The sequence below is a fragment of the Phaenicophaeus curvirostris genome, chromosome 23 (genome assembly GCF_032191515.1).
Source record: "Phaenicophaeus curvirostris isolate KB17595 chromosome 23, BPBGC_Pcur_1.0, whole genome shotgun sequence".
In the NCBI taxonomy this organism is placed as follows: domain Eukaryota; kingdom Metazoa; phylum Chordata; class Aves; order Cuculiformes; family Cuculidae; genus Phaenicophaeus; species Phaenicophaeus curvirostris.
In genome coordinates, this window is record NC_091414.1 from 7,323,454 (window position 1) to 7,465,858 (window position 142,405).

Here is a 142,405-nt window from a genome sequence, read left to right on the forward strand (position 1 = left end):
GGTTTTCATGCTCTGCTGGAGCCCTGCCCTCTTCCAACAGGGCACCCTGCAGCACAGTGGCACAGCGTGAGCACGGGCTGTCATCACCTCAGTGCCCGGCACGAGCAGGCAGGCAGGCACTGGCCAGCACCTTATCCATGGCACATGCAGGGGCTGCTGTCACCTCAGTGTGCAGAATGAGCAAGCAGGTAGGTGCTAGCCATCACCTCCTTTCAGCAGAGCACTTTGCCTGACATGTGCCGGCAAGCCTCACATCTCCAGAGCCACGCTGGAGAGATGTATCTCCCCCTACCCACTGTGGCCTTCAGGATCTGAGCTCACTTCTCTTTCTCCACACGCTCCCAGCACCAGTGTGATCCCTCAGAACCAGGCTGGGCCAAATCCCCAGTGACACCACAGAATTACCAGCCATGGACAATTTCCTCCATCACTCACCTGCCTCTGAGTAGCATCCAGCCTTCTCTCCCTCCAAACACCCATGTGTACACAAGATGTCCATCATAGCAGTCTTTTCCCCATGTGCTCCAGTGATGCCCTCCTGCATGCCCTGGGAGTGAGGTACCAGGGAGATGCAGGATCAACCCCCCAGCCCAGTCCCAGCACTTCCGTCACACACTGGGCTGGGTTTCCCGGCCCTGGGTTTCCCCCCTTGGTGCTGCAGAGTTGGGTGGGTTGAAGAGGGGCACAGATGGGGCTTTGTGGTCCCAGTACATCAAGGTCGTGACTGGCAGGTGCTGGGAGCTGTTTCCTGGCTGGACCCATGGTGTCACAAGGAGGGAGGGCTCAGCGCCCTGGATCCAGCCCTGCCAGCGTCAGCATGCAGCCCCAGGACCAGTCTCCTTGTTTGGGCTCTAGTTTTCTTTCCCATTTATGGGCTCGTGTTGCCGTTCACAGCTCATTGTGCAGCATAAATCTCAGCGATGCTGGGTGACATTTAAGTGCAGGCGGGTGGGGATTGGGGGGACAGCGGTGTGGTGGGAGGTGGAATACAAACCCATCTAGTGATGCTAAACCTCAGATGAACCTGGAGCAACATGCCAAACCCAGGAGCTGGAAGTGACCCTCCACTTGCCAATCCAGAGAGCTGGTGCCAATGCCCAGGGGCAAGCGGGAGGTGCCAGCTGGGCATCCCAGTGCAGAGCTGTGTGCATGGGAGGGGGTTGCACTGCCTGTTCCCCACCACCCCCTCCTCCGCTTCTCCTTGCTCACACCCCCGCTCTCTCTCCTAATCCCCACAAATGCTAAGATATTTAAATGTGGTATTTTCAAATCTAATCAGCGTTCCAAAGCTGTGCTGCCGCCACTCAAATTTAATTTGATCCATTTACCAGCTTTGTGGTGCATCTAATCAAAGAGAGGGAACAATTAGGTTAATGTCAGGGGTCACCTCGCAGGCTCCTCCACCACTCAGCAACAGGAGGCATCCGTGGTGAGGCCGGACCTGAGGAACAAAAGCAGGAGTCAGGGGTCTCTGGGGCCTGGGCTGGAGATGCCCACAGAGATGGAGGGCATCTGGGTCGTGCACATCACAGGGACGGCTCAGAGGCAGGCAGCCTGGCCAGGAGGCTGGGGTGCATCACCCCTCTTAGCTTCAGAATAAGTAAAGGTCTAGGTTGTGCAGGCCAGTTTTGAGTGAGGGTGTGCATCCTGCTCCAGCCATCTCCTGACCCATCCATTCCTAGAAGAGGCTGTCTTGGGATGTGCTTCACCTTGGCCAACTGCTGCTACTATTACAACTCCTGACACAATAATCTGGATAAGACAAGCTTTGTGTCTCCACCAGTATCCACATCTGGGTCCTGGTCAGGGCTGGGAGAGCTTCAGGTGGGGAAACTTCAGCCAAACTCTCTCCTACCTTAACCAAAGTCGGAGTACCACATCATACATGGGTGAGACCACTCCAGGTCAGACTGACCATCGTGTTTCCCAGCCAGTGATGGGCAAACCAGATTTAATGAGAAGGACCAACCAGGTTCTCAATGCCAGCAAACCAGACCGACCAAACCAAGCAGTGTCATGAAGCCAGGGCAGAGCACAGAGACCCTGGGTGATGGGTACCTTTCCTCTGCCTTATTTGGGGTCGTAACTCTAAGATGGAACATCCCCACCATGGCAGGATTCAGCTTGCAGGCTCTCTGTGCTCTTCACTCATCCTAGGACAGGACTGAGCCCCTTTGGGAAAGGTCACTGGAAAGACAGAGGGATTTGCCCTCCTCAGGTGTAGTCTCCAGTTTGGTGCTGGGCCGCTCCAAAGTGCTGCACATTCCTAAGCCCAGACACAGCTAGGAGGTGATGAAGATGAAAGATAAATGTCTCTGGTGTTGCATTTTATAGCCCAAATTATGGCAGAGCAAGGAATGTCTGTCTCCTCCTCCCCTCCTCCCTGATGCTGAGCAGCACGCTTTGCCTCGCTCCTGAAGCTTCAGCCCATCCCTCACCCGGGGAGACATCCCACTGTGTGTGCTTGTTGGGCTTGGCTTCAGCCCCTGCTCCATTCCTGAACCCTGATCTTCCTGCAGGTTCTCTGTGGGGTGGAGGTGAAGGGCTGGTGTGGGGAGCAGGGCTATGGGGATGGTGGGGGCAATAGGGTCGGGGCAGCAGGAGCACCAGCTGCAGGACTTGGGGGGGGAAGGAAAGAAAAAGGAGGGGGGAAGAATAAACAAACTTTGGGTAGATTTATTGTTTCTTTTTTTTTTTTAATACATTCTTTAAAGGCTGGATGAAGAAATGAATGGGAGGCAGGCGTGGGGAAAGGTAACACGTGTGATGCCTGCTCTACCCTCCTCCTGCTACAGACCTGAGCCCAGAGGGACCCACACTGGGGGTGCAGCAGCTCAAGAGATTTCAGGGGGGCTCAGGGCACTCTTGGGGTGCAGGGCTGCCCTCCCAATAAGTTTCTGCACCCACAGTCCTCATCACCACCAGAACCTCTCAGAAGCCAAATGTGAATCACCCTCCTGCTGCAGTGTTGGCAAAGTCTCTGGGCTGAGCTGGGTTAGAGGTTTGGGAGCATCAGGTCTTGAAATGGACTTAACAGAAAAAGAAGCTTTTTTTCCCACTACCCATGGAATTCCTAACCCATACTTGAACTGCTGTTGTAGAAAAGCCTCGATCCCTCAAAACCACAGGAAGGAGGAAAAAAAAGAGCAAATACAGGAATTGTGAAAAGCTGGGTCAGAAAACAAAACAAACCAACAGAAAATGGAAATAAAACTGACCCAGCTTTGCTTGCTACAAAATCCATTATTATTATTTTTATTTCAGGATTTTCTTTTTCACCACAAGAAATCCTCTGTCACTCCATAAGCAGCCCCAGCACCCTGACGCGTTTCCCATGCCTGGGCTTCCATCATCCCCTTCCCCAAGCCAAAGCCACGGAGTTGCCATTCTTTGCCCAGGGAGCTGTAACGCTGGAGATGGGCTCAGACCAGCTGATTGAGCATCGCTCGTCCGCCCTGGTGCTGGAAGAGGGACAGTAGAACTCAGAGCTGGGACTGAAGAGAGGGTCAGCCCAGTGATGCTGATCCCAAGCAGAAGTGATATCCCTGAGGAGGAAAGGCAGCTCAATGTACTCCCATGGAGCTCCAGGATGTAAAGAACATATCAAACACATCCAGACCTGTGCTGGATGGGTGTTGGAGTAGGAGCTTGTGAGTATGTCCATACACATCTGAATGCACCTTTGTGTATTCTGTGTTTCCTCTGCCTGTTGTGGGTGTCACATTCCCATATCAGTACCTGTTGCTCCCATAGGACCAAGCCCACTGTGAAGAAGAGGAGGAGTCAGAGTGGAAGATTAGGGCTTTAGCACTGTACCTTGTGACTTTTCAGTCCCCTCATGTCCCAGGGATGGATACCTGGAGATCTGAAACATGGTTTGGATCAGAAGGGACCTCAAAACCATCCAGTTCCACCCCTTGCCATGGACAGGGACACCTCCCACTGGATCAGGTTGCTCAAAGCCTCATCCAACCTGGCCTTGAACACCTCCAGGTTGGGAGCATCCACATTCCCTAGGCAACCTGTTCTCATGTCACACCACCCTCATATGCCCTCCTTCCCTGGTGTCCTAAAATCACTTTTCTCTAGGGTTTTTACAGCCTTTCCTACTGATTCCCTGCTTCCCAACAGCAGCAGGATCTCGGGGACCGGGGCACACGTGCCACCACCCATGGCCTAGGTCCCACATCACCGCTGACCGCTCTGTGCCCATGCTCCCCAGGGCAGAAGTGTAGCACCTCTCAAAGCCATGTCCCAGCCTGTGGTGGCTTTTCGCTCCAGAAACGGGTTGTAAGGATGTTTCTACACTGTGTGATTTAAATACACATGCTTTGCAATCTGTTGCAGAGTAGGGTTACTTGGCAAGGCTCCCCTGCCCAGGCTGTTCAGGGACTCTTGGGCTCAGACACAGCTGGGGTTTTCCAGCACAGACCAAGCGAGTAAGTGGAGGCAGAGATGTGTGTCTCACGTCCTCAGCGTGCTCAGCTGGATGAGTTCCTGCCCAGCATCCCTTCCAGAAACCTGCCACTGCTCCCCAGTTTGTGGACACCCAGCAGGGTTCAGTGCCTCACCCCACACCCAGAGCACTGGGGGGAGAGGGGGGTGAAGGACTGATGACCTGGGAAAAGGGGGATTACAGACAGAACTTTCACATGTATTCCTCCTTCCCTGAACAGAGCTGCCTCTCTGAGGCCCATACAGCACAGTGGACCCAGGTTGATAACAAGAGCTGGATCTTCAGCCCATTTGCCAGCACTTCAGCATGTGCAGGGCACGGGAGCACCAAGCTGCCTGTTTCCTTATGGGGTAAAACGGAGCTGGAGCCTCTTCATCCCAGGGAAAGGGGAAACATGGAGCTTAAATGCCTGCTAGGGCCTCTTGTTATTTGGGGCAGACATTTTCTCCTTGCTTGTAGCCTCCTTCCACTGTCTCTGCTACCCAGCATCTCCCTCCACTTCCCCTTCAACCATGGTCTGTGAGTCCAAGCACAGACTGGAGCCTCCTTCCTCTTCCCCACCATGAGGATGCCTCTCCCTCTGCACCTCTCAGCCACCTCTGAAGCCAGTGGGTGCATCCAGGGAGCAGTTTCTTACAGGAGGATGGGGAGTAGAAGAGTCAAGGGATTGGAGAGACCAAACTACCAGGCTGTTGGAGAGACCTTCGCAGGTAGGAAGCCACTAGGGTGGCTTCCCTGGTAGGAAATCTCATAGATCTGAGGACCTGGAAGAAGGCAGCACACACCGGTGGCACAGAGGACCCCCTTCTCTTGTGCCTCAATCCTCTTCTCATCTCCTACACCCTCTCCCTGTTGTTTCTCCTGCATGCATCCCTCTCAGACATCCCTTTCCCTCTTCCATCTCCCCAGCTGGTCCCTGCCAGGGTGTGCAGCCCTCTCCCACACTGTGCTGCCCTCCAGCAGGAAGGAAGACAGTGCGGGGCCAGGCTGGACCACAGCACCAAGGAGCACACATAGAATTACAGAATCGTTTGCTTGGAAAAGACCTTTGAGGTCACTGACTCCAACCATACCTGTCCACTACTAAAGCAGAACACTGAGCACCTCATCTGCTCATCTATTAAACACCTCCAGGGATGGAGAGTCCACTACAGCCCTGGGCACCCTCTGCCAGGGCATCATCACTCTGTCAGTAAAGAAATCTTTCCTAATATCCATCTGAACCTCCCCTGGTGCAACCTGAAGCCATCCTCTCTTGTCCCATCACCTGTTACTGGGGAGAAGAGACCAACACTCTTCTCTCCACAACCTCCTTCACAAGTTGTAGACAGTAATGAGGTCTCTCCTCAGCCTCCTTTTCTCCAGGCTAAACAACCCCAGGTCCCTCAGCCACTCCTCATAAACCTTGTTCTCCAGCCCCTTCCCCAGCTTCATTGTCCTCCTCTGGATGTGCTCCAGCCCCTCATCCAGTGACAAGGTCTCCCCTCAGCCTCCTCCTCTCCAGGCACTGGAGGGTGCGTCTGTGCACTGTGAGGACATGGGAACGGCATCAGAGAGATGACACCGAGGAAGCGAGGAACACAGAAGGAGTTTAAAAAGCCTGCCCCCCTGTTTGGTTGCAAGGAGTTAATACTGTGATCTGTTGCGTGAGTTCTGATGAGAAGCTGGTTGACATGCAGTGCCGGAATAATGAAACGTAATACACATTAATAGGACCTCCCTCTGTGTGATTGCTTCTGCTCCACTAGCCCCATTGAAGATTTCACTTTTCTTTTAACAGTCAGAATAACAGAATGTGACATTAAGTCTTTTACATGCAGCAATTTATTTTAAAATATTGGGGCACTCAAAACAGTATCCAGAATGTTAAATAAGATATGCATGAGATGGAAATCAGAGCAGCACTGCAGCAAGGAGACAGGAGTCAGACAGAGCCTTGCGCAGGCAGAGGCAGCTCCACTTTTATTCTTAATTGCTCTTTAAGGCACAAAGATATAGCCAAGTTGCGGAGAGCTCTGAGGTACTGAGTATCTGAGCCTCTTAGCTTGCAGGTCCAGATGGGAAATGAATGTCCAGCATGGATCCCACCTACCGAGCCATCCCTGAAGTCACTTATGTCACCTGCCTGACCTTGGGGGTGGCTGGGAAGGCTACAGGTTCTGCAGGCACACAGCCTGGTCCACTGATCTGAGTCCATGGAGGGTCTGCTGCTGCTGGGAGCCTGCATTTCAGTTGTGCTTGCAATGAGAGGATCCCTCCAGCTTTGCAAAAGCATGCCTTTTCATAGAATCATAATGATTCTTTGATTGGAAAAGACCTTTGAGATCATTGAGTCCAACCATACCTGTCCACTACTAAACCACCCCTGAGTACCTCTTCTGCCCATCTTCTAAACCCTTCCAGGGACGGGGACTCAACCACCTCCCTGGGCAGCCTCTGCCAGTGCCTGAGAACCCTTCCAGTGAAGAAAGTTTTCCTAAGACTCAATCTAAATCTCCCCTGGTGCAGCTTGAGCCATTGCTTGTTACTTGATAGAAGAGACCAGCACCCACCTCTCTACAACCTCCTTTCAGGGAGTTGTAGGCAGTGATGAGGTCAGCCTCCTCTTCTCCAGGCTAAACAACCCCAGGTCCTTCAGCTGCTCCTCATAGGATGAGCTTCATCATTTGCTTCATCTGGGAAATGCGGTCTCTTCTGTCATGGAACACATCAAAGCTAACAGCACCAGGGAGTGTTGTGAGGCTCCTCAGGTGGGGGTCAGCTGGGAGTGATGTGCCCTGGCTTTGCTGGTGTTCTGGCCTCACTGAGCCCACCCTCCAAGGACAAAGCTGGCTTAACAATGGCACTGAAGCACCGTGAAATGCCAAAGATGCTCGTGCCTAAAGAAGGAACCTTTGGGATCTGCGGGGTTTGGGCAGCACCTCTTCACATGCCCAGTCACATCTTGGAGACTCTCTGCCCCATACAACACAGTCCCACCCTGTGAGCACTCAGCAGGGTTGTCTCACACCACTGCATTTACCCTCTCCACTCAGTCTCCCTTTGCTTCCCAATGCAAGCAGCTCTGCCCTGTGGAGCCTTCATCCATCCATCCTCTCGCAGGCACCAAGCTGGGCTAAGCCAGCTGCTGATTCACCACCAAAGTCTAACATCAACCTGACAAGCAGCAGCTATTCAAGGGGACCATGATTCCTGTCAGCAGCGGCCTGTCCCTTGTTCCTCATCTCAGGAGGTGTTCAAAAGACACATAGATGAGGTGCTCAGGGATCTGGTTTAGTAGTGGACAGGTACAGTTGGACACTATGAGCTCAAAAGTCTTTCCCAGCCAAACAATTGTATGATTCTAAGCAGGCAGAGGGAGTGCAGGACCCAGGAGCTGTCAACCCTTCGAAGAGGAGCTGGAATGTGAGGATGTTCATCAGAGCTTCCAAGAGCAGGATTCTGTGTTCCCAGTGAGCTTCCCAGAGACCACAGCACTGGCCAGATCCTGCTCCTCATCCTTCCCTGATACACCAGTTCATGTTCGCACCACGCTGCCAGGACGGGTGGGCTGCACTGAGCATTGCCAATGTGGCACAGCTGGATGCATGGGGAGCTGGGGGCCTCATTCCCAGTTTTGGGACCCCTGAGGCTAAGGGCATCTTCTCCCAGTGGGGTAATGGGTGACAGATGAGCCCAAGGAGGAAGGGTTGGGTTTCTGCAGGTCCCCGTGCTGCAGGAAAGGCAGCTTCACAGGTTGTGTGTGGTGGCATCACCAGCATGATGCTCTTCAGGGCAATTAGGGGGCTCCTGGGGGAAATCAAAGGCACCCACAACCCTGTGCTAGGGCTTGGATCTGATCTGCTCCCACCCCAGTGCATGACTGCAGCAGGTATTGAACCTTACATGTCTCTGCCTGCTCCTATTTCCGTCCTCAGATGCTCCCGTAGACCATTTATTTGCCCCACAGCAGCTGCTGGAGCACCTGCAGCTCACAGAAGGAGGAGACTGGGGACGGCAGCTACCAGCATCTCTCCCAGCATCACTGGTTCCCAGCTCACACAGCTTGGTGCATCCTTTAAAGGACAAGATCTTCAAAAGCCTCATTGGCTTCTGAGCTTTCTGCCACATCTTCAGGCTTATCTCTGGAAGTTTGAACATCACAAAAAATATTCACCCACACCCTGCCTCCCCTCCCTGCCAGACTGAGCCGCAGACACATGCAAAGCTGGGTGTGATCCCTTGTGGAGGAAGGGCAGAATCAGGAGTTTCAGGGTTTCACTGTGTCTTTCAAGCAGCACACACAGTAAAATCATCTTAAATACCAGGCTTGAAGGACCCATGAGCTGGACTTCAGCATCCTCTGAACTCCCCCATGGGATGCCCATTGATTTCTGCAAGGATCAATGGGGAAATCTCATGTCCTGTTATGCCAGGCAGCAAATTTCCCTAATACGACTCCAGAAAAATGACGACGACGTTCCTAAAGCAGCCAGCAATTTGCATGTCATCAGCTGGCACTGCCCTGCTGAGAGGGGCTGGTGCCACTGGGGGCTGAGTGGCAGGTGCCCCCCCGCGCTGCTCCATCTGCCCCGCACACAGCATCGGGAATGGCAGCACCTGCTGCCGCGGGTGACGATGGCTTCTTGGCTCCTTTTCCAACACTGAAACATTTCTGCAGGGAGAACTGCCTGCTGATGTCGTTTTTTCTCCAGAGGCAGAATGATGCTGTGAGGACAGGCTTGGAGATCTGGGGTTGTTCAGCTTGGAGAAGAGAAGGCTCAGGGGAGACCTTAGAGCAGCTCCCAGTGCTGAAAGGGGCTCCAGGTAAACTGGGGAGGGATTTTTTTACAAGGGCCTGGAGAGACAGGACAAGGGGGAATGGCTTTAAATTGGAAAGGGGAAGATTTAGATTAGATCTTGTGAAGAAATCCTTCATGATGAGGGTGGGGAGGCCCTGGCCCAGGTTGCCCAGAGCAGTTGTGGCTGCCCCATCCCTGGAGGGGTTCAAGGCCAGGTTGGATGGGGCTTGGAGCCCCTGATCCAGTGGGAGGTGTCCCTGCCCATGGCAGGGGGGTTGAAATGGGTGGGCTTTGAGGTCCTTTCTAACCCAAACCATTCTATGATCCTGTGCTGCCCAGTCCCTGTCTCCATGGACCCAGCGCCTACCCGTGCGTGCCGAGGTCTCCATTCAGCCAGGCTAGAATTTCCCTGGAAATCTTTCCTGCCAAAACCTTCACATTTTGCATTTGTCCTTACTTGGCCTGAACCCGTGCTTCAAAGCTAGGGCATTTTTCCAGGGAGGGGACTGGCATTCCGTGGCTGGCTCTAATCACTGTGAGTGCTGGGGTGTCCCTGTGGTGGGGTGCCTATGTGGTGCCACCAACAGGTAGCAGGACCCCATATTGAACTGGCTGAGAACCCTCTGCTGCTCCTGGAGCCCAAACGCAGCTCTCACTTGCTCCTGGCTTTTGCCATCCCTCGCCCACTGCCCAGATGGAAAATTTCAAGATATCTTACGTGACTGTGCTTGGTGGCATCACCAGCGTGACGCTCTCAAGGGCAATTAGAGTGATCTTGAGGAAACCAAGGGCACCCACAACCCTGTGTTAGGGCATGGCTCCGCTCCCACCCCAGTGCATTGCATCAGCACGACTGCAGCAGGGACTGAACCTCACACATCTCTGCCTGCTCCTGCCTCCATCCATCTCCTGCTTCCTCCATGCCTCAATGAACATCCAAGCAGCCTGCATGGCTCTAGCCATGGTACAGCCCTTCCAAGGATGTTTGGTTTGTGCTAACAAGCACCCTCGCTAAGCTATGCCCATGGCCTTGCTCTGACAGACACTGCTCATCCTGCTGGGGTGTGTGCAAGGGGTCCAGCACCATCCTAATTGCCCCGTGCAATCGCAAAGAGGCGATGACAGTGTGACATCCACCATCCAGCCTCTATTGGGGCCACAGTGGGGCTCCAAGCAGACCCGTCATGTGGGAGGGAAAGGAGGAAACCAAGACATCTTCCACCTAGAAGATGGAAATATCCTGATATACCCACCTCTCTCTTCCTTGCTGTGGGAGATGATGCAGGGACTCTTAGGTCTCCTCGAACCTCAGACCAAACTGCATTTCTCCCCAGACTCCTCTGTGAAGCCCTGGGACTGTGGGTCAGACACCTGAAGAAAAGCTGAGTTGCTGAGAATGGAGAGGGTGCTCTCTGCCTGAAGCATCCCCTTCATAGGATGGTGGTGAGTTTGCCCCCCTGATCTGGGGGACATCTCTGCTTGGCTTTAAATCCTGCAGATTCCAGAGCCAGGCAGCACCTCCCCACTCGTGCAGATGATGTGAAGAGCTGTCCCCATGTGCCCTTTCCTGGGTTGAAGCATCGCTGGCAACATAGATAGGACATGGATTTGTTGGAACGGTTCCAGAGGAGGCCACAGAGACCATCAGGAGGCTGGAGCACCTCCCAGATGAGCATAGGCTGACAGAGTTGGGATTGTTCAGCCTGGAGAAGAGAAGGCTCCGGGGAGGTCTTAGAGCAGCTTCCAGTACAGAAAGGGGCTCCAGGAAAGCTGAGGAGGGACTCTTGATCAGGGAGTGCAGGGAGAGGATGAGGGGGAATGGTTTTCAGCTGCAAGAGGGGAGATTGAGATGAGATCTTAGGAGGAAATGTTTTGCTGTGAGAGTGGGGAGGCCCTGGCCCAGATTGCCCACAGCAGTGGTGTCTGCCCCATCCCTGGAGTTGTCCAAGGCCAGGCTGGATGGGGCTTTGATCACCTTGATCCAGTGGGAGGTGTCCCTGCACATGGCAGGGAGTGGAACTGGATGGGATTTAGGTCCCTTCCAACCCCAACTATTCCATGGTTCTATGATCTCCTCCCAGTGACACCCACAGCAGTGGAGCACTCGGTGCAGCCCCATGATGTGCGTACCAGTCTCCAGCACTCCATTCCCTACTCAAAGTGGGAATAAAAGAGCCAGCACCCAGCAGAACTGCTCCTGAGTAACAGCCACCTCTGCTGATACTAGTGTCCTCTCTGCCTGCAAGGTGGCAGATCCAGAGCAGACAGCTGCCACCTCTGGGAGAGGGGCTGGTGGATGCCGAGAAGTGGGCTCGTCAGCCGTGCCACAGCACTGACTCTGTCCCCTGGCTCCAGGGCTCTGGAGATTCTTCATCTCAGAGGAAAGCCAACCCACCACTGCTAAAGGGGCCTGGGAATTTGTTGGTGTCCTTCCTGCCTCCCCCGGCAGGCTTGTCCCTGTGCCAGCTTCACTTCAGTATTATTCTAATTTAGGGAACTGATGCAAAAGGCTGTCCTGGCAGTTCGACTTGGCTGGGACTGGGGTTATTTTGGTTTAGCTTCAGTCGTCTGAGGACAGGTCACTCTTTATCCAAGTCTACCTCCACACAGCGAGAGATTGCAGAGGGTCACAGACATCCACGGAGTGCATGAAAGTGAGTTCCTTGCCTGAGCCCTGCATTGAGGCTGCACAAAGCCCCTGAGATGCAGCACAGGAAAACTCCACAGCTGTGATTTTGGAATATTCTCCGTTGTGCATGGGCACCCGCACTTCCTGAGGATGGTCTAGAGCACGTTCCTGAGCTGGGAACTGGCTGACTAGAGCCCATCTGGTGACAGTCCGTCCTAGGCTGTGCTGAATGGGAGAGAGGCCATAGGCTGAAGCTGCTCAGGGGATCAGAAATGTCCCTGTGTAATCCTCCAGGGTTCCAGCAGTAGCAAAAGAAGATCATGAACAACTGGCTGAAGATGGATCTGTTTTAGCGAGGTGATTCCCATGATGATGGTATTTAACAACACCACATTCATCACAACTTAAAGACAACAGAGCCCAGGATGGCTCCCAGGGTTAACACTGCCTGCGTGCACCCAGTGTGTTCTGCAAAGCTCTTCTCTAAAACACCAGGGAACCTGGGACCAAAGATGAGCAAGTCCCTTAGCTCCCACCCTGGGAAACAGGGAGTCTGGGGGCAATTGGGAGCCTGAAGAGCACAACATCCTATAGAGACATCCTGGAGATTGAGGGCAACTGGAACCAGGAGGGCACAGCATCCTACAGAGAACTCCTGCAGGTGGTGAACCTGGGGCTCATGCTGGTGTCAAGCACATGGAATCCCCAACTGCAGGCTGGGCATGCAACCCAGAAAATGGAGCTAATTGGTGCGGGTCCCATGGCTACACTCCCCATCCACTGCAGCTGAGCAGAGCCAAGGTCCAGCCTGGCGTCCCAGTAGATGTTGATGGTGCACAGGCAGCAGCCTGAAAAGGAGCCTCAGCCCAGTGCATCTTGTTTCATTGGAGCTGGGTGACAGCAGGGCTCATTCGCCTCATGCTTGGCCAGGGCCACTTGACCATGTCCCACAAAAGCAGCTTTTACCCTGAGCAAGCACTGCAGCCATCATAGCTCTGCAGGGGTAGCTGACACCAACCAGCAAGGCCAAAGAGGTGTAGTGCCCTTTCCACCTGCCCTCCCTGGCATGGGGAGCTGCTAGCCTGGTTATGACCATTAGCCTGGGCTGGAGATCCTTTCTCCTGCTCTTTGTGCAGGAAAATGTTGCCCTCAGACTCAGGTGGCTGGTGGGGGCATCGCTCTGTGTGTATGTGCCCTGACTGCTTTAAATGCCTGCTCCATGCAGTCATTATTTATATTTATGGTCCTTGTTAAGCAGCAAGAAAAATAATATCAGATACGTGCAGTGAGAACTTGAACTCACTTGGCAATGAAGGCAGCATGCGCCATCTGAACACGGATCCTTGAACCCGCAGCAGCCCTGCAAGGAGCTCTGTGTCTTTAACGGCTGCGCAGGACAGCAGCGGGAGCAAGCTGGGAATGTTCCTGGCAGGGCTGCACAGCCCAGGAGCAGAGCAGCAGCGGGGATAAAGCACAGTCTTGTTCAGCTGACGGAGAAAATGCCTCCCTCTGTGCCCATTCACCGTGTCCAGTGTCAGGGTCCACAGCAGGGGCAGAGCACGTGTTCCTATCTCAAATGACTCTCCTTGATTTGGTGCCACACAGCCCCTGAGCTGCTGGAGGGGTTGCTGCGCACGAGCCCTGCGTGCAACACTTCTCATGTCCTGGCATCGCCTCCTCTAGACCAGGCGAGGTCCAGGACACCCGCGTCCCAGAGGTGCTGTGACTCCCCGAGGTCACAGGGAAGACCAGGGAAGAGCAGAGAACAATGCTTAGTCCCACGGCTCATAGAAAAATCCCTCTCTTGTCTCTACACCCACGTGCAATCCAGCAACACGATCTGCTGGCTGCAGCACAAGCACTGAGGTGGCACTGCCCACCTCCCTCCAGGAGCCCTTGCAGCAGGAACAGATGTAGCCTCCCCTGGGTCCTGAGCTCCTCAGTGCTGGCTGCAGACTCCTTGGCTTTCGGTCCCACTCTCCCTCGAGTCGTGATGGTACCAAGGAGCAGCGATGCCAGCGTGTGCGAGCGACCTCCCTGTGCGGCTGGGACTTTGTAGCTGTGGATTTGTAGCCTGGCTGCTTCCTAGCTCAGCATGGAAGATGCTCTACAATTTTTAATTTGAAAAAAAAAGCCCTCTTTTTAGTTTACAGGGACAGAAGGGGCACTTTTATGTGCAATCTGCACAGCTCTCCAGAAAGCACTTACATTTATGATGTTCATGAAATTTATAGCCAGTTGGCAGTGCTGCTCTCTCCTCTCCTCTCCACCAGCCACCCTGGCAGGATGGCAGACTATAATAAGCAAGCCACACATTCAAGTGGCATAAAAGGCATTTCTACAAGTTAGCCTCCTGCCCAGTCTTATAAACTCTAACAAGTCTCTAACAAGTAGGCAGGATCTCTTTATACCCAGGGAGAAAAACCCCTTTCAGAAATGGCCTTTTCACAAAGCCCACACCTTTCTTCTAATTAAGGTTAAATAGCTCCATGTTTTCTGGCCAATTTCATTCTTTCCCCTTATTCCCCTCTTAACAAGGCAGCCTTTAAAAAGACATCACTAATTGGTGTCTGCTTCTCACATACCATGCGTGCTTTGATAGTCAGTTAGAAAGCCTTCCTCATCGATCAAACTTCCACTGAAAGGCTGCTAATGTGCTCCATGTGTCTGACACAGGACAAAGCCAAGTGGCGGGTCCCCAGTTCCCTTCTCCTCCCGTTCCCAGACTCCCTCCTGGGAGCAGGGGGTCCCCAGCCAGGTCTGCCCCCAGCACCCCCAGCCTCCCTGGGAAGAGCCTGGCCCCAAGAGCGATGCGGGGAAGAAATGACTCGGCGATGTGTGTGGCAATTCGGAAATTAATGGGGAGTGGTTAAATGTTAAGGGTAGGATGGAAACCAGAGCGGGTGAGAGAGCAATTGTCATGCTGATGAGCCTGGAGGGAGGCCAGGGAGCAGTTCTGGGAATCCCAGTCTCCCCAGTGCTTTCTGGGCTATTAATTGAAATGTTCCTGGAGAGAGAGACGGAGATGGCAAGGGGCATTGATCCCCTTCCCTGCCGAGGATTCGTTCGGGAAGGAGGCAACAGGCTTCCTGGGTGAGATGTTCCCCATTCCCTGGTCACCAAAGGACACAAGCTGCATCTGCAACTGGAATCATAGAATCATTAAATCGTTAATGTTGGAAAAGACATCAAGGCTCATCCAGTTCAACCATCAACACAATACCAATATGTCTACTAAACCATGTCCCCAAGTGCCACGACTACATGTTTTTTAAACCCCTCCAGGGATGGAGACTCCACCAATGCCCTAGGCAGCCTCTTCCACAGCTTGAACACTCTGTCACTAAAAACAATTCTTCTAATATCTGATCTAAACCTCCCCTGGTGCAATGTGAGGCCATTTCCTCCTATGACTTTTTACTTGGGAGAAGAGCCCAGCACCCACCTCACCACCATCTCCTTTATGGGAGCTGCAGAGAGCGATGAGGTCTCCCCTCAGCCTCCTCTTCTCCAGACTAAACAGCCCCAGGTCCCTCAGCCGCTGCCACAACCCCTGGGCTCCAGAACCTTCCCCAACTCCATTCCCTTCTCCGGACATGCTCCAGCCCCACAATGTCTTTCTTGGAGTGAAGGCCCCAAACTGGACACAGGATTCGAGGTGTGACCTTACTGGTGCCAAGTCCAGAGGATGATCCCTTCCCTGCTCCTGCTGGCCACACCATGGCTGATCCAAGCCAGGATGCTCTTGCTCTTGTTGGCCACCTGGGCCACTGCTGGCTCATGTTTGGATGCTGTTGACCAGAATCCCCGGTCCTTTTCCACCAGGCAGCTTTCCAGCTGCTCTTACCCAGGCCTGCAGTGCTGCACGGAATTGTTGTGACCCAAGTGGAAAACCCGGCACTTGGCCTCGTTGAACCTCATACAACTGGCCTTGGTCCATCAACCCATCCTGTCCAGGCCCCTCTGCAGCTGATCAGCCCTGCTCCAGCCAGCAGGTCAAAGCCACCACAGGCCCCTGGGAAAAGCCAGAAGAGATGGTTGTCACTGCAAGCCAGATCCTCCCCTGTGCCTGCTCCTTTGCACCCACACTCATTTGCCTTGGCCCTGCTCCTGCAGTCCCTCTCCTCACTTCCAAGGAAGATGCTCTCCCCTGTCCCAGCTCCACTGTGGCTGTCACCATGCCAGCTGCATGCTGTATTCCCAGCTTTGGGCCGAGCAAATCTCCCATCCCATGTTGCTCCATGGGGTCTAAAGGGGGTTTAGCTTTGGGTGGCTGCAGGAGATGCCACCCAGCTGGGCTCCTGAGCGAGGGGCCACGTCCAGAGGATGTGCAGGATCACATCAGGACTTTGCTGCAATGCTGTTCTGACAGCAAACATCTCGTCCCTTTCCCAGCTGGCTGCCATACCTCCTCTTAGGTGTAGGTTGAGAGGTCTCTGGTGGGGCTGTTCAGTTATGCCTGGAAGTGTTGTCTTCCAGCCTGGTCACAGGGGCATTTTCCTGGGGCAGGAGCCAAGGATTCCCAGAGGAAGCTCAGGAGGGTGGCAGCCAAAACCAGGCATCTCCTTGGCATTGCTACGTGATGGGCACATGCTTGGCACGAGATGCAGCACCCCTCTGACCACACTGCAGTGATGAGGTGATGGGGTGTCCCTGGAGGACACACACGTGCAGCAAGTGGTTTTTAGCGCTGCAATTTGCAACCCATTTCGCTGCTGGAGCCAAGGAGGAGAGAGATGGTTGGTGGCCAGACACTGGCTTCCCTCCCAATGCTCAGTGGGGCTTGTCAACACCATAGGTTGTGCAGATGGAGACCTGCCAGGAAACGGCGTCCCCAAGCCTCCCAGGCGGGCTGACAGGTGGCTTCCCAGCTCTACAGCCAGAGATGAGGTTAGTGAGATGTGCAGAGCCCTGACACAGTTTTAGAAAGCCTCCTGCATGCTTGCGGCCTCCCCAGGCCCCTGAAAGGGAATACCTGGATTTTTACAGCTTCATCCCCATTTTTCTGCTCCCCGACAGCACAGGAGCAGGACCTGCTCTCTCCCCTGGCTATGCCATGGAGCTCGCTCCTCTGGCAGGCACGGCCACCCCAGCAGATCCCATTCCTGGGCACAACAACCGTTGCCCAGGCTGGTGTCTCTGCACCGAGGGCATCTCCCAGCTCCCCTCTGCAGCCAGATGAGGTGCAGCCGGTTCCATGGGAAGGCTGCCAGGCAGAGATGCTGTGCGTGCATTTTGGTGGCTCCAGACAACGGATAAATGGCACACCTGCTTGGGCAAAGTTCATTGAAATGGCACCGCTGGTGCCGCCGGCGGCCTCTCGCAGCGGTTAGCAGGTGTGACTTGGTAGCTGTGAGCACACATTTTCCACTGCACAGCCCTTTGTTCAGCTCCTGCTGCTACCCTGGCTCCATTCCGGCTGCTAAGCTCACAAATCTCCCCTTAATAGAGAAAGTTAAAGTCTTTCCAGCGTTCAGCTTCCTCAAACAGATCTCACAGCCCCATGGCTCGTGTGAGCCCTTCCATATTATCTGGGATCTCCAGTGGCATGAACTGGGACTGGCACGTTGCTCTGTCCCCTAAAGTGAACAGAGCCCTGAAGCACAGCCAGCCTGGCTGACCTCCCTCGTGCCCTCCGCAGAGTCCAGTACTTTGTTTGAAACATGTTTCCTACGGAGGAGGTAGACCCGTGGCTGAACTGAAGTTCTAACAAGGGCAAGCAGTGGCTTCTGCCTTCCCCTCCCTGCACAGGAGAGGACAAGAGCAGCCAGGTTGCATAGTCCTTGGGGACACGGCGCTTGGCTGAGCAGCACAAGCAGCTGTTTTGGGGTGCCTGGCTGCCCTCACACAGACCGACAGCTCTTTGAGACCTTCTCAAGCTTGGTCAAGCTGATCAGGAAAAACAGGTTCCCACTCAGCTGCCCAGGATTCTGGCAGGACATCTGATATCAGGGCTGGGGAAGCCCTTCCCCTCTAACAGAAGGATGCTTCAGGCACCCTCTACTCTGCTCTTCACAGAATCACAGAATCACAGAATAACCAGAATAACCAGGTTGGAAGAGACCCACCGGATCATTGAGTCCAACCGTTCCCATCAAACACTAAACCATATCCCTCAGCACCTCATCCACCCGTGCCTTAAACACCTCCAGGGAAGGTGACTCAACCCCCTCCCTGGGCAGCCTGTTCCAGTGCCCAATGACCCTTTCTGTAAAGAATTTTTTCCTAACGTCTAGCCTAAACCTCCCCTGGCGGAGCTTGAGGCCATTCCCTCTCGTCCTGTCCCCTGTCACTTGGAAGAAGAGGCCAGCACCCTCCTCTCTACAACCTCCTTTCAGGTAGCTGTAGAGAGCAATGAGGTCTCCCCTCAGCCTCCTCTTCTCCAGGCTAAACACCCCCAGCTCTCTCAGCCGTTCCTCATAAGGCCTGTTCTCCAGCCCCCTCACCAGCTTTGTTGCTCTTCTCTGGACTCGTTCCAGAGCCTCAACATCCTTCTTATGGTGAGGGGCCCAGAAATGAACACAGTATTCAAGGAGCGGTCTCACCAGTGCCGAGTACAGAGGGAGAACTCACTCTTGTGATTCCTCATCCGTCTTGTGTCCAGTTCTGGAGTCCTGAGCACAGCAAGGGCATGGAGCTGTTGGAGTGAGTCCAGAGGAGGACAGGGCTGGAGCATCTCCCATATCAGGACAGGCTGGGAGAGTTGGGATTGTTCAGTCTGGAGACGAGAAGACTCCGGGGAGACCTTAGAGCAGCTGCCAGTACTGATAAGGACTCCAGGAGAGCTAGGCAGGGGCTCCTGATCAGGGAGTGCAGGGATAGGATGAGGAGAGTGGTTTTCACCTGAAAGATGGGCGATTGAGGTGGGATCTTAGGAAGAAATATTTTTCTTTGATGTCAAGAGGGCCTGGCCCACGTTGCCCAGAGCAGTGGTGGCTGCCCCATCCCTGGAGGTGTTCAGGCCAGGCTGGATGGGGCTTGGAGCCCCTGATCCAGTGGGAGGTGTCCCTGGCCATGGCAAGGGTGGAACTGGATGGGCTTTGAGATCCCTTCCAACCCAAACCATTCCATGATTCTACAACTAATGGATCTGGACCTTCTGCCTACCAGCCCCGTTTTCACAGCAGTACCTGACCCAGGGGCACCCTATAGGGCTCAGACCCCTGAGTAACTCAGGGTCCAAGGCTACCTGTGTACTTAAGCACCTCATTACATGGCTGAACTAATCTTCAGTATCAGATGTCCCCCCCCTAAAGATCTGTGCTTGAACAGAGTGGCCACTCTTGTAACACATGCACCACGTCGCACCAGTTTTGCGGAGACACTAGGGAGGCTGTCAGGGGGGCTTTTGGATCAGAGGGGGCTAGTGTTGGGCTTTTATTAATGAAGTGCCTGGGGAGAGAGAGATGAACGTGGTGTAACCCTCCTGTGCCGTGCTGGGAGTTTCCATGCAGAGTAATTAAGCTGCCAATAGTGTGGTTTTTGAACAAGGGGTGCAACTCAGCCCCTCGGCAGAGGTGCCTGGTGCAATCCAAGAAGCTCTGGGGGCCCTAAGACACCTCCACAGGGCTGGAAGATGTGACACAGGATCTATGGGAAACCTGTGCCCTTCTGGCATGACAGATGGTGGCCAGGTGGGCTACCCCAGGGTGTCTCAGATGGCACTGGGTGATAGCAGCATGATGCTGCTAAGGGACACACCTGAATGCAGAGATACCTGATATGTATGAGTGTACACCCAGACCTCTCAAACCCACATGCATTGCAGACATCTGTCCCTCCGTGCCTCAGTTTCCCCAGCTGTGTTACGTGGCTACACTGCCTTGTAGTGATCAGATTGCACATGGAGACCCAGCCTTCACCCTCCAGCCCCTCTGCACTCTCTGTCCCACACTCCACTAAGCTTCTCTGCCAGGGGTGCCCAGCCGAACTCCAAGTAGCCCTTAGGCACTCAATCCCCTCTCTGCCTCCATTAACAGCAAGCCTTCTTTCTAAACAGAGGAGCTCCTGCCTCCAGCTGCTGGTACATGGTCTGTCTTTCACAGGTAGATTAAAGAGCCCTTTAGCTCCTGGAATTTCATCCCCGTGAAGGCACTTAGATACTGCAATCAAAACACTTCTCAGCCTGGCCACTGATAAGCCGAGTGGACAGGGCACCGCGTGCCTCACTCCAAAGCTTTCTCCTGCCCTCCAGCTGCACGTGGGGCTCATCTCAGTTCTTCTTTCAGTCCCAGCAATGGGCTTGCCTATGCTCTGTGGTGATGACTCCTCCACCATGCGCATTCTGTGCAGCTCATGGACCTCCCTGTCTCACCCATGCTTTACCAGTATTCACTTCTTTGGTCACATAAACGTGCTTCTTGCAGTTCTGTGTGGGACAAGGACTTCACAGCTAAAGGTACCACCACTCTCATTCCCCTTTACCTCAGGACAGTTCATGGCCTGCCTCATGCAGATGGGGAAACTGAGGCACAGGGAGACCAAAGCATACCCAGTAAGTTTATTGCAAAGCAGGGAAGAGCCTCTAGTTCCCCAGCTCCTTTGTGGAGTCAGGGCAAGCTGCTATCATCATGCTGATCTGGAAGGAGGTGGCCAGCCCACTCGAATCCTGCACCAAAGCCCTCAGGGCATCCCAGCAGGGGCATCTCCCCAGCTCTGAGCACAGAGGGACAGCAGCGAGGTCCCACTGACAGAGCAGAGGTGACTGAAGCAGGGTGAAGCTGTTTCTGGTGTCTCCATCCTTCACGGTCCAGACAGGATGGGTGGCAATGGGGAAAGCTGTCGTGCTCACACAGGGGCAGAAGCCAACTTGGGGGTCAGGAAGGGGAGCAGAACCAGGGCAAGGTCATCCTGGGGCTGCAACCAGCCGTGATGAGGAGTTCCTGGGGTCAGGAAAGGGCAAACTCAGCACAAACAAGGAGAGCTGGGACTTCCCTACCAGTCAGCTTAACTCCAATTCCCTGCAAAGCACTGGAACAATTAATCACACGAGCTGTTGCAAGACTGTGATAGATAACGAGGAAATGAGTAACAACCAGCCTGAGTTTGTCAGGAGCAGAGAGTGTCACACAATCTCATTTCCTCATACAGCGGAGCAGCAGGCCCAGCAGCGGGGGAAGCAGGAGGTGTCACTTATCCAGAGATACACAAGGATTTTGACAAGGTTTCTCAAGATGTTCTCCCAAGCAAGTTCTGTAAACGTAGATGGGAGAGAAATCAGACTTCAGGCAGCATGATGTGTTCGAGAAGCTCTGCATGAGATGCACAAGCTCTTCACCTGAGTTGTCTGGGGGATGGAAGGGTCCTCCTGGCTCTGGTATGATTTTCTCTTCATTAGCAGCCTGGGAATGAGACAGGGAAGGGGCCACATCAAAGCAAACCCAGAAGTGAGCTGAAACAGGACAGCATGGCCAAGCATTTCTTGGGGTTTGCATGCAGGATCACAGCCAGTGAGGGGCACCAGCTCAGCCCCAGGCTCTGCTGGGGAAGTCATCGGCTTTGGGAGCCACGTGTCAGGCAAACATTGACCTAAATGGACACAGCCCAAAGAAGGATGAAGGGATGACGATGCCGTGGGAAGCTGATGGACCAGGGGGTCTTGATCCAGCCTTGAATACCATGTTCAGTTTTAGGGCCCTCAGTACAAGAAGGACAATGAGCTGCTGGAGCACATCTGGAGAAGGGGAACGGAGCTGGGGAACCCAGGGGTTCTGCGTGAGGCTGAAGGAACTGGGATTGTTTAACCTGGAGAAGAGGAGGCTGAGGGAAGACCTCATCACTGTCTACAACTCTCTGAAGGGAGGTTGTAACAAGGTGGGTACTGGTGTCTTGTTCCAAGTAACAAGCCCAAGAACAAGAGGAAAAGGTCTCAAGTTGCACCAGGGGAGGTTTAGGTTGGACATTAGGAAAGATTTCGTTACTGACAGAGTGGTAAAGCACTGGCAGACACTCCCCAGGGCAGTGGTGGAGTCAAAAATCACGTAGACGTGGAACTCTGGGACATAGAATCATAGAATAACCAGGTTGGAAGAGACCCACCGGATCATCGAGTCCAACCATTCCTATCAAACACTAAACCATGCCCCTTAGCACCTCGTCCACCCGTGCCTTAAACACCTCCAGGGAAGGTGAATCAACCACCTCCCTGGGCAGCCTGTTCCAGTGCCCAATGACCCTTTCTGTGAAAATTTTTTTCCTAATGTGCATGGTTCAGCAGGCACAGGGGTGTTGGGCTGATGGTTGGATTGGATGAGCTTAGAGGTCTTTTGCAACCTTAATGAATCTGTGATTCTATTGTTCCTATTGAGAGAGGCTACTTAAGCAGCTACTCTAGGGACTACCTCTGATCTCTCTGCACTCAGAAGCACCCGCCAGCCCTGCCACTGGCACTCCTGGGTACCTCAGCCTGGACACTGGTGGCTTTGTCTTTTCCTGACATGGAGAGGCCAGATCCACCCCTGCATAACAGCCGGAGAGCAAACACTTAGGCAGCAACTGCTGCTTAAAGCAGGGCTGCCATGCAGACCTCCAGCCACTCCTAAACAGCATCTTTCTCCGCCTGAACACCTTCATTTGTAAGCTGTGGGTGCATGAGGCAGAAACGAGTGCACCCGTATGCCACTGTAGTGTTACAAGTGCTGGGCTTTCAGCTCTTCTGCAGAGAAAACAAGACAGTTTAGAAACTTAAATGTGTGTTTGCTCATTGCACCAATGAGCAAAACGTTTGAACATGGATTTCATGGAGGAGGTAGAGACTCAGAGGCTGGGGAGCATCCATCCCTGCCAGCTGCAAACCCAGCAGAGGCACAGGCGCTGATGGAGGTTGTCTCAGGCTGAATGAGGGGATGCTGGCCAGTCCTGGGAGGAGAGCAGCGGCTGCTGCACAGGGCTGGGAGGAGGCAGCTGCCCCACAGCCCTTCCATCCCAACAGGGCTAAGGAAGCAGAGCTCCTCCACAGCTCCTCATTCCCTCCCCTGTCTGCTCCGAGGCCATTAGGGCTCTGCGGGAGGGCAGCCATCACCCACCTTGTCAGATACATTTCAGTGCCTCTCTTCCTCCTCGTTCCGGTGAAGGGTGCCTGGCACGCAGCCGCATGATTGACTCTAAATATAAGAAGGCAAAACAACCGAAGGCCACCCATGGAAAGCCGTGTGCCAGCTCCTGACAGCACGCACGTCCTCCTCCCGGCTCATCAGCCCGGCTGACATGACACTTCTCTTTCTCTGTCAGCTGGAGGAAGTCAGCTCACTGAGGTCCCCGACTGGGATGCAAACGAGTTTGTGCCACCCCAGGCTGCTGCTTCGCAGATGAGCATCTTGCTTCCAAGGTGCGGTGAAGGGGAGCATGGCCCCCCGAGGAGAGTGTGCACCAGCACCTCGGCATTTGATGAGTGGTTGGGTATGTTTCACCTTGGATGGAGACATGAAAATGTGTGCTGCTGTCACACAAGAGGGAGAAGGAATGATGTGAGATGAGGGAATGTGGGTATCTATCTCCTATATGAGCACCCCAGGAGCTGCAGCCTGACAGGAAGAAACACGCTCAGGGAAGTGGTGAAGTCCCCATCCCTGGAGGTGTTTAAAAGATGGGCAGATGAGGTGCTCAGGATTGGTTTGGTAGTGGACAGGTACGGTTGGACTTGATGAGCTCAAAGTTCTTTTCCAACCAAATGTTTCTACGATGGGAGGGAAGCTTGTAGGGATCCTCAGCTTTGGTGATGCTGGAGCCTGAAGCATGGGGACAGGGAATCAGTGGGAATTCAGGAGATATTGACAGATGGAAACCCACCTGCTGCTGGAAAGGAAGATCATCCAAAGCCATGGGGTGACCTTAACTCTGCCCTGGGCCATTGTGGCACAGCCGTGGTTACGTGGCTGGTTGCCTGTAGACTAGGATGATGCTCACAGTGGCAGAGGCCACAGGGGAGCCGCAGGGGCCAGGTAGTCGTAACGATAGCATGTCTGTGCCCTGTCATTGCCTGCACGTAAGTGTCCCCACTGGGCCCAGACATGGTGGGTTTCACAGAGAAGAGAGAAACAGAAGCTGATGAGCATCTCTGATCTCACATCTGCTGATACCAACAACCCTCGGACAGCAAAGTGCTGCTGCCTGGTCACCTCACTCAGCAGACACAGAGGACTCAAACGTACATGCTGGACACAGCAGCAGGGTTTTGGCCCTGGGGACATCCCTGACCTCCCCAATAAGCCCCTCTTCTTGCAGAATGCTGGAGCAACTGAGGTTTGTGGGGTGGCTTTGGAGAAGCTGAGTTCCTGTTATCTCACTCAGGCAAGGATGAGTATAGAGGATCCAACTAGAGCAGGACACGGGCAATATTACTAAGTGAGGAAGAGCTTCTTCAGGAACAAGGAGGACCCATACCTGCTGTCTGCAGAGAGAAGTTCTTACTTTGGCTGCAGGTTCTTCTGGACGGTTGTCCCTGGCCACCCCATGGATCTGGCCAGCGCAGGACTCAATGGGACTTTATGTGCCATGGGCAGATTCTTATCCTTATCCCAAGCACTTGGAGATTAGAGTGTAGAAATAATGGTAGAGCAGTTACTGTGAGGAGATACTTAACAGATCCCACCAGGCAGAGACCTGTGTGTCCTGTTTGTACCCTCAGCCTGGTGCAAATGAGAGAGCAATTATTTAGATTTGAAGGAAGGTTGGATGTGCTGGAGCAGGGTCAGCAGCTTCTCCATTCTTTATTCTGCTCCTATATCAGCCATGCCATGGGGTTATCAAGCAGGGGGTGACTATCTTGAAGGGTCCCTGAGGTGCAGTAATGACCCTCTGAAGACACAGAGAAAACAACCAGCATCTTCAATGCTGTCAGAGCAAGGAGCACTCCCCTCAGATAACATTACCTGAGGCCAAGAGCTTGCACAGGCTTCTCTGCACAGTCAAAGAGTGAGAAGCATTTTGGACCCACCATCCTCACATCACTTGAGCAAATAAGAGGAGTGTGTCCATGGGGAACCAGAACTTGACCAACAAGAGAGGTCCTTGCTGAGGAAGGTGTTCAGTGATCTCCTGAGTTAGAGTTTTATCTGGAAAACTCTTGGCAGATCAGCTGGAGTTTCCAGCAGGTTGGAGTTGGATTGGGAACTACAGGAGCACAACCCAGCACCAGGCACCACTGGACTGCTCTGCTTGCTGCTCTGCACACCCATGTCCAGCTTGTCCTCTTCCTGCTAACACCTGAGACTCAGATGGCACTTGATGGAGAGGAGAATGACCAGTTCTACAGAAAAAGTCATTTCTGAGCTGCTGAAATATGGGAGATTGAGTGAACTCTCTGAGAAGTCTCATTGGCTTTGGCTTGTAGGGGTTTATTTCCTCACTTGTGTGTGTTTATGCAGCAAATGTGAATGCAAGCAGGCATTTAGAGATAAAACTGGTGTTACTAATAATGATTATGATAATGCTGCCACCAAGAATAACTGTGCAAACACTGACACAGGGAGGTCAGGAGATGCTGGGTTCTAACAAACACGTGTGCTTGGAGAGCTGCAGCCGACCAATGGGTTCAGGCTGGGGCTGGCTGTGGTCCTGGGGATCCACGCACACCTAGCACAGCCATCCAATAATCCCAGCACTGATGCAAGGCTGGGAACTGGCAGAAATTGTGTCAGCATCCCTGGAAGTCTCTGGGATGGATTAGGGCCATGAAGTTTATCCAAGAGCTGGAGCACCTCCCGTACAAGGACGGGCTGAGTTGAGATTGTTTGGCCTGGAGAAGAGAAGGCTGTAGGGAGACCTTAAAGCAGCTTCCAGTACTGAAAGGGGCTCCAGGAAAGCTGGGGAGGGGCTCTTGATCAGGGAGGGCAGGGATAGGATGAGGCAGAACAGTTTTCAGCTGCAAAAGGGGAGATTGAGATGAGATCTTAGGAGGAAATATTTTGCTGTGAGGGTGGAGAGGCCCTGTCCCAGGTTGCCCAGAGCAGGGGTGGCTGCCCCATCCCTGGAGGTGTTCCAGGCCAGGTGGGATGGGGCTTGGAGCCCCTGATCCAGTGGGAGGTGTCCCTGCCCATGGAAGAGGTTGGAACTGGATGGGCTTTGAGGTCCTTTTCAACCCAAACCTTTCCATGATTCCAGGATTTCAGGTTCTTGGCACATGTTCTGAAGTGGAGATCACCATGAAGGCAGGAGTTGTGCTTGGTCAGTCCTGGCTGCAAGGGGCTTTGTTGCAGGGATGGGTGAGTGTGTGTGTGTGTGTGTGCACCGATAGGGGCAAAGTGGGGTATCAGGCCATTTCTCTTCCTGGAAATAAACCTGCCCTGTCACTCCCCATGTCGGGTGACTGCCTGACCGATCTGCAGTTGTTTCCCTTCTATTTCTGTCTTATCTTTGTCAGCAAGCTCTGTCCTCTCCTGTTGAATTCTGGTTCTCCATGGACACACTATTCTTGTTTACTGGGATGGCATGAGGGTGGTGGGTCTATAGCACTTTGCAGTCCTTGACTCTTCACAGAAAGGGTTCTCAAACTGTAGCAGAGGCTGCCCAGGGAGGTGACTGAGTCCCCATCCCCAGAGGGATTTAAAAGATGGGCAGATGAGGTGCTCAAGGATCTGGTTTAGTAGTAGACAGGTCCAGTTGAACTCAATGATCTCAAAGGTCTTTTCCAGCCTAGGGACTCTGTATGATTCTATATATGAAAACTCAGTGCAGGAGATGGAGTTTTACCATCTCCTCGGAGCAACTGCGCTTTTCGGTTTCTTCCAAGACTCACACCAGGGCCTCCTCTCTGCATGTGTGGTCCCTTGGACTGCGGAGCGCTCATAAATAAATAAGGGGAAAAGTTCTTAATCTTCATTCGAAAGCTCCTGGTATCACAATGCTGCGGCACAAAAGCCATCTTATTAGCCCCAAGTGCAAAATGCTGCCTTTTCTTGCAGAAGCTCATTAATTGCAGGTCACCATTCAACAAGAAAGATGAGGCACTTGAGTTCTTCAGGCTCTCATTAGCCACAGAGCTGAACAGTATGTGTGAAATTAACAGTCACCTGAGTACCTCTATAATTTCATAATTATTAGGCCTAATGGGTTAGTCTCTGCCAAATGGATTTAACTCCTTCTTCCCCAAAGCGGGGAACCGCACGAGATGCCAAGGTTGGCGTCTTTCATCGGTTTGAGAACCATTTCACAGCTTTCTTGGGGAAATAATAATAAGAAGGGGAACTTTCCAGGATCATGTACTGTTTGCATTTTTTAACATATGTTTAGCTTTTAATTATTCATATCCAGTGCGCCAAGGAAGCCGATAGCCTGCATCCCGGCGAGTGGGTGAAAGAGCTTTCTCTGCAAAGGGATTTTAATTGGTTTTAAAATGTGTTCCACGTGTGTGTTTATATTTGCCTCTGCGTGTGAGAGTTGAGCCTTTGGTTTTTCTTCTCCTTGATGATTACATTACATTATTTCCCGTCTCTTACATTTTTATTTATCTTAGGCTTAAAAAGCAAAATCAGAGCTGAGATTTCTGTCTCTGCTTTTGAACTCAAGGATCTTGGAAATGGCACTGCCTTTTAATGGGGATTTTCTCCTACTTGAAACCAGCTCAGACAAGAAGCTGGAGGGGAAAGCTGCCTCTCACCTCCAAGTAGCTAATTGTTTTCCTTGCCTTTTGTCTCGTATTCAGAGTGTGGGTGCCTCGTGCCAGGTGGAATATGCACAGCACAACCACCCCCAGTTTGGAGCTCTCTAATCTGGGGAGTTCCATCCCCTCGGTCACCACACTGTACCCTGCGAGGGATGCACCAGGCAGCCCTCTCTACCCCCACAACGTGGAGAAACAGCCCCTTCCCTCACTGGCACTGCCCACACTGCTGAGCATGTCCCTCTCCCGTGCTATCATCCTTGCAAAGACTGGATCCAGGCAGAAGGTCGCTACTCAGACCAGCCCCAAGCACGCAGCACGTTTGGGACCTGTGAATTAAAGCTGCTTCTTTAAGACATCTCTACACTCACTCCAGCATGGGTCATGCTGGGAATCAACGAATCAGAGAATGGGTTTGGCTTGAAGGGACCTCAAAGCCCATCCAGTTTCAATCCCTGCCATGAGCACGGACACCTCCCACTGGATCAGGGGCTCCAAGCCACATCCAAACTGGCCTTGAACACCTCCAGGGATGGGGCAGCCACTCCTGCTGTGGGCAATCTGGGCCAGGGCCTCCCAAACCTCACAGCAAAGCATTTCTTCCTAAGATCTCATCTCAATCTCTCCTCTCAGCGATCAAAACCTTTCCCCCTCATCCCATCCCTGCACTCCCTGATCAAGAGGCCCTCTCCAGCTTTCCTGGAGCCCCTTTCAGCACTGGATGCTGCTCTAAGGTCTCCCCAGAGCCTTCTCTTCTCCGGCCTGAACAACCCCAACTCTCTCAGTCTGTCATTGCACGGGATGCACTCCATCCCTTGGATCATCTCTGTGGCCTCCTCTGGACCCGCTCCAACAGATTCATGTCCTGAGGACTCTAGAACTGACGTAAGGCTTCAGGTGAGGTCTCATTGGAGCAGAGTAAGGAGGCATAGAGAATGCTGTGGTCTTCTCCAAGACCCAGGTTATAATCCACTTTTCCACTGCTTTCAGCCTCGATGGGACCCTTGGCAGTGATGTGAGAACACAACTACGTGAGACAAGGAGACAAGGTTGAGCTGGTCCTGCCATTTCTCACTGTGTGGCTGAAGATGATGGTAGAAATAGTGAAGAACTCTGGCTTGAAGGGACCCATCCAACAGGGTCCAGCATGCTGCAGGATTAAACCCTGAGAGCTCTTGTTCATGAGTCTTTGTGGCCCAAATGTTTGGACTCGATGATCCAATGGGTCTTTTCCAACCTGGTAATTCTATGATTCTATGAAATGACTGCAAATGTGTTAACAGAAGAGAGCCGAGACCCATGAGGAGTGACTGTCCATGGGCCAGCTCTGTGTGCATATCTCCCCTTCTCTAAAGGTTTTTCCAGTGTCACCCCAAAGCAATGCGAGATGTCATAGCATCCACCCCCTGCCTGGAGAAGGGCTGCACCAGCTCCAAGCTCTGCCCAACCCCAGCCCACAGCCCCCTGGCTCTTTTATTCTGTCACATTTTAGAAGTCATGAGGGTTTTTTGACTGACACTGCCCTGCTACGTGTTTCATTGTGAAAAGGCTAAGGAAAAGGGGCTTGGGGTTTGAATTCCAGGACTGCACTGAGGGTGAGCAGTTGGTAGGACCACACAATATCTGGGACACAGCAAGTTCATGGGGTGCCTCAGGGCTGGGAACCCCGTTGCTGGGTTGCTCACAGCAGCAGCAGGGGAGAACCCAAGGATGCTGATCTCCAGTGGGTTTCACAGGACGCTTTTTGAGAAGGGAACCAGCTGGGATACCTGCAGGCCATTGGAAAAGAGACTCTGGGAGCCAGAGGCTTGGATGGACACCAGCATCAGAGCCTGTGAGCTAATACCTTCCTGGCGGCATTCAATTCCCTGTGCTGCCTGTGCTGGGAGATCAAGGCTGGGAGGAGGGAGGGTCTTGCTTTACTTAGGTGCTGGAGAAATGTCTTCTTCGATGATATTTCACCTTACCTCTCCTTGCCACATCTGTCAACTTCTGCTAATTACTGAGTTTGCTATCACCCTCCGCACTGATGTGAAGGGTAGGAAAAAGAGAAAAAGGAGGTTAAGGGATTCTACAATTATAAATGATGTCTGGCAGGCTAAGGTACCATATAATGCATTATAAGCACTTAAAAAGCTAACCCATTCTGTCTTCTTTCTTTGGCATAAATAATGGCTTTTTTATGAATAAATCATGCAGCCAAGGTCTCTGAAAATAGCAGGAACCTGGAGCAGAATGTCTCCATCCTCATTTTTGCTAGGACAGCAGAGAAGTCAGCAATCCACTCCATCACCGTTGATAAACCAGGGCGAGCGCAACTCCCAGTAATGAAATAGGGAGATAAAGTTTCGGGAGGGCGAGCAGGGCAGGGGGATATTTCTGCCAAAGCACCAATTGCACCCAGGCTCCAAATGAAACATAATGGACTCGGAGGAGATAAGCATTTTTTTCTGCCCCATGAATAAAGCAAGACCTCATAACTCATAGACAGGCAAAGCTGCCAGCAACTTAAAAGTGCTTCCTTCTGCTTCTGGTTTGTGTTTCCTTTTAATGAAGCTCCTCCAAAGCCGAGGGGGGGCTTAGAAGTGGGGCTGGAAGAATGCCCTGCTTTTGCGTGTGTGGAGCCGGACTCGCCGCGGGCGGTGGGGAGGGCTGGGGGGTGGTGGGAGCCACCCACACCTCGGCACAAAGGGCTCGCAGCTGCGCTACGTGCGGGAGAGGCTGCCTGGCAGAGAGGGAGGTCTGCCTGCCCCTGCCTGCGCTCCGAGGTGAGGGTTCGAGGGGGGCACAGGGCCTCTGCTCAGCCCTCACACCTCCTGCACCCTGCTTTGCACCCTCCTGCTTAGTCTCTCCTCTCTGGGGAAGGAGACACCCAACTGGCCCACTTGCAAAGGCTCCATCCTGGCTCCCTGGTCTGGCAGGAGATGTCTCGCTCCAGCCACCCAAAGGGTGGAGATTTGGAGGATGCCTTGGAGTGCACACATGGTCTAAGCATCACAGGTCAGACTCCACATCCCAGCCCTCGGTGCTGGGCTCTGCTGGATGCCGGTTTTCCCCTCCAAGTACTCTGGCTTGTGAGAATCCTGTGAGGAAAATCTCATCCTGTAAAAGTACTTCTCCAGAGGTTGCAGGGGTAGGAGCCCCTGTGCGTACTTATCATAGAATTCTCAATATAAGAAGGATATGGAGCTGTAGGAACAGGTCCAGAGGAAGCTACAAAGATGATCAGAGGGCTGGAGCACCTCCTGTATGAGGACAGGCTGAGAGAGTCGGAGTTGTTCAGCCTGGAGAAGAGAAAGCTCCAAGGGAACCTTATAGCAACTTTACAGGACTAGGGGCAATGGGTATAAACTGGAGAGGGGCAGATTTAGACTAGACGCAAGGAGGAATTTCTTCACTATGAGAGTGATGAGGCACTGGAAAAGGTTGCCCAGTGAGGTTGTGGCTGCCCCATCCCTGGAGGTGTTCAAGGCCAGGTTGGATGGGCCTTGGGCAGCCTGATCCAGTGGGAGGTGTTCTTGCCCACGGCAGGGAGGTTGAAACTGCATGATCTTTAAGGTTCTTATCAACAGAAACTATTCTATGATTCTATGCATCATTGAGGTTGGAATTCACATCCACCCTAGACACTCCATGGATCTCCTGCAGGATGGAGGTTGCAGACCAGATCCAGACACTCAGCCCACAATCACCTGCTCACCAACAAGTCATACCTGTCAAGATTTGTGAAGCACTTTTCAGCCTCCGGGCCTTCCACGTCTATACTACATGTATACTACAGGCTACTCAATAAAGGAGAGCCAACTGATGAAGTTTTCTTCATCCAGCTACAGGAGGCTTCACGCTCACGAGATCTCATCCTACTCAGGGACTTCAACCACCCTGACATATGCTGAAAAAATAGCACGGCAAGCTGTAGGAAATCCAGGAGACTCCCGGAGTGCGTTGAAGTCACTTCTTTGATCCAGTGAGAGGTGTCCCTGCCCATGGCAGGGGGGTTGGAACTGGATGATCTTTAAGGTTCTTTCCAACCCAAACCATTCTATGATTCTATGATGTCTTCATCATCTTCTGACCTGCAGCACCAGATGCCAGAGACCAAATAGTTCATGATGTGTTCCTGTACAGAGGGACTCTCCATCACTGCTCATGCCCCATGCCCAAAGGAAAGCCGCACTGGGCTGAGGGCACCACCCCCAGAATGCTGGATGGAATCATGACACTGAGTGTCACCCCTCAGGTCACACTCAGATGGGAGCAGTCCTTTTTCCTCAGTGGGCCAGATTCACTGCAGCCTTACTTTTCTGGGGCCAAGGGACAGACTTACAGTTGAGTTCTTTCCATACACAAGCAGACCCGATCCACCTCCATCAAGATGGGCTGGAGCTCAAGGTGGAGATGAGATTTGCATTTACAGCAAGTTTAGCATCTGCCAGGTGTAGCACAGTGGCATGGGCTGTGCTCCAGAGCAGCAAATTGGAAACAAATATCCAGCGGTGACAGGAGCAAGGGTGTCTGCTACCAGAGAGCTCTGCCTTGACAAGCTGGTTGTGGCCCCAGAGTTTCAGAGAACCACGGAATCATGGAATTGTTTGGATTGGAAGGGACCCCAAAGCCCATCCAGTTCCACTCCCTGCCATGGACACAACTCCCACTGGATCAGGGGCTCCAAGCCCCATCCAACCTGGCCTTGAACCCCTCCAGGGATGGGGCAGCCACCCCTGCTCTGGGCAACCTGCACCAGGGCCTCCCCACCCTCACAGGAAAATATTTTTTCCTGAGACCTCATCTCAATCTCCCCTCTTTCAGATGAAAACCATTCTCCCTCATCCTGTCCCTGCCCTCCCTGGTCAAGAGCCCCTCCACAGCTTTCCTGGAGCCCCTTTCAGTACTGGAAGCTGCTCTAAGGTCTCCCCAGTGCCTTCTCTTCTCCAGGCTGAACAACCCCAACTCTCTCAGCCTGTCCTTGTACGGGAGGTGCTCCAGCTCTTGGATAAACTTCATAGCCCTAATCCATCCCAGAGACTTCCAGGGATGCTGACACAATTTCAGATCATCTCCATGGCCTCCTCTGGACTCACTCCAACAGCTCCATGTCCTTCCTGTGCTGATGACCCCAGGTACGATTTTTTGGGTCCCATCCCAGGGTGCTGGGAGGGTTGGAATGAGGATGCAGTGAGCATCGCCCATGCTGGGCTCAGCAGTCCTGCCCAGGCAGGGCTCTTTGCAGCTCTGCACCAAACCCCCCACAGCGGCGGCAGCACAGGGCAGGCAGGAAGGCCAGGAGCCCGCAGACTCACTGGCTGTTAATCAGCTCACCGCAAGCCCTGAAACCCTGCTCCTGGGGCCGGGGGTTGAATTATGGTTCAAGAGGAGCTGCAGGGCGCGGGATCTCCAGAGCTGGCCGGGAGCTGCGGGGACCAGGGTTGTGCTTGGGTGCAGAGGTCACATCTGTGCAGCTCCCAGCAGCCTGGAAAGGCAGAAATCCAGCCTGTCCTTCGATGAGGATTAAGTGTAGATGGTGGGGAAAACAGAGCAGGAAAAAGCTGGGGGGAGAGGGAAGGGAGGTGACCAAGGGGAATGGCTGTAAGTCTAGGGGAAACGGCTATTGGAGAGGGGAAGATTTAGACTGGAGGAGGAATGGGGAGACACTTGAACAGGTTGCCCAGAGCAGTGGTGGCTTCCCCATCCCTGGAGGCGTTCAAGGCCAGGTTGGATGGGGCTTGGAGCCCCTGATCCAGTGGGAGGTGTCCCTGCTCATGGCAGGGGTGGAACTGGATGGGCTTTGAGGTCCCTTCCAACTCAAATAATTCCATGACCCTATGATTCTATGAAAAAAACCAGTTAGTGAAGTGGTCAGGGCTGTATTGGGCAGGGCGAAATGCTGGGGCCCTGCTGCAGAGCAAACCCCTGTGCCAGCACTCTGCTGCACCGCCCCTTGGAAGGAGCTTTGGAAGGCAGCACTACACCTTTGCATACCCAGGGACACATGTGGGTCCCTCTGTGGTCTCTGAAGACCTGGCCTCTAGGGACATTTTGGGCTTTGATCCACTGTGACAGCCTCCCCAAGGGTGATCATAGAATCACTTGTTGGGAAAAGATCTTTGAGAACATCAAGCCCAACCATAACCATCCACTACAAAGAGGGTAAACAGCAGCTCCCCGTGCATTCACTTACCTGTGCATGCATACCCTGCTCAAAAGACCTCTGTCCAGTTATTCTGGGGGCCAAGGTCAGTGAGATGTTGTCACAGCCCCAAAGCCACCTCTGTGTCTATCACACACGCAGTCACCAGCACCTCAGTGCCAGTGGGCTCCAGTGGGAGTTTGATTCATTTTGAGCTGTGTCCTACTGTGGCTGCTCAGCAAAACCCCCTCAGGGGGCTGTGAGGTGCAACACAGCTGATGTGAAAGAGTCTGGGCTGCATACGTGTGAGTGCAGGTTCACCCACACCCTGTGAGAAGCGTGAACCCCTCCTCCTGCAGCCTCCCCAGGGCAAAAGCCTTTGCACAACCTGTGCTCCCACAATGTGCCTTGCACGTCCCACCAAACCTTCATGCACACCCCCACACACGCACCTGTCCTGCACTCGCAGGCTATGGACAGAAGCTCTTCTATTTTTCCTGAGTTCCCTGGTGCGTTCCCAGAAGATCCTTCCCCCTCTCCCCATGCTTTTGCTGCAGAGAAGTTAAGGTTTCCTGGGGTCATCACAAACAGGATCATAGAATCATGGAATGGTTTGCGTTGGAAGGGACCTCAAAGCCCACCCAGTTCCACACCCTGCCATGGGCAGGGACACCTCCCACTGGATCAGGGGCTCCAAGCCCCATCCAACCTGGCCTTGAACCCCTCCAGGGATGGGGCAGCCACCACTGCTCTGGGCAACCTGGGCCAGGGCCTCCCCACCCTCATCATGAAGAATTTCTTCCTAATGTCTAATCTAAATCTTCTCCCTTCCAATTTAAAGCCACTCCCCCTCATCCTATCACTCCAGACCCCTGTAAAAAGTCCCTCCCTAGCTTTCTTGGAGTCCCTTTCAGTATTGGAAGCTGCTCTAAGGTCTTCCTAGATCCTTCTCTTCTCAAGGCTGGACAGCCTCAACTCTCTCAGCCTGGCCTCATAAAAGAGGTGTTCTAGTCCTCAGATCATCTTCATGTCCTCCTCTGGACCTGTTCCAAAAGTTCCATCTCCTTCTTATGTTGGGGATTCTGGAGCTGGACACAGGACTCCATGCGGGTGGGGTGGCTATTCCCTCCTTCTCCTCCAGGTCTCCCAGCCTGCACACGCAGGTTACAGGCACCACATCCCATCTGAGAAGGCTCAGCAGAGGATGCCGAGCAGGAAGAACGTCCCATTGCCCTCGTGCTGTCTCATCCATCCTGCCTGTGCCTGCAGCCCCCAGGCCAGGTGGTTGCTTTGATTCCTTGGGCTTAATTCAGCAAAAGCAGCTTGTGATGTTCCTCCTCCTCCCTGGGGTGGGCTGCTCATTTTTGCCCCACAAGACAATGCCCTCTTTCAAAAACAAAGAAATTATAAAGTACATATGAACATATGGTAACATATATTCTAGGCTGCCTATGTGGCCAATTTTCTGTATGTTACCATATGGTGCTGCGTATTTAGCAAAAATATAACTTGACTGTTTCTCTTTCCATATGGGGATTCTTTTGCCTTAATTAATAACATTGAGCAAAAACTCTTTCTAAGGTTTCCAAGATTTCTGCAAGGGAATATCTTATGACAGACACATGCTCCTCAAGGCTTTCCTCCTTATTTGTCTCTAGCCTTCTGTCCTCATCCTCTTCCGCGTGCTCCAACGGTGTCTGGGGATGCATCTGGCATGGCGGGGAGGGGGATGCTGCACCCCAGCTTGGCTCTCATCCTCCCAGCACTCATGGAACCTCCGTCCCTTTTCCAGAACCTGACCTTCAGCTCCAGGGATGAAGTAGCGATGCACCTGCAGGCTGGATCCCTCCAGCTCATCCAGGAGCTTTCAGGAGCTGAGTTAATGAAATACAGGGGCAGGGGGGAAGCTGCTGGTGCAACAGAGAGAGCATTCGTGGCCACTGCGGTCTTCAAAGTAGTGGAAAGCAGCACACATGCAGCTCTCCAATTAACCTTCTCAGGTGCCAGCTATCTCATCGAATAGTAAAATATGTCAAAGTATCATCCCAGGACAAGCCTGCAGCCTATGGCAGTGAGGTGAAACCAGCCCTGGCTCTGTCGAGGTGGGATGGGGTGGGAAGGGTCAGAGGTGCAGCCTCAGCTGCTGGATACCCTCCTGCTTTACCTGTCAGAGCCTGTAAAAGAATACAAATCCCTGTGAAGCTCCAGATGTGCACCTATGCCCCACAGGGACACCCCTGACTCACAGGCAGCAGGCAGAGCAGATCTGGTGTGGGAGAGCAAGGGCAGCAGGAGAGATGCTGGATTTCCACCTCTCCCCATTCCCTGGGTCTTTGGGGGGTGGGGGGTAGGGAGATGCTGCTCTCTCTTTCCTCCCCCTGCACACTCTGAGGTGTGGGAAGGGACACAGGCAGCGCATGGGATGGCTCAGCTTTGCTGTAGGGCTGGCAGGATGAGCCCGTGCCTTCTGCTCAGCAGCAGCATGTTCCAGCCTGGCTCCCCATGGGGCTGCCCTTGTTCCACGTCCCACCAGCATGGAGATACCTGGTGATGCTTTGCTAGTCTCAGCCCTCCTTGGCTCCCAAGCTCTCTTTCCTCCTCTGTGCATCTGGGATGGGTCAGGGCAGCGGTGCCTTGCAGCTGGGTGTGAAGGTGCTGAGTGCTTGGCTTCCCCTGCCCTTCACTGAGTGCAACCAGGGCAGCCTCGGTGAAAACCTTTTTGGGTGCAGAATCAAGACATCGGGATTAATTTAACCAGGACCTCCTCGCTGGGCTGCCTTGGTCCCTCTGGATCCCCACATCCCAGAGCTCCCCATGTCAGAACGTTTCTCTCCTGAGGAGAGCAACAGGGAATCTACTAAACCCCCTCTGCCCCTATCCAGCTTAATTCCCTATCCTGCTCCTCCCCATCACCACTTGCCTTCCTGCATCCCTCCTCGCAGCTCTGCATGAATGCTCAAGGGTCCAAACATCTCCTGCTCCTTCAGAAGATGCCCTCTCTGGGATGTTCTGGGCATCCTTTGGAGGACAGGGCTTGGGCAGCACTCCGTGGTGGAGTCTCCATCCCTGGAGGGGTTCAAAAACCATGTAGAAGTAGCACTTTGGGACATGGTTTAGCAGACACGGTGGCATTGAGCTGATGGTTGGGATTAGCTTAGAGGTCTTTTTCAACCTTAATGATTCTGTGGTGCAAAGCACGTGGGAATCGCCAGGGCCTTGGGAGAAAAGTGAAGGTTGGCCTCGTATTTCAAAAGTGGAAGCAGGACGACGTGGGTAATTACAAGTCTGTCAGCCTGACATTGATCCCAAGCAAAATAATGCAATGGCTGATATGGAATGAAATGAATAAAGAATCAGAAAGGGTGATATAATTAATGCCAATCAACAGGGATTTATGGAAAATAGATCCTGTCAAACTGCCTTGACGTCTTTCTTGCTGTTGTTTTGGGTTTCTTTTTTTCTCTTTAAATCCAGGATTACCCAGCGAGAGAGAGGGGTTTGCTGAGGACACGTAGAACAGCAACCGGTCACCTGGTGCCATGTGATGTTTTCTTACAAAACTAGGAAAATTCAACCCCCTCTGTGGGGCGGTTTGGGGCTGGAGATGTCATGGGCTTGGCTGCACAGCAGCAGCCACAAAGTGCTGTGGCAGGGCTCTGCAGGGGAGTCTTCTCCTGGCAGATGCCACCAGCGATGGGGAGGATCTGCTGGGATGCTCAAGGTCAGGTTGGATGTGGCTCAGAGCAACCTGATCGAGTTGAAGATGTCTCTGCTCAGTGCAAGAGGGTTGGACTGAATGTTCTGTAGAGATCCCTTCTGACCCAAATCATTCGAGGATTCTACGGTATCTGTGTCCCAGCAGTGTCCACTATGAGGAGGGAGGTCCTGCTAGGAAGACACCTGTGGGTCTGGGGGTGACACTGGGGAAGAGATTTGTAGAGCACTTTGCACCCAGCTGCTGCGGAAAGGACAAGGAACACCAGTGGAAACGGGCAATGAGAATAAAAGCTACGTTTTCTCTGTGTTATGCTCCAGAGTTGTTCCACCATGTCTTGTGCTGGATGGTGTAAAATCTGGGGAGGGATCCTGGAGGAAACAGCTGGAGCATGAAGAGCCTTCTTTTGGTAAAAGTCCTTCCTGGCTTCACTCCAATGAGGCAGAAGCCTGAATGGTACAGACAACACAGAGGAGTGAGACGCTCTGTGGCCCCCTTTGCCTCCTGGCTCCACAATCTAGGAAACCTGTATGATCCACCCACCTCTGTGCTGTGTGCTAAGGTGGTCCCTGCTCCTCCAGACCCCATTGCAGCCGCTGTATCCTCCTCTGCCTTGCAGTGGTAGCTCATGCAATGGTATTCAAGTCCAAAACCCCTCCCTGGTATCTTCTACTCCGGCCCTGATTGCACCAGCCTCGGTTCTGCCTCATGCTGGTTGGACTTGATGATCCAATGGGTCTCTTCCAACCTGATGATTCTATGATTATATGCTCCTACAAAATGCTGAGCTAATCCTAGTGTGGAGCCGACCCCTCATCTGCTGGCTCGCTGTGACCTCTAAGGCTTTGCCAGCCCATTAACCTCTGACATTGCTGCCAGCAGAGATTCTGTGTTGCGTTGCAAGTTTCCTTGCAGCAAGGTGTGTATGGCTTCATGTCAAGTACAAATCCTCATGGAAACTCACAAGAAGAACCAGGATCCTGGTGTCCTCCTCCAGATAACATCTTGGTTGTGCTCCTCTGCCCCTTTGAGCCCCATGGGATGGCTGAGGTGACTTCCTGGTGGGCTTTGGAGCTTGCCATGGCATGTTGAGGCTGTTCCCACCTCTTTCCTGGCTAGAACTCAACTGGCACATCCCATCCCAGCCACCCTCCTGCTCCCCAGGAGCTCAGCCACCAAAGAGGGACCTCTCTGCTCCCTCCAGCCTGAAAGCATCCCTTCTTCAGCCCCAAAATGTGAACTTGTTGGCCCTGTGGCAGCTCCCAGCACAGGGCGCACAGCACCATGCCAGGTTCCCCTGTGCCCCTTGACAGGATGGTGCCCTCCTGCACCCAGTCAGGTTCACTGCTGGGTCAGGTGCTGAAACCCATCTTCCGCTGAGCCACAGCAATTAGATTCTGCACTAATTGAGTTTTCTGATAGGGAAATCTTTAGCAGTTGAACTCTTCCTTCTCCTTTCATCATTTTGTTGAGGTCTGACTGTAGGGACCACCTTACAGGGATGTGCCAGGCCTTTGCGAGCCCCTCCAAGACATGATCACCCTGCTTCACTAACAACTTCTCCAAGTTATCAAAAGGGGATGGTCCTGCTCTGCTTTCCACTGGTACAACCTCACCTTGAGCACTGGGTGCAGTTCTACGTGCCGCAGGGTAAGAGAGGAAGCCAAAAGTGGAGCAGCTGAAGTCCCCGGGTCTGTTAATCCCAGAAAAGAGGAGACTGAGGGGAGACCTCATTGTGCTCTGTGGCTTCCTCACAAGGGGAAGAGGAGCAGGCACTGAGCTCTTCTCTCTGGAATGGAGGGCATGGCAGGAACCTGTGCCAGGGGAGGGTTAGGTTGGACATTAGGAGAAGGTTCTTCCCCCAAGGGTGGTGGAGCCCTGGAACAGCTCCCAGGGAAGCAGTCACAGCCTGACAATATTCCAGCAGCATTTGGCCAACGCCCTCAGCCCCACAGTGAGAATGTTGGGGTGTCCTGGGCAGGGACAGGAGTTGGACTCAATGGTCCTTGTGGGTCTCTTCCAGCTCAGGACATTCTATGATTCTCTGAAAAGACCACCAGTGATCAAGAACTGGGTACCTCGAGCCTCCTTGCCAGGGCTCCCTATGCCTGCATTTCACTACATGGCAGTGACATGGAGACAACGCCAGACTCAGAAGAGCAGAAAGATACTTCACCTGCAACACCAGCGAGTGAAGGTGGCTGAACTGGTCCCAGTTCAGGAGGTGTCCCAGTTCAGGAGGTTTCTCTGCTCATGGCAAGGAGTTGGAACTGGATGAGCTTTGAGGTCCCTTCCAACGCAAACCATTCCATGATTCTATGAACTCAGGCTCACACAAGCATTGAAAGGCAGCAGCCCCGCCTTGTAATATTTAAAACGATTTTATTCATGAAAATATGCTGTACAATGCACTATACACAGTTCTTTACATTGCCACATACACAAACTCTAATAGCACGATCAAGAAAGTTACCATTGCCTACGATAGATGCGTGGTGAGAGATGACGCCTGTCAGAGACCCTCCCCCCCAGTCTGTACAGTTATAAATACGAGGGAAAGGATGGACCGCAAACCGCCCGACAAAGGAAACCGGTGGGGCCCCCTCAACGCCGTCTCCTCGCTCCGGGCAGGGCTGGGTGGGAGCAGGGCTGGGAGCAGAGGACAATCCTTCTCCCCAAGGGCTGTCCCTGTAGGGTTGAGGGGAGCAGGAGGGAGTGGGGGGGGATGGAGTGGGGAGGCTGAAGCCGAGCAAGGTGGGTCTGAGGTGAGCTGGGGTGTCTGTTTCCCAAAAGAGAACCCAGAACCTTGAACACAAACACAGGTGAAGAAAGCCCTGGTTTCCCCTTCTCTGTGCTCACAGTGGTGGGAGCTTTGGGAGGAGATCAGCCCTGACACCCCCGTGTCACCACCACTGCCCCACCCAGCACCCCCCGATCCCTCATCTCCCCTCCGTCACGGCGGGGCCAGCCCGTCTCGCCTCCCCCTCCAGCCACCCCCCGTTTTCCCGGGGTCCCAGCCACTTTGGGGCGTCTCGGTGCCCGCCTGCCGCTGCCTGCCGTCCCTCGCACCGCACGACGACTGTACACATGACGCTTACCAACACGACTCCACCGCACACACGACAACCCCACGGTCACGAACCACAAAGACAGCTTCGCAATGGGACGTGATGCCCGGGGTGGAGGGGGATGCCCGGGGGCACCACGCAGCGGGGCAGGGGACGCGAGCAGGGCGGGGAGGGGGACAAGGAGGAGGCTTTGCCCTTAGTGCTGGTGCGGCTTCCCCTCCGTGACAATGGTCTGCCCAGATCTGCGACACCAAAGAGGGTTTTTGAGGGGTTCCCTGTGCCTGAGCACCCCATCTGCAGATATCCCTGCCTGGCGTGCTGCTGGATGCGTGTCTGGATGCCTGGAAGAGCCACCGTCCCTTCCCTTTCTCCGTGCTTGGGGCGTTGAGCTCCCCTTTCTCCCGTGGCTGCTCTCCCTGTCTCTCCTCGCTCGCAGCCCCTGTGCAGAGCTGGGGTGCTGGGTATTAAATAAAATAACCATTTGCAATCAGTTTCCAATGATTTAAATACACCCGTAAGGAGAGGTGGGGTATAAAATGAATGCAGTAATGATCCTGACCAAAGAATAATCTTTTTTTTTAAAAAAAAAAAGCATTCAAGAAAGATTATATATAATAGAATATATTAAATTCTGTACATGATCAAATAATGTAAACATAATTAATTAACCTGTGAGAATGTCTTGTAGAGACTCTAGCCAGGGCAAAGGTGAAAGGTAGCATAAGGGGCTCCTCTGTCACGCTTCACCGCGGACACACGGGTCAGGAGAGGAGCAGGAGGTGCCCACCCTGGGGCCCCATCCTGCCCTGGCTCCAAGCACCACGCGTCCCCTGTGGCTCCACGGGACCCAGTGCCTGTACGGTGCTGGAGGAGGTGGTGCTGAAGCAAGAAGGGAAGATCTGGGCTGGGAAAAGGGGCTGCTTGAGTGGACTGACCCTTGCTGCAACCCAGGGGTAGGGGACTTAGAGATAGTCAGTGGTGCGCAGAAGGAAGATGTGCTGTGCAGAGCAGCACAGAGCAGCAGCTCCCACAGTCTCCTCCCAGCCCTGCGATCTCCTCTGGACCAGCTGCCCATCAGTCCGCCTGGCTGCCCCACTCCAAAATCCCGCAGCAGGGAGCTGTGCAGGGTGGCAGAGGGTCCCTGGCTTACCCCTGCCCTTGTCCGAGCTGTGCAGGACGGCAGAGGGTCCAGGGCAGCTGTAGCTCCCAACACATGCTGGGACCACACGTGAATCGTGATCCCCATCCCCACAGAACTCAAGCCCGTGGCAGGTGAGTGCACCAGGCTGAGTCCTCTTACTGCCACCCCTCCAGACCAGCTGTCCTGTCATCTTGGGGACAGGCAGCGATCCTCTAGGTCATGCATGCTGGCTGCTCCTGAAGTCACTCCTGAAACCACTTGCAGCCCCCCAGGAGCTCCACGGCCCCAGCTGTGAACAGGGCAGCACCTCCCTGAGCTCTGCACGCCGGGGAAGCAGCGTGTGTCATCCCTGACCACCGCATCCCTCCCCTCTTCACACGCACATCCCCTGCTTGAGGACACCCCCCATTATCCAACACCCAACACTGTGGACAGGCCAAGATGAGATGTGCGATGGGCACAGTCCTCAGCATCGCCCACAGCCTCTCTCCTCCTCTCCCTAAGCTCGACTTAAACTTCCTTCTGATGCAAAACCTTAATGGCAAAAGAGTGCATGAAATCAAATAAATACAGCTCCCTCCCCAACCCTGTGAGGTCCCCAGGAGCCTCCAGCACGGGGGACCCAGGCAGCAGGACTTCTCATGCAGATGCATGTGCACACCCGCTCCAGGTAGAGTGACTGTGGCACTCCCAGGCACCTGTGGGCACGTGGGCTGCTGAGATGCTGTCCCCAGGGCTGCACGTTGCATCTCTCCATCACCAACCCCACTTGGTAAGAAAACCCACCTGGACTCACGCAAAGAGACCTGCAATGGAGATGGCTTGGGCATGTGGGATTGGCAGAGCTCCAACCTCCACCAGGATTTAGGGGGACCAAGTCTGCCCTTGCCCTGGGCACGGTCTCCATTCCTGATACTTCTACTCAGAGGACTCATTTCCTGAGGTGTCTCAGAGCAAAGGGTCCCTTTCCAGTAAGGGATGCCCAGCAGGGGATTCCCACACCACCAGCCGTCACCACTCTGTCACCCAGCCCAAGGACAAATCAAACCAGCACCGTCACAGCAGGGCACTGGGACTGTCTGGAAAGGCTTTCCCTTCCCACTATCCCCCGAACCCGCCTGGCTCCGGCTCCCTCTCCCACCAGAGGATGCTGCTGGGAGGACCCAGCAGATCGGGCACACCTGGGGGCTGAGGGCCCTACCCCGTCACAGTAGTTGACCCTACGGTTTGTGTTTCATGTTTGACCTCAAGCTCAGACCGATGGCTCTGGCCCATCTTAACAAACAAAGGCAGAAGAGAAAGGAAAAAAAAAAAAAGTTAGTCTCAATGTTCCCCTCGTGGCTTCAATGTTCCCCTGGGGTGGGCGTCACCCGGGCACCCAGCTCTGGTTCGTGGGCTGCGGACCCCCGGGCAGCGCGGGCATGTTGAGCCCGTTCTGCGGTGGGAGAGCAGAGTCGAAGTTGAAGTCCATCTCGTCACTGTCCATAAAGTCATTCAGGATGATGGACTCCACGTCGCACTCCAAGCTCCCGTTGAACATGTCCAGGTCCAGGTCTGCTGGGAACCTGTCTTGGCCCAACACGGGGGGGTGGACGGCCCCCGGGTAGGGGCCCTGCAGCGAATCCAGCAAGCTCATGTGTGCCCCTTGGTTATTAGCGTAGGAATGCAGGTGCCCGTGGTGCGGCATGGCTGTCATGCTGCACGTGTCACTGGGCAAGCTCATAAGGCTGACAGGATTAGCTAAGGCACTGGTGTTGACCGCAGGGTGGTGACCGGCTGGTGACGGGTGGTACAAAGCGTTGCTCTTCATGAGAGAGCCTGAGTGGGACGCGTAGGAGGATAAACCCTGCTCCCCGTTCCCGCAGAGCAGCGGGTTGTGTCTGTGGCCACGGGCCGGCACCATGGGGCTGGCCTGGGGCAGGGGCAGGTCCCCGGGGACCATGCTCTCCTTGTGCGCGTAGGAGATGGAGGAGAGCAGGTCCTGCAGCGAGGCGTTCCTGTAGGAGCTGACGGGTGAGAAGGTGGCTTGCTTGTTCTCCTGGATGGTCTGCATGGGCAGGCGACGCATGAGGCTCATGGCCGGCTGGCTGTAGATAGTCCCGCAGTAGGTGTTGGTGGAAGCCCCCATGCTGGAGCACTTGGAGTTGAACGTGAAACTGGAGCTCCGCTGCCGCAGGGCGGCCGGGGGGAGCTGCTGCGAAGGGCTCATGGTGTAGCTGTCCTGCAGGTCCTCCAGCATGCTCTCCCCGAGGCTCTCGTTCAGGCTGATGGTGCCCGTCAGGTCGGTCAGCCGGGGCAGCTCCACGGAGCAGCGAGCGTTGAGGGAAGGAGACATGGTGCTGGAGGGGCTGGGGTACATCAGCGGAGAGGAGGGGGTTCCGTCATCCTCCTCTAGCTCGTCCGGCTCATGGTTGGACATGATGGGAGACAGGCGTCCGCTCAGCGTGCTGGTCGTGGAGTTGGCCCGTGTCCTGAAGTCCGCCCAGGCGTCGTATTCGTCGCTGGTGTGGGATGCGGGGCTCTCTGACCACTTGGCTTGCTGGGAGGAAGGGCTGTCCTCCCCACGCTCCTGCGTCACCTGCAGCTGCTTCTTCTTGCTGGCCTTGCCCTTGATCCGCAGGAATTTGCTGTTGTTGTCCATCGAGACTGCTCGCCGGCGGGGCGTCTTCCCCGTCTTGCCCCCCTCGGGGTTCAGCATCCACCAGGAGCTCTTGCCGGTGCCCTCGTTCTGCACGCGGATGAAGCGGGTGTGCAGCGAGAGGTTGTGCCGGATGGAGTTCTGAGGAGACAGCAAAGACAGAAGGGATGGTCAGCAGCCACCACAGGCAGGAGAAGGATGACAGCGCGACTGGGTGGGTACAGGGCATCACAGGGGACCTGGACTCCATCACCTGGGGCACAGCTAGAGGGGTTGGGGCTCAGAAGGCTCAGCTGGTGGGTCTCTCCCACAGCACTGCAGGGCATTTTGGCTCCAGGAGCCCAAGGGTCATGGCCTTCTGCTGCATCTATCAGCTACCTGTCGTTAGCGCAATTACTGTCACAGCAGGGACTCATTAGCCTGTGCCCCAGGGACCCACATCAGCCCTGCACCACGCAGGGCTTAGTTTCAGGGGACACTTCTTCCCTGGCAGAAGCTGATAAAGGACAAGGTGAGGCAACAAAAGCAGGGGCAGAATCAGGACCAGGCATAGGTCTTGGTCTTCTTCATCCCTCCCAGTCTCAACCACCGCAGCACAGCTTTGCCTACACACATCTCTGCAGGGATCTCATCCCACTCTCCCCACTGCTAGGCACCCCACCAGCTCCATGGACAGAGGGACCTCCCTTGCCCACACATAGCTGGGCACCAACCCTATGCACCTGGCTCCAAACCACTTTCCCTGCCCAGCATCATTTTATGATATGCTCCCCTCCTCCCTTAACACCTGGAAGAGAAAAGTGTGAGTGGTGCAGTGTAGGCATCACCCCAGCCCAAAGCAACCTGTCAGCACCGTGCAGAGTGATATCTTGTCCCCAAAATGCCTGTCACCTCCTCCGAGCAGGGCTGGGGCCCCACTGGAGAGGGTCTGGATCTCTGCCTGCCTGCAGGCTGGCTCTGATGCAGGGACAGAAGCACCAACCCCACCTTGTGAGGCTCAGGCACCCCAGCATGGAGGGGCTGCATATCCAACTACAACCTCCGTTGCTCAGACAAGGGAATGCTTTCTTCCCAGACACTTCTGGCTCCCCCATCCAGCATCTCAAGGGGGTTTCCTACTGAGGGCAATCATAGAATCATGGAATGGTTTGTGTTGGAGGGGACCTCAAAGCCCATTCCGTCCCAACCCCCTGCCATGGGCAGGGACACCTCCCACTGGATCAGGGGCTCCAAGCCCCATCCAACCTGGCCTTGAACATCTCCAGGGACGGGGCAGCCACCCCTGCCCTGGGCAGCCTGGGCCAGGGCCTCACCAACATCATCGTGAAGAGTTTCTTCCTAATGTCTAATCCAAATCTTCCCCCCTCCAATTTAAACCCACTTAATGGCAATGGTCCAGTTCTCTTGGCTCCTGCCTTCTGCTGTGGCTTGGAAGCTCACTGGCTGGAGAGGGGATGCTCTCACAGAGGCAGGAGGAGGCAGGGAGTCCCAACACACACATCTCAAGCTGCCACTGCCCTCTGGGGTGACAGGCTGGGGAAACCCTGCAGAGATGCCTTCAGAGGAGGAGAAGGGATGACGACATCCGCCTTCTTACTGCTGATCCTCTGCAGCTCACACCACTTCATCTCCCTGTGCCTCAGTTTACCCTGGGTCTAAAGAAGAAAGGCAAGACAAAGAGCCTAGGGAAGAGCATCCCAAAGAGGCACCAAACCACAGTGGGGACACCCTTGCTCCCAAGGTTCGGCAGGGGCTGCCAGAGGGAGGCAGGTGGATCCTCCTGGTCCTGCTGAAGGGGACAGTGGGATAAGGAGAGGGAAGAAACCAAGGTGCTGGGGAGAAAGTTTGGTGCTGTGCCGGCGTACAGTGGAATACTAATGAAGAGGCGAGTGAGCTCCAGCCTCATCCATCATATTATGTAATGGCTTTACTTCTCTGCACTTCATTTATTTGGAGATTGCTCCCAGGCTGGCTCCTCGCCAGCAGCCACCAAATCCAAGTCTACAGAAATCAATCTCGCGCTGACTGATTAAGCCGTGTTTAGAACTAATTGCTCCTTCGTGTGTGGGGAGAATAAATTACGGGCTTTAATTTCACATCTTTAAAATGCAACTGCAGGTATGGGCTAGCTGTTAACCCCTTCCTGCACGGCCGCATGCACAGGTGGAGAGGGGACAAGCTACAACTGGCATGGATCAGGCTGGGACATGCGCTGCCTCCCCTGACAGTGGCTGCTCATCACCTTCAGCCACAGCAAGCCGAGCACTGGGCCAGCCTGCCTGGCAGGAACAGCTCTCTCTGACCACCCAAACCTTTCCCTTGAGCCACGGGGTGACCCAAACTCCCCCCCATGCCACTGAGTCACATGGCAGGGGACAGAGCGTGTGGCTGTCAAAGCCAGAGCCACCAGCTCAGCTCCATGGTGCCACCCTGCACCCATAGACATCACCCAACAGGCTGTGGATGCACGGGGAGGGCTCGTTGGGGTGATGCTCAGCTGCTGCTGGGTGCTTCATAGGATGAGGGGGACCCTAAATAATCCCTCTCCTTCTCAGCTGGCAACCCCCAGGTCCCAGGAGGCAGGAGATGCTGCAAGAATCTCTCCATGGCTGGACTGAGATGCTGTGCAAAGCACAGAGAGAAAGGCTGGGTTTTTAGAATGCCACAGTTGGATGGGGATGACATGCCACAAAACATCCTCCTCTGCTACTGCCTCCCTCCCAGGGCACCCAGCACCACCCACTGACCCAGAGGCTGGTTCGGGCAGGGGACCAGGCTGGTGGAGGCTGGTGGGGTCAGGCTGCCCGAGGGAGAGCAGGGAAGGGGAGGCTGCTGCCTCTCCTGCAGCAGAGCTTCATTAAGAGCCAAAAGACAGCAGCAATTAAATGCAAGGAGCAGCGAGCCCAGCTCTCTCCTCATTAGCACCCCGATGCGCTCGCCTGGCCATGGCTCAGGGTGCAGGGGGCTGCCCAGGGGCGGGACAGGAGCTTATTAACACCACACAGGCAGGGACCTGCTGCTCGTGCCACCGCCCCAGCAGCCCCACGAGCACCTGGTGTCCCACAGCACCCAGCCCTGGGCTGGCAGGGCGCGGCACATGATCACACACCCCGAAATATGGGGCCTACTGATGCTCCTGACATCACCCTGCCCTGTTCCCCCAAGTCCTGCATCACTTCACACATCAGCCTGCACCTCTGCAGGGCTGGCCATGCCCTGCATCCTTGCTGTGTCTCCCTCCCTCTCCCCATCTGTCCCCACATCCCCCCTGCCCTGTCCACACACTCCAACAGCTCAGGCTCCCCACCAAACCAGAGACCCTCCCAGCATCCTGACCCCACACAGCACCACAGCTCCACAGCACCCAAATCATGGAACCATGGAATCACTAGGTTGGAAAAGACCTTTGAGATCATCAAGCCCAACCATACCTGTCCACTACTGAACCACATCCCTAAGCACTTTATCTACCTGTCTTTTAAACCCCTCCAGGGATGGGGACTCCACCACCTCTGCCACTGCCTGAGAAGTCTTTTCGTGAAGAAAGTTTTCCTAATGTCCAATCTGAACCTGCCCTGGTGCAACGTGAGGCCATTCCCTCTCACTCCATCACCTGCCACTTGGGAGAAGAGACCAACACCCACCTCACCACAACCTCCTTTCAGGCAGTTGTAGACAGCGATGAGGTAGACATCGATGTAGACATTGACCTCCCCTTCTCCAGGCTAAACACCCTCAGATCCCTCAGGTGTCTCTCACAAGACTACTTCTTCAGCCCCTTCCCCAGTTCCATTCCCCTTCTCTGGATGCGCTCCAGCACCTCAATGTCTTTCTTGTAGTGAGAAGCATCACTCCCCAGCACAAATCCAGACCATGCCAGTGGGTGACACCCACATTTCTGGCACCAGCCATCACCCTCGTGGCTCTGCAGAGGGGCAGGGGATGCTCTGGGCAGTGGAGGTGAGCGCTGGAGGTGCCATCAGGATTGCCCACGTGGTGCATATGGACCCAAGCTCTGCTCAGCTCTGGTTTACAAGGTAGATTAGACATTAGGCAGAAACTCTTTGCGATGAAGGTGGGGAGGCCCTGGCCCAGGATGCCCAGAGAAGTGGCTGCCCCATCCCTGGAGGTGTTCAAGGCCAGGTTGGATAGGGCTTGGAGCTCCTGATCCACTGGGAGGTGTCCCTGCCCATGGCAGGGGGGTTGGAACTGGATAGGCTTTGAGGTCCCTTCCAACCCAAATCTTTCCATAATTCTGTGATGAGACTGGAGCCCGTGCCAGTCCCTGGCCCCCAAAGCTGGAGGCTTTGCCAACCTGGAAGACCCCAGTGCCATCCCGGTGCCCGTCTGCCGGGTGCCGGCCCAGCTGGGCTCTGCTGCAGGCCTGGCACAGGGATGGAGGGGCTGGCGGGAGCCATGGGCACCCACGGAGCCTTCTCACCCCCTTCTTCAAGGAGCCTCATTGTCAGGGGAACAGGCAGTGTGAAATCGGTCTGATTAGCAATTAGTCCCATTGTAAAAGGATTAGCTGGACCCCATTGTTTGGATGAGTGACTTGACTATCAATTGGTATCTGGCAGAGATGATGCTGCTGGGAGCGTCTCTGTGTCCTTTTGACCACAGACAGTGTCTGGTGCAGCTGGTGGGCGGTGGGTGCTGGGGGACCCCCGAGACACGCATCGACGCCAGGCACAAAGGTGCCCATCACAGGATCCCAAGCACTTTGTGATCCCTGCAGTCAGCACATCCTAGAGGTCACTCCTCCAGCCTTGGGGTGCTCATGGGTCTCAGGGTGCATAGGGGGCTGGACATCCTCCTGTGTGCCCCGAAGAGAGCATGGAGTGGAGGAAACAACTACAATTCCAGTGAGAGCATTGAATTGACCATTGGAAGAGGCTGCCAAGGGCAGTGGTGGCGTGTCCATACCTGGAGGATTTCAAACCATCTGGATGTTAGGGTTGGAACTGGATGGGCTTTGAGGTCCCTTCCAACTCAAACCATTCTATGATTCTATGTGGCACTTTGGGACATGGTTTAGTAGCCATGACGGGGTTGGGCTGACAGTTGGACTGGATGGTGTTGGGGGTCCTTTCCAACCTTATTGATTTCATGAGAGTAGGATTGCACAATCCCTGGTCCAAGCAAAGCAAAGGAGAACAAATAAGGGAGCCCTTTTGTCCTGTCCCTACCCCTGACACATCCCCTGCACCTGTCTGCTATCCCCATCCCTGTCCCTGGGCTGCCACCCCTCCTTACTGTCCCCCAACAGCATCACATCCAGCTCTTGCTCACAAGGACCCTGTGCACTCCTGCCAAGCCCCAGCCCTGTGGCTGGGATCTGTCCGTCTGTCTGGGCTGCTGGTCCATCCAGCTAATGACTCTGTCACCCAGCAGAGATCCACATGCTGGTTAACGGGAGGAAGCAGCAACTGGGCCGCTAATGAGCACCCTGCCGCCTGCTCTTCAGCAGCACCAGGATGGCTCCAGGGGTTAATTGATGCTTATTTACTGCTCGCACATAAAAATTGCCAGCAGTGGAGAAAATATTCCAGGGGTCAGAGGTTGGTGACAGCTCCAACAGTGCCTCATCCTAGGAGATGTTGTCCAGGGTAGCAGTGGTATGGGACAACCACTGGTGACAACCCATATTCACCCAAAACCCCACAGCACCAGCAACAAAGAGCAGGACGGACATCACTGTGGCCTCTTGGCATCATCCCTGGGGGACACTGAGCCCTCGAATCATAGAATCATGAAATGGTTTGGGTTGGAAGGGATCTTAAAGCCCATCCAGTCCCACACCTGCCATGGGCAGGGACATCTCCCACTGGATCCAGTTGCTCCAAGCCCCATCCAGCCTGGCCTTGAACACCTTTGGGGATGGGGCAGCCACCCCTGCTCTGAGCAGCCTGGGCCAAGACCTCCCCACCCTCGCAGGAAAACATTTCTTCCTAAGATCTCATCTCAATCTACCCTCTTTCAGATGAAAACCATTCATTCCAGCCCCATCCCTGCACTCTCTGATCAAAAGCCCCTCTCTATCTTTCCTGGAGCCCCTTTCAGCACTGGAAGATGTTCTAAATTCTTCCCAGAGCTGTCTTTTCTCCAGGCGGAACAACTCCAACTCTCTCAGCCTGTCCTCGTACAGGAGGTGATCTAGCCCTTGGATCTGTTCTACCCCTACTCCCTGCCATCAGTGTCACCACACCAGTGTGGGTCTGTCCCCTCCAGGCTGCCCTCCTCAGCCGGTGCCCCTGCTCAGCTCATCCCAGCCTGGCGAGCAGACAGCAGCTGGCGCAGGGCAGCAGCTCACCCTGCGTGCCAGAGGAATGCAGGCACCCCAGATGCTCACTACTAGGACAGACTCCTCCTGCTGATGGCAGCCGGACCCCCACACCATGTGTGAGGCAGGGAGCAGGATGAGACCTCCATCACCTCTGGTGGCTGCAGGCACATCACAGATACATAAAATCACTAGGTTGGAAAAGTCCTTTGAATTCATCGAGTCCAACCGTACCTGCCCATGCTAAACCATCCCTGAGCACCTCATCTACCCAGATTTTAAATCTCTTCAGGGATGCGGACTCCACCATCTCCCTGGGCAGCTTCTGCCAGGGCCTGAGAACCCATTCCATTAAGGAATTCTTCCTGATGTCCAATCTGAACCTGCCCTGGTGCAACTTGAGGTCATTCCTTGTCATCCCATCACCTGTCACTTGGGAGGAGAGACCAACACCCACTTCACCATAACCTCCTTTCAGGCAGTTGTAGACAGTGATGAGGTCTCCCCTCTCCTTTTCTCCAGGATAAATGGCCCCTCAGCTGCTCCTTGCTCTACTGCAGCCCCTCTTGCACAGGTGGGTGGAGGAAGCAACACGAAGGAGAAAACCAAGGAGAAGGCAGACGGGTGGCTGTAAATCCAGCTGAACACCTCACAAGGTTCCTCCAGCTCCCCTAGGATGGGACACAGCCTGGCAGCAGCAGCACGCCGGGTTCAGGAGGGCAGTGAATCCCCAACAGATTCTCTGCTGTGAGCAGCCCCGGGGATGTCCCCATGTCCCCAGGGCTGGGGCAGCACACGCAGCATGCAGGGAAGGAGCAGCTCCCATCGAAGGGCTCGGTTTTGAGCAGCTGCCATGGGCATGGGATATCCTCTCCTCCAGAACTGCAGCCTCTGCCCTGCCCCACAGCACCCCACGCTGTGCCCCACAGCCGTACCCCTACAGCATCACAGCAAACCCACTGTGCTGCTTCACCACCTCTCTTTGGTGCCCCATAGCCAGCCACGCTGTGGCCCACAGCTGCATCTCTGCAGCATCACAGCAAACCCACCATGCTGCCTCATCACATCTCCGCAGTGCCCCATAGCATCCCACGCTGTGCCCCACAACATCCCACAGCCGTATCCCTACAGCATCACAGCAAACCCACTGTGCTGCCTCATCACTTCTCTGCAGTGCCCCACAGTACCCCAGATCCATCTCCCCATCATCCCCCACAGCCCTGAACCCCTTACACTGTTCTTGAGCCCCCACAGCCATGTGGCTCCTATGTGGCATCTCCCCCTTGGGGACGTGGGGCTGTTCCCCACCCCAGCACATCCTGCCCCGGGCATCACGGCTGCAGCGGGGCAGGAGCCCACACGCTGCCCCCGGGAAGGGCACGGCGGGGGCAGAAGGAGGGTACCCGCCTCGCCGCTGTGGGGGTCTCGCCGGCGGCTGCCGAGCGGAGGCGAGCGTATTCGGGTCAGCGCCTCGCCTGAGCAGAGCCGCTCTGACGCGCTGCTAATTGAACCAAATGCCCATTAGAGGCGTGACAGGCCGTGTCCACGCCGAGCCCCCCTCCCGTCGCAGGTGGCTGACACGCAAGGAGCCCGAAGGCTGCTCAGCATGGTGGGGCCAGAGCATCTCCCGCCTCCTCACGCATCCTAGCCAGCTCCAAGCCCAGCCAGCAGCTCATTAGGAGACACTAATTACCCCATAGCATCTGGGGTTTATGGGAGACCCTATGGTGCAGCCCCTCTCGCTGCAGAGCCCCCCACAGCCCCTCTGCATGCCACCCCCAGGACAGAGCACGGGCAGAGCCTGGCAAGGGGTCCAGCCTTGTCCTGCCCCACAGGTCCATGGTGCCGTGGGGCAAAGGACGGATCCAGGGAATCCTCATGCTCGGAGTGGAGCTGGGAAACGTGCGCTGTGGAGCCAGGCTGTGCCAGATCATAGAATCACAGAACTGCTTGGTTGGAAAAGATCTTTGAGATCGTCAAGCCCAAGCATACCTGTCCACTACTAAACCATCCCTGAGCACCTCATCCACCCATCTTTTAAATCCCTCCAGGGATGGGGAGTCAACCACCTCCCTGGGCAGCCTCTGCCAGTGCTTGATAACCCTTTTGGTGACGTGATTTTCCTAATGTCCAGTCCCTCTGCCATTCCCTGGGCTTGGAGAGTGGGTTGCCCCAACCTCTCCTGAAGGAGGAAACCACCACTTTGACCCCAACCTACCACCAGGACTCACCAGCCCCATCCCAAGCCCAGCTGCGGCTGCCTGAGCTCCAGGTTCCAGGACAACGATGGATGCTGTGGTGGCTGGGTGGGTCCCCAGGTGAAGCCCACCCCTGCTCGGCCCCGTGCCCATCCTTGCCACTTCTACCATGCATCTCGTGGCTGACAGAGGATCCAACTCCAGCACAGCCCTCCGGGAACCCTGACACCATGCTTCCTCCTTGCTGCCCCTCTGGATTTGGCAGGTGAGTTTGTGTTTTGCACTTGGCTTGGTGCCTCCTCATGCTGGCCACAAGCTCTGCAAGTGATTCCCAAACCCACCAGTGAAGTGACTGATGCAAATCAAACCACACACCACTCCCCGTGCCCCCCCAGCAGCTCCCCCTGCCCAGCCTGCAGCCCTCAGCCAGGAACACCCACTGATGCATCCCCACTCCTCACACCCTGGCTCAGCGCAGGGACGTGCCAGAGCACCCGGTGGACCCCAAGCCATGGGAGGATTCTTGGCTCATCCCTTTCTGCACAGAAGAGTGAGACCCCCAGCACACCTCCCAGCCAGGATGGAGCTGGTGGAAAGCGGATCAGCCACATTAGGAGAGTCCTTCTGCCCAGGAACCATCCCAGCAGTGACATCAAAGCAGGGCACGGCCGAGCATACCTCTCCCCACGCTGGTTACCTCTGCTGCCAAACAGCTGGTTGCTGCCAAGTTCTACAATGGGAGTGTTGCCGTTGCCATGGCAGATGGTTTATTTTAGCCAGTCCCCTTCAAAACCACGAGCATCCTCCCTTCCCTGGTGGGTCCTGCCCCATCCCCATCCAGAGGAACCTCGCTGAGAGCCCCAGGGGGCACCCACAGTGCCCATCCCGGTGGGACAGCCTTTCCCCACTCTACAGAGTGGACAAAACACCAGCATCTCCTCTGCTTCCCACTATGGCCAGTGGGGCTCACACCAGCTCGACTGCTGGATCCTGGTGAGGTGGCTCAGGGGATGGTCACCCCAGCCCAGAGTGAAGGGGATGGATGGATGGATGGATGGATGGATGGATGGAGGGATGGATGGATGGATGGATGGGGACATCAGGACTGGCATTGAGTGATCCCACAGCTGGAAGGACCCCAAGATGGTAAATTCAGCTCCCACAGCTTGCTCAAAAACACTCCTTGCTGTGGTTTGCTTTTCCCTTGCCCAAAGCCTTTGGCTTCTCCTGATGGGGCCAGCACAGCCCCAAACTCATTGTGACTTTGCTGGGGCTCTGCATGACACTGATCACTCTCACTGGTGAGACCACATCCTGAATCCTGTGTTCTGTTCTGGGCCCCTCACCACAAGAAGGATGTTGAGGCTCTGGAGCGAGTGCAGAGAAGAGCAACAAAGCTGGTGAAGGAGCGGCTGAGAGAGCTGGGGCTGTTTAGCCTGGAGAAGAGGAGGCTGAGGGGAGACCTCATTGCTCTCTCCAACTACCTGAAAGGAGGTTGTGGAGAGGAGGGAGCCGGGCTCTTCTCCCAAGTGACAGGGGACAGGACGAGAGGGAATGGCCTCAAGCTCCGCCAGGGGAGGTTCAGACTAGATATCAGAAAGAAATTTTTCACAGAAAGGGTCATTGGGCACTGGAACTGCCTGCCCAGGGAGGTGGTTGAGTCACCTTTCCTAGAGGTGTTTAAAAGACAGGTGGATGAGGTGTTCAGGGACATGGTTTAGTGGCAGATAGGTATGTTTGGACTAGATAATCCAAGAAGTCTTTTCCAAATTGATGATTCTATGATTTTGTGACACCTTCTCCTCCAGCTTTGGGTGTTCCCAAGCTGGATCAAGACAGGAGGGGCCAGAATCATAGAATCACAGAATCATAGAACCATTTGGCTGGAAAAGACATTTGACATCAAGTCCAACCGCACTTGTCCACTACTAAAACAGATCCCTGAGAACTTCATTTACTCAGATTTTAAACACCTCCAAGGGATGGGGACTCCACCACCTCCCTGGGCAGCCTCTGCCAGGACCTGAGAACCCTTTGGGTGAAGAAGTTTTTCCTGATTTCCAACCTGAACCTGCCCTGGTGCAACTTGAGGCCATTCCCTCTCACTCTATTGCCTGTCACTTGGGAGAAGATACCAACACCCACCTCACCACAACCTCCTTTCAGATAGTTTGTAGACAGCAATGAGGTCTCCCCTCAGACTCCTCTTCTCCAGGTTAAACAGATCCAGGTCCCTCAGCCACTCTTCATAATCCTTGTTCTCCAGCTCCTTTCCTGGCTTCACCAGAAGATCTGGTCCCGAGGGTGGGTGGAGAGGAGAGGTCCCATCACCCCGCGGTGCCTGCCCCAAACCCTGTCCTGCCACGAGAACCTGGGATGCGATGCGTAACGCAGTAACCACACTGCATCCCAGCAGAACCACTGCCTCCACGAATCCCCCAGCACATCTCGCTCCCCAAATGGCTCATTAGAGCACACCAGGGCAGCAGCTAACGAGCAGGCACTCACACCAGGGAGAGTGGGCATGGAGTGGGCAGGGAGCACAGGGAGTGGGCAGGGATGCAGGTAGGGATGCGGGTAGGGATGCAGGTAGGGATGCAGGCAGGGATGCGGGTAGGGACGCAGGCAGGGATGCAGGCAGGGAGCACAGGGAGCACAAGGGAGCACAGGGAGTGGGCAGGGCTGGTAGCCCATGGTCTCCCTCCTCTGTGGGAGACCGGGGATCAGCAGGCAGTGGCCTGGCACTGTCACGGTGTCACTCTCCTCACAGTCCCCCTTGCTAAGGCCCCCCCTGCACTTTTGGGGTGCACAGCCCAGGGCTCAGCCCAGCTAGAGATGATCCCAGCACCCTGCAAGTGGCACTGCACCTGAGCCTGTGGCAGGCAGGGGCTGCACAGCTGCAATCATGCAGCGGTGCATGCACGGAGTCCGGCTGCAGGCTCGCCTTGGCACTGGATGCCACCAAGAGACACGGTCCCCACAGACCTGGGCTGGTGCTGCAGCATGCCCTGATGCCAAGGAGCCCCACACAAGCCCTGGCCGCAGGTCGCTGCCTGCAGGCTGCACCCTGATGCCAACGTGGGGCTGATGGGGGGCAGGGGACAGACAGGAGTCTCTGCCTATCTCCTGCCTGCCCTGCCTGCCTGCAGCCCAGCACATGTCCTGTATCCCTGCCCTGAGATGCAATGCCAAAAGAGAGAAGAGGGGGAGGTTCCAGACGGGCTGTGGCTGCCTGTTACGCATCTCCAAGCCCTGGCACACTCGCCTTCAGGCTGTGGCTGAGCCAGAGGCTGCTGGGCCACCTGCCCTGGCCAGATGGCAGGGGGACCTCGTTGTGCTGCCGGGCATGGCACTGCTCAGGGGACCCGTGCCAGACCCTGCTGCTCACCCTGCTCAGCCCCGGCCCCGCAGTGCTGCTGAGGATGGGCTGGCAGCCGGCGATCACTGCGCATGCAGCGAGCATGGGGTTGGATTCTGCCCCCGTTGCAGCACCCTATGAGAGCACCAGGCTGGTGCAGCACCCAGTGAGCCCCAGCATCCCAGACACCTGCACCCAGCCAGACCCAGCATTCACACAACCTCACCCAGCCAGAAGCTACCTGCTCTCCCAGATCCCCAGAAAACACTGTGGCATCATGCCACGTGCCAAGAAACCCCTCAGAACAGCTCCCTGGCAAAGCAGAGCCCCTGCACCCCCTTCCCCGAGATCCACACACAAGTCACCCCAGAGCGGGGTAAGGCCTGGATAAGCTGGATAAAACCCATGAGGGTTCCCCAGGGCAAGACGTGAGGTGTCAGCACAGCCAGATATGCTCTGCTTGGTACCTGCATCCAGGTGAGCTATCATCTCCCCTGCCTCTGGGGACAAAACCCCCCCTCTCAGGTTGCCTGGACTCCTCTCCAACATACAAGATCAGTTGGGCCGCCTCGGAAAGACCCTCTCCACCATCAGCCACTTACCCAGTAATGCTCTAATTACACCCCAGAGCTGGTCACCAAAATAGCTGCATTAAATCACTTGGAGCTGCCATGTAATTTTTGCATGAAATTACAGTATTTTTTCCCCTGGGTTCAATTTCCTCCACACCAAGTTCTCACCGCAGCCAAATAATTAAAGCAGCTGCACTCCCTTTTCCTCAGGTACCGATTTAATTCCCTGCTGGCTGCCCCCCCCACCCCCACATCACTGCCCAGTACCGGGGCTGTGGGAAACTGGGGACAAGGTGTGACACAGCACCCGCAGCCCTGCCTATGCCCACCCAGAGCAGACAGGAGCTGCTCTGGATCTGAAAGCAAAGCAGATCAGACCCCTGGGAGACCCAGAACCCATGAGGGATGCTCAAGGCACCCCAGGCAGGACGCTGAGCCCCCTGGGAGGGTCCAAAGCCCCTCAGATAGAGGAGCTGGTTGTTCCCAGGAGAGAAACTACCTGCCTCCTCTTCATTGCTTGCAGCCCGCAGGAGGAAGATGAGGGAAGCAACAGGGCTCAGCCTGCACCATTCTGCTTTACATAACGGTGCTGGGGCACCTGTGGGAGGCAACTGTTCTCTGTTGTGCTGTGAAACCCCGTCACTGGGTCACCAGGCTGCCTGGGAGAGATCACAGAATCATAGAATTGCTTGGTTGGAAAAGACCTTTGAGATCATCGAGTCCAACTGTACCTGTCCGCTGCTAAACCATCCCTGAACACCTCATCCACACATCTTTTAAACCTCTCTAGGGATGGGGACTCCACCACCTCCCTGGGCAGCCTCTGCCACTGCCTGAGACTCTTTCCATGAAGAAATTTTTCCTCATGTCCAATCTGAAACTGCCCTGGGAGAAGAGACCTACAACCACTTCACCTAAACCTCCTTTCAGATAGTTGTAGACAGCGATGAGATCTCTCCTCAGCCTCCTTTTTCTCCAGGCTAAACAACCCCAGGTCCCTCAGTTGTACTTCATAAGAGGAGTTTCACCTTTTGCTTCATCTTGGAAACCTGAGGCCATTCCCTCTCATTCTGTCATGCTGGTCCCAGAATGTGTCACTCTTGTACCACCATCCACGTGCAGCACCACGACGAGCTGAGCCACAGCGGCAACCCCAAACCCTGCAAGGTTTTACATCCAGCCCCATCCACCTTTGATCTGTTCAGTCAAGGCTGCCCTGTTTTCAGGCTGTGACCTACACCAGAGCTGGACTGCACCCAAAAAAGAATGGAAACTGGGCACAGAGCCATGCACTGGGCCACACGTGTCCTCGAGGACTCACTCTGCTCCAGGTATTCCCCACCTGCCCCAGGGCACCCACCCTGCAGGGATTCTAGGACACCAGTGAACCCCTCAGCTCTGGCCAAGGCTCCTCCGAGGGGCCCATGGAGCAGAATCAAACCCTTTCTGATGTGCTGAGTCCCAGATGTGCATCCAGGACCCCAGTGGGTTTGTGGTTACTGCTAGAGCAGCAACGGGCTCTCCGTATTCTGCAAACTCCCTAGCAATGGCAGGAAACCTTGGGGAGATGCATCTCAGGGCAGCCCTTGGAGATGCGGGGACTGGTTTCCATGCATGGAAAGCTGCCTTTTGCTTCTAAAACACCTCCAGAGGTTTCACCCTGCCACCAGCAAGCAGGGATGGCAAACGCTTGGGAGCACATGGGTGCTCATCCCTGAGGTGGATAGGGACCAGACGGGTTGCCAGGACAGCAGGCGCATCCCTGTCTCAAACGTTCTTGGCTGAAAGATGTTTCATGGATTTTCTGATAAAAAAAAAATCCAGTTGCTCAAGAAAACAAGTATTTCTCCTCGTTTGTAGGTTTTAGGTCCCAAAGGTGGGGCAGGGTGGGGTTTGGTGACGCAATGCCTTTGGGTGAGAGGAGGAAATATTTGTCATGGGGACCTGTTGTGCAGCACAGAAATGTTGCAAAAAAAGCACTGTTTTAAAAGTATCTGTGAAAATAATGAATGATTTCCACCCAACAGCGGCACCAGGTCCACCTGCTCACGCCCACGGTCCCCTGCCCATCCTGGCAGGCTCCTGCTGTCCCCACCATGCTGTCCCCTTGCCGACACCGCTCCACACCCCAGCCCACAGCACTCCCTGCTCCAGCCACCCCACCCAGCTCAGCCTTGGCGCATCCCAGCATCATCCGGGCTGGGACCAGCCCTGTCCCCTCCACTGGTGCCAGCTGGCCCCACACCAGCCCTTCCAGCCAGAGCACCCCACGCCAGCACACGCTGCAGCACAGGAACCCTCCCAAACCCACGCAACTCCTTTTGTTCCAGTTCCAGCTTCATTTTTGGGTGTACGCACAGGACACGGAGTGCACAAAGCCCCCTGTCAGCAGCACAGCCCGTCGGAGACTGGCAGGAAGAGGAGACTGTCCATGGTTGCCCACCTGGCAGGGAGGAACAGGTGAATGCCTGGAACCAGCATCCAGGCTGGCAAGGATGGGGACACGGAGGTGGTGATATGAGCTGTCTCCATGTCCCTGCACAGCCAGAAGCACAGCAAACAGCCTCAAGCTGATCTCCCTCCTGGCCCAGGCGGGGTCCTGATCCATGTGCCCCATCCCCACCAAGGAGGAGGTCTAAGAGGCAGCGCAGAGATGCTGGCACAGTTGAGATGTCACCAAGTGTGGTACTGACCCAAGAGCCATCAAACATATTCAAATCAGCCCACGCAGCTCCCCTTTTTCCTCTTACAACTTCATCTCTGTGTGTGTGCATGGGACACAGAGTACATAAACCCTGTCTACCTGGCACAGCCCTCCTGAGACTGGCAGGAACCAATGGATTTGGGAAGAGAAGGCTGCATGGCTGCCCACCTGGCAGGGAGGAACATATGAACGCACCATGCATGAAGCCAGCATCCCGCGAGGATAGGGATAAGGAGGCAGCAGTGTGAGCTGTCACCATGTCCCTGCACGGCCAGGAGCACAGCAAACACCTCACACCGATCTCCCTCCTGGCCCAGGCGAGCCCAAAGACACCAGGTCCTGATCTGTGTGCCCTGTCCCCACCAAGGGAAAGGCAACCCAGAGATGCTGAGATATCATCAAGTGTGGTAGTGACCCAAGGGCCACCAAGCACCTCCAAAACAGCCCCTGGAGAGCTGTCCCCCAGGTCACACAGTGCAGCCGGGCTGGAAGTAGCGGGGAGTTGGAACTGGATCATCTTTAAGGTCTTTTCCAACCCAAACCATGCTATGACAATAGCAGGAGAATCGCTGCCTGCTCACCCCACGCAGGCGGGGAGGCTCAGCTGCCCACATGCTCACACTCCCGCATGCACACGCACACCCCAGGGCGAGACGCGTCGTGACGGGAGCTCCCAGAGCCCGACGTGCCTTTCATGTCACTTAGGCAGCCGAAGTCTCACGGTCTGTGCCTGGGGCTGCACCACACGCTCTCCAGCTGCACGCAGACCCCGTTGGGAGAGACGGTGATGCACCAGGGAGGCAACCGGAGCCCCCTGGCCATGAGCATCATGCACGATGCGCTTCTTGCATCTTGGAGCCCCCCCAGCACATGCTCCGTGAACCAGAGTCACGCGAGCCGTGAAGGTCACCACAGGGCCCCAGGGAGGTGGGAAGGAGGGATGCTGCCCCCACCCACACAGCCTGGGGCTGCCTGTGGTCAAGGGAAACTGAGGCACAGAGTGGGCTGGGCCAGAGGAGCTGCCGGCAAATCTGCTTCACAGTATTGCTCCAGCAATCAGCCCTGCCCTGGCCACATCTGCCATCCACCGCTTCCCAAGAGACCCAGCCCATGTCCCAGGGCCAGCCCAGCCCTCCCTGACTCCGCTAACAGCTTGCAAGACCCCTGGAGATGGCCAGGGGTTGGTGGGACATGAACATGCCCCGTGGATCTCCCTGCGGGGTATCACAGAATCACTAGGTTGGAAAAGACTTTTGAGATCATCAGGCACAATCATACCTACCCAGTACTAAACCACCCCTGAGTACCTCATCTGTCCAGCTTTTAAACCCCTCCAGGGATGGGGACTCCACTACCTCCCTGGGCAGCCTCTGCCAGGGCCTGAGAACCCATTCCATGAGGAAATTTTTCCTGATGTCCAATCTGAACCTGCCTTGGTGCAACTCGAGGCCATTCCCTTTCACCCCATCACCTGTCACTTGGGAGAAGCAACCAACACCCACCTCACCACAACCTCCTTTCAGATAGTTGTAGACAGCGATGAGTCCTCCCCTCAGCCTCCTTTTTCCCCAGGCTAAAAAAACCCAGCTCCCTCAGCCGCTCTTCATAACCCTTGTTCTTCAGCCCCTTGACCAGCTCAGCTCCCTCCTCTGGACGTGCTCCAGCCCCTCAATGTCCTTCTTGGAGTGAGGGGCCCAAAACTGAACACAGGATTCGAGGTGCAATGAGTAGTGGAGGGTCCTGGAGGAGAAGAGGTGTGGGATCCATCCCTTCTCTGCCTTGCTTGGCCCCAAGGAGCATCACAGCAGTGGGAGCAGCTGAGGAGCATCGCAAGGGCTCCCAGACCCCACTGGATTCTCGACAGGTACCAAAAGCAAACACGCTTTTGGATGGAAGATGGAAAAAGCTCCATCTTCTTGTGGGGTAATAAAATCAGCCACTGGCCCAGGACTGGAGGAGCTTGAGCCCAAGTCCAGCTGGTCCCACCAGGATGTCCTCAGCCCGCCACAAGGCATCTCCTCCCCCTGTCCCCCACACAGGGGGAGAGCATGCACCCACACACCCATGTGCACCCTGACCAATGCCCAATAATGCCCACACCCCCGAACCCCAGCCTGCAGCTCCCCAAACCCCCTTCCCTGTGCCCCACATCACCGGTGGGCACAGGCGCACACCCCAGCATGCTCGGGGGCTGCATGGTGACTCAGCTGACCCCCCCACAGCAGCTTGCTTGGCACCTGCTCATTAATTACAGTCCCACCAGCACCATCCCTGCGCGGCGGGGGCTCACCAGCCTACGCTTACTCACACAGAGCCGGGAGGAGGGGATGACACCCCCAGGCACATCAGGTGCCCAGCCAGGTGGGCTTGTGAGCCCTCCCTCCCCAGGCCCCAGTGAGTGTGGGAGCTTAGAGGCTGCAACCTTCCAGGGCAGGAGGCTCCCACACCCCAGTGCTCCCCACCGATGGGGTGCACAGGCTCCACCAGCACCCTGCACAGTCTGGGCACCCACTGAGCTCTTTTTTGGTCACTGGGCTTCCTGCACAGCCCTGCCCACATCTCCTGCCACCAGAGCTGGGCACGGTACAGGGCAGGCTATAGGCTCCCAGTGTCACCCCATGCTGTCCTGGTGTCACCCATGGACTCCTGGTGTTACCCCACGGGCTCCTGGTCTTTGAGATCATCAAGTCCAACTGTACCGGTCCACTAGTAAACCATCTCCCTAAGCACCTCATCTGCCCATCTTTTAAATACCTCCAGTGACCGGGACTCCACCACCTCCCTGTGCAGCCTCTGCCAGTGCTTGAGGCCCCTTTTGCTGGAGAAATTTTTCCTGATGTCCAATCTAAACCTGCCCTGGCACAACTTGAGGTCATTTTCTCTTGTCTTATTGCCTGTCACTGGGAAGAAGAGACCAGCACTCACCTACCTACAACCTCCTTTCAGGCAGTTGAAGACAGTGATGAGATCTCCCCTCAGCCTCCATTTCTCCAGGCTAAACAACCCCAGCTCCTTCAGTCGCTCCTCATAACCCTTGTTCTCCAGCCCATTCATCAGCTTCCCCCGCCTTCTCTGGACACGCTCCAGCCCCGCAATGTCCTTCTTGTAGTGAAGGACCCAAAACTGAAGGAGGGCAACACAACGTGCCAGGACACTTTCTTCTCAGAGCTTTCCCCCCAGGATGGATTCCTGGTGAAGGGTATTTCCTGGAGGAAAACAGTCTCAGGACCAGGAGGGAGTGGGATGCTCAACACGCCTCACCAGTGCCCTCCTGCAGCTCAGCTCCATCTCCTTCCAAGTGCAGCTGCTCAAGGGCAACAAGGAGAGGGAATTGCCCATTGACCTGGATGGTCTCCAGCTTCCCAGGGCTGTTCTCCCTTTGGAATGCTGACTCCCAGCATCCCATCTGCAGTCCCCAGCCCTTTTCACAGGGATGCAGTGGGGCACGGGGTGGGTGTCGTATCCCTGAGCTCTGCCTCTCCTCCCACCCCTTAAGCCATCCATCCTCTGGGCTCCAGGCGCTTTCAGGGTGCACCCTCAGGTGCACTTTCAGAGGCACTTTCAGGGTGCAGAGCACAGACAGAGCTCTATGTGCCAGACGGGGCTGTTGCTCCCCAAAGACTGCCGGACCATTTGCCTCATCTTTCCACCCCTGGGCCTCTAAAGAGCAACCTTGGAGGTACCAGGCTGTCCCCAGTGCTCGGCCACAGCCACCCAAAGCCTGGGTTAAAAGACAGGTGGACAAGGTGCTCAGGGATCTGGTTTAGTAGTGGACAGGTACGGTTGGACTTGATCTCCAAGCCCACTCCTGCTCTCAGTCAGGTGGTGAACAGGTGAGAGCAGCAGCAGGAGGTGGGTGGGTTGAGGTCCTCCACTACCTGCCTGCCTGAGCTGGCTCCCGGATGCTGGGTTACCCGGGAAACAGCGGATGACATCGCACGGGAGGCAGGGAAACTCTGCCCGAGGTGCTCGGGATGCCAGCGCCGTTGCCAGGGAAACGGCGGGTGACATCCTGCAGGTAAGCGAGGGTGGACAAGTTGGGGACCCCACAACATGCCCTGGCTTTGCCTCCCCCTCCTCCTGCAAGGGGGCCCCTGCCCTGTGCCAGGTGGGCACGAGCCCTGGGGGTGGCACTGGGGACAGCCCCCACTTGGCCACCCCCGAGGCACTGGCAGGTGATGATAAGGGAAGCTTTTCCCCTTGGGGACATCGTCACCCTGCCTGGGGTGGTGCTGCTGGGCTGGTGGCATCAGGGAGAGAGAAGCCACTGCACCTTGGTCCCAGCCGAGTGCTCTGATGCTTGTTACCCCCCCTACTGCCTGTTATCCCCTCCCATACCTGTTATCCCCTTCACTGCATGTTACCCCCACACACTGCCTGTTACACCACCCGATCGCTTTGTCAGTGCCTGGGGTCACGTTCCCCTCCCTGCAGCTCCCCAGCCTCAGCCCATCTTCACTTCTCTCCCGGAGTGGGGTGGGGGGCAGTTATCGCACCCTAAGAAGGGGCAGTTTGCTCCCTAACAGCATTCCCAGGTTGCTTTTCGATTAATCCCAGTCTCTGCTTTTCCCCTTTAAGGGTTCAGAAGCACCAGGAACCCCTCAAGATTTCCCCCTAAACTTTGCCAGCTGTAAATCCCAGCTGCCTGCTTCCCCCCACTCCTGTTACCCCAAGCAGGGTGACACCCCCTTCCTTCTCAGAGCCCTCTTTGAGCACCCAGGGTGGCAGGGAAGACCCAGCCCACCATGGTGGTGTCTGGGCTGCGCTTGCACAGCTGCAGGCAGGGAGGGAGCTGCAGGGATGCTTCCAGGCCAGTATAAAATCAGTAGGATCAGGAGCAGAGGTGGTGGAGCCACAACAGGGCCTGCTGAGGGTGAAAACGCACTCTGCAGCTTCTGCCCCCTCACGAAGGCAGCTCCAAAAATGAATCACCAACCAAGCACAGGCAGCCTGGGCAGAAGGCAGATCATAGAATCATAGAATCATAGAATAACCAGGTTGGAAGAGACCCACTGGATCATCGAGTCCAACCATTCCTATCAAACACTAAACCATGTCCCTCAGCACCTCGTCCACCCGTGCCTTAAACCCCTCCAGGGAAGGGGACTCAACCCCCTCCCTGGGCAGCCTCTGCCAGTGCCCAATGACCCTTTCTGTGAAGAATATTTTCCTAATGTCCAGCCTAAATCTCCCCTGGCAGAGCTTGAGGCCATTCCCTCTTGTCCTGTCCCCTGTCACTTGGGAGAAGAGCCCAGCTCCCTCCTCTCCACAACCTCCTTTCAGGTAGTTGGAGAGAGCAATGAGGTCTCCCCTCAGCCTCCTCTTCTCCAGGCTAAACACCCCCAGCTCTCTCAGCCGCTCCTCATCAGGCCTGTTCTCCAGCCCCTTCACCAGCTTCGTTGCTCTTCTCTGGACTCGTTCCAGAGCCTCAACATCCTTCTTGTGGTGATGCACCTGGGGAGGCAGCAGCGGTCCCCTAGGATGCTGCAGAGCAACAGGAACACAACAAACCCTGTCTCAGAGTGGTTTGTCTCGGAGGGGTTTGGCCACCTGAGATGGAGCAGTTTGACCTGTAATGGCAAAAATTACATCAGCCCGAGCTGCTGGTACTGCTCGAGGGAGGATCCAGCCCAGCAGCACCACAGCCCCGTGGAGCCTTGCTGAGCCCAAGCCATGGGTGCTGCAAGGGGGCCGGTTCCACTCCTGCCAGCCGGACCAGGAGCAGGTGGAGACCACAGAATCATGGAATGGTTTGGGTTGGAAGGGACCTCAAAGCCCATCCAGTTCCAGTTCCTGCCACAGGCAGGGCCACCTCCCACAGGATTAGGGGCTCCAAGCTCCATCTAACCTGGCCTTGAACACCTCCAGGAATGGGGCAGCCACCAACCTGGGCCAGGGCCTCCCCACTCTGACAGCAAAACATTTCTCCCTAAGATCTTATCTCAATCTCTCCTCTTTCAGCTGAAAACCATTCCCTCTCATCCTGTCCCTGCACGCCCTGATCAAGAGCCCCTCCCCAACTTTCCCAGAGCCCCTTTCAGTACTGGAAGCTGCTCTAAGGTATCTCCAGAGCTTTCTCTTCTTCAGGCCAAGCAACCCACGAGCCACAATGTTCCAGATCAGGGCATGCAGCATCTTTCAGGCTGTTTTCAGACCTGATGGGTCCCTCTGGAGCAAGAGACCCTGAAAACCTGCCCTATCTGCAAGCCAGCAGCAATGCCACGAGGTGCTAGGTCCGTGTCACCAGTGGGGTCTCATCTTTCAGTGGAGCAACCAGACACTTGGAAACAAAGCCACCAAAACAGGTGTTTCAGGGGATGAAGTCAAAATTTGTCCCAGAACACAGAGGAAGAACCAGTGCCTGGACCAGCAGGAACAAATCATAGAATCATAGAACTGCTTGATTGGAAGACACCTTTGAAATCAAGTCCAACTGTTCTTGTCCACTACTGAACCATCCCTAAGCACCTCATCTGCCTGTCTTTTAAACCCCTCCAGGGATGGGGACTCCCTGGGCAGCCTCTGCCAGTGCCTGAGAAGAAATATTTTTCTATATCCAATCTAAACCTCCCCCGGCACAACTTGAAGCCATTCGCTCTCATCTTATTGCCTGTCACTTGGGAGAACAGACCAACACCCATCTCGCTACAACTTTTCAGGCTGTTGTAGACAGTAATGAGGTCTCTCCTCAGCCTCCTTTTCTCCAGGCTAAACAGCCCCAGGCCCCTCAGCCACTTGTCATAAGATTTGTTCTCTAGCTCCTCCACCACCTTTGCTGCCCAAATCAGCCCTGGGTGCAGGGTGAGGATGCCCTGGCCTGAACCACAGGGTCTGAACCCTATCCACTGCCCTCCTTAATTAATTTTTAGGCTGTTCTAGTGGGAATGAGGTAATGGGGCCTGTGGCAGAGCTGGGGAGACACAGGTGGGGGGTGTGGGGCACACAGGGGACAAGGTGCCAAGGAGGGGGACAGAGGGTGCTGGGGCACAGGGAGGAGGTGTAGAAACAATGGAAAGCCATGCATCACTGCAGGAAGGCAGCTGCTCCCAATTCCATCCCAAAAAGGTCCATCCTGAAGGGCACAAGTGCTTGGGGTTGTGCCTCAAACCTCCTTAACACGCCCAGCAGCCCCATGAAGTCCCCAGGCTGTGGGCACCTGCCCGTGGTGCCAGCATGACCCCACAGCCAGTGTGCCAGCAATCCCAGCAGATCTGGGGGGGCTGGGACACCCCCTGCCCGCTGACACCCCAGGGGACCTGCTGGCAGCCCTTCAGTCGTCCGCCTTCCCCGCGGGGGCCCTCAACCAGCTCCCACGCGCTGCTGGCCTCCCAGCTTCATGACACTGAGCTTTAATTGAATTAGACGCTGCTGCCTGGGCAGCGCAGCCTGCAAACCATCCTCGAATTCCTGGGCACGGCGCCCACTCGCTGTCTACAAGCCGGTCCCTAGCCTCCCCCCAACCCCATCGCCTCCTCCTCCAGCACTGACCCAGAACCCAGGGGCGTCCGAGCCCCTCGGGAGGGAGAGGGGGGGTCGGGTGGGCTCAGGGGTGCAGATGCTCAGCCTGGGGCGAGCGATGCCGTCGGAGGGCGCAGAGCGCAGGGGAGCCCCCATATCTCTCCCTGTCGGGGTCAGCTGCATCACAGCGGCCGTCGAGCCAGCCCGTCCCCACGCCAGCTTCCTCCGCTACAGAATGTACCGAGGGCCCCCGCGGCCCCAGCCAGGGACACGATGTGCTCCCCGCTCCAAGCCCTGTTTTTCCTGGCTGGGTTCCTGCTCTGCTGGCGGCCAAGCACTGTCACTCAATGCAGCTTTTGTTCGCTCCCCACTTGCCTCCCTTCACACCTCCATCCCACCCCTCTGGACCCGGCTGTAATCATCCCAGGCCATGACCGCGCTCTGGCCTCTGCTGCAGCTCCATCGCTGCCTCCATGGGATTTTCCTTCCCCATGAGCGTGGCCAGGGCTGCTGACAGCAACAGAAGCAATGCCGTCCTGCTGGCAGGGGAGTCCAGCATCCTCACACCCACAGGCATCACCAGGAACCTGCCAGAGCACCAGCTCCCAAACACCATCCCCCAGGAGGGAGGACATTGCGCCCCTTCTCCTGCCCACAGCCTCATCCTGCTGTGTGCACGGACTTAGAATCACAGAATGGGTTGGGTTGGAAGGGACCTCAAAGCCCACCCAGTTCCAGCCCTGCCATGGGCAGGGAAGCCTCTCACTGAACCTGGTTGTTCAAAGCCCCATCCAGCCTGGCCTTGAACCCCTCCAGGGATGGGGCTGCCACCACTGCTCTGGGCAGCCTGGGCCAGGGCCTCCCCACCCTCATCATAAAGAAATTCTTCCTAATGCATAATCTAAATCTTCCCTCCAATTTAAAGCCATCCTCCCTCATTCTGCCCTTGCACTCCCTGATCCTGAGCGCTGCCTCAGCTTTCCTGGAGCCCCTTTCAGCACTGGAAGATGCTCTAAGGTCTCCCCACAGCCTTTTCTTCTCCAGGTTGATCAACCCCAACTCTCTCAGCCTGTCCTTGTATGGGAGGTGCTCCAGCCCGCAGATCATCTCCGTGGCCTCCTCTGGACTCACTCAAACATCTCCATGTCCTTCCTGCGTTCAAGACTCCAGAACTGAACTTGGTTAATGGGTCCATCCATAATTCACCTGTGTGTGTTGGGGCTCATTGCTCCCCATGCTGGGCAGCGCTGCTCCCCTCCCAGGACCCCCAGGGATGCCCAGTCCCACTGCCATAGGTGTGAAGCACATCCACGATGGGGACCTGGGGAGCACAGGGCATGGAAAGCGCATCCAACTTCTGACACCCACTGGAAAATGTCAATTTGAGGTCCAGCACAGCCACTTACTTCATTTTTCCCAATCTTTAAACATTTCCTATAGTACAAGCACAGTAATCGCTTTCAACCCAAGCTGCCAATATGACGTTTAACCCCGCGGGAGTCGGCTCCTGCCTGGCCAGTGCTGTTGGTTCCACTGCTTTCCCCATTCAGCCAATTTGTTATCTAGGCTGCTTGAGTCAAATTTGCTTTTCCTTTGTGGAAAAAAGGTCCTCACCAGCAAACATCGCTCAACTGACTAGAAATGCAGCTCCCCACACCCAGAACTTTCACTGACCCCAAAAGTCATCCCCATGCCCAATGGCTTGGCACAGTAAACCTGGTACCAGGATCCCAGTGCCGCGCACATCGGCAACAGGTACCAATACACACCGGGATAAACCCCAAACGCTCAGGCACAGCTGGGCACAAGGCTGCCTCTCCTGCCTCACAAATGCAGGCTGAAAAGGGTGAGGATGAAGAGAAACCACATCCCTAGGAGCATCCATGCAGCCACTGCTGCCTTCCCAGCCCCAGGAGGGGGCATCCCACTCCTGGGGCTTGGCAAGGAGGCAGAAGGGATGCACTTGCCCAAGCAGAACCCGCTCCAGCTCCAAAATCACCAGCAGGTCTGGCTGCTGAGTGGTAACTCCTTACACCAAGCCTGCAAGGGATAGTCAGCCAGTGGGCTGGAAGCCCCTGGATCTGCCCCCAGGGCTGCCAACGATGATGCAAACCCTCCCCTTGACAGCCCCATCGTGACAGCCCCATGTTCTCCCCAAGCCTGGCATCACAGCAATCACCCAGCAACACTCCCTGCATCCCTCACAGCCGGGTACCAGCCAAACCTGCCCCTACCCCCAGCACCATGCTGGTTCAGCCTGGTGGCATCACTCTTACGTCCCCAAAGCACCTCTATTTTTGCCACAGTCTTTTTTTTTTTGCTGCTGCTTTCTTCCCTGGCAGCAGGAGCAGGGTCTTCCCTGCATCCGTCTGTCGCCGCAGGGGCATCAGCACCAGGGCTGCAGGGAGCTCCCCGGGGAGAAGTAAGTGGATCAAAGGGTTTTAGCAGCAGACGGCTCCCAGACAGATCTGGATCGTCTTCAAGGCGGCCACTTGCGGCTATAAATGCACTTTCCGCCTGCAGCTCCCTAAGCCAAAAGCTTCACACCGGTTTTATTGCATTTAACCCCTCGCTGCTCTTGTCCTCGCAGCCGCTCAGGGCTAAGAATCGGGGTCCTGCAGCCGGACCCTGGCCAGATGAGGTCTGCACCCCTACTGGGCAAATCCAGCCCCACGGTTATGGCCAGAGGGATTGGGGTTGCAGAGGCTCCCTGCAAAAGCCAGGGTGTCCTGAGACAGACAGCAACACAGCTGAAATAAGGGAGATTGAGATGAGATCTTGGAAAGAAATGTTTTTCTGTTAGGGTGGGGAGGCCCTGGCCCTGGTTGCCCAGAGCAGTGGTGGCTGCCCCATCCCTGTGGGAGGTGTCCCTGCCCACAGCAGGGGGTTAGAAATGGATGGGCTTTGAGGTCCCTTCCAACCCAAACCACTCCATGATCCTATGAACACAACCTGCTCATCGATCCTGCCTGCCCCGGGATCCCTGGCACCAGAACCAGGAGGAAACTGAGGCACGCGGCACGGGACAGCAGTAGGAAGGATGGTGATGCTCCCAAGGGCACACACATCAACCTGCTCCTCTGTCCCCTGGCAGGCTCCTCTGTCCCACCCCAGTGTCCCGATCACCTTTTTCCCCCACTTCGTGTCACCTCACATCCAGGCAGTGCTTGCCAGTCAGCAAGGAGTGGAGCCCAGGCAGGGAGAGGCTTTGTTGGAGCAATGCTGCTATGAATTATTCAGAGTGTGATCATAATTACAGGAGCCCCTCTGTCCCCCTCTGACAGTTCTTCTTGTTCTCCAAGGCAGGAGCAGGATTTGTGCCATGGGGATGATTGGGACCAGGGAGAGGGACATGGGTTTGTGTCACCATGGGAGTGCCCAGTGAGGCAGGAGGGAACCCTGGGCACCCTGACCCTGAGGAACCACCTGCGGGTCTGGGCACCTTGCTGGGGCTTTGCTGGTTAAACTGGGAGCTTTGAGGAGCCAGGCTGACCCCCCTGCAAGCACTGCCCATGCTGCGTCTCCTCTCTCTGCCCTCAGCTTCATCATCCCATGCTCCCCAGCCCCAGCAGAGGCCCACAGCCCCAAATGTACCAGCACTGCGCCCCAGGCCTCCCCCAGCACCGTGCCCCAGTCCTCCCCCAGCACCGTGCCCCACGTCCCCCCATCTCAGTCCCCAAAACCCAGCAGTGGGGTCCCTGCCTGCTGGGACAGGCACGGAGGTCGCTGCCAGGACCCCACCGTGCATCCAGGGGGACCCCCGGCATCCCCTCACAACCCGCAGCCCCCACCATGAGCCCATCACGGAGCTGCCGTTGCCGTAAATCCTGCAGCCCTGCAGCCACCTCCAGGGCCTGGCAGGCAGCTGCCCAGCACAGCCGCTCCTTGGCTGGCACGATCAGGCTCTGGGATGGAGGGAAAACAAGAGGGCAGCAGCAAAAAACTACGCATGGAGGGCAAGAGGATCCTACCGCTGGGATCCCAGCACTGCCTGGCTGGGAAGGGGATGCGGGAAACCCGGTCCTGGAATGTGGGAGGACACATAAGGACACATTGTTTGGATACCAGGGATACAGCACAGGCACTGGGAGCCCTGGCGGGGCTGTGGCTGGTGCCATGGGGTGGGAGAAATGTGTGCGCCCCACAGTACTGCCCCGATGGCAGCGGGGAGGTGGCTGCACCACATCTGAGCAAGCACCTGAGTATTGTGTCCAGTTCTGGAATCCCCAACAGAAGAAGGACATTGAACTGTTGGAACGGGTCCAGAGGAGGCCACGGAGGTGATCTGAGGGCTGGAGCAGTCCTGTACGAGGCCAGGCTGAGAGAGATGGGATTGTTCAGCCTGGAGAAGAGAAGGCTCTGGGGAGACCTTAGAGCAGCTTCCAGTGCTGAAAGGGGCTCCAGGAAAGCTGGGGAGGGTTTTTTTACAAAGGCCTGGAGTGATAGGACAAGGGTGAATGGCTTTAAACCACAAGGGGGAAGATTTAGATTAGATGTTGCCCAGAGCAGTGGTGGCTGCCTCATCCCTGGAGGGGTTCAAGGCCAGGTTGGATGGGGCTTGGAGCCCCTGATCCAGTGGGAGGTGTTGCAGAATCACTGAATTACTAAGGTTGGAAAAGACCTCTCAGCTCATCCAGTCTAACCATCAGCCCAGCCCCACCATGCGTACTAAACTATATCCCAAAGTGCCACATCTACACACCTTTTGAACCCCTCCAGGGATGGAGACTCCAACTCTGCCCTGGGCAGCTTCTGTCAGAGTTTCACCACTCTTTTGGTAAGGAAATATTCCCTAATACCCAATCTAAGCCTTCCCTGGTACAACCTGAAGCCATTTCCTCTCATCCTATCACTTGTTACTTGGGAGAAGAGACCAACACCCACCTCATCACAACCTCCTTTCCGGGAGCTGCAGAGAGCGATGAGGTCTCCCCTCAGCCTCCTCTTCTCCAGACTAAACAGCCCCAGTTCCACTCCTCATAACACTTGTTCTCCACACCCTTCTCCAGCTTTGTCGTCCAAAGATGGAGCTTCCCAGTGGCCAGGATGCACTGGGCCAACTGGGAATCCCACTGAAAGGCAGGTGGCAGCGCCCATGCTGTGATTCTGAGGTATGGACAAGGATGCATGGGCCAGAGGGTAGAGGGATGCCAGCTCTGAGGAAAGCCGAGCCCATGGTACAGCGTGTGAGGGCTCCCTCCTGCCTGGAACCCCCCTCTGCACCCCCTGCCAGCCCTGGGAGAGCAGGGAAGGCACAGCGGGTATGGGAGCTGCAGGTACGGGGTGAACTGGGGGGTAGGAGGGTGGTGGGGGTGCAGGTATGGTGTGTCCAGCAAGCACAGATGGGATTCTGGGTGTGGGGGGTCGGGGTAGGGAGCACAGAGGGGATTCAAGGTATGGGGTGCACACTGGGAGGGGGAACAGAGTTGCAATAATCAGTGGCTGGGGGAGAGGGGGGCAGAGTCTGAGCAGGTGGGGTGCAGGGTGCAAGGTGCAGGTTGAAGGATTTGAGGTGCAGCAGAGTGTGGGGTGCATGGATTGAGGTGCAGAGTGTGGAGAGGAGGACGAGGGGTCAAGAGTGCAGGATAGGGGTGGAGGCTTTAGGGATCAGAGTGAGGGGGGCAGGGAATGGGGACCAGAGTGCAGCATACGGGGAGCAGAGTAAGGGGTGCAGGTTTGGGGGTGCAGACTGCAGGGTACAGAGAGCACAGTGAGGGGTGCAGGGTATGGGGTGCAGAGTGAAGGGTCTGGGGAGCAGAGTGAGGGGTGCAGGGTGCAGAGTCCTGAGTTGGGGAGCAGAGTGCAGGGTATGGGCTGCAGAGTGTAGGCATGGGAAGCAGAATGAGGGGTACAGGTTTAGGGGTACAGGGTGATGGCCTGGCATCCTGCAGTACTGCAGGGGGGTTCACCCGACGTGGGGCCCTCTGTGCCTCAGGCTGACATTCCTGCCTCTCCCACCTACACCCCACAGCTCAGCTGCCCTAATCTGCCTTGGCACTCCTCGGGGCCGCGGCTCGCCAGCCCTGCCTGGGCACGCTACGCTCCCCCTGCCAACCGTGCCGGCCGCGTGCCAAGCCTGCCACAGCTCCCCGTCACCGCTGCACCCATCCTAGAGCCGTGCATGGAGCCCAGGCACGTCATCAGCCACCTGGCATCATAGAATCATGAAATCATTGAACAGTTTGAGCCGGAAGAGACTTTAAAGATCAGCTAATTCTAACACCGTGCCATGGGCAGGGACACATCCCACTGAATCAGGCTGCTCAAGGTCCCATCCAACCTGGCTCTGAACACCTCCAGGGATGGGGCAGCCACCCCTGCTCTGCGCAACCTGGGCCAGGGCCTCCCCACCCTCATAGAATATGAGCAGCAGAATGTCAGCCCCGAGCTGATGCCTCTCACAGCATCCACAGGGCTGTGGGTACCAAATAGGTGGGATGGAGCGTGCTGAATTTCCTCCTTGTGATGCCCTTCATCAATGAATGGTGTGTCTGCCTGTGCGTGGGGACAACTCATCGCCCACCCAGCACATGGGTTGTGCACAGTGTGCTTCGTTTTCGGCTGCCTGCAGCTCTCGGGGCTCCAGCAGGGAATGGGGATGGGCACGTGGAGACAGGTGGGTGGGAATGGGACAGAGGATGCCCCATCCCTGGAGGTGTTCAAGGCTTGGAGCCCCTGATCCAGTGGGAGGTGTCCCTGCCCATGGCAGGGGGTGGAACTGGCTGGGCTTTGAGGTCCCTTCCAACCTAAACCGTTCTATGACTCTATGATGTTTGCCTCAAAACCATGAATCCAGTGGGAAGCAGAGCAGCCCCATGGTCCCCAAAGCCCCCATCGCTGCCTTTCACCATGCCGAGGTGAGCATGGAGCAGTCGTGCTCCACCACCACACACACATGTTCAGCACCCGCTGTCCTGCAAGAAATAAAACCAACAGCCCTGCAACTAATACCTGCGATGGAATAGAGCTGATTAGAATAATCAGCACAATAATTGGGCTACACCTAGGAGAGGGTGTAAGCAGAAAGCCCTGCAAAGGAGACTCTTTGTCTTTGCTTGTTGTTGTCTCTCCAGCTCACAGGTAATCGCTAGGAATGGGCAAACCCCCTTTTAATGGACTCTTAATAACGCCGTTAATTTCCTTTTGCAAGGAAAGTTTTCCAAACAGTCAAAGATTCAAAACAAAGCAATGATTGTTCCTATTAGCATTAAATTCTACTCTGGGAGAGAGAATAAATCAAGCAAGGGGATTCAATTCAAAACAGAACTATAAAAAATCCAATAATGATTTTTTAATATTAATAAGAAAAATATATTGTTATGCACCCTTAGCATTTAAACTTCTAATCCAATCAGCGCAAAGTGCAGAGATAAATCACAGCCGCAGAGGAGAAGGGAATAACCATCAAGCAGGAGGCAATAAAATGCTGTCTTACATCCCTGGGACAGGCAGGGGTTTGACAGGCTCAAAAAAAAACCCCCAAATTTATGATCCCGTCGCCCTGCCAGCAGGTTGATTCCTCCCTGCAGCCCCACACGTGCACTCCACCTGGGCAGGGAGGGTGCAAGGGGCAGGCAGGTCGCAGGCAGGAGGTGACACCAGCATCCTGGCTGCCTCAACCCATCAGTGCGGCGTTGAGGAGCCAGGGACTTCTCTCCATCCTCCTTAAACCTGCTGCCTGCTGCTTCCAGCAGCTCCCGGCAGCTCCGACTGGCTGTGCAGCAGAGTGGAAGGAGCAGTTGCTGAAGGAGGTCCCAAATGGGGTCCCATGCAAGGTCTCAAGCAAGGTCCAAAGCAAGCAAGGTCCTAAGTGGGGTCCCATGCAAGGTCTCAAGCAGGGTCCAAAGCAAGCAAGGTCCTAAGCAGGGTCCCAAGCAAGCATGGCCCCAAGCAAGGTCCCAAGCAAAGTCCCAAGCAGGTTACAAGTCGTGCTCTCCCGCCCTTAGAGGTTGCACCAGGCACTCCCAGTCCTGCACTACCAAACTCATTCCAGAGCCCGGGAAGCGCTGGTGGTGCTCAGAACACAATGATGCGGCGCCCAGTCCCACCAGGATGGAGCTGATGGTACCCACACAGCCTCCCAGGTCCCCTCTGCTCCCCATCCCTGCGTGCAGAGGGGATGAGGGGCTGCCCTTCCCATCACACAGCTCTGCAAACAGGGAGCACCAAAGTGCGTGGCCGTGTAACCCCCTCACAGAGGCAGCCACCAAGGCCACAGTCCAGGAATAATCCCAGTGAGGCTCCCCCCGCGGCTCACGCAGTGCATCCTTGTTGAACTCATTACAGATAATGGCCCCACAATTCACGGCTGATGCAGCTGGGCTATTCCCCCTGATTTATCTGCTCCGGCAGATGATGCACAGCCACGAGGTCCAGCAGCCAGCCCTGGTGAGAGGTAAAATGCCACTAAATGTGTCCAGCGGGTCTAAACTCCCCTCCATTCCCCCAAACTGCGAACCTCAGTGCTCCTGCCGAAAGCAGCTACATCCAATGGGAGGGAAATGCCGAACGATGGCAGCGCAGAGGGAGAGCAGCAGAGCACCTGCAGCTGGCAGACCCAGCCCTGCGACAGCCGAGGACAAAAGAGATCTCAGCCACGCAGGGAGTTCCCGGCCGTCTGGCAAACTGCTGACGCCACGAACCAGGGTGAGAGGGCATTTGGGGACAGGGGGACAGACACACTGCTCCTGCTCCAGAGCACCCTGGGGCTTCGTTCCCACTGGCTGAGGTCCTGGGGAGGCTGATGAGGGGGGTAAAGGATTAATTACAGCTACTACAGGTCCAAACCTGACATGTTGGGAGCATTTCTGCTCCTCTTTAGCTTCGGATGGTTTGGGCAGAGGTCCAGGACCAGATGCCAGGCTCGTCCCCATGCTCCCCAGCCTGGCAGCTCTTGCGACCCACAGAGTCAGATCCCATCTCAGGGGAGCAGAACAGCACCCAGGCCCTCCTGGCACATTGCAATATGGTTTAAGGCCAAAAAAAGAGGCAAGAAATCCCTGTGCCTGGCTTTTGGACTCTCCCACTGTCAGCAGCCAAGGCCAAGGTGCTTGCACAGTCCTCGGCATGCACTGACAGGCAGCGCTGGGAACATCGCACCTGGTGTATGGTCCGACCAGATGGGGGGTCTGGAGACTCAGCCCTGCACCACAAGGATCCCCCAAAAGCCCAAGAGGTGAGAACTCATCTCCCTTCACTCCTGCACTGCCCTGCCAGCCCAGCTGCTGGAGGAGATTCAGCGGTTGCTGAGGCAGAACAGCCATCAGCACAAGGGACCATGACTGGAAAGCACTTGGGACCTCTGAGAGCGAGCAATGCCACCACACACAACATTGCAGGGCTTTCCCACTGGACTCCGAGCAAGATCCAGTACCCCAGCACCCAGCACCATCCCTCGGAAACCTCAGCAGCACCAAAACTGGGCATGGAGCTGGCACAGCCCCGCAAACGCCCATCTCCTCTGTACCCCAGGGCTGTCCCTGGCCACAGCCTCCTCCCAGTCCCACAGGACTGGAGCCAGACTCCCTGGGAGACACAAAGGCTGCCCTGGGGAGGGCGAGGGTGGCTGGCAGCGCCACCGTGTCCGACCACGGAGCCAAGGATGCGCCTTCCCGGGGGCACTCAGGGGTACCGGCATGGGGTGGGCGAGCAAAGACGGGGTTTGGGGAGTGGGGTGTGTGTTGAACTTTTGAACCAGCAGGCAGGAGATCAAGTGCATTACCTTAACGTGAGTTAAAAATAACCGTCTCGTCTCTTGAAACGAGCCTGTCTGCAATTATAGCTTGGCATGTCTGCTCCGGAGCGTCCCCAGGCTGGCACCGTGCCAGGCAGCTCCCAACAACCCTCGCCTTTCTTCTCCTTCTTGGGGCTGGCTTGTTTTCTTTGCGTTTTGGGGAATTCTTCCATTTTTTTTTGCTTTTCTCTTCCCAGTAAATCAAAAGTGGCTGCTCTGTAGGCTCCCCATCGCCTGTCAAGCCACAACCAAGCCTTCAAAAGCACCCAGGTCCCCACCACCCATTGCAATGCCACAATGTCCTCTCCCAGCCCTTGGGGACACGGGGATGCTGCCACCAGCCCATGCTCCCAGGAGAACCATGCAGCGGCGCCAGCCAGTCTAAGGCTCCTTCAAGGCTCCTTCCCTGCTCTGCCCTCGCACACCTGCCATGCATCCCGCTACAATGTGCAGGTGCGCGTGCACATGTACCGTGCATGCTCACACCGTGCCCCGAATGCACAGGCGTGTGAGGGAACACGTGAAAATTCCAGCGCGCCTGTACAGGTGGTGAATGCCCTGCAGCATCGCTGCCTGCAGCTTCCCATTCTCTGCCCAGCCCAGCAGGCAAGCTCAGGCAAGGGTGGCCATCCTGGCATCTCCCACGTGTCCCTATTTGCTAGTATCCAGGGCTGTTTCAGAAACCTGTGTCCCCAGGGGTCAGAGCGGCAAGCTGTGTCACTGCTGCACCCATGGCTTGGTAGAAGCAAAGCAGGGGAGGCAGCTGGGGTGGGCATCAACCCTGGAACTCATGCCCAGAGGGCCAACAGGCAGCAAATCCCAGGAGCCTCCCTGCTCTCAAACTCCAACGGACACAGCCAGGGGCACTGGGTGGCAGGAGGTGCTGGGGAGGGGAAGGATGAGCCCCCTCCGGAAAAAGCAGACATCACCCATGCAGACCCCAACGTCACCCCATACTGCTGCTATCCCCTCAGGCAGCCCCCCCACTTCTGCCCCCCAGCCCCTCTGGGCAGTCAGCAGTCCCTGCCGGGGCTGGACACCCCACGGCCAGACCCACAGCAGGCGACAGCTCAGGATGCTCTGGGATGCTGGAGCAGCCCTGCTGGGAGGGAAGGACTCAGCTTGCTTTGGGGGTCCCCATGCCCCCTCCCAGTGCCAACCGCCTCCTCCTCCCCGCTGTGGGTGAAAGCAAGCTTTGTGCCGGGGCTTTCAGTTCTCCTGGCTGGCGCCCAGCCAAGGCACCACATAATAATGAACAGATGCTGTCCAAAATGAGCTTCAGCGGCAGACAGGCGAGCTGCTCCGTGTGTCCTTCCGTAACCCAAAGTGCCTTTCACCTCGGCACTAACCAGGCACCTTCAGCAGGAGAGGGGAGCCAATGGGAACCATCAGGCTAATTAAAAGTAACACAGCTGGGGCGCAGCAAGCCCACTGCTAGTGGGTGCAGGGCAAGGGCAGGGCTAGGGGGCAGTGGGAGGCAGAGCAAGGGGAGACCCCATACCCAGCTCCGGAGCATCCCCTCAAGGAAGTACCCGAAAGCATGGTGGCACCGGGGTTTGAGGTGGACCCTGGAGATGCAGAGGTAGCCTGGACCCTGCTGCAGCAGTGGGAAGGGACATTCATCCCCTTCCTGCCTGGTCCCTCTATGAGGACATGGTGGGAACGGGGTCCAGCCCCTTCCCAAAACCCAAGTGACCTCCTGCCATCACCAGCATCCCAGTGAGGATCCCACTGGGATGGGAAGTCGAGCCAAGGAGCTCTAGCTCTCTCCCACATCACACCCAGCCCAATGCACTGAGGACACTGCATCCCTGCAAAATATCTACCAGGCTTTTTAAGTATAAAGCCAAACACCAGGAAATTCATTTCCCAGCCCAGGATGCTGGTCCTTCCATCGCAGCATCGGGCAGGTGGGAGGGATGCGCACAGGGACTAGCTCTTCTAGTCCACAGGATCTTAACTGTAGTTTATATTCCAGTGGTTATTAAAAATAAAGGGGGCGGGGGCGGTGGGGAAGCTAAGAGCAGAGCAAGCTGTTCATTTGGAGCCTTTCCCTTGGGTTTAATAAAGCCCCACTCACTGCCGTAGTATCATTTTTATGCTATCATAAAGCTGGACCATTTAGCAGGTTTGTGTTACTTCAGCAGTTAGCACTGCATGAAAAGTGATTCCAGAAGAAGGGAAAGGGGGGGTGGAATTAGAAGGAAGATGAAAACCTCCAAAAGGAGAGGAAAAAACGAGGTGGGAAGAAGGCGAGAAGCCCGGGCAATCCCCCACAGCCACACTGCCAGAGCACATCACAGCAGCTCAGGGGGGAGCGAGTGGGCTCCCCATCCCTGTGTGAAGACAAGGACAGGCGAGGAGTCCTCAGTCCATCCCCGGGATGCTGAAGGGATGAGCACACAGGGGGACCCCACCTGTGCAGTGGGAAAGGGGCAGGGTGTCTCCCTACATCAGGGAGACCCCGGGGGCATCGCACACATGGGGACTAGAAAGACAGGGTGGCGTCTTTATTTAAAAGACGGGTGGATGAGGTGCTCAGGGATGTGCTTTAGAAGTGGGCAGGGATGGATGAACTCGACGATCTAAAAGGTCTTTTCCAACCAAAGGTTTCTATGATTGGCTTGAGGAATGCAGCTGAGGGTCTTCCTAGGGTGAAGAAGCGCGAGGCTCCCCATGGCCCTGCTCAGATCCCAGGATGGCCAGGCTCTCCCGGTGCCTCTGCTCCAGCCATGGGCAGTTCTCCGGGGAGCATCGGGCTGTCAGTGCAGCTGGAAAAAATCTCCATATATGGAGAGGATGGGGATACGGGAGCGGAGCTGAGCCAAGCCAAACCACCCCACAGGAGCCCTGACCCACGCTCAGCCCACTGCCAGGCAGCCACGCACACCGCTAATCCCAGTGAAAATGGGAGTGAGCCTGCCGCGCGACCCCAGAACACGCCACCCCAGAGCCACGTCACCCTGCCCTCACCATAATTCCCTCCTTGGTTGCTGTCCCACCTCCCCACAGTGCCACCCGCTCCCTAGCTGGTGCCCAAGCTGCCCTTTGCCAGGGGTAAGTTTTCTCCATCAGTGCCAGGAGCTGGTTTTGAGCCTCTCCAGCCCCACAGGGAAACATCCACGCAGATGCAGGGGACCCTGTCCGAGAAGGGCTCAGGCAGCGGGTGGCACGGAGACAGAGCTCCTGCCACGTCCATGGGGTTGTTCTCTGCCTCCCTTTGCTTGCACAGGGGCAGAGATGTCCCTTGGGTGTCTCTGTGCCCTGCAAGAAGGTGAAGCATCCTGGTACGCCCCAAACCCTTGGGCAGCAAGGGGCACTCACACCCTGCTTCCACCCAAACACTTTTTCCACCCCTTTTTCTCCCTAATTTCCATTTCCTGCCAGGTGAAGGTGGCACATGGAAAAAGTGTCTCTGCATGGCACAGTGCTCCCAGCTCCCAGGGGACAGCAGGACCCGACAGCCCCGGTCCTCAAAATGGGAGCAGCCACCACGATACCGACCCAGGGATATAAAAAAGAGGAGGTGTAGGAGAGGGCTGGGAAATTAAGGTTTTCAGCGCTGTCAGAGCCACATCAAACAGGCATCCACTAGCTGATTGCTTGATTGTTATATTTTGGATGTCAAACCGGAGCAAGCAGAAACCTTTAAAATGCATCAGTGCCGCTGCCTTTTTGATGGAGGGTGTTGGTTTCCCATTAACAAGTGGAAAGCGTGAGCTGGAGCAGAAAACTTCAAGCGCTTTGGAATTGATAAAATAACAACTCCCTAATTAAGCAGAACTGTCAGTCAGCAAGCGCCTGCTGCCCTGCATCGGGAAGCAGCAGCAGCTTCTGGTGCACGAGCCCAGCGTGTTGGCCCAGCCTGCTGAGGCACGGGGAGCCCAGTGGGGTGCACAGTGCAGGGGGCAGTGGCAGCCAGAGCATCCCCTCATCCTCCTGCCCGGGTCCTGGTCCTGATGCTGAGCATGGATGAGAAGTTTCGATGCTCTGCCTCAGTTTACCTCACCATTAAAACCATGTAATGCACCCCACAGCTTGGTGGGGAAGAACACCAGGCATGGGTGCAGCATCCCCATAGCCATCCGGATGCAGGAAAAGGTCCAGCTGAGAAAGAGCAAGGGGAGTTGGAGAAGTCCTGCTGGACCTTGTGAGGATGCCATGCCCTCAGCTGGACTCCCCGACCTCCTCAGTCCCATCCCGCTCTCCCTGGCATGGGGAGGCTGCGAAGGAACTAATTAAAGGAGCAGCCCATTAGTAGGGCCCTGCCTCGGACACTGCTGTGCTGGGTAATGAACCACTTGAAATCCATCATGCTTCTCCCAGGCCCAGTGCAGGAGGACGTGGCCTCTCCAGGGGCTCTTTAACAACCTGCCAGCAGCTCGTTACAACAGGATCGACTGCCCAGCACCCCGGGTGCTCCCGCGGCACCAAGAGCTGCCAGTCGGCTCCGGGGAGGGATGTGTGGGGACACCCAGGGGGCCTGGGGCAAGGGACAGCCCAGAAGGACAGCCAGCAGGGACACGGGGCTGCGGGGAAGGGGTTGAACCCCTGACACCAAGCAAGCCCACCAAGCAAAGAGGGTCTCCGCACGCTGCTTCGCAGCCCGAGATGGTGCTAGCCCCCGCGGGGGATCAGGCACCGGTGGCATCAGGACAGACCCCAGGCACAGGCAGGTGGGGAGGGCATTTCACCAAGAGCTGGGCTGGGAGGTTTAAGCCCCAGTGCCAACGCGGGGCTGCCAGAAGGGAGCAGACGTGCAGCCCGGGCAGCAGAGCCACCTGCCCGCAGCCTCGAGGGCGAGCGGCAGTGCCACAGCGGAGCTGCTCCAACCCTAAGAACAGCCAGGAACGTGGAAAGCATCCTATGCCGGGGCGCACCTAGGGAAGCCCACCCGAGTGAGTGGCCCCTATAGATGTCCCCTCATGCCCAACAGCAGCTGGGCTCCAAGCCTGTCCTCCCCCCTTTGTACATCATGCACCAAGAAGCCTCCAGGGATGCAGCGTCCTCAAGAAAGGCACCAAACCAAACCCCTCACCAGTGATGGGGCCCCATGGTAGCACCTTGAGCAGGGACACAGGCCAGGGACCATCCTTACCCCAAGGGACACCAGGAAGGGTGTGGGGTCAAGGGACAGGGTGGAACACCCTGCATTGCTCCTAAATGCTCCCTGGTGGAGGCTTTGCCAGGAGAAGGTGTTGGCCCTCCCGTGGCTCTGGAACACATCAGGGACTTCCCGGGAGACAGCTGACATAGGAAAAGGCCACTCCTGCTCTCCCAGGAGGATGGATGTCCTCGAGGGTCGCCTCCGCCAGGCAATGCTGCCGTCACAGCCTGTTCTCACCCAGGGGCCAAAAGCCAGCGCTGGCGTAGGCAGGACGGGAAGCTTGTGCCACCTTGCACACCCAAACCGGCACACCCATGCGTTGCCACTGTCCCCTGGGCAAGCCCCAGCACACCCAAAGAGGACATGGGTCACTCCTCCATCCCACACAAGCCAGGAGTGGATCAAAACCCCACACTTGCCTGTGATGAGGATGGCTGCTGACCACACTGTCCTCAGCCAGGGTCCTTTCCACACGGGGAGGGCTTTGCTCAGTGGCTCTAGCTCGCGTGCCAGCACCAGAAGACACAAGCAGCCCCTTCCCTGCTCCTGCCCGGCCACGATGGGCACACAAACTTCTTCACAGCTCCATCTCCTTGCTCTGGGCTGCCCTTCAGGGGCACCTTCAGGGACACCCAGCCAGGAGGGTCCCAGACATCCCACATCCCCAGTGACACAGTCTAGTCATCCCACATTCCCAGTGACACTGGTGGCGGGCAAGGCTGAGATGAGGAGCAAATGGAACCCAGCTCCTCATCCCAGCCTTGCCAGCCACCAGTCCAGAGCCCCGACAAACCTGCCGTGTCCCCAGACTCCACCAGTGCATGCCCCACACTGTCCCCAACGGGTACGAGTCCTGGGGACACCCTTCACCCCCAACAGAGGGACACAGGTCTCGCCCCTGGTGGAGGTTTCACCACCCACGCAGGTCTCAACCCCACACAACCACCGCCTCCCGTGCCCTCCGCAGCCCCCAGCACCTGCCACTGGTCTATCTCCACACCGGGGGCCACCGGCTGCCCCCCACCCACCCGTCACCGGTGAGGCAGGGAAGAGAGGATGATGCCCAACCCCAGCTCCCACGGCCTGGCCACCAGTGCCACAGACAGAGCCCCAAAACAGCTCCGTTTGCAACCAGGGATCCCACAAGGTAAGGCAGCTCAGATCACCTGGCTGACGGCGCCAGGGCACATGGTGCCAGGACCACAGCCAGAATTAGAGCCTCTGACACCTCGTTACACACTAACCACGCTGGAGGTAACAGGACTTAGGGTAGGGCTTAAGAGAAACCGTCTCCTTTTTACTGACACCATCTGGACATGGACAACCTCGTTCCCCTTCCGAGCACCAGCTGGAGGGGCAGGGGCCACTGCGACCCCCCCCCACCAGGACCCTCACCCAGTGCCAGGACAGTGGGTGCGATGCAGCCCTGAGCGAGAGGGGGATCACTCCCCACGCCAGGGATCTCCAACAAGCCCACAGTGCCAGGCAGGAGCGGAGCTGGGGGTCACCCGTGCAGAGCATGGGGGCCCTGGTGACCCCGGGGGATATGGGGGCTGAGATGGGGCGGATGCACTGGGTAAAAGTGGGTCATTTACCCGAAAATGGGTAAAAGCCAACCTGGAGACACCTGGCTGAGGACAGCACTCCCGAGCACGTCGCTGGCACGCCGGGACCCGGCACGGCTGGGGTGCCCGCAGGCAGGGACAGGGGCGGTGGGATGGTTGTTCACCATACCCCAGTGCTCCCAGGCTGGTGGGAGAGCTGGATAAACCCCCTCCCTGCTGCCATCCCCTCTCCCTGACCTCCCAAAGGACGAGGGTGATTCTCCCACTCTGGCAGCGGGTGAACTGGGGACAAGATCCCCCCACTTCCAATGCGCAACACTGGGAGGCACCTGCTCTCCCTGAAACTTGACCAAACCCTTTTCCCCTCACAACCACAAGGAAAGCGGGGATGCCCTCAGCCTCTCAGTCAGGGGCAAACTCTGGTTGCCCTAGGAGAAGCATCCAGAGCCCCATGTGCCTTTGGGAGCAGGGGGGAAAGTTGCGCTGGGACTGGGGTCAGGGGGGTCGGGTACCTTCCATCCAGCGGAGCTGTTGCTGTCTCCTTTATCCTTAAAGTAGGGGACGTATCGCACCATCCAGTCATAGATCTGGGAGAGGGTGAGGCGCTTCTCGGGTGAGCTCTCGATGGCTTTGGTGATGAGGTCGGCGTAGGAGAGGTTACCCCAAGCGTTCCTGCGGGACGTCTTGGCTTTGCGGAGCTGCCCGATGTCCGTGCCAGGGGGTGGCAGGGGGGCTGCAGCAGCGGCTCTGCGCTCCACCGGGGCCACCGCGTTCTCGGCTCCCTCCCCGGTACCGGTTGGCGCTGCCAGAGCCGGGGGTCCCCCAGCCGAACCCCCATCCTCCTCCTCCGCCGCGAAGTCGGGGTGGGGGAGAGGCCAAGTGCAGGACCGGGGTCGGCTCTGCGGCTCGAAATCCGGGTCGATCTCCACCTGATGCGCCTGGAGCTTTTCTTCCATGGTCCCACCCCCCCACACACACACCCCAACAACCCCCTCCCTGTAGTTACGGTGGGTTTCCACCTCAAAAAATAATTTAAAAAAAAAAGGAAAAGAAAAACAAAAAAGGAAAAGAAAAAAAAACCCACAAAACCCCAAAAACAAGGGGAAAAGAAAAAAAAAAGAAAAGAAAAACGGGGGTGGGGGGAACCAAAAAACCCGAAAAACACGAGAGGGAGAAGAGTGCGAAGACGGACTCCAAGCTGGGTTGGAGGGGAGGAGGGAAGGAGGAGCCGCTCCGGGTGCCCGGTCCCGGCAGCCCCAAGTCCGGATCAGCTTTAGGAGGCGGCTCTGCCCGGTTCCACGCCGGGAATGCGGAGGCTACAGGGAGAGACGAGCCGGGGCGGCCGCTGCATGGTCATCGGTCGCCTCTCCGGCCGCGGGTTGGGTTTGTTTTTTTTTTTTCTTTTTGGTTTGGTTTCTGTTTTTTTTTTTTTTTTCTTTTTGGTTGGTTTGGGGATTTTTTTTTTTATCACCAGCCGCGGAGCTCCGGGATCGTTGCCGGCACAAAGGGCAGCGGGGAGGCTGCGGGGAGCGCCGCATCCATCGGCGGAGGCTGCACCGGGGCTGGCACCGAGCGGCTCGGAGGCAGGAGATGAACCGGAGAGACACCGGGCTGGCACCGAGAGGTCAGGCAGCAAGAGAAGAACCGGAGCCCCCGGGCTGGCACCGAGCGGCTCGGAGGCAGGAGATGAACCGGAGCCACCGGGCTGGCACCGAGAGGTCAGGCAGCAACAGATGAACCGGAGCCACCGGGTTGGTACCGAGCAGTCAGGCAGCAAGAGAAGAACCGGAGCCCCCGGGCTGGCACCGAGCGATCAGGCGGCAACGGAAGAACCGGGCGGCATCCTGGGTACCGGTCGGGCTGCGGGGCACCTGGGCGGGGAGATGCGGGATGCTGGGGGGGTGATGCTGATGCCGGGCGGGGGGAGCTCCCGCCGGGGGCGGCTCGGGGCCGCTAGGTCCTGCGTTGCGGCGGAGCCATGCCGGCGGCACACGCACCTGACAGCACCGGGGGCTTCCCCGCCCCTACGCCCCCCCGCTCCGCTCCAGCCGCCGCGCCCCCGGCCGCCGCCGCCGCCGCCGCCGTGATGCCGCCCCGGAGCGGGCGGGCCACATGCTGGGGCGGCTGCCGAGCGGTCCGGTCCGGTCCCGGCGCTGCCCTCCCCTCCGCCGTGCCCGGCCCCGAATGCGGGCGCCGCCGTGACACGGGGGGAGGGCCCGGGGGGGCGGGAGAGGGGCGGGGAGGGGAGTGCCCCGGCGGGGCGGGACGGAGCTGCCGCTGCCGAGCTCCCCCTGTGCACCGAGCTCCCCACTGGGACCGAGACAGCCCCCGGAACCGAGCTCCCCCCTTGCACCGAGCTCCCCCCAACCTTCACCGCACGCCCCCTCCCTGCACCGAGCTTCCCCCCTGTACCGATTTGTCCCCTCCCTGCACTGAGCTCCCCCCACCTTCTACCGAGCTCCCCCTCCTTGCACCGATCCCCCCCCCTTGCACCGAGCTCCCCCTCCTTGCACCGATCCCCCCCCTTGCACCGAGCTCCCCCCCACCTTGCACCGAGCTCCCCCCTTCCTTGCACTGAACTCCCCCCAGCTGCACCGAGGTCCCCCCCTCTTCCCCGGGGCTCCCCCCACGCCCCCCGGGGCGCAGACCCCGGCCCCACGTGCGCCCCGGGCGCCCCCCATTGTCGCGGCGGAGCCGGCGCCGCCTCCTGATTGGCGGGAGGAGCCCTCGGACCCGCCCCCCGCGCCCTCCGATTGGCTGCGAGCGGGCGGCGCGCTCGGCGAGGGGAGGGGGCGGGGGGGCGCTCCTCGCCGGTGACGTCAAGGGCGCGGGCTGCACGCGCGCAGCGCCCCGGGCAACGAGGGCCACGCCCCTATTAGCCGTGACCACGCCCCCTAGTCGTGGCCACGCCCCTTGCGGGGCAGCTATCCTATAGGTGACCACGCCCCCATTGTGGAGACCGCGCCCACTAGGCGGAGTCTCCGCCCCCTTCGCACAAGCCCCGCCCACGCCCCGCGGTGCGGCCGGCCCCTCCCGACCCCACCCTGGGTCCTAGCGCCCGGCCCCCGCCCTGGGGTCCCAGCCCCACAATTTCCCCATCCTGGGACCCCCCGCTGTAGTCAGGGGGATGCGCTGTCAGCCAGGTCAAAGCCACGAAGCCCACCCAGGGTGGGGCAGATGACAATCATCCCCCTTGCTCCTTGCAGAGCTGGAGGGGCAAGGGTCGTGTGGGAGCCTCCCTGCTGCCCCAGAGGTGCTGGGGTGCAGCCCTGCCCCTCCATGCACCCCCACATCTCCCTGGCAGCGCCCGCCTCCCCTCACACCCACGAGGCTGCAAAGTCCCCACTTAGAATCATACAATCACCAGGTTGGGAGAGACCCACTGGATCATTGAGTCCAACCATTCCCATCAATCACTAAACCATGTCCCTCAGCACCTCGTCCACCCGTCCCTTAAACCCCTCCAGGGAATGTGACTCAACCCCCTCCCTGGGCAGCCTCTGCCAGTGCCCAATGACCCCTTCCGTGAAAATTTTTTTCCTGATGTCCAGCCTGAACCTCCCCTGGCAGAGCTTAAGGCCATTCCCTCTTGTCCTGTCCCCTGTCACTTGGGAGAAGAGCCCAGCTCCCTGCTCTCCACAGCCTCCTTTCCTGGCCATCATGGAATGGTTGGGTTGGAAGGAACCCTAAAGCCCATCCGGTTCCACACACACCCCACTATCCATTGGGGCGTTGGTGAAATGCCGGTATTTTCGCTAGACAGTGGTTGTTATGAATTTCTTGGGAAAAAATACAGTCTTCTCAGAGGCAACCAGAGAAAGTGGTACAATTTGCAGGTCAGGTGTCCTGGGAAAGAAATGTAGCTGTTTTGGGAAGCTCTCACCTTCGAGTTAGTGGGGTTCATCCCCACAAGGGCTGCATGAACCTCAATGCCACCATTGTTGTGCAGTTCACTAGAATCACGGAATGGTTTGGGTCAGAAGGGACCTCAAAGCCCATCCAGTTCCACCCCCTGCAATAGGCAGGGACACTTCCCACTGGATCAGGGGCTCCAAGTCCCATCCAGCCTGGCCTTGAACCCCTCCAGGGATGGGGCAGCCACCCCTGCTCTGGGCAACCTGGGCCAGGGCCTCCCCACCCTCAGAGGAACACATTTCCCCCTAAGATCTCTTCTCTGTCAGCTGAAAACCGTTCACCATCATCCCATCCCTGTGCTCCCTGATCAAGAGCCCCTCCCCAGCTCTCCCCTAGGCCCAGCTTAAGTACTGGAAGCTGCTCTTCGGTCTGATCTCAACCTCCCCTCATGCATGCGCCCATCCCTCACCCCACACCCTCTGGGGACAGCGGTGCCAGCTGTGTCCTCCCACCCCGCGTATGCGCTGTCTCCCCTCCATCCCCGTCGCACTGACCTCGCTGGCCCTGGGGACGCTGACACTGAGAACACGGGTCACTCTGGGGCTTTGTCACCCCTGCTGCCACCAGCTGTGCCTGAAGCAGCATCTTCAATGTCCCAGTCACATGCGATACCACCCGTGGCCCAAGAGGACAGGCTAAGGTTACCCGAGCAACTGTGGAGCTGACGATTTCAGCCTGGAAGTGCTTGGCCTGACAGCTCTAATAATATAATAAAGTGTAATACAATCTAATAAATAGAATGTAATATAATAAATACAATAAGTATTACAGGAGGGCCCTGACAAGTGCTCTCTTTCACGTGGCCTGCAGCCATGGCGGTGGCGGCCGATGCCCCAGCCCTCCCCAGTGGGCATCAGCAGCCACTGCCACCGCTCCTCGACCCACAGCCCAGCGAGCCGGGGGCTCTGATGTTGTGTTCTCCACCCACTTGCCACACAGACGAGGACCTGCTGACCAAGACCCACATCTGCTGGCCCAGGGAGGTGAGCCAGGCCGGCACCAGACGTGCCCTGAACAGCCCAGCTGCGGCCACCTGAGCACCCTGGGCACAAACGTGACCCTAAACCCCTTGACCTTTTAGACCCCAGGTTGGAGGCTCCACATCTCCCCAGAGCGTTTCTCGTGGGATCTAGGCCAGGTCTCCCTTGCTACGGGTTACACCCCCATCTCATTCCCCTACCCTGTGAGCCTTGGAGGCAGAATTGCCCACTCCTCTCTCAGCAGCCTTTTGCCCACTCGGAACTTGGTGCTTCTTCCCTCAGTCTCACCTTTATAAGCCAAAACCCTCCCACATTTCTCACCAGCTCTTCCAGCCTTGTTCTTCCATCCCAAGCTCAGCTCCCAGGTGTGGAGCTGAGCAGGAGGGTCACAGCATAGACACTCCCTCCTTGCCCAGTGCTGCTCACTTTCTCCAGCAGCCTTTCTCCTCCTCTGCCACAGTGGGTGCCTCTCGCTGTGATCACCCTGAGCCACCTCACCTCTTGGATGACAGTGCTCAGACCTCCTTGCCCATGCTGCCAGGTCACTCCAATGCCTGCTAAATCAGGAGGAACATGGATCTGTTGGAGCAACACCAGAGGAGGTCTCAGAGATGATCCGAGGGCTGGAGAACCTCCTGTACAAGAACAGGCTGAGGGAGTTGGGGCTGATCAGCCTGGAGAAAAGAAGTCTCTGGGAAGACCTTAGAGCAGCTTCCAGTGCTGAAAGGGGCTCCAGGAAAGCTGGGGAGGGGCTCTTGATCAGGGAGTGCAGGGATAGGATGAGGGGAACAGTTTTTCAGCTGCAAGAGGGGAGATTTAGATAAGATCTTAGGACAAAATATTTGCTGTGAGGGTGGGGAGGCCCTGGTGCAGGCTGCCCAGAGCAGTGGTGGCTGCCCCATCCCTGGAGGTGTTCAGGGCCAGTTTGGATGTGGCTTGGAGCCCCTAATCCAGTGGGAGGTGTCCCTGCCCATGGCAGTGGGGTGGAACTGGCTGGGCTTTAAGGTCCCTTGCAACCCAAACCATTCTATGCTTCTATACCTAATGCTGCAGAAAACTGCTGGTCTTGCTCGACTACTGCCTCAGTTTCCCCGCCAATACAGCAGTATTTACCCTTGCATACAAGGACAGCTGCTGGTGGTGAAGGTGACAGGCAGGTGTTGTGTGGCTTTGTGGTTCCTTGCACCTAAAAGCAATCACAGCTGCCTGTTACTCCAGTGCTTGTCTTGCCCGTGGTCTCACTCAGCCCTGAAGGTGTGGAGCATCACATTTCTGGGTGCACATGGCCCTAACCAAGGCATCTGCAGGTCTGGAGTACACAGAGGTGGGTGTTCAGCCCTCTACCCCGCAGTAGCAGCAACAAGGGGCTGGCTTCCAGCAACACCTTCCCAAGCACCTGGTTAATTATCACTTATCCGCCTGGCACCAAGCAGGAGCATCTCTATTAAGGCAGCTGCACGCTGTCACTGCCCTCATTAAGCAGCAGGCCCTGCTGCTTATCCTCCACTTTATGGTCAGAGACAGTTGAGGAGCAGAGCTAGGGGACACTGAGCTGCCTCCCCTCTCCCTGACACCCCTGGTCCTGCCTGCACCCTGCAGGGTAAGCACTGGGATTTCAAGGATTTTTATTATTCACTCAGTGGGTCAGGGTTGGGAGGGGGGGGCAAGGGGTGAGGGGAAAGAAGAGCAGAGTCCAGTTGAGCAGTCCCAGCATCAGAGGAAGGGGTGATGGAGACATTTGGGGCTGCAGGGTCCAGGCTCATGTCTCTCTCCCAAACCAGCCAGTGCAGCCCTCACTTGGTGCAACTCCTTGCTCGTTCCTTTCCACCAGCTTCCAACAGTGCCAAGGCAAAGGCATCCCATGAGGTGTGGTGCTCCCATCCCACAATCCCAGCTGGCTGGGAAACGGGGATTCTGTGAGCTGCAGGATCTGGGACAAGAGCCAGTTTGCTCTTGATGATGATGATGTCACTCAACACCTTTGCTTATCATGTGAAGGTAGGGACAGGGCGCTTACAAGGATTTGTCCAGCTTCATTAAGGTGCTCAGCACCTCCAAGGTGGGAAGAATGAGGCTGAAAGGGAAAATAGGAGTTTGGTAGGGATGGAGTGAGCAGGAGCAGCTCTGATACCTCCTGCCACACGTGTGAGCTGCTTCTTGCAAGTGAGGGTGGCAGGCAGAGGAGTTGGATGCCCACAATCAGCAGATGGATGCTCTGGTGCCTTGGCAAGTCACCTGCCAAACTGGTCTGAATGATCTTAGGATGATCTGAAGAGAAGAATGTCCAGTGTGTACCATGCTGAGCCCCACAGCATCCCCCCTACCCCTCCAGGGCAAACCCTTCTTGTGATGGGGAAATGGGGACACCGGGGCCTGGGCAGAAGTGGACATGAGCAGACCCACAGACAGGAGAGATGAAGGGAGAGTGGCCAGTTGTGGGATGAGGAGGAGTAAGAGGAGAAGCAGGAGGAGAAGGGATGCTGCTCCAGACATTTCCTCATTACCTGGGTCACAGGCAGAGTGGTGCAGCCTGAGCTCCTGCTCTGCCATCTCCCCTGAACCTCTGGGCAGAGACAAGGTTTGGTGCCCTTGTCTGGATCCAGTGTCACCTCCAGTCCTACCAGGCCAGCAGGATCTCCATCTTTCTTCCACCTGAATGATTATAGAATCCTAGAATTATTAAAGTTAGAAAAGACCTCTAAGACCAAGCCCAACCTACAGCCCAACCCCACCTTGCCCACTAAACCATGTACTGAAGTGCTGCATCTACCCATTTTTGAACCCCTCCAGTGATGAAGACTCCAGCACTGCCCTGGGCAGCCTCTGCCAGTGCTTCACCACTCTTTCAGCAAATAAATGTTTCCTAATATCTGATCTAAACCTCCTCTGGCTTGAGACCATTTCCTCTCTTCCTATCTTTTGTTACTTAGGAGGAGAGACCAGCACCCACCTCGCTACAACCTCCTTCCAGGAGCTGCAGAGAGCAATGAGGTCTCCCCCCCGCCTCCTCTTCTCCAGACTGAACAGCCCCATGGCCCTCAGCTGGCCCTCATAACCCCTGTACTCCAGACCCTTCACCAGCTTCCCACGACATCCCCTGCATACTCCTCTGCCCCCTTTCCCCCCTCAGATTTCTACTTGAGGGCTGTTTCAAAGCCTTCATCTCCGTCACCATCCCTGGGGGATGCCCAGCAGCTCCAGGGTCCAGAGCAGTGCCCCATGGGGGATGATGGAGCTGCAGGATCTGAGGAGGGACTGAGCTAGGCAGTGCCCAGCTGGAAGGCAGATGGGATATTTGCCCATGCAAAACAACCCCAGCAGGCTCCAAGATTTGCATTTGTGACCAATTTGTCTTAGTGCCAAGGTAAAAATTCAGCTTTCAGCATTGCAACAGAGGACACCCAACTGCTAGGGTGTCCCTCTGGCACCACGGTCTGGCAGGGTGAGAGGAGAATAAGCAGCAGCCAGGGAGAGGGGAGCATCTCCTGGGTGTGCATCCCACCCTGTAGCCCATCACCCTCACCTCAGGCCACCCCACCAGCTCCCTGATCCCAACAGGAATCATCAGGCAGGTTGTGTGCAGAGAGCTGGGTCAGGAAGCCTCTAGAAAACCCCAGCAGCATGCAGGTCATCTGCTCTGCACTGAGAGGAAAAGCCATGTGTGCAGCATGACCTAGTGACATGAAAATTCACCCAATTTCCAATTCAGGCCTTTGAAACTCTCCGTATTCCAATCCAACGCTGTCTCCTCACAGAGCGCCTGGATGCCACGGTGCAAAAGGATCTCAAGCAGCATGTATTAAAAAATGCTTTCACGGCATGTAACGTGGAAGTGAAGCGAATGAAATGATAAAGTCGAAGTGAAATATTTTTACTTTCAAGAAATGAGCTTGGTGTTTTGACACGATCGGAATAAACATTTTGACACTGCTGAAACAAGAAAGTCAAAGTGATTCTGCTAGGCTTCTTCCTGGAGAAAATGGCACCAAAACTGGCAAGTTCCCAGAGAAAGAGTTGATTTCAATAAAGCCCTGTTTTCTGATGGCAAACCCTTCCAGGCTGTGTTTTCTTCCAGTCTTGTGCAGAACAAAGTCTCCCTGGAGAGACCTGCGTCACCCCCTTGCCAGGCATCCGAGTCACGGAATCATGGAATGGTTTGGGTTGGAAAAGACCTCAAAGCCCATCCAGTCCCACCCCTGCCATGGGCAGGGACACCTCCCACTGGATCCAGCTACTCCAAGCCCCATCCAACCTGCCCTTGAACACCTCCAGGGATGGGGCAGACACCACTGCTCTGGGCAACCTGGGCCAGGGCCTCCCCACCCTCACAGCAAAACATTTCTCCCTAAGATCTCATATCAATCTCCCCTCTTGCAGCTGAAAACCATTCCCCCTCATCCTGTCCCTGCACTCCCTAATCAAGAGCCCCTCCCCAGCTTTCCTGGAGCCCCTTTCAGCACTGGAAGCTGCTCTAAGGTCTTCTCAGAGACTTCTCTTCTCCAGGCTGATCAGCCCCAACTCCCTCAGCCTGTTCTTGTACAGGAGGTTTCCCTGAGCTAGAGGGAAAGCTGCCTCCATCCTGCCTGGGAAAGGGAGGGATAGGGGAAAATGGATGCACCCCCGTGCACTTTGGGGTTGGATTCTCCAGTGTCTCCAGTGATGGGACGACAGGGAATAGCCTCAAGTTGCACCAGGGCAGGTTGAGATTGGACATCAGGAAAAATTTCTTCACCAAAAGGATTCTCAGGCAGTGGCAGAGGCTGCCCAGGGATGTGGTGGAATTCCCATACAGGGAGGGGTTCAAAAGATGGGCAGATGGATCTCAGGGATCTAGATTGGTAATGGACAGGTACAGTTGGACTCAGTGATCTCAAAGGTCTTTTCCAACCAACTGATTCTATATGATTCTAAGATATCTGAGTGGGATATGATTGGCTCCTAGCACTGGTGTCCTGCAGGTGAGGGCACAAATCCCTTGCCAGAGCCTCATGTTTTGTGTGGGTGCATCCATGCTGCCAACACCCATGAGGTCTTCAGCAAGGCTGTGCCAATCTCTACGGGAAGAATTTTCTGGCAGCTAAGCTCCTTTCAGGAGCCCCCTCCACCTCCCAGATCCATACAAGGAGTGTGTCTCATGTCCTCATGCTCTGCTTTGCCTCATGCCTCGCCAAGACCCTGCTGACCTGCAAGGAATCGCTGGCGTCAGCCACTTTCCCTAGTGTTTGTCCTTGTAGGTTCTGTCGGTGGCCAGCATGGAGATAAGCTAAAAAGCTCTCCAGCCCCATCTCCTCTCCAGGCACCACACCAGTGGGTCCCTAAAATTCCTGCTGGGCACCCATGATGCCTTCCACACTGGGGGCTTGGTTACCCCTGGCTCTGCAAGCCTGATTCCTCAGATGAAGATCAGTCACAGCTTCTTCAATAGCTTCAACCTCTATTTGCATTTATAGGCGAAAACATCCCTTGCAGAGGTTGCATGTTAATGCGGCATCCAGGAATCCCTGCGTGATCGCTTCCTCGTTAGTCTCATCTGCCTGAGTGAACTGAAAACTGTTAAACACATTGAGTGTGTCAGACCCGATATTATCAGAAATAAGACTACCTTTCGCTGGCACCCACGGCTTGCAGACACACAGCATAGTTATTTAAATCTTTTCCAGCTGTCTCCCATGTTTCCAGAGAGGCTCAGCTCTGACAGGTCTTTTAACCCTTCCCTTCCACTGAGTGATGTTATTTTGGTTTGCTCATTCCTCTCCTGGGCTTCAGGAGTCACCGTTGCCCTTGCCCAGCTCCCCGTACACCAATCACCCCAGTGGGCTGCTCTCCACCATGATCACAGGTGTCTCCCACTGCCACCCTCTGCTTTCCTGGTGGATGAGAAGCACAACATGAGCCAGCAGGGTGAGAGAGGGATTCTGCCTCTCTGCTCCACGCTGGTGAGACCCCACCTGCAGCCCTGCATTGAGTTCTGGAGTCCTCAGCACAGAAAGGACATGGCTCTGTTGGAGCAAGTCCAGAGGAGGCAACGGAGGAGGGCTGGAGTGCCTCCTGTACAAAGACAGGCTGAGGGAGTTGGGGTTGTTCAGCCTGGAGAGGAGAAGAATGCAGAGACCTTAGAGCAGCTTCCAGGACTGAAAGGGGCTCCTGGAAAGCTGGAGAGGGGCTCATGATCAGGGAAAGCAGGGATAGAATGAGGGGAAATGGTTTTCTGCCGCAAGAGGGGAGGTTGAGATGAGATCTTAGGAAGAAATATTTGCTGTGAGGGTGGGGAAGCCCTGGCCCAGGTTGCCCAGTGCAGTGGTGGCTGCCCCATCCCTGGAGGTGTTCAAGGCCAGGTTGGATGGGGCTTGGAGCAACCTGATCCAGTGGGAAGTGTCCCTGCTCATGGCCGGGGGTGGAACTGGCTGGGCTTTGAGGTCTCTTCCAACCCAAACCATTCCATGATTCCTCATGCACCCAACTGCTGCCCTGGCAGGCAGCCCTTGACACCTGCAAAGCCCCCTTCCCTCACATGTTGGATCCTCAAACTTAACTCTGTGCTTCACATTTCAATTACAACCCCCAAATCCTCTCGTCCCCCAGCCCGGGGCTGTGCTGTCGCTCCCCACCCCAGCTTGGCGCTCTCCCCACCGCCTCCTCCTCGGAGCAGGGCTGCGTGGCTGCCTTCCCAGAGCACAGACTGAAAATGCCGTTTCGCGAGCCCGCCTTGGAGCTGGAAGCAAGAGTAAAACCTCAGTTTACGTGGCCAGCGTGTTTGAGAAGGGCCATCTGGCTGGGCTTGCGGTCCAAGCTGAATTTTCTGGATGGTTTTGAAGGTCACTGAGCAGGGACTGAATGCGCTTCCGTATTTCCACTTGTAAATACCTGCATCTCCAAGGAAGAGAGCGGGAGAACACGCCTGCACATAAGGGCTACACGTGCCCAGCCTGTGGGATGAGAGGGGGACAGGACCCCAGAGCAAGGGAACAGGGTGTTAGGAGCACGGGCAGGCATATGCATGAACACAGATGCTTGCTGACACCTCAGGTTTACAATCTCATATCCATTCCCACGTGTGTCACACACTCACATACACATGTGCCCACTCATGTCCTTGTCCATGCGCACGCACACACACACACACACACACATATACAATTCCTTGCAGGTCAGCAGGGTCTTTGTGGGGCATGGGGCAAAGCAGAGCATGGGGATGCAAGTCTTACACCCCGTATGGATCTGGGAGGTGGAGGAGGCTCCCCAAAGGAGCACAGCCAGCAGAAAATGCTTCCTGCAGGGATTGGCACAGCAGGCACCTGCACACACCTGCACATGCACAGAGGTCCTGGGTCTTCCCACCGGGTAGTCTCCATCCCTGAGCTGCGCTGCTCTAGCAGCAGAACTGTGCCCCCTTTTTGAAGCAGAGCCCTTATGTCTGTGGGCTCCAAAGAGATCCTGGTGTCCCCACAGCAGCCAGAAATGACCCAAGACCCTTGGAGGCCCCTTGCTCCAGGTCTTCCCATGCCCTTTCACCGCCACTCAGCCTTGTCCTGCACCGCACCAGGATCCAGCATCCAGCACTCAAGCTGCACTGCTCAGGACATCCTCCCAACCATGCTGATGATTCCATGAGGACAGCCAACTCCCAGAATCACACAGAATCACTAGGCTGGAAAAGACCCACTGGATCATTGAGTCCAACCACTCCATGCCACTCAGACAAGGCCAAGGCTCTCTGTCGCTTTCTTGGAGAGCTCTGGGTTCCTGCTGCCCCTTGGTGCTGTCCTTGTGCCTATATCACACCAGCTGTGCATCCCAGACATCTGCCTTCACCCCCTGGAGAGCAAAAGCTCTTGGTGAGCAGCTCAGTCATCAGCCAGGAGTGAAGCACCTTTTGCATGTGTGGGGCAGGGACCCAGTGACAGAGGGTGGGAGACAGCACTGCTGGTCACCACAATGAGGGAATCATCAGCATGTGCCACAAGACATGGGGGATGGCCTGGGGACCAGCATGAGCACAGGTTAGCTCCTGTCCCTCTCAGTATGGCCAGCTGACACTCAGCTGGGCATCGCCGCCAGAGAAAGGTTCCCTCCATCGAGGGCACAAACCTGGCTCTTACAGTGACCACGAGAGTCACAGCACCAGACCCAGGTGGATCCTACATCCCTGAGGTCACAGGCACTGCACTGATCCTGGGAAGGGATCCCCCTGTGATGGGGTTACGGCCATGCCCAGTCCCACACACAGACCCAGACAGTGCCCCTGCTTGCCCTGGGCAGCCCTGCCTGTGGTGCAAGGAGAGCAGGAGACACCAACAGGACAGGACATGGAAGAGGCCCCATCCAGAGGCAAAGATGCAACCAGTGATGCCACAGCACCAGGCAAGCCTGCAGAGGAGATGGGGCTGAGCTGGGGAGGCACAGGAGGGCCAGGTGCTGCAGGGCTGGGGTATCCCAGCACCTAGGGACCCTCTGCCATGCCTGGGGGAGGTGGAGGACCATGCATGGCAGGGACACACACACCTTCCCCAGGCAACCCTGTGGCTCTTCCCCTCACACCAGTGCTCCCAGCCTGGGGACTGGCTGCTTGGTGGAGGCCCACAAAGGGTGGTCGTGCCTAGGGCAGCCTCCAGCTCCCAAAAGGCACCCCAAGACTGGACACCGCAGTTTTGTCCCAGTGCATCTTGTGCCTGAGCCTGGATCTACTGTTTTTTTCCCTAGCGCTGCACTGTCCCTTGTGCTGAGTCGCTGTGTCCCCTCCTTTTCCCAGTTGGATGGGTGGCGAGTTCATGCTTCAGAGCCTTCTCATCCACAGCTCCAAGTGCTCTGAACCACAGCTAGAGCCTCAGTAGGCAGAAGTGCTGCTGAAAGGCATTTCTCACCTCCAAACCATGTGCCCGGATTCTTGCTGGGGAACATCTCTCACCTGCCAAAGTCCTAGAGGTGGTCATAGAATCATAGAATCATGGAATGGTTTGGGTTGCAAGGGACCATGAAGGTCATCCAGTCCAACCCCCTGCAGCGAGTCAGAGGTCCCTTCCCACCCGGAGCCCATCGAAGCCCTTTCCCACGGAAGCTTGGCTGCCAGCTGGGCAGTACCTGCACCCGTGTGGGAGGAAAGCAAGATGCCAAGCAACAACGCAGGCATTGCCAGCCTGGCTGGAGCGCAGGGAGCTGCAAACTCCAAGTGGAAAACAGCCGGTGCAAGGCGGAGACGAGGGTGCGGCCGAGCGGGTCAGCGCAGGACCCGCTCCCTGCTCTGCTGTGCCAGAGCTTTGCCGGGAAGCCTTAGGCGGGTGCTCACATCTCTGCGAGCCTCACCCCGCAGAGCCGCCCTGGGCAGGCAACGCTCCCTCCTACTTCATCCTCCCTGCTCAGCCAGGCTTGTGAAGGCGCTGTCAGAGGGGTTTGCTGGCCGAAAGCCCCACGGCCATGGGCAAGGGTCTTGGAGCAGCCCCAAGGCAGGGACGCCAAAAAATACGTCTCCAACCTGCGGAAAATTCCAAATGCCTTTTTTTTTGAAGGGTTAAGTGGGGTTGGGGTTTCCCCTCATTTCTGCAGGTATTTGTCAGAGGATATTTTTAAATGAGTGCAGCATTTAACCAGCACAGCGTCCGAACGCCTGTGCTCCAGCATTCCTGCGGCTTCGGCCAGTGGGGACCTGCTGACCCGGCCAGAGAGGTCAGCTGGGAGAGGACGTGCAGTTCTCTGCCCTCAGGAAGAAGAGGCGCTAGGCTTTCCAAGAGCACTGGAGGAGAACTCTGCTCGCCCCAAAGCAAGACGCATCTCCTGCTCTGGTTGCTCAGCCGTGCACAGACCTCCTGTCCCAAGGCATCCCAAACGGCGAACCCATCCGGCAGCGAGCCTGGCTCCCCACGCCCCAGCTGACACGTGGCCCAAAACCCAGGACCGTGTTCCCCTGCCAGCTCATCTCCAGCAGTTTTGCAAATAAACAGCAAGGCCTGAGCCCTCGAGTCACGGCGTGAGAGGTCCCACCCTGCACAGAGAAGCCCAAAGGATGTGGTCACCTGCTCTGTGATCCCCTTGGGGACAGACGGGACAGTTGGGACACTTGCTTTTTGCTTCCAGCCTGAGCCAAGCAGCCATTCTGCCTTCACCAGCTCCTTACCCTCCTGCCTGCCTCAGTTTCCCCTTGCCCTGATGCAGCTTTGCAAGGGGTGGTGTAGGAGATGGGCATGGCTGCAGCGCACAGGGGTGACAGGCGAGCTGCTGGACAGGGGCAGGAAAGGGCTTGTGAGACCTCATCCTCAGACCACACGCACCCCACATGGGCACCAGCGCTTGCTAACTCCGACCCACGCAATCCCCATGCAAACCCTGGCACGCCCTTGGCAGCCTGGCACACAGAGAGGTTCCACAGGGACAGGGAGAGGTGCACACCAGGGTGTCAAATGCCTGACAGCAGAAAGAAGGGTCAGGATGGCCCAAGATTCCCAACCCAAGCCCCATCCAACCTGGCCTTGAACACCTCCAGGGATGGGGCAGCCACCACTGCTCCGGGCAACCTGGGCCAGGGCCTCCCCACCCTCACAGCAAAACATTTCTTCCTAAGATCTCATCCCAGTCTCCCCTCTTGCAGCTTAAAAGCTCCAGGACATCTCTGGCCACACCAGCACCACAGAAGTCTTCTTCCACTTGCCATGGGCATTTGATAGTGTGGAGGAGGTAAATTAGGATCCAGGAGATCATTTCTCCCCGAGCCAACTGTGGACCTCTCCTTGGGGTCTGGCACTTTGGAGACGTGTTGTGAATGTATCTAGAAGCTGTCATTTGATGCCTGTTTGTCACCAAACAACGGTGGAAATGCAGAAATCCTCAGCAGCTGGGCTTTACATGCTGTGTTCCTGGGGATTTTCCTCTCCCCAAAGCTGCATTTCCCTAAAAATGTTCCTCTTGCCCATCAGGAGCTCGGCTGGCTTTGGCATTGAGCAACAGAGTCTGTGTCAAAGTCTGCTCTTGTCAGCAAATCTGGATGAATGACTGACTCTTCTGCAGGCCTACAACAAAATGGATGTCTTGAGCCTCCGATGCATTGCAGACACGCTTTGCAATTAGCTGCTTAAAAGCTGTACCATCTACTGAACTCTTCAAGCACCAGTGGGTATGAGATGAAGCGTTCCAGTGCCAGGTAATCTGCGTTTAACTGCTGCATGCACCACTACCCTGAGCTGTAAAGGTGGGCACTGGGCTGCTGTCAACAAACTGATTAAGCAGTGCATGTGTGATGAGAAGATGGCAGCGAAGGCATGGGCCAAAACTCTTGCCCCAGCACTGAGCACCCATCTCAGGCTTTCCTGCAAGCCGCTTCCCTCTCCAGCATCCTCCATAGCTCCAACAGCTCTCAGCCCCTGCTCAGCAGAAGATGTTATCCTGGACCAAGAAGGACAACATTCCCACTCCTCTCAACATCATATGGGATGAACCACTCCTCCACCACATGTGACTCCACCCCAACACCCACCTGGTCATAGAATCATCGAATCACAGAATCAGTAGGTTGGAAAAGACCTCTAGAATCATCAAGTCCAGCCATTCCTATCAACCACTAAACCATGACCCTGAGTACCTCATCCACCCGTCCTTTAAATACCTCCAGGGATGGTGACCCAACCACCTCCCTGGGCAGCCTGTTCCAGTGCCCAGTGGTCCCTTCTTTGTGTCAGGAGACTTTGGGATGAGAATCCACAGGCAAATACCTGTCCATGGGTAGGGTTAATATACACTACATCCTCATTCAGGGGGACTAGCCATGAGTGCAGACATGGGTAGATCCCTGTTGGTGACACTCCAAGAGGTCAGCCAGTCCATCAGTGGAGAACTGACATGTTTCCCTTACAAGGGTCAAAGCAAAACACCTCCCATTTCCCTCTTTATTGTAACAGAAGATACCTGACAGTGCCAGTGCAACCCTATTTGTGGTCAGCTAACGCAGCCGAGGAGAAACTCAGCACTATGCAATTGCTATTCCCTTCTCCTTGCGAGCCGTATCACACCTATGTGATGCCGAAATGCTGCAGGACCTGTCCTGCTCTCAGGAGATCCCAGCACATGGCAAGAGGCTGGTGATGGGTCCAAACATAAATAGGGAGCCCTGGGAGCAAGGAGCCCTCCAGATCATCTCCTTCATTGTGCTGAGGGTTACAGGCAGCACAGAGACAGAGAGGACTCTGAAGGAAAGCAATGGTAAAGCTCAGCAGATAGCTATAGGCCTTCTTCAAGTGTGGAAGGACACCAGAGAAGAAGACACTCAAAATGTTCAGTCTGCTGAAGGTGGCATGGAAGCCTCTAGACTTGGATAATAACAGTAGTGCACCGTATTTCAACACGCAGACATGGGAGAGCTTTGCACAGACCTCACTCTGTCATTGGTAGCACAGCTACCATCAGCCTCCTAGATGTTTGCCCACACATGGAGCAGAATTAGAGGAACCCCAGTTTGTACTGGTTTAGGGGGACATTGTCCCTGTTGTTGTCATAAGAAAGACAGGCGTAGATCATTGGGGTAAGCGTTAAGCACTTTGTTCTGCAAAAAAATCATAGAATCATAGAATGGTTGAGTTGGAAGGGACCTCAAAGCCCACCCAGTTCCACTACCATGGGCAGGAACACCTCCCGCTGGATCAGGTTGTTCAGAGCCCCATCCAAACTGGCCTTGAACACCTCCAGGGATGTGGCAGCCACCACTGCTCTGGGCAACCTGGACCACAGCCCCACCACCCTCACAGCAGAACATTTCTTCCTAAGGATTCCTCTCAAGCTCTCCTGTCTCAGCATCAACTAAAAATTTACATCAGGGGACATCCATTGACACGCTGGGCAGTCTCATCACAGCTGGTGCAAGCAGCTCACACCTGTGTGAGCACCTGAGGAAGTATGCAGTGAAAGCATGTGTGTTTGGGGTTTGAGTCCATGCCCATCACAGTGACCAAGTCCCTTTGGTGCAATGGTGCCTGCCTCCGAGCAAGAAGAAACCTCCAAAGCAGCCTGGAAGAGCCAAGAAGCTCTTCAAATGCTTTCAACAGTGACCCTGCAGTAAACGCCGTCTACCGCGTGCACAGGACGCTCTGCCTGTTCGTGCAGAGACACGCTGGCCCCATGCCCGTGCAGGGTGGTGCTGCTCTGCCTCTCTTCCATGGAGCAGCTGCAGCCAAGATGATTTCCCCATGCTGAGCATCTCCACCCTGGCTGGTGTCATCTCCTCCCACTTCCCCGGGGAGTCTTTCGGCAAAGTGGCAGGTGCTATGGTTCTGGTGTTTTCCCAGAGAGGAAAAACCATCTCCCTGGACTGTCACCTCCTTTGGTGACACCTCCTTTGGACATGATATTGACACCTTTGGTTGCTGGTCTGTCCCACCAGCCTCCAGGCTGTGGCTTTGAGCCTTCTCCTACCAGGATTGCCACTGGTTGTCCTCAGAATCTCCCATAGAGCCTTCTGTGGACATCTCCTTGTGTGCACAGCTCTGCCTTGATGAAAAGCCAATCCTGGAGACAGAGACCACGCAGTTGGAGGTGCTTGTGAAGGAGCTGAAGTGTTTGGGCCTCCCTCTACTCAACACCCATTAGTCTGCAGCCAGGTGCTTCATCTGGTTCTGGGTCTACCAATGAACATCAATAAAGCAAAGCGAGTTCAGAGGAGGACACCAAGATGGTCCAAGGGCTGGAGCATGTGCCATTGTCAGGAGATGCTGAGGGAACAAGGTTTATTCAGCCTGAGGTTGAGAAATCTTCAAGGGAGCATCTTCAAGGCCATCTACAAGGAGAGAAGGCAGAGTCAGGCACTTCACAACTGTCTGCAGCAGGGCAATGAAAGACACCAGACATGTAATAAAACAAGCTTGGACTGGATATAGGAGAAATTTTGTTCACGGTGGAGGAAGTCAAACATCATAGCAGGTTGCCCAGGGAGGCTGTGCAGTCTCTGTGCTTGGAGGCCTTCAAGATCCAACTGGTCTTAAAAAAAATCCCTCAGCAACCTAGAATGACCCTGCTTGGAGCAGGGTTGAACAGCAAACCTCCAGAGTCCCTTCTGTTCTGAATTTTCCTATCATACTCTGTTGCTGCAGGTGGTGGGGGGTTATTTTTCTGTACAGCTTTTCCCTTATTATATCTGTCTGGATTCCTCAAAAAGCCATTTCACTGTTGAAGGAATGTCTCGGGAACGGCTTTGTGCTTTCACTTGAGGAGCATTCAAGATTGTTTCCATTTCCTGGTGGCTTGGGGGATTTTCCACACCCATGATTGATAATGTGCCACATACAGCAGGCCCTGCACAGGCACCGAGGTTGCAAATAAAGCAACTCCAACCATCAGAAACATCACCAAGTAAGACCGTTCACGAACACACAACTGCCCCTTGTTATACATACTCAGGCTGCAAGGTATTTAATTAAGAGATCCCAGATTATCAGCAGGTGCTTTTGTCTTGTTCAGTGAAGGAAGAATTAGTCTTGAATGAAAAAGCTGCTCAATCCTTTCTTTTCAACCTAGAGGCTGAAGAAATCCTTTGATTGGAAAGAAATTCTTTCTTTTCAATCTTTCAGCCTGGAGACTGGCTGGACAGACCAGCAATCAAAGTTGTGCTCGTTCACGTCAGTGAATCCTGGGCTCATCCACATCTGAACCTTGTCCTGGTCAAGATAGAGGGCCCTGTGTCACCGGTGTGAACCAAACAGGAACCAGCAGCAACACATTAGCAAGGGAAATGGTCAAATGTAGTAGTTTTCCTGCGTTCCTCCATCCAACCATAGGATCACAGAATTACTGAATGATCTGGATTGGAATGCACCTTAAAGCCCATCCAGTTCCAACCCCCTGCCATGGGCAGGGACACCTCCCACTGGATCAGGTCACTCACAGAATCACAGAATCACAGAATCACGAGGTTGGAAGAGACCCAGTGACAGGGGACAGGACAAGAGGGAATGGCCTCAAGCTCCACCAAGGGAGGTTTAGGCTGGACGTTAGGAAAAAATTCTTTACAGAAAGGGTCATTGGGCACTGGAACAGGCTGCCCAGGGAGGTGGTTGAGTCACCTTCCCTGGAGGTGTTTAAGGCACGGGTGGACGAGGTGCTGAGGGATATGGTTTAGTGTTTGATAGGAATGGTTGGACTTGATGATCCGGTGAGTCTCTTCCAACTCAAAGTCCCATCCAGCCTGGCCTTGAATGTAAATGGCCATCTCTGATCATTTCTCCCTTATTCCACCACCCATGTCCCTCTAGAAAATTATTCTTTAATCCATACATCCTGGGAAGCTCCTTAGGAAGCATTTGTAGTGGAACAGGACTGCAGAGCAGTTCCACGCAGAGGATCTGGCTGTATGAGTGGGAGGGATACTGCCCCACAGGCACTAGGACATCACCAAAAGGATCAAAGAATTGTAGAATCATTATGATTGGAAAAGACCTCCCGGCTCATCCAGTCTAACCATCAGCCAAACCTCACTGTGCCTGCTAAACCATGTCCCTAAGTACCACATCTGCTTGCTTTTTGAACCCCTCCCAGGGATGGAGACTCCACCACTGCCCTGGGCAGCCTCTGCCAGGGCTCCACCACTCTTTCAGCAAGAAATACCCAATCCAATATCAAATATAAACCTCCCCTGGTACAACTTGAGCCCATTTCCTCTCACCATCCCACTTGTAACTTAGGAGGATGGACGTCAGTGGTGCCTGTGCAACCTGGCGCTGGCGTCTCACTGAAGGTGCCACCCCTTGGGCACAGGAGGGGACCCCATGGGAAAACCTGGAGGCAGGGATCTGAGCTGGACCATGCTTCTTCCTCCTCTGGTGCAGCAGTGCCTTTGTTGGGCTGGGATTCCCACTGCAGCCCCTCTCCTGCTCTGGAGGCCAGGCTGGAGCCAGCGGTCGTGCCAGCCCTGTGCAGCTGCATGGGCTCCGCACTCACCGTGCGAGCATGCGTGAGAGCGTGGGACCCGCGTCTTCCCTGCTTGGCACGCAGCCGAGGAGGCCAGCTCAGGGCAGGAGCCAGCTGTCTGCTCAGAGTGAGGAGCAGGCAGGGAGCTGGCCTCACTCTGCTCAGCGGAGAGCAATGTAAACACTGCTGGAAGGCTTCCAGTGAAGAAAAAAAAAAAAAAAGGTGTCAGTGAAAACTTGTTACGCCAAGCGGGCTTCCCTGGCACAGAGACTGGGCTGGGCAGCTCCCCTCTCCCTGCTGTGGTCCTTACCCCGTACCAGGCAGGCACGGAGCGGAGCTGACAGCAGGCAGAGCTGTGGGATCGGCATTCATGGGATGCAGCTCCCGACAGGAATCATGGAATGGGGGACCCACAGGCCAGCCTAGCTCTGCCACAGCTTGTGAATGCTTTCTAGTCCTCAGCATCATAGAATCACAGAATGTTGTCCCCAGAACCTTCTTGTCTCCAGGCTGAACACTCCCAACTCTCTCAGCTTGTCCTTGTACAGGAGGTGCTCCAGCCCTCAGATCAATCTTTGTGGCCATCCTCCCAGCAGCAAAGGAACAAAGCCCTTTCAAACACCTTGAACCCCTGGAGCTTCTCTCCATCCTGCCCACACTCTGTCTATCCTGCCCGCATCACCCCATGTGGAGCCATCCCACATGCCCAGCTCAGCCGAGGGGGCTGCCAGCACGACCGTGAATCCCAGCACTCACTGCTGGCCTGGCTGGTCCTCTGGTAACCACACATCAACCCTCCACCTCCTGGCTGGAGGACAGGTTTTTCCCTGGTGCTGCACCCAGGAGTCACCCTCCATGGGGGCAGACACGAGGATGGCTCTAGCTCCTGCTCCGTGTGGCTCAGAGCCAGCCCAGCCCTTTAGGCTGCTCAGGTCTGGGTTGAAATCCTTCTCCATCCTCCGTGAGTTGGTAACAACAGCAACTGAGGTGTTTTCTTCCATGCAGGACCCGTGGGCAACCTGATCCAGTGGGAGGTGTCCCTGCCCATGGCAAGGGGGTCAAACTGGATGGGCTGTGAGGTCCCTTCCAACCCAAACCATTCTATGATCCCATGCCCCACCATGATTTTATTTTGCAGGTGTGGGCATCTCCTACCTGTTTCCACGACCTTGCATGCTGAGCACCATGTCCCAGTGATGCTCCCACAGAAGATGCTCAGGTATCTTCTGAGGTCCAGAAAAGCATCAGTGACTTTGTAACCCCGTACATCCCTCCTAGCCATGTTTTATTCCAATAACTTCAGACTACACTTCATCCTCCTTCCTAAATCTGCAGGCGGTACACCAGGAAGGGCCTCCTTGCTAAAACAATGCCACCTGCTTTGCTGGTAGAAGCACGGAGCCCTCCCCTCCTGGCACCCTCTGCTCCGAGGAGGCTCTGTGAGCCCATGCGGTGCTGTGAGCCAGGAGAGCTGCAAGCAGAGACACCGACAGCATCTCCTGCACCAGCCTGGCTGCCCCCCCTGCCCCGGGGCAGCGGTCCAAACAGCCCGGGAGGACGGGCAGACCCTGAATCAGCCGAACAGATGGGCTGGGATGCAAGCAGCCAAGAGGCCGTGTAAATGCTTGCCTTGTTGGGAGGACAGGGTTCCCATCGCTGAATATCTGGCTGCTTGGCTGTGTATGTTTTGTAGGCAGGGGAATGCTCAGCTGCTAATCCCTGTAATCCTGCTCTAGGCTGGGGTCATTTAACAAATAAATAAGTGGCTGAGTGCACTTTTTGGTCCATCTAATTCGAGTGCTGGCCTCTGACGGGGAGAGGCAGAACCACAGGAGCCTTATTTACACTGATTTTCATTAAATATGCTGCTTGGATCAAGGAATTAAAGGACTACATGGAAAGAGTAACCTGCAAATGAGGCGAGGGCATCACAGCCGGCACAGAGGATGTAAGGATCTGATCAACCACTGGCCTGTTCTTTAACCCGTGTTTAGTGCCTCATTTTCATATTCAAATCCAGCGCCGAGCCGTGCATGCAAATGAATACGGCTGCTGCGCCTAATTTGGGAAAGTTTGGGGAAAGAGCGGAGCATCACTCGGTGAAGGATCTGGAGCACAAGTCTTATAAGGACCAGCTGGGGGCCCTGGGTTTGTTTAGCCTGGAGAAGAGGATCAAGGGAAACTTCATTGCTCTCTGCAGCTCCCTGAAAGGAGGTTGTGGTGAGGTGGGTGCAGGTCTCTTCTCCCAGGTAACAAGTGACAGGATAAGAGGAAATGGCCTCAAGTTGCACCAGGGGAGGTTTTGATTGGATTTTGGGAAAAAATCTCTTTGCCAAAAGAGTGGTGAAGCACTGGCAGAGAATGCCCAGGGCAAGGGTAGAGCCTCCATCCCTAGAGGGGTTCAAAAAGTGTGTAGATGTGGTGCTTTGGGCCATGGTTTAGCAGTCATGGTGAGGTTGGACTGATGCTCTTAGAGGCCTTTTACAACCTTAATGATTCCATGATTCTATAATAAACACCCAAAACATATCCCAGCTCAGCACAGAGAGCAGAAGGAGGACCCTCCCTCGGGTTGTTTTCCCCATGGTGCAGCCCTGTGGGGCTCGATGATGGAGCATCCCATGAGGGTGGCAGCACAAGCATGCAGAAAGCAGCCATCAGAAGGATGAGAGGGAAAGTCTTTCTACCCCAGCAGCTGGAGAGCATCAAACAGCCACTGCAGTGACCTGGGTGCAGCCTTCAGAGGTGTCTGCGCCACTCAGCTCGGGCAGAACCTACCTGTGTATCACATGGACCACAGTCCGGTTGGTGACACAGCTTTGGTCAGCCTCTGCCCCATGCCAGAAAAAAATTGTGAGGAGCATCACCAAGTCCATCTGACCCATTTTGTATTGTAGAAAAGAAGACAATTTCCAAAGCAGCTTTGCCTTTGCTTTGAGAAGAGGGGCAGCCGTGACCCTGTGCCGTGCCAGGGGCAGCCAGAGCCTGAAGGGACTTGCACCACGTGCATCAGGCATCAGCAGTTAAGAGCCAAGTTTCTGTGATGATCTCAGGGCCAGATTCACAACGGCAGCTGCTCTCAGCCAGCGGGGACACACACCCAGCCTGCTGAAACTGGCAGGAGGCAGAAGCCAAAGGTTCCTTTACAAGAAATCCACCCCTGGTTGTCGCAGCCAGAGACAACCTGGCTGCTCTGCCCCGTGTCTCCAGGTGCCCTGCTAGGGTGTCGATGCCCGCGTCCACCCATCCCTACTGTGGGAAATGCCTGACCCAGATTCAGGGCTCATTAGCAAGTCAAGTTCCTCATGAAAAGCAGGTTCGTGATGCTGCATCTGGCCATGAGTAACTCCACATGGTTTCACAACACCTGCTTGTGCCATCTTGCTTCCCTTTCCATCCTGACGAAACCTGAAGCTCAGGCATCACCATCGGTTGCTGGCAGGTCCCTGTGGCACGTGGGTAATGTTGTACTCAAGACACCTGGAGAACTGTGGCCACCAGGTTTCCCAGACCAGGAAAACTTGTTTCCCAGGTGAAACATCCCTATGAAGAAGAACTGACTCTAAATACTTTTCGACTCCAGCTAAAATTGAAGTTGGCAGCCCTTGCTGAGTCTTTGTTTGCAGGGTGACTTCTCACCAAAGACCACAAATGAGTCTCAGAGCTGTTCTGTTGCAGGTTGGTTACTGGGCTGGGACTGTCCTGGCTGTGTTGGTGTACGGTGCATCTGTGAGAACATCTGTGCTTGCAGTGGTGACAATCCTGCAAAGAGAAGTCCCAGCAAGATCAATCTGTCCCAAGCCTGAGAGCCAGTAGGCACTGCCTGGGTGATGCCGGCAGGAGGGGCAGCAGGCAGAGGGGCCACTGGATGTGCTGAGGGACAGAGCACAGTGTTTGCTCCCCTCCTCTCTGCCAGTGTCTGGGGACATCTGCGAGTCCCACATTGTATCTGATGCCTCATGTTTATTAGGACTGTCAAGTCTACATTCCCTCATTAATGAAACACTCATTGTGTTGCCACTGGGTTCAACAACTTGCATCAATTACCCTCAGCAGTCACAGAATCATGGAATGGTTTGGGCTGGAAGGGACCTCAAAGCCCATCCAGTTCCATGGGCAGGGACACCTCCCACTGGATCCAGTTCCTCAAAGCCCCCTCCAGGGATGGGGCAGCCACCACTGCTCTGGAAAACCTGGGCCAGGGCCTCCCCACCCTCACAGCAAAACATTTCTTCCTAAGATCTCATCTCAATCTCCCCTCTTTCAGATGAAAACAATTCCCCCTCATCCTGTTCCTGCACTCCCTGATCAAGAGCCCCTCCCCAGCTTTCCTGGAGCCCCTTTCAGCACTGGAAGCTGCTCTAAGGTCTCCCCACAGCCTTCCCTTCTCCAGGCTGAACTCAAACCCTCTCAGCCTGTCCTTGGATGGGAAGTGCTCCAGCCCTCAGATCATCTCTGTGGCCCCCTCTGGACTCACTCCAACAGTTTCATGTTCTTTCTACGTTGAGGACTCCAGAACTGGATGCAGGGCTCCAGGTGGGTCTTACCAGAGCAGAGCAGAGGGGCAGAATCCCCTCCCTCCATGCTGGTCCCACTGCTCTGGATGCAGCCCAGGACATGGTTGGTTTGCTCCGGTCTCATGCAGAACTTGTGCAGCATGAGTGCCCTATGCTAACAGGTCTCAGTAGGCTTTTACCTGTAACCACCCTGAGCCCTGGAAAACATAGAGAGACTGACATTGAAATGCTGGAGCAGAATCTCAGAGCAGTTTTCACTTCAGGGACCCCAAAAGGCTGCAGGAACCCATGTGTCCCGTTCCCCCCTCCAGTTCCACCAGAACCAGAAGTGTGCAATCACCTTTGCACCATGTGCTGCCCGAGCAGACAGGACACCTTGCAAAGGAGATCTATTTCCTTGCACAGCAGCACCTGCCGGCTGCAAACCTTTCACTGCTGGGTGATTTAACTTCCCTTCTGCTTCAAATTAGGGAATAAAAAGCAAAAGTTTTAATGCAATGGAAGCCAGCACAGCGACCTCACGAGTTGTTAAAATTTAAAAAGGCAACAATAAATCTACTGAGCTGAGAAGAGCTCTCAAAAAAAGGGATAGATTTGTTTTCTCTTTATTATCTTCCAAGTGATTTTCAAGGCTCACTGGTATTTTATTTCTTGTTAATTGTTCTCCCTTCTGAAGGAACAGCTCGGTCACCTCCCAAACCCTGAGCGAGGCATGAGCGACTGGCAGGGCAAGGTGAGAGTTAATGCCATTCCTGCCTTCCTCTGGGGAGGCTCACCCAGGGCTGGGGCAGATACTTTGTTTTACCTTCTTCCTCTCCCCAGCTCAAATCGAAAGGTTCAAGGTTGTGTGTCATTATGAAGGCAGATCCACATTTCACAGAAACGCATATTTTTGAGCTGTTATCAGTGACTGGTCTGAACCCCGACCTTTCTTGCTGCTGTGGAGCCGCGGAGGACTGCACAGCTCACCTATTCCTTTCTTCAAGGGTTTGTGGAGCTGAGCATGCCTGGGAAGACCTGAGCACTCCAAACTCTGCAGAACATGGTTTGACAGAACTCAGCAAGCAGTGAGCAGGCAGGTTCCCTGTGAGGATGAGGGTCTCCTAGCAGTACAACACTATCCTAGCTCAAATCTCATCACCCTTCTATTACATCTTCCAGTCCTGCACGTGGTGGTTCCCCATGAGCCAGAGAAGGGGACAGCTGGTGGGAAAAAAACTCAAGCTCTGTTTGGGATCTCACCCAAGGCTTCTGAGCAGCAGGAGGTAGCAAAGCAAGCTGGCAAGAGAACAGTGATGCTGAGGGCTGTACTCATATATTTCTCCTCCTGTGAAGATCCCACTCTTCCAGCACAGCTCTTCACTACTGCCTGAGACCTGACAGCAGAAGCTGGAGCGTAACCTTCAGCAGCAAACCTATACAGAGCACAGACCTCCAGACCCAAGAGAGCAGGTCCAGAAGTGGTCACCTCAACCCTGGAACAAACAGAGCCCCGCAACACAGACAGGGTTGCAAAGGCGAGAGGAGCTTCACAGAATCACAGAATCACAGAATAACCAGGTTGGAAGAGACCCACCGGATCACCGAGTCCAACCGTTCAAAGGGGTGATGGGGAAGAGCAATGAGAAGGTGCCTGGGGAGAAGAGTGTGTGAGGACTCACCACTTTCTTTAGGAGCAGGGAGACAATTAAAAGTCCGTCAGAGTTTGAAAACCAAGTGGCTTCAGAGTCTACATGAGTCTGGGGCCAAAAGTCAGAGTTTTCTGCAGGAAACTGATCCAAAAGGCACGACAATGAGAGATCTCATGAGCATGATTGCTCACATGGCCTCATGTAGATCAGAAACTCTGGACTTTCAAGTCCAGATGGAGAAGCAGTTGCTCACAGCACTGTCCAACCAGCAGCTCCCGTTGGAGTGTGTCGAGGTAAAGTCTTCATCTTGCTGGAGTCATTCCTGTGAACATCTGACAAGCAGTTAAATAACACTGCGAAGAATTAATCACAACCCCAGGGATTTATGAGTGCTCAGCTCACCGCAAGCACCAGGAGAAGCTGCCAGCAGTCCTGGGTTTTCAGTCCCAGGGAACCACAAGCACCAGCACAGCACGACAGGGTGTGATTGGAGATGGCATGATTAGGCAGGAGCAAGCAGCTCCAAGCACATGGCTTATTTCCATCCAAAAATTCCCCTATAAAAACACTCTCCATGCAGGAATTACCCAGGGAGTAGAGTGAGATTTGCACACATTGTGGGAAGAGAAGAGCCCAACGCGCCAGAGCCCCAGGGCAGAGTCCTGCACAGGCTGGGGAAGTAGTAAAACTGCTGCAGAGCAGGGAGGACTCTGCACAGGCTTCTTCAGAGGATGCTGCCCACAAACACCTGCATCACTGGGGGTTTCTGTTTCAAGAGTCCAGTCTGCTGCAGATAAATCCTCCCCTGTCAAGCACCTGCCTGCTAGGCCAAGGGCAGGATGGAGAAAAGAAGGTGCCACTTGACTGGGAGGTGGCTGCAGGTTGTGACATCCCCATCAGGCTGAGTAGGGTTCTAGGCTAGAAAAAGAGGGAATACTAGAGGTGTGCAGGGCAGGCAAGAACAGAAGGTTAATCAGAGTTGGGGATTGGAAGCATCACTGAAGCAGACCTTCCACAGTGGACCCCATGCCCTGGCCCAGCTGCCTTTCCTGCCTGGGAGCTCCTTGATATCTCTGTGCTCCTCCAGCTGCTGGTACTGAGCAGCTGGAGAGCAGTTCTCGGGTCCATCGCTGAGCAGTGATGAACCAGTGCATGGTGTAACACTGTCCAGAAACATGTCTGGGATGTCCCAAGGGGTGGGGTGCGAAAGGAGATGGGAAAGGCAGCGGGACACACAAGCATGCAAGAGAGAGATGGGTGGCAGAGGAGACAAAGCAGAGCCAGGTCTTGGTGGAGGAGCACGCTTGTGATGCTGCTCTTTCAGCACTTACCCTGTGCCCATGAGCAAACCAGGGCGCCCTGGCTCTGGACACTGTTCAGAGAAACAAACCCCACAACAACCGCACATCCAGGTCTCCTCGGCTCATCCCAGCTGGCTGCACAGCACCATCCCCTGCAACCAACTCGGCCAGCAGCCCTGGTCCTTCCCTGGTGAGCACCTGGGACCCACAGCAAGAGCAGTGGGAGGTGTCAGGCAGGGTGTCCAGTGCCAGGCCCTTTCTGCAGAGACCACGCTCCCTTTCCCAGACCCAGAGCATGTGAGCTGACAAGATGGGACCCTGAAGAAGGGAGCAGCTGATCCCAGTGCCATTCCTGCCCACCCAGATCAACCTGGCTGTCCCCCAGGTCAGCTCAACAGCTGCTGGTGTGGGACTGCAGGTGCCTCGCTAGAGTACAGCTGGGTGTTGGCAGGGTAAGCACCAGTTTCTCCTGATAAGGTTTCCACCTTCTCAGGGAGAGCCTTGTCTACACTTGGATGAATGGAATGCAGCACTCATATCTTCTTCCACAGTGAAATGTTTCATTTTTGTTGTGAAACACAGCCTATACTGGCAGGAACCCTTGGCTTGAGGTCCAGACACGCTCAGGAGGGGTGGAGAAAGCAGCGATGAGCAATGTGGCTGTTGGCTGCCCAGCTAGACCTGGCCGGATCCCACCAACCAGTCAGTGCTCTCCGCAAGGTGACCTTCTCACCATCACAGGGTTCTGGCCAGCTCTGGGCTCTCCTCTGCACTGAAAACCTTTGCAAAGCCGGTCAGTGAAAACAATGCAGAGAACATGGTGCTATATGTGACCGAGAACAAGAACAGCTGATTTAGGAGCAGGCAATGCCAGGACCCAAATGAGATTCTTCCGGTGGAGAGCACAGCAGGCTGAGCAGGACCCATGCATTTAGGGCTCATTTCAGAAATACAAGTTGGGGTTGCTCAGTCTGGAGAAGAGAAGGTTCTGGGGAGAACTTAGAGCAGCATCCAGTATTGAAAGGGGCTCCAGGAAAGCTGGGGAGGGACTTTTTACAAGGACCCGTAGTGACAGGATGAGGAGAAATAGTTTTATATTGGAAGGGGGAAGATTTAGATTAGACATTAGGAAGAAATTCTTCACGATGAGGTTGGGGAGGCCCTGGCCCAGGTTGCCCAGAGCAGTGGTGGCTGCCCCATCCCTGGAGGTGTTCTAGGCCAGGTTGGATGGGCAACCTGATGCAGTATGAGGTGTCCCTGTCCATGGCAGGGGGTGGAACTGGATGGGCTTTAAGGTCCCTTCCAACCCAAACCATTCCATGAATCTGTGATTCTGTGATTCTGAGAGTTGTGTCCTGGCCCCACCAGGCCTGGTTCTCCCTTTTGTGACCCACACCCTACACACGTGTTGCTCCCAGATCAGCTTTCATCTCCCTTTACCCTCTGCCTCCCCTTCTCTGTGCCTGCAAAGTGGGAGGCAGCATCTCTAAGGATGGGCCCTCAAGCCCTTCGCAGGCATGCACACACGTGCTTGCTTCAAAATATGGCCAGAAGTCCTTTCCCATTGCAAAGAGGTTCTGGTTAACAGCGAGCAATCCGCTTTTCATTCAGCCTGTGGATCCACAGAGAGTGATGCCTGGTAAGGTGTTTGCTGGGCCAAAAATATATTTTCCACTCATTTTTTTCTCCTTTTTAAATTGTTTGTTGGTTACTCAGAGTAGTGCCAAACCCCACCATGTAAAACCTACCCCTGCGGACTTTTACTGCCCAAAAACTCTTCCACAAACAGTGGGAGATCACAGCATGCTTCATCCAGAGGAAACTTGGATTCTACCTCTGTGGATACTCCAAGTACTTCTCTGAAGAGAACACAATCATCACATGGTGATGCCCAGGGTAAAATGCCAAGAAGTATTTCCTTCCCATCTTTCTTATTCAAAATGCAACTGGATATAGTCCTGGCAGCCTGCATTCACTGCCCCTGCTTTGGGAGGAGGTGTTGGACTGTACAACCTCCAGAGCTCCCTGCTGGTTTCACTCTGGAGCCAAGGAGTACAGCCCAGCAGTGTGGAAGGAGCAGCTCTGCTGTCCATATGTGCCCCAGTGCCCAGAATTAGCTCCTGCCCATTGCAGCATCACATCTAGTGTCCCTGGAATCAGTTGGAACTGGATGATTTTTGAGATGCCTTCTAACCCAAACCATTCTAAGATTCTGCCAGAAGCAGGGAGGGGACCACAGACACTCTCTGTCTGGCCCTATGGTGATGAGCAACCCCTTCTCCTGCTACTTGACCCAGCCTTCTCACTGGGGAGGTGCTAAAGGATAAACACAGAACCATCCCAACCATTTCTGGCAGAGGATGACCCCTGGGATGCAGCCAGCAGCTTCCTTGCTCTGGGGACCAATGTTCTCAGTTACAAGGAGGCATCAGCACACACGGAGTACTTTGCATGCCCAGGTGCAGCAGCAACAGTCACAAGGGGTGCCCAAACCTCCATCTGCAGCAGCTCTCCCAGTGCCCCAGCCTGCGCCAGGGGCTGAGCTGTTCCTCTGTCCCATGCAGTTTATGGAGAAACATCCACTGCAGAGCAAAGGGCCAGGTTAAAACCTACTGCACCCATTTCCCTTCCACTACCAAGCATGGTTCTCACCCATCCTGCAAGCACTGGGCAGGTCCTTGTGTTACACGTGGGTTAAACCAGTGAGGAGATGTCCTGCCAAGGACCAGGGGCGCTGCGTGCTGTGATGTTGTTAGTCTGAACAATCTTGGACTAGGAGTTTCCTCCTTTGCTGCAGTCCCAAGTCTGCAGATTATATAAAGACCCTGGCAGGGCTGAGCATTCACTCATCTCCCAGCATGAGCCAATCTGGATTTTTACATTCGTATGAAAAATTGATCAGTTCCTCGCTAACGCTGGGAAGTCAAATTCTCAGATTGAAAAGGGCACCGGATTTTATTTTAAAGGGGTTATTTTCATCCGCAAGCTGTGTCATTAAAAGCTTCAAAACCTGACAGCAAAACCTGGTAGCACCTCAGCAGATAATACGCAGTTTGTGCTGCTCGGAGGCAACTGCGCCTCTTAACCTGCTTTTCCCCAGCGATCGCACAGTGGTGTTATCTGAATTTCCCCCAGCCAGGCAGTTATCTGATGAGAGAGTCCTGAAGCTCTGCTGCTGACTTCTTAAATAATATCCAGAGCTGCTTATTGATTGTAATGTGCCCCCTCCCGCTGGAGGGCTTGGGTGTAATCAGTGGCTCTGTGCAGTGTCACACAAGTGCTGCTGAATGCCAGCGGCAGCTCCTGTCGCTGCCTGGCTCAAGCATCTTGTTGTCAGTGTCTGCACCCCGCTAACATCAGCCCTGCATCCAACCCTCTCGCCCCACAAGCCTTTCTCATCCCTCCACGGGGGGTGCGGGCTGAGGATGCAGAGAGTGGAGGATGCAGAGCGTGGGGGATGCAGAGCATGGAGGAAAGATGCTTGTTGCACTTGCACACCAAACCAGGAGCATTTCCCCTGTGCTGTAGGTGATAGGAAGGGCTCCCTCTGCCACCAGTGGGTTGTGGAGCCCTCACTGCTCGCTCTGGGCAGCCACGGATAAAATGCTGCAGTGTTTCATCAAGTGGTGCTGCCTGGGAATGGAGGTCTTCTTTAAGATGGGCAGAGGGGCGTGAGGCCAGGGTGGTGGGCTCCAGCCTAGCAGGGCTGGGAAGGTGGGGCACAGGCACCTCGTGTTCATCAGCGGTGGCCTGGGAAAGGAAACATCCTCTGGAAACCACTGCCAAGAGCTGCTTTCCAAAGAGATGTGTGCTGGGCCAAAGCTACCAGGACTCCGCCCTGGCCCTGCAAACAGGTCTGTATCAGGGAGAGCTGCAGAAAATACTCTGTTTATTAGGAACAATCAGTCAGACACACACAACAGGGATGCCCTGCCTGGAAAGCAAGAAGCAATTTTGCCCACTACTGTGAAGCTGCAGGTGGCCCCACAAAGCACAAGACCCCATGCCACGTCCCAGTTGCCTGGACCCCTCCTGCTGAGTCCTGCTGGTCTCTGACTCTTGACCAAGGACACACACGCATCCTTGGCCTTCCCTGCCTTGTCCAGAGCACCAGGTCCTCTCCTTGGCTTCCAAGCAGCTCCATCTTTGGGCTCTCCCTGTTTGTTTTCTTGTTTCTGGGCTGGGAGAAGGTGACAGTGAAAGCTGAAGTTGGCAGCGAGTTACCTGATTCCAGAAAGTGAAGCTTTAAGCAAAGCACCTGATGTTGCAACAGAATAAAAAGGTTTTGCCTGTGTTTTCACTCCAGGAATGCAAGAGCCCCAGGGGATGTGGGGGATATGGCAGGCACAGGAGCCAGGTTAGCTGGGACCAGCCTCCCCCAGCGCGTACACGTATGTAATGGAGTGGCACAAAGGCAAGAGAGCTAAATATTAAACCCTGGTAGATCGAGCCAGGAAAGACTTGGAGGAGCAGCTTGCTAATGGTGTAAAAGCTGGTAATAAAAGCTTTTTTCAAATACATCAGAAGCAAAGAGCCTGCCAAAAAGTCTGCAGATCCAAGAGATGGTGAAGATGTAAGAGAAACACTCTGTGAGGAAAAGGTCACACAGATGAATTATCTGCACTATCGTTTGCAGCAAGATCCCTGCGACAGAGCTGTTCTGTGGGGCTGGGGGCCTGGGATGCATTTCAAACTGAATTGTGCACCAGGAACAGGAGCAGATCACCAGAACCAGGCGGATTTATCTAGGGAGATCTGAGGAAGCCAGCGGTGAAACCGCTGAGCTCGTGAGCCACAATTGTCCTCGGTAGCAAAGTTGTGGGGAGGGCAGAGGGGCCACCTCCTGAAAAGGGCTCGGGAGGGGATCCAGGCAGGCAGACCAGAGCCTGGCTTTGCACCAGGCAGGGGGTGCAAGGCCTGTGGGGAAATACATTGCTGGTTTATTAGACTGAATGGCTGTCGTGGGTAAAGCCAGATAAGTTTTAAGCACATAGAATCACAGAATGGTTTCAGTTGGAAAAGACCTTTAAGATCATTGAGTCCAACCATCAATCCAGCCCTGCTAAGTCTGCTACCAGACTATGTCCCCAAGCATGACATCTACTCGCCTTTGAAAGTTCTCCAGAGGCGGGACTCAACCACCTCCCTGGGCAGCCTCTGCCAGTGCTTGACAACCCTTTCAGTAAAGAAATTACCCCTAATATCCAACCTAAACCTCCCCTGGGGCATCTTGAGACCATTTCCTTTGTCCTGTCACTGATTGCCAGGGAGAAGAGACCAACTCTCACCTCACTAACGACCTCCTTTTAGGTATTTGCAGAGAGGAATGAGAACTCCCCTCAGTCTCCTTTTCTCAAGACTAAACAGCCCAAGGACCCTCAGCTACTCCTCATAAGGCTTGTGCTTTAAATATGAAACTGGAATCTGCTCTCAACACTTGTGCTTCCATCACGTTCTCTGCTTTTTACATCTTTGCTGCTCCTGGTGTTTTGCTCACAGACCCAGGTGACGGTGCTACCAGCCACCTGCCCTGCTCCTTATCCAGACAACCTCTACCCAAGGTGGGCACTAACCTCAGCCCCTGGGGTGGCACAACTGCCTGCTCTGCTTTAGGTGCCTCCCTCTGGACGAGATGAGTTGTGCCCTACACATGCTACTCTCTCACTCTCTTAAGTTTACAGTTGGACTCAATGATCTTTAAGATCTTTCCAACCTAAATGATTCTATCATTCCCTCTTAGGGAAACTCAAATGATCAGGTATCGCATAAGCAGGTACGGTTTGGACAGATGAATCCAACAATTGGTCTCTTGTCCCCAGTGACAGGTGATAAAATGAGAGGAAATGGCCTCGAGCTGCACCAGGAGAGGTTAAGATTAGACATCAAAAAAAATTTCTTCTTGGACACTGGCAGAGGCTGCCCAGGGAGGTGGTGGAGTCCCCATCCCTGGAGAGGTTTAAAAGACAGGCAGGCAAGATGCTCAGGAATCTGGTTTAATAATGGACAGGTATGGTTGGACTTGATGATCTCAAAGGTCTTTTCCAACCAAACGATTCGATGATTCTATGAATTAGAAGATGGGAAATGAAACTACAGATGAAATTCAGCACCGAGGAATACAAGGCAATGTACCTGGGAAAGAACAAGGCACGCATGCGTGGATGGGCTCTAAATTAACTCATGTTACCAATGGAAGCAGGTGGAGAAGAGCTGCAGAGAGGAGAATGAAAACGTCATGTCAACACTCAGTGATGCTGCAAAAGTCAAACGGAAGGAGAGGACCCAGGGAACCAAACACAAAACGTCATTTTGCAAACATATGATCCTGCAACTGATACCTACAATGCATCCCTACCACCAAAAAGGGAAATGCAGATGTTGAGGGCACCAAAAAGTAGACCTGAGGATTAGGGCAAGGACTATCTTCACCCATATGGAAAGAAATCAAGTCCCCTCCAGTGTGGGGAAGACGTGAATGAAAGAGGTTTGACAGCAGTTTGCCATCAGCAGCACCGGGAGGGGAGCAGTGGGATTTCTGACATTGCAGGAGCTGAGGTCGCCCCATGGGAAGATCGGGTCAAATCAAACCACCTGTAATCACCCTGTGGGATTCATGGCTACCCAACACTGTGGAACTGAAAATGGTCTTTGAGATTAGGCTGGGATTGGGAATCATAGGAGCACAGGATCACAGGCAAATTTGGGCTGGAAGGGATAGCTGGGGTCTCTGTCCAGCCTCCTGCTCCATGCAGGGCAGGTTTCAAAGCTGCACTAGGTTCTTGGGGCCTGAACCACTGAGTTTTTAAAAACCTCTGAAGGCAGAGATGCCACCTCTCTGGGGCACCTGCTACAGGATGCACTGCTCTTGTGGTGAAAAATATTTTCCTTGTGACCACATGGAAATTCACATTTTGTAGTTTTGTCCATTGCTTCTGGCCCTTGCCCCGTACACCTCTGATGTGAGCCTGGCTCTATCTTCTCTAAACCATCCTTTTCCAGCAGCAGAAGACAGTAATTTCATCCCTCTCTCTGCAGTTTTCTCTTCTGAGAGCTGAACCAGCCTGGTTCCCCCCACTGAGCATCACCCATCATATGACTGAGCCCCCTGACCATCCTTATTACCTGGTCTACCTCTCTTGCACTAGGGTCCAGACCAGCACAACAGAAGCACCATCACCAGGGTTGGACAGAGAGAAACAGTCACTTCCCCAGTCTGCTGGCTTTGCTCTTGCCACCATAGCCCAACATGAGCTCAAGCTTCACCACTGCAGGGGCGCTGTGGTGAGGAAAGGTCCATGCATGCATGCATGCAATCACAATCTCAGAAAGTCCAGAAGCTACTGCTAGAAGAGCACAACAGAAAAGTTTCCAGTCTCCATGGTTCAATTCTTTCCCCAGGCACTCATCCACGGCTGTAATTTTGCAAATCCCGGCTCCTGACAACTAAAGAGATACCAAACCTCTGCCCAAAAAGAGAGGGTCTGCAAGTGAAGAGGAAGAGATCCAGGATCTCTGGGCATATCACTCACTTGGGAGACACAGAGGCTCGTGAGAGGATTAACAAACCTCTTGAGTTCTTTGTTCTTTAGGCTCCTTCTCCTGATTGTTTCACAGGACATTGAAACACCCAAGCCCTGCTTGAAGAGCTTGGATGCACCATGCAGCAGAGCCCACACAGGCTCTGGGAGGACAGAGACATGTTTGTCCTGCTAGCAGCAATGTGCTTTCTCTCTCAGCAGACACTGAGCTCTGTAAACACACTCCTGGGTGCAGAGCAAGCACAGGGGCTCCATCTAAGTCCAATCCCTCCTCATGATCGTCTGACTCCAATACCTACAGCCACAAGAAAAAGGTGTAACTTGCAGCAAAATAAAATCATGTGTCATGTGCTTGAGCCAGCACAGAGGTTGCCACCATGCTCAGGACAGCTTTGTGCTTCCCAGGGCAGAGGCAGCAGCCAGGAGCACCCATCCCTGGGGGATGTTGGGAAGATAAAGGGTGTTGCTGGCTTTCAAAGGGGACTGGATAGGTCTCTGGTCATGGATGAATCCCTGCAGATCTTCTGGGAGGGTGAGAAAAAGGTGAGAAGGGTGAGAAAGAGGTAAGAAGGGTGAGAGCAGCACCAGGCTTTTCATCTGGGTTGACCAAGGACATCCCTGCCGGCAGGGACAGGGTGCAGGGGTCAGGACTGCAGCTGCGAGGCAGAGAGCAGAGCCCAGACCCAAGCTGCTGTGCCAAACAGCTAAGCTGAAGGGTAGCGAGCCTGTGCTGAGAGGCGCCAGTGCAAACCACAAGAAAGCCAGGCTGGGCATCTTTGTAGCACTCCAAGCTTGACAATTAATGCATGCAAGCCACTGAATTATAGGCTGGAGACACTGGGAGCCCAAATGGCAGCTAACAAGTGTTGCTGATTGGTTTTCCGGAGGCCATGGAGACACAGACACTTATTCTTAGAGACAGGGATCCCAGAGGGACCCCGGCGGACACAAGAGTCTCTCCCCACAGTGCTCACATCTTCTCTGTCCTGGCGCTGGCAGCCGTCACGTGTCCCCTCCATCAGATGGGGAGCGAGGCAAGGACACAGGGAAAAGCTGGCATTCAGCCTTCACCCCCACCAGTCTGAGCAGCCTGAAACATCCCAACTAACTTCATCTCCTCCTTTCATGCCAATTATCTCCACCCCAAGGGGCATAACTTGCCCTTCTGAGGGACAGGGTGTGAGGCAGGTGTCAGTCCCCTAACAGGCAGGCAGAGGTCGAAGGATGCTCATGCAGTAGTGGCTCTGGAGGTGCAGACAAGGCAGGAGAGGTGGGACAGCAGGGTTTCCTTAAGGTGGATCAATGTCACAGAGAAATAACCAGAGCATCCAGAAATCACAAGCATCACATCAAGCTCTCACACATGTTGTTGCTTCCAGACACACAATCCAGCGCAGGAAGGTTTTTTACAGTCAGTGCATGTTTCCCATCACACAACCAATTAATTGCTGGAAGTATCTGAATCTCTGTTTTCCTCTCCACCTCGCCAAAATAGAGGCCCCATGTTACTAACCTTCCTCTCTGCTCCACGCTGGAGTTTTCCTCTCTGATTATTTCTGTGTTTATGCTCTCCAAGCACCAGCCAGGCATGAGCCTGGCACCTCCCGCTGCAGGTCAGCTCCAGCACCGACTGGAGCAGCCAAGGGCAATCAGGTGGAAAATCCCTCCCTGGATCCAGCACCACTGCTTCAAGGTCAAGGCTGCCCTGTCCAGGTCAGGGCCATGGCTCAGGGGGGGCTGCAGCACCTTGGAGAGCTTGGATAGATGAACTGGTTCAAACACTGCACCAGAGCATCCCCCCTGGGGCAGTACTGACCAGCCCAGGGCACTCGTGTGAGAGACAGAGCTGGGACTCTCATGGAAGCATCACTAGAGAGGAATGTTTGAGGGGAAAGGTTTATTTGCCAATGCAGAAAGCAAATGCCCAGATCCCACCACTGAAATGCAGGACTGGACAGCTGAGAATGGCCCCAAATGGGATGCCACGTGTCTCAGTGCTTACAGCACAGAGATCATAGAATCATGGAATGATTTGGGCTGGAAGGGACCATTCCAATGGATTCCAATGGAAGGGTCTATCCATTTCCAGCCCTCCTACTGGATCAGGTTGCTCAAAGCCCCATCCAACGTGACCTTGTATGTTTCCAGGGATGCAGCATCCACCACCTCCCTGGGCAACCTGGGCCAGTGTTTCACCAACCCCAGTGGAAAAACTTTCTTCCTAATATCTCATCTAAACCTCTCCTCTTTTAGTTTTAAACCATCACCCCTTGTCCTATTTTTACAGTCCTTGCTAAAATGTTTTCCTGCTTCTTTCTTATAAACCCCTTTTGAGTATTGACAGGCTGCAATAAAGTCTCCTTGGAGCCTTACACAGAGATATTGGGTTAGGGCTGATAAGGCTGATCTCTAAGGCTGATTCCAAAGGCCTTCATGAGCTTTTTGGCCAAGGAGGATGTTTGTGCCTTTGGCAGATGCCCCAGCCAGGAGACGAATTTGTGTCCCTCATGCTCCTCAAACCTGTGCTCATCCCTGCTCATCCCTGTCTCAGATGAGACAGAAGCTCAGAATCTGTCTCAGCCGGGTGCACAGTAAGGACCTTCCCCCTACCCCAGCTCCGCATGGGACTGATGTCCTTGCCTGGCTCTACCTCAACATTTCCAACTTTGCAGTTGCCATCTGAAACACATAAAAATGTAGTGAGTGGAGCATTTGCGTGTTTACCTGAGTGGGCACTGATTTTCCAGGTGCACCAGCAGAAAGCAGAGAAATCTCAAGGTTTCCTCGAGGTGAATTGAGTGGAGTTGCTGGGTAGAGAGCAGGAGTGGGAACCCAAGTGCCTGCACCTACCCCTGCCAGCTCTGCCCTGGGCTCAGACCTTGGCCAGGCAGGATCGGTGCTGGACGGTGGGGCTGGGCAGGAATCACTCGGAGGATGAGGAGCTCAGGGCTTGATCTAAGTGCGACAGATGCTTTCAGGCCCTGGTGCTCTCAAAGGTGACAGGACACCACTGTGCTCTTTGACTGTGTAGCACTTGCAAGGGAATGCACACTCATGCACTTCACGTCAGTGGCTGCTACAAAGGAAATCAGCTGGTGGGACCTCAAGGAACATGTTTGCAGCATATATGTATGCACACATGTGTCTGTGCATGTTTGGGTTGGAAGGGACCTCAAAGCCCATCCAGTTCCACACCCTACCATGGGCAGAGACACCTCCCACAGGATCAGGGGCTCCAAGCCCCATCCAACCTGGCCTTGAACCCCTCCAGGGATGGGGCAGCCACCACTGCTCTCGGAAACCTGCACCAGGGCCTCCGCACTCCCACAGGAAAACATTTCTTCCTCAGATCTCATCTCAATCTCCCCTCTTTCAGCTGAAAACCATTCCCCCTTGTCCTATCCCTGCACTCCCTAATCAAGAGTCCTTCCCCAGCTTTCCTGGAGTCCCTTTCCATACTGGAAGCTTCTCTAAGGTCTCCCCGGAGCCTTCTCTTCTCCAGGCTGAACAACCTCAACTTTCTCAACCTGCCCTTGAATGGGAGATGCTCCAGCCCTCAGATCATCTTCATGGCCCTCATTCTTCCCCATTACTATTGCTTTCCCCTCAATAAATTTCACTCTTGAGTGATCCTGCTGTTCCCGGGTTCTGGAAGATGTCTCTGAATGTCCCAGAGGCTGCACTGATTTGCCCAGTTTGGTGACTTTAGAAGGGATGGTACAAATGATGGAGAAGACTGAGAACTGGACTAGATGACCATTAGAGGTTACTTCCAACCGAAACTATTCTATGAAGACATGGTGGGGTAAAGAGGGCACGAGCCCATCCCACAATATGTCCCAGTGGGTGGCCCACGAAGGTTCTACTTCAGCAGTGTGGAGGGTCTTGGAGCAAAACCATGACCTCCAGAACATCAGCCATGCAGCACCAGTTATCATAGAATCACAGAATTGTTTGGTTGGAAAAGACCTTTGAGATCATAAAGTCCAACTGTACCTGTCCACTACTAAACCGTATCATTTCACTTCATCTACCCATCTTTTAAACATCTCCAGGGACAGAGACTCAACCATATTCCTGTTAGAAAAAGTCCCAGAAATCAATGCAAAGCCATGAAGACCCTGCCTGATGTGAATCCAGACCCATCAGCAAAGCCAAGCACTCACTCACTTGCAGAAGTGAACATCACCAATGACCATGGTTAACAAGAACCCAGCCAGGCAGGCTCTTCCCTGTGCTCTATAGAAGCTGCTCAGCTCAGAGGGATCGCATGGGGTGACCCTCATCTATGTGGCAGGTGGAACAGGATCCCTTTTTGTACACAGGTTTGGACCGATCTAGACATTTGTCTTCATTTTCATAATGAGAGGGAGGTCGTCCCCACCTTCTCCCAGGCAAACATCTTGTGTACAGGTATTGGAAACCCGCTATTTCTCCACATCAAGAGCGGTCATCTCAAAAGCAGAGTTTCCAAACTACTTTGAGGTAATGATTAGATTGTTTCAGGATGACAAACCTCCCTGGAAAAGTTACAAGGACAGTTCATTGGCACTAGGTCAAAGCTAAAAAGCACTGGATTCAGCAACATGGACAAAGGGGAAAGATCCCAGCAAACACGTATAAATCAGACACGATGGTTGTTTCTAAGAAGATGTAATTCAGACTGCCTGACGTTACAGTATTTCCTGGGATAAGCTGCCTGAAAGGAGTTCAGGAATCTCAAGTATGGGTGATGAGAAATTATCTTGGAACCAGCATATTCACTTTATTGAGAACAGTGGTAAGGTGCCCATAAATCTTATGAAGAGCATTTCAGGTGCTTTTATGGCGCTTGCATGGGATTTATTGCATATTTTCAGAAAAAAATAAAATTTAAAAGGACATTGTCAAGTACTTTTTATAGCTTTTATTTATCTTTTAATCTCCATTGTTTGCAAAGCCCTCCTCAGAGCTGGAACACACAATTCTGCCCTGTTACATCCAGCAGACAATGGATTTTTCTGTCTGTTATGCTGAGCAGGGGCAGAGGTGGTGGGACTGGAGCTGGGTAGAGGTGTGCTGGGTGTCCCTCCTGCAGAGACAGAGAAGCACCAGACATGGTCCAAGGACTCCCTGCAGCCTAGAGGCAGTTAGTGGGATGGATTTCACCCCAGGGGAGTAGCAGGTAGCTTTTCCGTTGTATTTGAAAGCCCATTTTTTCAGTGGTGTTGGAAGAACCCGTAGCATATCCCAAAGGCTGCCTCGGCAAACCAAGCAGATAAGGACTGATGATGCTTGGGGTGTTCATCAATTCCAGGCATAGCACTTGGGGAGGAATGGGGATGATTTTTAACTGATTCCACCAAGGCCAACACTGAAACCAGACCCAAATGATACCCAAGCTGAATGTTCCCCAACTCCAATGGAGATGTTTTCCAAACCTGCAGCACTTCTGGCCAGAAATAGAATCCCAGAGCTTTGGCTCCTGCAGCCTTCTTTGGAAAGCTTGAGTTTACTTAGCCTTCCCTGGCCTTCCTGTTAGTAATTGAAATGCTGCTCTTGGGACCAGTCACGTTGTGCTGGTGTCTCCTCTGCCTGCTCCTGCGTTGCACCCATCCAGAGCAAGGTGGGACCCCAGTGCCACACATCGAGGGCCAGCAGCGCCCAGCAGGGAAGAGGTTGGCAGGGAGAGCAGCTTTGCTGTGCTGCAGGCAGAAGGGAAGAAGCTGCCCACGATGGCTCCATCCTCCTGGCAGGGAGGAGGTGCTGGGGCTGGAGGATGGGGTGGGAGGATGGAGCAGAAAGCATCGCTTCCAGCCTGACTCCTTCATGGATCCGGCCAACCCCTTCCAGCAACTGCTTCACAGTAACACTCCCTGGAGGCTTTGCAAAGAGGAAAAAGTTAAGCAGATTAATCAGACAAGCCTGGCTCTTTCCCCCTTTCTTTGTAATCATTGATGACCCCTCCAGTTCTGTGGGGTTTTTCTCTCCCTCTTTCTCCCATAAAATGCTGTTCTGCCTTTAAATACTTAATGGAAACTCATAAAACTATGTAGGAAACTAGAAAGAGTTTTCTTCTTGAAAGTAGTAAAGCAAAAAAAATCTTGTTTGAGTGATGCAGAAAAAAAGAAAGGAATAAAGGGAGCAAGCAAGCAAGCAGGGAAACCAGCAGGGAAGGTGGATTTTCACATCCAGAACATTTGCTTTGCCAGAACCACTGTGACCATGAGCATTAGGATTTTCAAGGTTTGTTCCATACATCCCATGAAATCAAAATGACAAAAATGGGATGTGCTACCTCCAGCCATCAATTACCAAAGACATGGTGTGCTCTGAGCAAGAGCGTTTGACGTTGAAACCACCCCTCCTGTGGCCAGTATACTTTTCCTACAAACTGCTACAGCTCAGAGGAATCAGGATGCAGAGGAGGAGATGCTGAGCCTGTCCATACAGACCTGGAGAAGCCACCCTCCTGCTGCAGTACCTTTTTCAGCAGCTGGTCTGCAGGGAGGCTGATGCTGCTCCCAGCTTTGCCTGCAGTCTCTTCACATAGGATGCTTTAATCAGGTTTGTTATGGGCTCAAGTCCTTGATAGGCAATTCTTAGGCCACTCTCTTCCTGCTAAGGTAGGGCAGATGTTGCTCTGACCACCTCTGCCCCAGCCCATGAGGAGTGGAGCCCTGCATTGAGTTCTGGAGTCCTCAGCACAGAAAAGACATGGAGCTGTTGGAGCAAGTCCAGAGGAGGGCTAGAGCACCTCTCGTACAAGGACAGGATAAGAGAGTTGGGGTTGTTCAGCCTGGAGAAGAGAAGGCTGCAGGGAGACTTTAGAGCAGCTTCCAGTGCTGAAAGGGGTGCAGGAAAGCTGGGGAGGGGCTCTTGATCAGGGAGGGTAGGGAGAGGACAAGGGGAATGGTTTTCAGCTGAAAGATTGAGATGAGATCTTAGGGAGAAATGTTTTGCTGTGAGGGTGGGGAGGCCCTGGCCCAGGTTGCCCAGAGCAGGGGTGGCTGCCCCGTCCCTGGAGGGGTTCAAGGCCAGGTTGGATGGGGCTTGGAGCCCCTGATCCAGTGGGAGGTGTCCCTGCCCATGGCAGGGGTGGGACTGGATGGGCTTTGAGGTCCCTTCTAACCCAAATCATTCTGTGATTCTGTGATTCTGTGTCTGCATTTCAAAGGAAATTGCAGTAAGTATCACTCAAACTCCAGCCCATGAATTTCTCCTTTCCTAGGGCACCAGGGCACTGAACCCCAGCAGCTCCTCAAAGAGGGCAGGCTGATGGTTCTCAAGCTGCAGGTGTTCAGCTCACTTCTGCTTGTGAAGAAGTGGCTCTGATGTGTTTTCTTTGTGTGAGGCGTTCCTCAGCTCTGTCTTGCTGAAATCCTCCTGACAGAAGAGCCCCAGGGCTGGTGGCATCAATTTTCCAAGCAAGGGAAGTCTCTCCTTGGAGTACAATCACAGCAGCTAAAAAGCTTCCTCTGCAGGTTCATGAGTTTGTTTATTTGTGTTGCCTTTTATCTATTCACTGATCTATTTTCTTGCATTTTCCACAGTGTCATTGGAAGCTGAAGCTCACAGTGGGCTCAGCAATTAGTGGTAGCACAGAAATATAAGGCAAAAACAAGTATTGCTAATGAGCTGACACATTAAACAATGAGTCACACTTCCATAAGGAGCCCAAATCAAGTTATAACCCTAAATAAACAAGCTGTGAGAAACAGTTTACAAAATATGAATGTGTTACTTATTTAACTGCTGTTGAGAAGCTGTGATCTGAACCCTGAGATGTATTTAAATATTGGGAACAAATATTCAACGTGTGGTTTACAGACCAACGCTGTCGGCCTGGAAGGACCCTGAAGACACACGTATGGAACCATAGAATTGTTAGGGTTTGAAAAGACCTCTAAACTCATCCAGTCCAACCACCAGCCCAAGCCCACTGTGCCTGCTAAACCATGGCCCTAAGTGCCACATCTGCATGGTTTTTAAAACCCTCCAGGCATGGTGACTCCACCACTGCCCTGGGCAGCCTCTTTCAAGGCTTCACCACTCTTCCAGTAAAGGAATTTTTTACAATATCCAACCTAAACCTCCCCTGGCACATCTTGAGGCACATCTTCTCATCCTATCCCTTATTCCTTGGGAGAAGAGACCAGTGCCCTTCTCACCATGAACTCCTTTCAGGAGCTGCAGGGAGTGATGAGGTCTCCCCTCAGCCTCCTCTTCTCCAGACTAAACAGCCCCAGGTCCCTTGCTGCTCCCAGAACCCCTGTCCTCTAGACCTTTCCCCAGCTCCGTTGTCCTCCTCTGGATGCACTCCAGCAGCTCAACAAACTGGGGCCCCAAAACTGAACACAGATTTTGAGATGTGGCCTCACCAGCGCCGAGCACAGGGTCACAATCGCTCCCCTACTCCTGCTGGCCAAACCATCATTGCTACAAGCCAGTGTGGGCGACACAGGAGGCTTTGGGATTGGGTCCTTCTCCATCTGCAGAAGAACTAGGCAGGGGCTTTCCTGCACAGAGGTGGTGGAGGCTGAGAGCCCAAGATGCTGCAGGTGGGAACTTCCCTCCTCTCAGTGGTAATGCCAGCAATTTGGGATATATCCGACCCTGCAGAAAGCCATCGCAGGGTCAGGCAGAGCTCTGTGCTGTTTCATTTGGCAACCTACAGGCAAAACTAAAGATGAATGGTTTGTCCTAAATCAAATCAGAATCTTCTTGTTTTTTTCCATGGCAATGACAAAATGAAGCATTCTGAGTTCACCTGAAACAACTTATTCCACTCCACAGAAAGTGGATTTGGGGTTTGTATATCTTTCTCCTCTTGGATATCCTTTCATCCTCTCAACATGGACAGCTGTAAAAGAAAAAGCCTTCTGCAGATATGAAATCGAAATCCTACATTTCCTTCCCCATGGCCCATTCTGCTTTCAGCCAAAATGATTTGTTGAAGTGCAGTCAAATTCTCCCCTGAATGGCACTGAGAATTTCTTATTCATGAAATTGGTCCCTACAGCTCCTTCACTGAGGGACCACGGGGTTTTGGTAGAGGCAGACGTCTCTTACTGCCCAGCCACTCAACTTTGGCATTGCCGGGATAATATTCAATCCAAGGGCAAATCCTTCTTCTCCTGAATCTATGTTCCCAAAGCCATTAGCAAGCTCAGAGAAGTTCCTACACGAGTGCTCAGCTGCCACTTGTGCCCTGAGGAAGATAGAGAACATCCTCTGAGCATCCTGGTAAGAAAGGATCAGGACATTCATCCCAAAGTCAGCTGTGGGCACATCTCCTACTGAGTGTGAGCACAGCCTGCCCCGAGCTCAGCTCTGCTGGAACAACGTGGTTCTCCTGTGATGGAGGAACATCCGTGGCATGTTCATCATCAACTCCTTTATCTGCACATCTCTCCACTTTTACTGTTCCACCAGAAGCAGGGGACCAGCAGGCTACTGATTACTTTGTACAGGAAACCCGCTGGTTCCTGCTCCTGACCACACACCCAGAGCCTCACAAATGGGAATCAGGAGGGACTCTGGCACTGGGAGGGCATCATCCCCCATTCACAGAATCACAGAATCATTAAGGTAGGAAAAGCCCTCTCAGCTCATCCAGTTCAACCCCACCTTGCCTACTAAATTGTGACCAAAGCCTCCACACATTTTTTGAACCCCTGCAGGGATGGAGACTCCACCACTGCCCTGGGTAGCCTCTGCCAGGGATTCACCACTATTTTGGTAAAGAAGCTTTCCCTAATGTCCAATCTAAACCTCCCCTGGTACAACTTGAAGCCATTTCCTCTCATTCTATCACTTTTTACTTGGGAGAAGAGACCTGCATCCACCTCACAACAACATCCTTATAGGGAGTGTTAGCCTGCGATGAGGTCTTTCCTCAGCCTCATGCATGAGGACCATGAAGGTGGCTGATAGACCCCAGGCAGGTCTTTGTCACAGAGCAATAAGCAGGACTGGGAAACTTTTCCTGACATGGTTCAGCTAGAAATTTGGGGAAGACGTAAATCCCTCCCTCTATCACTCCTGCTCAAATTCTCTAGAGTTGCACAAAGACAGAGCAGTCAGAGAAGGGATGGTCCTTCCCCAGAGGGAATTTGTGGAGAGGAGATGATGTTCACCCCAAGGAAGGGACAAAGTATGTACTGGAGAGGGTGCAAGCCCTGGACCATCTCCAACCAGGTCAGCAGCAAGTGGTCAGAGAGGCAAGGCCAGCGTTGAGCCATCCTTCCCACACTATTTTTCCTGGCAATGATTCAGGGAACCCCAGATTTCACACAGCATTTGGGTCAGTCCAGCAGGTCCTGTGGCAATCCCATGGCCCTGTCATCAAGGAATCTGCCTGAGCTATCTTTCCAGACATTTACAGTTTTGGTCTTCATGACATTGTGTGGCAATGTGTTCCACAGTCTGATTACACACTGCACAAAGATGTGTTGCTGAGGTACCTACAGGAACTCTGGATGTGTTGTTGGTGTCTGGGTTTTCTAGAGGTTGTGGAAAGTATGTACTGGAGAAGGGTGGTGTTTCCTTCTCCTCCAACTTGGTAGTCAAGCCTCCCCCAAAGACAGCAATTGTGAACTCCCAGCCTGTGGATGCCACCGAGGGAGAAGAAGAAGAAGGGTAACAGGGGCTATGATCACAGAATCACACAATTGTTTGAGTTGGAAGGGACCTCAAAGCCCATCCAGTTCCACCCCTGCCATGGGCAGGGACACCTCCCACTGGATCAGGTTGCTCCAAGCCCCATCCAACCTGCCCTTGAACCCCTCCAGGGATGGGGCAGCCACCCCTGCTCTGGGCAACCTGGGCCAGGGCCTCCCCACCCTCACAGCAAAACATTTCTTCCTAAGATCTCATCTCAATCTCCCCTCTTGCAGCTGAAAACCGTTCCCCCTCATCCTGTCCCTGCCCTTCCTAATCAAGAGTCCCTCCCCAGCTTTCCTGGAGCCCGTTTCAGTACTGGAAGCTGCTCTAAGGTCTCCCCAGAGCCTTCTCTTCTCCAGGCTGCCCAACTCTCCCAGCCTCTCCTCATATGGGGAGGTGCTCCAGCCCTTGGATCATCTTCATGGTGATGTGGTGATGTGCGGGTGCTTCAGCTGTGCCCGCTGAGCAGCAGCAGTGAAACCCTGACCTGCAGCACCCTGCTGCTCTGAGACATCCTTGACAGAAACCGGGCGAGTGACCACATCAGCACAGCCCTGGGTCCCCCGACATTGCCAGCCCCAAGCCTCACCCCTCCTCTCTGCGTTCAGTCTGCCAATGCCACCAGAGCCAGCTTTGGCCAGCACCCACTCCACAGCTGGCTCTGGTGTGCCCTCCAGGAGGAGCTCAGGAATGTGGTCATAGCTCTTATTTTCCCCATATCCTTCTGGCACTCATCCCATCCTCCCATCCCCCTCCCCAACCTCTCCAGCCACTCGCATCTTCCCATGCCTGCTCCCCCTGCCAGAGAGTGAGAGTCCTCAAGTCAAAAGCGGTGAAAGTACTGGCACAAGCTCCTGGGCTGGCAACATGAAGAGGTTTCATAAGTTTATGAGGAATAAAATAAATCCTAGTAATGGCAAAGCATGCTGCTACGTAGAGACGGTAAAATTGCTCATAACAAGGGAGGAGAGGCAGACGTGATCAATGACTATTTCTGTTCTGTGTGTTTGGAAGGAAGCACTTGCAACACGCAAGGACAATGAAGTGCTCTTCAGCCTCTTTGTATCTAAGCAGAATGTCAAACAACATCTGCATGGGACAAACATTTTCAAATCACCCTAAAAATAATAGTGATCTCAATAATCACTCTAATTTTATAAGTCAAGAGTCTGAAAGGAGGTGGTTGATGGTTTCTGTAGCCCTCTAGGGTTGATGCTAAAGGATTTGGTGACCAGAGGAATTAGGTACCTCATATAGGGCAGGTCCAGAGCTCCAACTCTTCCTGGCCCCACACACATCAGAAGAGTACATGGATGGGGTGAGTTATTCACTGAATCTGCTGTCTGAGAGGTTGAACTGCCCTATATTTGTGTCCCCTAGTCATCCACTGTTCCTCCACTAGGTACCTTCGGAGAGGGGCTTGACACTGAATTTGGTGGCTCCAGACCCAAGGGAGTACTGGAAGAAAACTCTGGAGAACCTCCACACCACAGGGGTCTGGAGGAGGTCTATAGCACAGTACCAGCTCAGCTGCTGACTCTTTCTCCCCAGCCACCTGGAGGTAGCTTGGGTTCATCTCATGCCTGGTTGTGGTATTGAGGAATCAAGAGAGGAGGTGATGGATGGGGAGCCATGCCTAACTTGGTGCTTTCCATCTGCAGTGGGAGCTTGAAGGGCTGACCACAGTCACTGCAGAGGAGTACAGCAAGTTTACTCTTCTCCTTTCTGGGAGGCAGTGAGGCACAAGGTGAGTGAGGATGGTGTTTCTTTGGAGCTCATGTCTCCCAAACCAGCAGGTCAGAAGGAAGAACTGTCACACCATGGGGTGAGTCACCTGCCCTGTTGTGCATGACTAGCTCAGGACAAACTAATCTGTATCCTTAAAACAACCTTTTATCTCCAATATCTGCACAGGAACCTTGGATGAGCACCAAAGAGGCCCACCTGTATGGGAGAAGCTGCTGTTTGATCATCTGAAGTCTCTTTCTTTCCATGCACACAAGGACATTAGTGTGGCTGGACTACTGGACCCAAGCTCCATTCAGGCCCTGGGCCATCTCCAACCAGGTCAGCAGCAGGTGGTCAGAGATGCAAGGCCAGCACTGAGCCATCCTTTCGCACATTATTTTTCCCAGCAATGATTCAGGGAACCCCAGAGTTCACACAGCATTTGGGTCAGTCCAGCAGGTCCTGTGGCAATCCCGTGGACCTGTCATCAAGGAATCTGCCTGACCTGTCTTTCCAGACATTTACAGTTTTGATCTTCATGACATAGTGTGGCAATGTGTTCCACAGTGTGGTTGAACAAAGATGTGTTGCTGAGGTACCTACAGGAACTCTGGATGTGTTGCTGGTGTCTGGGTTTTCTAGAGGTTGTGGAAAGTTTTCAGATGCTGATGAAAGGTCCACAGCATGGATACAAGGTCCAGAGAGAACATACTCACAACACAACAGGAATGATAAACACACTGTAAATTGCAAAGCAATTAAAATTCCAGGTCTGGCAGAGCTCTTTGGTTTACAGAGGCAGAGCCCGTACCAGGTTAGACACCCAGACAGAACCATTTTTGTTGGAAACAAGGCGCATATTTTCAGTGAAGGGAGTTTAACTACAGATGGGGGCGGATCCATGTCTTGATGCTGCTGCAAAGATGTTTCAGCTTCAAGCTTTGTACTCTAAATCAATGTAGGAAACCCTCTCATCTGGGAGGCAGTGGGGGCCAGGTCTTGCCATTATCAGTCCATGTTAGCAAATGCTGAAGGATCAGCCAGAAAAGTCCTCAAATACAAAGAAAAAAGCCCCAGCCTGCCAACAAGCCTTAAATCACCTCTCCAAGAACATGCCTGGAGATGGATGACACCTGAAAATGTAGAAACTACCAGATCTACATGGCCCAATGGATTCTTCTGTCTTTAAACTCAGTGAACCATGGGACCTGGCCCACTCCCAGTAGCACTTTCTTCCTCTCAGATCTGTCCCACTAACTAACTTGCTTTGAGTCATGACTGTGTGTTTCCATGCCTGGCCCAGATTGCCATTGTCACCAAAAATTCAGGTCATTATTTTGTACATGGTGGCCAAGATCTTTGTCCATAGTGTCAAGCTGAGCCCAAAACAGACTCAGCCACTGGAGAAACATCTCAGGCACCTCTGATGGCCTCCATGGTCACCCATGCAAACTCAGTAGGTTTGTAGATGACAATAAGCACACTAAGAAGCAGGGAAGTAGTGTCAATCTGCTGGAGGGCAGGGAGACTCTTCAAAGGGATCTGAACAGGCTGGACCGCTGGGCTGAGACCAATGGCATGAAGTATAACGAGGCCAAATGCCGGGTCCTGCACTTAGGGCACAACAGCCCTGAGCAGCTCCAGACCAGGAGAAGTCTGACTGGAAAGCTGCCTGGAGGAGAGGGACCTGGGGGTGTTGGTTGACAGCGACTGAACATGAGCCAGCAGTGGCCCAGGTGGCCAAGAAGGCCAATGGCATCTTGGCTTGGATCAGAAACGGCGTGGCCAGCAGGTCCAGGGAGGTTATTTTCCTTCTGTACTCGGCACTGGTGAGACCGCTCCTCGAATCCTGTGTTCAGTTCTGGGCCCCTCGCCACAAGAAGGATGTTGAGGCTCTGGAGCGAGTCCAGAGAAGAGCAACAAAGCTGGTGAAGGGGCTGGAGAACAGGCCTTATGAGGAGTGGCTGAGAGAGCTGGGGGTGTTTAGCCTGGAGAAGAGGAGGCTGAGGGGAGACCTCATTGCTCTCTATAACTACCTGAAAGGAGGTTGTGGAGAGGGGGGAGCTGGCCTCTTCTCCCAAGGGACAGGGGACAGGACGAGAGGGAATGGCCTCAAGCTCCACCAGGGGAGGTTCAGACTAGATATCAGAAAGAAATTTTTCACAGAAAGGTTTGTTGGGCACTGGCAGAGGCTGCCCAGGGTGGGCATTGAGTCACCTTCCCTGGAGGTGTTTATAAGACTGGTGGACGAGGTGCTTAGGGACATGATTTAGTGGCAGATAGGAATGGTTGGATGTGATGATCCAAGAGGTTTTTTCTAACCTGGTGATACTGTGATTCTGTGATTCTGTGCTGCTTGGGGTAAGAGTACACGTAAGCAGTGCAGGCACAAATTCCCTCTGGGGTTGGGGAATGGGTGGAGGACTAACTCGTCCTTCTTGCCAGTGAATCCCAAGGAGCTTCAAAGAGAGGGATGCTGGGTCCCCTCCCCACCCCAGAGCTGACAGGTGCTCTCATTGTTGCAGTGAAAAGCGAAGGGTGAGATGGAGCTGGACCTTGGCTTTCCTCTCCCCCAAAATGTTCCTGGGGTCCCAAGACCTCTCCTGCCCTCAAGCACAGATCCATCCCAGGATAAGCTGTCCGTGGCTCCTGGTTCCCAGCAGCCCCAGACAGGCATTGACACCACAGTGGGAGCCAGCTCCCAACCCCTGTAGTTTTATCTCCCCTCCTTGGTCTCAGACATCTCCCTTTCCAAGCTCTCTTTTTCCCTTAAGGCAATTTTCCATCCTCGCAGCACAGCGTCAGGGAAGGTGTGTGGGGCTGGCAGCTCCCGGGCTGTGCCAGATGCCTCAGCTCCACATTGTAAACCATTCTCCATCCCTGAGAAAACAACACAAAGCACTCACCATGGGCAGCCTCCCCCTGATAATCACCCCAGAGTACACCTTGGGTCTGAAGTACATGGTTAGAAACAGATCAGTGGGAGCCATCGCCTTAGTTCTCATCTGGGAATCGCTGCTAGCAATGAGTCCTGCTCCCCTAGCCCAAGATGATTTACTCTGATCTGCGCTATTGATTTTATTGTGGGAAATGTGGTGATACCTAGAGAGAGACACAGAGATTTGACTTATGGGAGCGTGTGGGGAAGACTCCCGTCCCCACTGTAGCGCCTGCCTCTTCTGCATCTGCACCAGAATTATTTGTAGTGTTTTATGCACCCATCTGCTCCCTATGTGCTCTCTATAAATCTCACTGGCTCTCACACTCACACACATGTTTGCTTTCCATGTAGATTACTTATGATGAGAGTCTAATTAGACCCGGGGAAGCCTGCCTACAGAGCGAGCCTGGGGAGAGCTTAATTAAAGTCAATGGAGAAAATTATAGGTGAAAAAAAAAAAAATTAGGGCAGCGAGGAAAAAATATCAAGAAAGAAACTAAGGGGGGGAAAAAGGAAGCAGGGAAGTAACAGCAGCAGCGAAGGAGTGAGCGTGGCTGCCAGGCTCCCAGGAGCAAACACCCTGAGCGTTGGACCTCGAGGCCAGGACCCGCAGCGCTGTGGTGTGAGGTGCCCAGGGTTTGCTTTGCAGGGAAGGGGGTGGGTGAGTGTGACAAAGTGCATGGATGCGCTCAGCCTTCTGCAAGGGAGCCAAGGCTGAGCAGAGATCATAGAATTATTTGGTTGGAAAAGACCTCTGAGGTCATCGAGTCCAACCATACCTGCCCACAAAACCATATCCCTGAGCACATCATCCACCTGTCTTTTAAACTCCTCCTGGGACGGGGACTCCATCACTTCCCTGGGCATGGATTCCAGAGCATGGATTGTGCCAATCTCTGGCATCTCCTTTGCAAAGATGGACAAGTAGATCTGGGAGAGCCACCCCACTCTGGATCTCCTCTCCATGTGTCTTGAGTTCTCCTGGTCTCATCCACATGGTGCATCCATGAGCTGGACAACTGGGAGAGACATAGGGGATGCTTGAGGTCCGGTTCCTCACCATGTCTGTTCCCCAGTTCAGGGTGGGAAGAGGGCACACACTCTCATCCTTATCCGGGAATGCAGTGCCCCTCTGTAAATTAGGACCTGGGCTGTGAGGTGATGGGGAATCAGACCTGAGAGGGAAGGTGAGATTTGGAAGGGGTCACCAAGGGCATCCCCCGCAGCAGGGCACTGTTCGTCTCCCCCAGCAATGACACTGTGGAACCCAGTGACTTCTGGCTGAGGGAAAGCATCTCTTTTAGAAAAATCTTGATTTAAAGACCACAAATGATGGAGAATCCGCCATGTTTCTTGGCAAATTGCTCCAATGCTTAATTATACTCCCTGTTTAAAAGATGCATCTTATTTCCAATTTAGGTTTTTCTAGCTTCAGCTTCCAGCCATTGAATCTCATTACATTTTTTATCTGCTAGATTAAAAAACCCTCCATTATCAGAAATCTCCTCCCTCTGTAAGTATTTATAGACCATGATCAAGTTGCCTCTTAACCTCACCTTGATAAACTAAATAGCCTGAGCCACTCAGTCTTTCATGGCCTTACAAACTTCCACTCTTTCCTCCTGCTCTTCTCTGATCTCTCCATGCTCCTGCACCATCCCAAACAGAGGGTGGACAGTCCCTGGATCAGGGCAGGTGAGGAGTTGGTGTCCCGCGCGATGCCGTATGCAGATGGGGCAGCAGGACAGCCGGTTGTGCCACAGCCCTGATGCAAGAGGTCTCGGTGTGGGTTAGAATTATGGAATGTCCTGAGCTGGAAGGGACCCACAAGGATCATCAAGTCCCACTTCTGTCCTTGCATAGGACACCCCAACATTCACACCATGGGGCTGAGTGTGCTGGCCAAGTTCTTCTGGAAGATTGTCAGGCTTGGAGCTGTGACTGCTTCCCTGGGAGCTGCTACAAGGCTCCACCACCCTCTGGGGGAAGAATCTTCTAATGTCCAACCTAACCCTCCCCTGGTGCATCTTCCTGCCATTCCCTCAGGTCCTGTCATTGGTTACCAGAGAGAAGAGATCTCCTGGCTTGGTGTGGTACAAATATAGAGAAAATCATCCAGGGAAATTCAGAGGGACAGGATGGGATGGCTTTGGGAATGGAGAAAGGTAGTTAGGATTGATGTGTGAGCAAAAAGGGAGCCAGGAGAAGAGTGGCACGAAGCAGGGAGAACACTGGCTTGATTAATGAAGCAACATTTTTGGTGGCAGAGGATGCGAGATCACAGCACCAAGTCCACCGGGGGTGAATCTGCTGTAACAACACTGCTCAGTGGGGAGAGCTGGGCAAGTGGAGTCCATGTGGCCAGCAGGGGAAGAGCTCCAAACGGTCCATATAGATGAGTCTCAGCTCTTGGAGAGCGTGAGCTCAGGTGCAGGATCACCATCATTCCTCTGGGAAGGTGCAGCCAGGGAAAGGTGCAGGGCACCTGAGCAGAGATGGGAACACCTGGAGAATCTGTGCTGGGAAAGTCATTTATGTCACAGGTTGTGCTTCTGACAGAGGTACGACGAGCTCCCTCAGGACAGTCCTGTCTGGGAAAGCTTGGCATCAGTGACAGAAGTATCTGTCTTCAACCAGTTGTTTGACCTGCAGAGCCATGCTGACAAGCACAAGATGAGCTTCCCACTGCTTGTTGCTCCAGACCAATGCAAAGAGAGACATCCTTGGGTGATGCAGTGTGTTTCCTACACGGTGCCTGCTCTCCCCTGGCTGGAGTACAATCCGAAATAGCTGGTTGAGGGGCAGGCTGGGTCGAGGGACAGTTTCCGACATCATTACTATGGAGCTCTAGATCAACATGTGCCCTCCACAACATCATTTTGATATTGCTGTCGCTTCTCCCACCCTGGCAGGCACATTCTCCTGCATCAGCGCTGTGTCCCTGGGATGATTTGCTGTCAGCCCTGGCAGGAGCTGTACCCCAAAATGCTGGCAGCTGATGGGAACATTGCAGCCCCTGTGTAGTTTTGGCCAAAGACTGTGAAGCATCTATTTCCTATGGCATCGCACCCTCAGCACTCCCTCTCTGGAGCCCACTGCCCCATCTTACATCCCCCATACCCTCACTACAGCCCCTTGCCCCATATCTCATCACATCCCCCATGCATTTGTGTACAACAGCTCTCCCAACTATGTTCTATGAGACCTGTGTTCTATGAGGAATGGAGTCTCAGCGGGTCTGGTCTGCTCCTTCTCCTTCATGTTCCAGACTGTTAAGTCCTCTCAAATTAGCCTGAAAAGGGGCTTTCCTGGAAAGCAGTGATACAGATTTGCTTCCACTCACAACATCCAGCTGTGGATTCCACTGCATCAGCTTAACTTCATCCTCCCTGACTCACAGCTGGAGCATTTTATGGTAAAGCATTGCTCAAAGCTACTTTTGTGTGATGGAGACCCAAGCTTGGAGTCCAGGGTGCTATGAAGCCCACCAGGCTCTGGGGAGCTGCACCTGCAGGACAGTCAGACCAGGATCCTGATGTCTGCACAGCCAGCATGCAGTGGGGGAGGCTGTTTCCATCCCTGGAGAAACTCCTCACAGACCCTGGCTCCTCTTGCCTGTTGTCAGATGCAATAAGGGAGATGAGCTCCCCCACTACAGCCAGCACACACTGTGTGGTCTCCCTCTGGCTTTAGGCTCCCAGAATTTCTTCTTCTCTCTGAGCAGTGTCAGGCTGAATAAAACTAAATAGATCCTGATGGAGGAAAACTGCAGTTAAGTGGGTTGGCTGACTGCTTGCCTTCTTTTTATTTTGCTTTCTGACTTGTCACGGATAGAAAACCACCAGGGAAATGTACTGACAGGCCCTCGGTCATGGTCCCATGCTCTTTGAGACAGTCTCCCTTGAGCCTGGTTGGACCTTCTCCCTGCCAGCACAGGAGGCCACTCTGGTCCCAGGAGGAGGGTTGGCATCTGACAACTATGAAGTAAAACTTGTGTCACCTTGTTCCTGGAAGATTAGCAAAGCATCACCCAACCCCAGTGGCTCAAAGTCAGCAGGGTCCTGCCTACAGCCACCCTCCTCCTTCAAGGAGCACATGGAAGCTCAAGGCGATGACCTGGTGGAAGGCAGACACCATCCCGTGGGGATGCTCTGCTGTTTGTCAGAGGTTGAGGAAGACAAAGCTCAGTGCTAAGTCTTTGCAGAGTGACCACATCTCATGATCTCAATGTACGTCTTGTGATGTTTGATGCTGTAGCTTCTGGTCCCAGCATCATGTGAGAAAAGCAGTCTTGCCTCTCTTCCAAATGTGCAGCTTTCTAGGGTGCAGGATGGTAGATACCACTTGCAAACAGGGTGATGAAAGCATCCCAAGAAGGCAGGATGCACTTCAGCAGTTGTTTTCACATCTTCTGGGTTTTGAGCCAGTCTTATGTTTCCGGGGGGAGGCCAATTTGTGTTTTTCCTTGTTTGGAAGTTCTCTTCCAAATCACTGTCCAGAGCACCTGCTAGGAAGCACGCAGCAGTCATGGTAGTGAAAAACACTGGCTCATAGCAAAATAGTCGCTGGTGGGGGGCTGCTTTGGTGCTGACCTTCCAAGAGTACCTGAAAGGAGTGACAAAGTGGATCAGACAGAAGTGTTCAGAATATGTGTCACGGCAGCATCCCAAAACAGAATTTGACCATTTTGAATCAGAGAAGCAGGGATTGGGTTGAAGAGAAGATCTCTGCAAGGTTTTTTTGCAGGGCAGAGTTGTTCATGCTGCAGCTTTGTCTTATCAGAAAATCACAGAATAATGGAATGGTTTGGGTTAGAAGGGACCTCAAAGCCCATCCAGTTCCAACCTCCTGCCATGGGCAGGGACTCTTCCCACTGGCTCTGTTTGTTCCAAGCCCCATCCATCCTGGTCTTGAACACTTTCAGGGATGGGGCAGCCACCACTGCTCTTGGCAGCCTGCACCCTCGCCTCTCCATGCTCACAGCAAAACATTTCTCCCTAAGATCTCACATAAATCTCCCTCTTCGAGCTGAAAACTGCACCCCCCCATCCTATCCCTGCACTGCCTGATCAAGAGCCCCTCCCCAGCTTTCCTGGAGTCCCTTTCAGCACTGGAAGCTGCTCTAAGGTCTCCCCAGAGCCTTCTCTTCTCCAGGCTGAACAGCCCCAACTCTCTCAGCCTGTCGTTGCATGGGAGGTACTCCAAGCCCTTGGATCATCTCCGTGGCCTCCTCTGCACTCGCTCCAACAGCTCCATGTCCTTCCTGTGCTGAGGACTCCAGAACTGGACACAGGGCTCCAGGTGAGGAAGACTGAAGAAAATGTGCCCTGTAAAACATCTCCCAAGTTCAGCAAAGGCCAAGCACAGAAGATCATGCAAATGTATGAGGTAAAAGATATGCCAAGATTCAATGTTTCAAAACTCCCCTCATTGCATTGAAACTGTTAAACATCATCCACAGACGTGCACTATCCGGGATCAGAAAGCTTGTGCCATTCCACAATGACTAGAAGAGATTATTGACAGCAAAATTAACCCCACCACATGTGCCATCTGTAGCCAAAGTCAGGAACAGAGCACACAAACTCCTGGGAAACCCACAGAGAATCTTTAATCCAGGGTTAACACAGACCTGCTGGATTTAACAGGGAAAATTGCTTCTTGTTGGCAGAACATGACTCAAACACCATGAAATGGCAGTGATTGGCAACACATCAAGTAGAAATGTAATTCCCTCTTCAAGTTTGCTCACTGTGGATTTCTAGAGGTGTTGAGGACAACAGGTGAAAGACTGTGATTTCTGAGGCTCTGCTCAATAATTCCTTCTACCCAGGGGCGACAGCAGACCGCAGTAAAATGCCAACCATCACCTGCTGCCAAGGGTAGGTACACCCCCAAACCTCATCCTGTCACCTATCACCTGGGAGAAGAGACTAACACCCACCTCTCTGTACCTCCTTTTAGAGTTTCCAGACCTGCAGTTTCATCTCTCCCTTTTTCTTCTGCTTTCTTGTCTTCTTTGCTTTCTTTCCTCCCTTTCCTCTTTTGCATTTCTGGTGAAGGAAGAGACAAAACCAACGGTAATTTTACATCCCTAAAAGTGAGATAATTCTGAAATACTGTCTTTCTTGTAAAGGACACAGGCTTGGTATCCTTTTCACTCACCCAGTGTATGATTTTTTACTCAGCTTTAATCCCATCACATTTTTGAGACTCTCACCACAGCCACCTCCTCAGGAGCCTGAAGGGGTCCAGATCCTGGAGTCAGCAGCCTGTGAGGTTTTTGAGTTACACCAACCAATCCCAACCTTTTCCCTAGGGACCACAGGCAAGAACAAGGACAGAGAGTGTGTCAGATGCAGATTCACAGCAAGAAGCAGACACAGCCAGGTCCTAAGAAAGGAACCATCTGCATCCTGTCAAGGTGGTACCGCATCTCCTGACCGGTCCAGCTGTGCCTTCTTCACTCAGCCTCAGGCACCCAGAACAGGTATGTTTGATGCTTTGGCATTTCCTGGGACCTGTTTTAAGGTCTGTAACAGTGATGTTGTTGTGGCAACAGTACCAGCAAATAAAGACTGAGCTCTCCTCAGTCCTACCTGCAATGTCAGACCAGGAGGCCAGAAATGCATCCACAACAGGTATTTCTACTCTATAAAAGCAGATGCTTAGATCTCATTGCAAAAGCAGACTCAATCACTGACAGAAGAAGATGCTTTCTATTCTACTAGTGTATTTCATTCACCCAACTCAAAGTGTTTTACAGCAATTCCTCAATCATTTAAACATTGGATCGAGCTGCCCAGGGCAGGGGTGGAGACTCCATCCCTGGAGGGGTTCAAAAGAGGTGTAGATGTGGCACTTTGGGACATAGTTTTGCAGGCACAGTGGTGTCTGGCTGATAGTCAGACTGGATTAGCTGAAAGGTCATTTCCAATCTCAATGATTCCATGTTTCTATGAACAGGATGGCAGACAATTGTCTCCTTTCCTCTTCCCCTGAAGGATCCCTGTTGTGGTTTAACAAGTTCAGTTCGGTTTCTGCTGTTACAGGGACATCAGAAAAGTTTGGACTGAGGGCTAACTTTGAGGCTGAAATGTCTCACAGCTCCCCAGGAGCAGCACTCTCAGCATTTCTCACAGCTGGGGCCACATCTTTACTCACCACCTAATAGCGTGGTCCCATCAAGAGGGCTCTGCTGCTGTTATTTGGTCATGATTTTTGCATGAGAAATGAACCACGGCAACAAACGGGAACGCAGATGCCTCTGAGCAGCTCGAGAATCAGAGCAAGTGCTGGAAATCAAGGTCTTGGTGCGTGCAGGGCTGTGGACAGCAACCTCTCCCCACGCCAGCAGGCTAATCAGCGCTGATTACACCAAAGCTAGATTTTCCTAGAGAGGTTTGAAAAACCTGAATGTCAAGCTGCTCCCTCAGACCATGCCCCCCACCCTCAGACCACTGGGCTGAACTTCCACAGGCTCATGAACTTTCCAGTGTTGAGCCCATGTTCTGTTCGGACTGGTGTTTCTGCCCACCCTCCAGACATCTCTGAACCATTTTGTCCCAGCAAAAGGGGTCTGGTGGTGCTGGTCTTCACCAGGCTACTGGGGAAGGAGGGCGGGGAAGGGAAACTCGGCTTCCACGTATGTGAGAGGGAAGGATTCCCCTGTGGATGCTGAGGCTCTGCTGGCAGAGCAGGTGGCCGCTGGAGCAACGTGCCAGGGCTCGTCGTTGATTTATCGGCAGGGCTGGTAGGTGTTGCATTAGGTTAAGTATTAACAGATCTCATGAGCCTCGTTAGCTGTCCCCTTTTCACTCTCCAGCTGAAGAGTTACTGCTCCAAAATCTATAGCCCTTTGGCAGCTGCCTGGCTGATTCCCAGGTTAACCCTCGCCGAGCCTGCTCCCTCAGGCTCACTGCATAGATCAGTGTGCACATCATGTGCATCACGAACCACAGCGAAAAGCATCCGCAGCCTGGTGCTGTTCTGCTTGGTCAGCAGCGAGGCATGAGGTTTGTTGGACCACCTTCATGTGCACTTGTCTCTGCTTCTGCTAGAGAGTGGTCCTCTCAGCACAGAGTGAGCCTTTCCAGCTCTCCAGGCTCAGAGTGCCAGTGAAGTCTTCTGATGCAGACCCTGGCACTGGGAAATCACCTTGCTCCAGTGGTCTCTGTCGGGAACACCCCATGGGGTCTTCAGG

General features: G+C 54.6%; 1 protein-coding gene across 1 annotated transcript; it reads right to left on the reverse strand.

Moving 5' to 3' along the window:
* Positions 1–40,229: 40,229 nt before the first annotated feature.
* FOXO6 (forkhead box O6) lies at positions 40,230–84,106 on the reverse strand. The gene is made up of 2 exons (XM_069875251.1): positions 83,644–84,106; positions 40,230–44,294 (listed from the first exon to the last, which is right to left on the reverse strand). Exons 1-2 carry the CDS (start codon positions 84,085–84,087, stop codon positions 42,882–42,884), a joined length of 1,857 nt encoding a protein of 618 aa, XP_069731352.1. The 5' UTR covers positions 84,088–84,106; the 3' UTR covers positions 40,230–42,881.
* Positions 84,107–142,405: the final 58,299 nt, after the last annotated feature.

Excerpts from the sequence above, each read along its gene's own strand:
- FOXO6 (XM_069875251.1), bottom strand. The coding sequence starts at position 84,087 with ATGGAAGAAAAGCTCCAGGCGCATCAGGTGGAGATCGACCCGGATTTC. Across the intron at positions 44,295-83,643 it reads ACAGCTCCGCTGGATGGAAG|AACTCCATCCGGCACAACCT; the intron begins GTACCCGACCCC and ends CTGTCTCCTCAG.